The 115,138-nt window shown below is 47.5% G+C and overlaps 16 protein-coding genes and 1 non-coding gene across 21 annotated transcripts; 13 read left to right on the plus strand and 4 right to left on the minus strand.

Annotated features, from left to right (window-relative positions):
• The first annotated feature begins 6,087 nt into the window (after positions 1-6,087).
• On the plus strand, positions 6,088-7,719 carry LOC100846527 (dormancy-associated protein homolog 3). Its single transcript, XM_003574531.4, has 3 exons — positions 6,088-6,478; positions 6,958-7,075; positions 7,261-7,719. Exons 1-3 carry the CDS (start codon positions 6,229-6,231, stop codon positions 7,286-7,288), a joined length of 396 nt encoding a protein of 131 aa, XP_003574579.1. The 5' UTR covers positions 6,088-6,228; the 3' UTR covers positions 7,289-7,719.
• Positions 7,720-8,778: 1,059 nt separating this feature from the next.
• Positions 8,779-8,851, plus strand: TRNAA-CGC. The gene has a single exon. It is a non-coding gene; the product is annotated as a tRNA-Ala (tRNA).
• Positions 8,852-9,492: 641 nt separating this feature from the next.
• LOC104583720 lies at positions 9,493-14,614 on the minus strand. 2 transcript variants are annotated; one of them, XM_024460615.1, is made up of 6 exons: positions 14,162-14,614; positions 13,985-14,054; positions 13,651-13,840; positions 11,764-12,887; positions 11,049-11,118; positions 9,499-10,945 (listed from the first exon to the last, which is right to left on the minus strand). In XM_024460615.1, the coding sequence occupies exons 1-4, from the start codon at positions 14,371-14,373 to the stop codon at positions 12,721-12,723; spliced, it is 639 nt and encodes a 212-aa protein (XP_024316383.1). In that variant the 5' UTR covers positions 14,374-14,614; the 3' UTR covers positions 9,499-10,945; positions 11,049-11,118; positions 11,764-12,720. The 2 variants fall into 2 exon arrangements, with proteins under 2 accessions (XP_024316384.1, XP_024316383.1); XM_024460616.1 differs by lacking the exons at positions 13,651-13,840; positions 13,985-14,054; positions 14,162-14,614 and having other exon boundaries at positions 9,493-10,945; positions 11,764-11,863; positions 11,978-12,712.
• Positions 14,524-15,953, plus strand: LOC100824095 (peptide-N4-(N-acetyl-beta-glucosaminyl)asparagine amidase A). Its single transcript, XM_010238415.1, has 3 exons — positions 14,524-14,590; positions 15,020-15,246; positions 15,312-15,953. Exons 1-3 carry the CDS (start codon positions 14,524-14,526, stop codon positions 15,951-15,953), a joined length of 936 nt encoding a protein of 311 aa, XP_010236717.1.
• Positions 15,954-22,361: 6,408 nt separating this feature from the next.
• Positions 22,362-29,564, plus strand: LOC100846836 (respiratory burst oxidase homolog protein E). The gene is made up of 14 exons (XM_003574532.4): positions 22,362-23,294; positions 23,390-23,549; positions 23,729-23,777; positions 24,028-24,141; positions 24,256-24,768; positions 25,066-25,470; positions 27,030-27,125; positions 27,654-27,769; positions 27,870-28,040; positions 28,130-28,289; positions 28,378-28,563; positions 28,655-28,783; positions 28,949-29,027; positions 29,127-29,564. The coding sequence occupies exons 1-14, from the start codon at positions 22,619-22,621 to the stop codon at positions 29,234-29,236; spliced, it is 2,964 nt and encodes a 987-aa protein (XP_003574580.1). The 5' UTR covers positions 22,362-22,618; the 3' UTR covers positions 29,237-29,564.
• LOC100824403 (cyclin-dependent kinase C-3) lies at positions 28,833-34,789 on the minus strand. 2 transcript variants are annotated; one of them, XM_010236892.3, is made up of 12 exons: positions 34,545-34,789; positions 33,113-33,194; positions 32,918-33,008; positions 32,809-32,835; positions 32,566-32,663; positions 32,285-32,357; positions 32,082-32,196; positions 31,802-31,919; positions 31,068-31,207; positions 30,925-30,982; positions 29,996-30,098; positions 28,833-28,873 (listed from the first exon to the last, which is right to left on the minus strand). In XM_010236892.3, the coding sequence occupies exons 1-11, from the start codon at positions 34,658-34,660 to the stop codon at positions 30,036-30,038; spliced, it is 981 nt and encodes a 326-aa protein (XP_010235194.1). In that variant the 5' UTR covers positions 34,661-34,789; the 3' UTR covers positions 28,833-28,873; positions 29,996-30,035. The 2 variants fall into 2 exon arrangements, with proteins under 2 accessions (XP_010235194.1, XP_003572265.1); XM_003572217.3 differs by lacking the exon at positions 28,833-28,873 and having other exon boundaries at positions 29,752-30,098; positions 34,545-34,788.
• A 3,033-nt stretch (positions 34,790-37,822) lies between these two features.
• LOC104584226 (ethylene-responsive transcription factor ERF017) lies at positions 37,823-38,467 on the plus strand. Its single transcript, XM_010238416.1, has one exon. The coding sequence runs from the start codon at positions 37,823-37,825 to the stop codon at positions 38,465-38,467; it is 645 nt and encodes a 214-aa protein (XP_010236718.1).
• Positions 38,468-46,594: 8,127 nt separating this feature from the next.
• On the minus strand, positions 46,595-48,056 carry LOC100821028 (flavonoid O-methyltransferase-like protein Os11g0303600). Its single transcript, XM_003574533.3, has 2 exons — positions 47,179-48,056; positions 46,595-47,083 (listed from the first exon to the last, which is right to left on the minus strand). Exons 1-2 carry the CDS (start codon positions 47,986-47,988, stop codon positions 46,787-46,789), a joined length of 1,107 nt encoding a protein of 368 aa, XP_003574581.2. The 5' UTR covers positions 47,989-48,056; the 3' UTR covers positions 46,595-46,786.
• Positions 48,057-59,410: 11,354 nt separating this feature from the next.
• On the plus strand, positions 59,411-62,449 carry LOC104584227. Its single transcript, XM_010238417.1, has 7 exons — positions 59,411-59,644; positions 59,750-59,888; positions 59,969-60,098; positions 60,179-60,845; positions 61,343-61,421; positions 61,523-61,837; positions 61,965-62,449. The coding sequence occupies exons 1-7, from the start codon at positions 59,411-59,413 to the stop codon at positions 62,447-62,449; spliced, it is 2,049 nt and encodes a 682-aa protein (XP_010236719.1).
• Positions 62,450-70,776: 8,327 nt separating this feature from the next.
• Positions 70,777-72,679, plus strand: LOC100824708 (AAA-ATPase At3g28610). Its single transcript, XM_010238419.2, has 2 exons — positions 70,777-71,549; positions 71,659-72,679. Exons 1-2 carry the CDS (start codon positions 70,909-70,911, stop codon positions 72,587-72,589), a joined length of 1,572 nt encoding a protein of 523 aa, XP_010236721.1. The 5' UTR covers positions 70,777-70,908; the 3' UTR covers positions 72,590-72,679.
• An 831-nt stretch (positions 72,680-73,510) lies between these two features.
• On the plus strand, positions 73,511-75,130 carry LOC100821631 (serine/threonine-protein phosphatase PP1). Of its 2 annotated transcripts, none has more exons than XM_010236893.3 (3): positions 73,511-73,904; positions 73,996-74,555; positions 74,635-75,130. In XM_010236893.3, exons 1-3 carry the CDS (start codon positions 73,724-73,726, stop codon positions 74,839-74,841), a joined length of 948 nt encoding a protein of 315 aa, XP_010235195.1. In that variant the 5' UTR covers positions 73,511-73,723; the 3' UTR covers positions 74,842-75,130. The 2 variants fall into 2 exon arrangements, with proteins under 2 accessions (XP_010235195.1, XP_003574583.1); XM_003574535.4 differs by having other exon boundaries at positions 73,514-73,904; positions 74,665-75,130.
• A 4,231-nt stretch (positions 75,131-79,361) lies between these two features.
• Positions 79,362-82,081, plus strand: LOC100821949 (exocyst complex component EXO70B1). Its single transcript, XM_003574536.4, has one exon. It carries the CDS (start codon positions 79,647-79,649, stop codon positions 81,576-81,578), a length of 1,932 nt encoding a protein of 643 aa, XP_003574584.1. The 5' UTR covers positions 79,362-79,646; the 3' UTR covers positions 81,579-82,081.
• Positions 82,082-85,087: 3,006 nt separating this feature from the next.
• LOC100822258 lies at positions 85,088-87,707 on the plus strand. Its single transcript, XM_003574537.4, has 3 exons — positions 85,088-85,403; positions 86,940-87,061; positions 87,151-87,707. The coding sequence occupies exons 1-3, from the start codon at positions 85,268-85,270 to the stop codon at positions 87,475-87,477; spliced, it is 585 nt and encodes a 194-aa protein (XP_003574585.1). The 5' UTR covers positions 85,088-85,267; the 3' UTR covers positions 87,478-87,707.
• A 600-nt stretch (positions 87,708-88,307) lies between these two features.
• On the plus strand, positions 88,308-90,824 carry LOC112271467 (protein FAR1-RELATED SEQUENCE 5-like). The gene is made up of 2 exons (XM_024460592.1): positions 88,308-90,578; positions 90,672-90,824. The coding sequence occupies exons 1-2, from the start codon at positions 88,420-88,422 to the stop codon at positions 90,694-90,696; spliced, it is 2,184 nt and encodes a 727-aa protein (XP_024316360.1). The 5' UTR covers positions 88,308-88,419; the 3' UTR covers positions 90,697-90,824.
• Positions 90,825-94,953: 4,129 nt separating this feature from the next.
• Positions 94,954-98,648, plus strand: LOC100825317 (keratin, ultra high-sulfur matrix protein). The gene is made up of 5 exons (XM_003572220.4): positions 94,954-95,425; positions 96,214-96,266; positions 96,949-96,993; positions 97,082-97,126; positions 97,728-98,648. The coding sequence occupies exons 1-5, from the start codon at positions 95,315-95,317 to the stop codon at positions 98,374-98,376; spliced, it is 903 nt and encodes a 300-aa protein (XP_003572268.1). The 5' UTR covers positions 94,954-95,314; the 3' UTR covers positions 98,377-98,648.
• Positions 98,649-99,113: 465 nt separating this feature from the next.
• Positions 99,114-101,521, minus strand: LOC100825622 (serine/threonine-protein kinase RIPK). Its single transcript, XM_003572221.4, has 3 exons — positions 100,937-101,521; positions 100,565-100,837; positions 99,114-100,067 (listed from the first exon to the last, which is right to left on the minus strand). Exons 1-3 carry the CDS (start codon positions 101,378-101,380, stop codon positions 99,345-99,347), a joined length of 1,440 nt encoding a protein of 479 aa, XP_003572269.1. The 5' UTR covers positions 101,381-101,521; the 3' UTR covers positions 99,114-99,344.
• A 7,843-nt stretch (positions 101,522-109,364) lies between these two features.
• Positions 109,365-112,917, plus strand: LOC100822568 (protein trichome birefringence-like 14). Of its 2 annotated transcripts, none has more exons than XM_010236894.3 (5): positions 109,365-109,675; positions 110,756-110,980; positions 111,065-111,244; positions 111,541-111,736; positions 111,845-112,917. In XM_010236894.3, the coding sequence occupies exons 2-5, from the start codon at positions 110,827-110,829 to the stop codon at positions 112,671-112,673; spliced, it is 1,359 nt and encodes a 452-aa protein (XP_010235196.1). In that variant the 5' UTR covers positions 109,365-109,675; positions 110,756-110,826; the 3' UTR covers positions 112,674-112,917. The 2 variants fall into 2 exon arrangements, with proteins under 2 accessions (XP_010235196.1, XP_003574586.1); XM_003574538.4 differs by having other exon boundaries at positions 110,759-110,980.
• Positions 112,918-115,138: the final 2,221 nt, after the last annotated feature.

Below are 115,138 nucleotides of genomic sequence, written 5' to 3' on the forward strand. Positions count from 1 at the left end.
AATAAAAAACGAGCGATTGAGAGTTAGCAAATACCCAAAATAGGACATACAAAAACTAAAATGCAAATTACCTCCTTTATATGTTGCATTTTACGTTAGGTCACATATATAACTTGTGCAACGATGATAGTGGAATTCGGAGCATGGAATAGGTCACATTTTACATTATTTTACTTTGAAAATATCTCATTTATACCTAGAAAACACACATCAACCACTTGTGATTAACACAACCGGAAAAACTAAATAATAAAATAGAATATAAAGATGAGAACAGGAAATCAAAAGAAACAGAAAAAACAAAAAACAAAATCAAAGCAAGGTGCAAATAAGAAACAAAAATAAAAAATGAAACAAAAGAAATGCAAGAAGAAGGTTCGAACTTGCAACCTCCTTGCAGCCAAGCAAATACCACACCACCTACCAGCACGACAGCAAGCCAATAGTGCAAATTCTCAGTTGATCACGTACCTATTGCGTTGTTTATATGCTCTAACGGCAGCACGAATCTTAACGCCCGATCGAACGGACCAGACGATCGACTGAAAAATAGCAAATCCGTATAGAGAAATGAAGCTGGTCATTCGGTACTACCGTTGATTATTCAATAAGATTTTTTGTTTGTTTGAGCTGTAACATGGCAAATTTTGGTTAGTACTCCCTCCGTCCATAATTCTTGTCAAAATATTACATGTATCTAGATGTTTTTTAAATAGATATATTTATTTTTGAACAAATTTGAGACAAGAATTATGAAACGGAGTTAGTACAATATTCCAGCGCGTGTCACTGCAAGTTAATTTACAACAAAGTGGCCATTCGATCAGCAAGGCACGGAACGGGACATCCGTAGGGGAGTCGTGTCTGTACTCTAGTACTACTACCTAGACTGGTACTTCTGATGGGCGTGGAAATCATGGCATGGTTCATTTCTGATACTGTTTTCAAGGTTCTCATAGTATTATTTGTTTCTCTATCTTCACCGACCTCTTTTCCCAATTAGCGAGGTGCCATATGCAAGAGAATTAAGGCTGAGGTGGTTTGTTGTGTTCATGATTTGAAGAATCCGTTCGACGTGTAGATTCCAGCGGTTCAGTAATTTATGCAGTCCAGCACGGGTGATAAACTGTATTTTGAGACGATGCGGATGAGAGATCAGATCGCGTGCCGGTAGCAGGATGCATTTCGTGCCTTCTTGTTTGAGAGAACGATCGGAGTTTATCCATCAAATAAACAAATTATATCCGATCGAGTAAGATGAAACCACAGTACCGCACATAACAAATTCAGATCGTACCGTCTTTTTTTAAAATAGCATGTAACTTTATTCAAACAAGAGAATCATTACAGGTAGAATGCTTTGGATCATAGATTTTAGAAACTCTAAGATAACTCTTATAATTAAGAATTACAATGAAATTTCTTAAAAAAATCTTCTTCGTGATTTCATACTTTGCAACATGAAATTCTGCGGAGGTTTCACATAGAGACTGCAATCAGACTGCAGCAGCAACATCATTACTGATATCTCTGCACGAATTTGACTACCTTCAAAGGTTTCGAAAAGCCCCTTGAGTCGCTCATCCAAAAAGATGAGAAGCCATGAGCGTTGAGCATACTTGGGCCGGGGATGATCCCCTAAACGTGCAGGTCGTCGAACCGCAAGATCTTCATCAGAACGCCAGAGAAGTATTCCAAAATTACAAAACATAAAACCAACAAAAGCACCATGACACACTATCAAAAACTCAACAGATATGTGTAAACAGATCTGCGAGTACACAAATCCAAAATCCACAAGATCGGGTACACTAAATCCACATGGATTAAAACTCTATCTCCGCAACAACGCCCGTTGAATCACCACCACAGCTGAAGAAGAAACAGAGTACCTTTATTCGTGACGGCATCACACCTTCCATCATGGCGTTGCCAATCAGAACCAAACAATCGATATAAGGAAAAACTTTTGAATAATCTTATAAGGAACCGAGATTCCCCCCACCTCGTAGCGCCAAGATGACGGTCGGAGGAGAGGGGAACCGAAAATATCCGGTGAAACTAAACGGGTACAGCACCGGCCACCGGCCTATATCACATGGCCTTTTTTGCTCAACATGGGCATATATCACATGGCATTTTTTTGCTCTACATGGGCCTATATCACATGGACGGTCCTCACTTAAGCTGGCCGCGGAAAGATAGTCGATTGCTCAACTTGGGCCTCTTTGGCATGGGCTTCCTTCATGGAGACGGATTTCAATGGGGGCGCATCCTACCTACTTGTGAATTCTGATTCCCCTAAAAAAAAAGAACTTGTGAATTCTGATGCCGTCTGGAAAAATTCTGCTGTACGTCGCTGTCCGGCTTTCTGCATGACTGTATCTGAAGACGTTTCTCAAACAACAACAAAAAGACTATCTGAAAACTGAACTAGGAGCACTTTATCAAACAAGTGGGGCTCACGCCAAAATGGTGAATTACAAATTCTGGCCATGTCATAAAATTCTGCTTATGCATTAATAACAATCTACAAATACCCCATAAAAAAGTTGTATAACAAAAACAGAAAGGAAAATGCAGTAAACAGCTATAGCGCTCTTCAGCTGCATCTGTATGAGCTAGTGGAGTACCTGCCTATCGCGCCAGACAGAAACGTCAATAAATGCAGGCAACAGAAACAGGGACTTCTCAGCTCATTCTCGCCACTAAACTCTGTCCGCTGTCCTTCGTCCGGAGAGCATGTCGATCAAGTGTGACAGTCTTGATGCACGAGCAAAACACAATTAATTGTCCTCGCGCAAGGAGAAAAATACTTGTAGAAATGAAATAACCAATCAAATGCAACGGGTTCAGTGGCAGCGCGCGGCGACAGGCAGGTGTATTACGTGTGGTGCCTGCCTCTGCTACGTGCGGGGCTAGCCTCAGACGATAATTAGCCACATTCACACCTCAGCTAATCTTCTTATCGACCACTCCAGCTTTTCACGCATTATTGTTGACCATTGCCGCCATTTGTCCTGGTGATTAGTTTCGCCAGAGGTTTTAAGAAAGAGACAGATGATCGAGATTCTGTGTAGTAGTAGAAAACTAAGCTTGATATCGTTCGGTCATTAATTCAAGCATCATACCATAAGGTCCATAACCAATAACCATAGACCCATCACGTACTCACGAATTGATCTGAGCTCTATGATATTTTTGCGTAACCTCACAACTACCAGTCGATTAGCACAGCACAGTCCCTGGCAAAACGGTGGAACGTTGCATTTGACATCACATGACCAATATACATACGTCTTCAGTCATCTGTGTCTTATTTAAAAGTTCTTCTCCTCAAGAAGCAAATACAGAACCCTCAGACGAGCTAGAAAAAACGAAATTCGTTGTTGAGATACCAACATATATACTAGTAGTACCCCTAAAACAATAAAAAAACAGTTACACGATCCGTGATCGGATTCCATTCGAAAATTCAGAGATCATATACTACGCGATCATTGACGTCAGGGGCCCTTGATCAGTGCACCAAAACTGGCCAATCCGCCGTGCCATCTCGCAGACCCCTCCACACCATCACACCCTACCAAAAAAAATATCCCAATCATACTCACCTTTCCCCCCTTTGTCTGTCCCCACAGCACCACCATCTGCAGCCATCGTCGATCCCCATTTTTCCAACCACTAGTCTGACTGACCCCTTCTCTCGTACTACCACACCCTCACCTCATTGGCTTTTACTTATCGGGAAAAGCCACCGGGATCGATAGGTCGATGCTGCCATGCTGGTATTATAAGCGAATTCAGGCTGATCTGGTAAGAGATGAGGGGAAACGCCAGGGCTGCCCGGGTTGAGCCGGTCCGGATCGACGTCGACTGGGCGCTGCCCCGGACAGCGACGCTGTTGATGCTCCGTGGTAGATATGCAGCTATCTTTGCATCTTCTTTTCTTTTCTTTTCTTTTTGTTCTTCTCATATTTTTTTTGTTAGATTAGGAGCTGTTTTGCTATGCCCGGCAAGTTCGTTCGCGTGCAGACGGCACCAATAATTGCGTCTTTGGGTTTGGAGATGGGTCCTCTGCTGATAATGATCTCATTTAGTGCACCAAAACTTGGATTTGCATCATCGTGGATACTCGCGACGCGCGTCCCAAAATCTGGTTCATGGACAAAGCGGTACACCGGGTCCTAAACTCAACTGAACGCGTACACATTGGCTAAACTTCGAAGTCAGCATGAAGTTCAAAAATCAAAGGAAGTAGGATCTGACAGGCACTACCGTGATTGTTTATGTTCAGATGATATATAATGGAATCTCGTGCTAAAGAAAATCAAATGATATGACGTACTCTTGACAAAAGTCATGTGGTATCTTGTCTCTTCTGGTTGATCTAATCAGCAAGCACTATAATCTATCCTAAAACTCTGATCCGGTTTTAAACAATTCAGATCATGTCCCACCTTACCCAACAGATGAAGAAAGCTGTCGCCGCCGCCGGCACTTCAGCTAGCTAAGCCAAAGCTTTCGAATGATTAACTAATACGGAACGGGAAGCAAATTACGGCTCGTCGACAAGTCTGTCGTCTTAAGAATGTTGCATTCTTTTTACTCTTTAGAATTAAAAGTTTTGCAAAAGATTCTAGCGCCAAGACGTGGACACTCCACTCGTTAAGAAACTAACAGCCTGTTTGGCAACTAGAATTCGTTTCATTTGGTAGAAAGGAAATGAAATCCAATTTTTAATAGGATTTCATTTGGTTGAATTTGAATTCTAGGTTCAAAAATCATGTTTGACTACCATATGGAATTGTAGAGTGAGAAACAATTCTAGAAAAACGATGGCTTTTAGAGAAGAATTGGGGTTAGTTATAGTGCAATTTCATGGAATTTGAGATTGGATTTCTATGGCCAATTCCGTGCCACCCAAACAAGTTGGTTTCTAAAATTTAAAATGAATTTCAAAATTTTATGGCCAAATGATGGATGCCAAACGAGCTGTAAGAATTTGCTGTAATAATGTTGGAGAGAGAGAGCGAACATTTCATATGTTTCTGTGATCTACAGTAGTGTAGTTTCACAAGCACGGTCATCATATCAGGTCTCATACAAAGATCTGGTGAATTATTTTTAACTTCAACTTGTACGTGGTGTTTTCTTTTTTTTTTTAAACTTTCTTGTATGAGGTGACTAATTGGTTGAGGTCCTGAACTCGTGATTACTTCCCGGGAAGTGATAGAAAACTGAGGTTGTGATAATCCAAAGGGCCCACCAGGTGGCGTGGTTACAGCTGTACTGATAGGCATATGAGTCTTATCCGTTACGTGGACGCCGCTGAGGTGTGGGTCCCGGGAATGGACCGGGAAACATCGAGCCTGAGCCCAGCTCGGCTCCATCCGTCCATGGTACTCCGAACTCGGGGTGGGCGTTATGTTATAACCGAAATTTCGGTTTTTTTCGGCTTTTCATGAAATTTGGTTCTTTAAATATGAGGATCGAAGTCGAATTTCGGTTCGGAACCGAACTAACCGAACATTGTGTTTACGGCAAAAAAAATAATGAAAACAAATTTAATTCAATCTTCTACTTACAACAGAAAATAAATTTAAGTTACACGTAATGTTGGTGTGACACAGACACACGTAATGACAGCAGCCAGTAAATATCATCTAACATACAATGAAAACATTAAATTTTATAGATTCAACGATGAACTTCGGTTCTTTGGGTTTACGGTTAACCGAGACGAGTTACTGAATTAACCGACCAAATTTCGGTTCTTTGAGTTTGCTGACCGAAATTTTAAACGGTTTTTCGGTTTCGGTCCAATTGGCTTCGGTTTCCGGTTTCGGTCTTGGTTTTTATGCCCACCCCTACTCCGAACCATGTCCGAAGAAGACGAAAAGATCAGCCTAGCCAAGCTGAGCCGAGCCAAGCCGAACCACGTCCGAAGAAGACGAAAAGAGGATATGAATGCTAGTTCTTTCACCTATCCAAAATTACACCAACACCCCTTGAATCTCGCCTGAATCCCCTCTCTCACCCCTCACCCTCTCTTCTATAAAGACCCCCCACCTCTCCTCCTTCTCCGAACTCCGAAGGCCACTCTCTCTCCCTTCCCTTCCATTCACCTCTCTCCGGTTCCCCCATCAAACAACGACGAAGACGGCGGCGACGACACGCATACGTCTCAGCGTACGTACACGGGAGCAGCCGCGTACCGTGCGGGCCATGGGCCTCCTCGACCAGCTCTGGGACGAAACGGTGGCCGGCCCAAGGCCGGATCACGGGCTCGGCAAGCTGCGCAAGTACTCCTCTTTCTCCCCTTCGTCTTCCTCGTCGACGGCGGTGGCGGCCGCCGCGCCGGCGGTGACCCGTAGCATCACGATTGCACGCCCGCCGTCGCTGGCCGTCCCGTCCGGCGAGTCGAGCTCCGTGCCGTCGTCCCCCGCCAGCGTTCCGGACTCCCCGTTCGCTGCAGGTGGGCCTCCGCCTCGCTCGCCTCTGTTTCTTGCGTTCCCCTCCTTCTTCCCCAGGACGGAAAAAATCGTTTCTTTAGGATAGGTTTGTTTGTACTGCGCGGTGTAGATCCGTGCGGTTTGATTTTCCAAATCCCCATGCTCACTTCACTTCTGTAGATTTCTTTGATGCGTCGATCCTTGGGTCTTTCATGAAAATGGGAGAAGAAAACAAAATTTGTTGCTTCACGAGATCTGTGGCCTGTATCGCAAAGCAGGGGAAACATCTCGAGAAATCGGTCCTTTCCCTGAACAACTTCTACAGCGTGCTCGATCGAATTTAATTGACCTCTGCAAATTGATTCAGAAACATCGAAGTGGCAGTGGTAGTATTAATTACGTGGGCTCGCCCAAAAAAAGCAGTGAGAACATGTGCATGCATCTCTATGATTAATGAATTAATCCGCCTGACCTGTTGCTGTGTTGGGGAATTTTGGTGCAGCTGCTACCACGCCCAGGGGGGAGGGCTGGAGGGCGCTCCGCCGGAAATCCAAGATGGCCGACGTCGTCGTCGGGGCGGAGGCGGCCGTCGGGCCCAGAAGCCCCACCGTGTACGACTGGTGTGTTTTCATGCCGCCAACGCTCTGTACTTCCAGATTCTTGCAGCATAACGAATGATTGATCAATACATAATCGTTCTACAAATAAATACTAATAATTAAAGGACATGGCGAATAATAAGGTCACCATGACACCATGTTAGGTGGTTCAGATCTAACTTTGGCTGGATCTGTTGTGCTTGCAGGGTGGTGATCAGTTCGTTGGACCGATGAATGACTGGCACAAACGGATTTCCGAAATAAGCAAATCGAGCAGAGCAGAGCAGAGGAAGCTAACTAGCTAGCGTCTGTGGCTGAGCCGTCCTGTTTTATGTACACCTTGACCTTCAGTCTGTGTAGTAGTTGTAGTAGATCCGGAGGCGATCGAGATGCGTTGCCTTCTTCCGGGGAAGAGGAACATTGAAGATGAAGATTGCAATGCAAGTGTTCGGTCCTGCTTCGTTTTCCTATCGTACCGGCCCCTCTCTGTAATCGAGCACCGCGGGGTTTTAAAAAAAAAGGCAAAGAGTGACCGTGCTCTTCTGATTCTCAGTCCTTTTTTGCTTGTTTTGCACTCAACAGTCCAGTGATTCCTGAGGAGGAACACTGAGACTCTGTTCTGTAGCTTCTACTAAGCCTGAAGATGCTAGTATTCTGCATGTCAAGTGTCGTGAGTCGTCATGGAACTGCCTTTACGGACAAGAACCAACCAAGATTTGTGTGGACTGCACGAGTGTGGTGTGGAATCTCTGAACTAATAATTGGATAAAGGATGCGCTTCGATCTTTCCGTCCCATCCTGCGTCGATTAATCCCAGAAATTCATTGGCCCTTCCTTCCATTGGTCTCCAAGCAGATGAAAAGAAGGGACCCTATTCGCTGAACATATTCACGTGAACTTATGCGATGCTAGTCACATCTGAACTGAAATCATTATCCCGAGAACAGAAAATCTGATCCGAAAAGCGCTTAATTAGAAAAACCGATCTCAAGGCACGGGCTGTTCTTTACTCTCAGCCGATCGAGGACAAGAAGGTAGAGCTAGATTTGCCTCGCGGCAGGCACCAACAACGCCAAACCCGGTCAAAACGACGATGGTACCAACCAATGCACCGTTGCGACCTGATCCCCCGTTCGGGAGCGTCTCATTGATTCCACCGTGTGGTGGCCTCTATTATTCGTTCACTCATAATTCCTCTGGGTTTGATTGGCTTTTGGAACATTCCATGTGAGGGCGTATAGGCTCTGTAGGACACCCATAGCATGGTTCTGCAAGAGAGGTTGGTGCCCGATCCTTGTAAGCAACCTGGAGCGCCTGCGTGTCTCACTCATCCTGCTTGCCGGCCGTACTCGTACTGGTCCCGGGTGAACCGGTCAAGAAACAAAACCAGATCGACTTTTTTCGAGTGGAACGTACTGGCAGGTTCTTGTGTTGCTAGATTTTGCTTGCACGATACATATGGGGCAGGGCAGGGCACGTCAGTGATGTGCTGAGGCCGTTGCTCTTTATTTCCCTCTCCCCCATACTTGCTGTCAGGTTGCGGGCGACGCATGGTGGTTAGGATAAATGGCTGGCATGGAGAGATCGTGCTTATGTGCAGTGCAGGTGGAGCATCCTGCAACCGCAGTATTCCTCTAGGAATTAGCCCCTCGCAGAGCACAGTTTCAGATGTACCGACAAACTATACGAAACTTTATATATGTACTTCCTGAAGAAATCGGCAAGGGGACGTAGCTCATATGGTAGAGCGCTCGCTTCGCATGCGAGAGGCACGGGGTTCGATTCCCCGCGTCTCCAACGTTTTTGCAGCATCATGCTCTCAGGAAGCACCCAGTAATGTCCATAACGCAGGTTCCACTGACTGATTCATCTTGCCCAAAGCTCTCACCTGTGGTAGAGTCATAGACCACGCAGACATGCTAACTTTCAACATCTTCATTGATGTGCAATAAGTTCCCTCAGCAGCATCAAACAGTTTCTGAATTCGTCAGTAACTGGAGTGGATACACAGTGCTTTGCAGGTCACAATCCTGGCAAAGGACCATTTTGCTATGGAATTCTAACCACGAGTGGTGCACAAACTAGACAAGCGGTCACCATCATTTATAAGGACTGGCCTATCAGAGTCGTACCAGACCAAACTGAATACCCCACCACGGTTCCACTGCGCCATGAAGGTGCGGATCGATGCGGTTTAGTTCAGAGCTACATCATGGCAATGTAGAGACCCAGGCATTCAGTAAACACAAACAAACCAAGCAGTCCGAAGGATGCTCATCAGATTAGTACTCAGAACCTCTTCGGGACCCAGTTCTATCACCACCGAATGAATTGCCATATGTACACTCTTCATCAATAACAGAGCAGCACCTAGATGGAGACGGGCCGGACGAAGGAAAAGAGGCAGGGACCGCTCGCCGAGGCGTGCTGCCCAATTAAGGCCCTTTTCTCCTCTTTTATTCGAGTTCTAATGTGCAATTGAGTTATATTGATCATCAGGGATGAGTACAAAACTATAAATAGATGTACAAGGAGTAGTCTGACACATTAGGCTGGCTAACACCCTTACATAGCATGAGTAAATAGGGCCACAATCGTGTGTGTACAACATTTAGGCAATCATCTCTATACTTTCTGATGACCAGCCTTTCGTTTTGGAAATTTCAAACACTTCGTTTTGTACAGAAGGTGAACAGACCGCCGCCACCATTTGTTGATAACTACATCGGCTAATCAGGGAATTCAAAGCAACATCTAGCTATCTAGTGGCACGTAGTGAAATGTCCACAGGTGTACGTTCCTTGTCATGAAAAAAAAATGTCCACAGGTGTACGTTCCTTGTCATGAAAAACTCCTTTTTCTGGTGCTTCTTTCCGCAGACGAATTCTTCATTATTGGGGTGCAGAATCCTGTAGTTACCCTTGCAAAATGCACACTGTTAATACAGAAGGAAAAACAAGGTAAACTAGGATCTACACATCTAAAAAAGTCAAAATCACACAATATATCAACACATGGCAGTGACAAGTGCAACAAATTAAACTTCCACCAGAGATTCTCAGTGGTAGACTATTAGATGTTTCCCTGATGCATGAATGAATAAATGTCACAACTCACAGTGATATGTGTGCCAATGTTTGTATGTACAAAGATTGATAATTGCATAGCTGAAATTGCATCTGCAACAGTACGGGCAACTAAATGAAAATGCAAAATTTTGAAATCATTCCTTTACTGTTGTAGTTACATGCCAATGACAAATAGTGAAACTGATATGCCACAACATTAACATTATAGAACAAGTATATTATATATTTATATATGCTCTGTGGAGAATTCAGAAGCTTCACTACTGAAAACCAGATTGAGCAATTCAAAGTGCAGACAATATAAGCTTAATCACTAGCAACCGTCTGATAGTGTTGTTAAAAGAAGACAAATCGACTGGCTCTGTTCAGGGCCTAATGGCCTTCTAGGGTTATGTACAGAAAAGAAATTTCTGAAGAGGGAAAGAGGAATGTCAGGTTGTTCTGTCCTTCACTTGTTGCCTTTAAAGTAGAAGGGAATAGGGAGGATTGATTTGTCCTTTACTTTGGTCTATCATATCATGGTTGAGATCACAACCTGACTAGATAAGGTAGTTAACACGAGGGGTAGCAACTAATATATGGAGAGAGAATAAAGAACAATATGATACCCACCCAATATGGTACATGTTTCAACAAACGGCTTGTCAAAGTGATCATAGTGTAGCTCAGAAAAGAAGTGCTGCACGGGGGAATCCGGCGGAGCATCCCTCCTACGAGCCAAAAAATTGACATGAAACCAAATCTCATCTCTAAAACCAACATGAACAGCCATCAAAGGTTTTACAGGATCAAACTCCGCACCCTGAAACATAGAGGAAAAGAAATCAAATTACCATTACAATCAATATGTTTCCTTTTGCAACCAGCTGATCAGTCCAGAAGCAAGCAAAGGTTAAGCGAGTTACCGGGTTGTTGAAATTGTAATGACGGAGGGCGTTATGGACATGGGGGCGAGCGTGAAACAGGTCGCTCTCTCTGCATGTAATAATGTGCATCAGAATTACAGTTTTAACAGTAATTTCAACAGAAAATATTAATTAAATCTAGGATAATTTCAGAAGCAAGCCAGGTTCACCCTGTTTTCCATGTGTCCCAATTAAAAGCACAGGTGCCTGATCATACACCGATCTACCATAATTTTCCTGTCCCTTTGGAATTGGACAAACTGAACGTGGAGCCTGAGGCTATTCTGGGCAGGCGTATGGTTAAACGTCGCCAAGCTACACATGTTCAAGTGCTGATCAAATGGACTTCATTACCTGCCGATGTTGCTACTTGGGAGGATTATCAGGTCGTGCGCGATAGATATCCAAGTGCCAAAGCTTGGGGACAAGCTTCTGCCCAAGAAGGGGGCAATGTCACTGCTGATGGCTCGTGACACCTGAAGCCATGGCAACTGCTTTTTTTGGAAGGCTGGCAACTACTGAAGCAGGGGAACAGAGTGAGGAGGAAGCAGCTGGGAGTATGCCAACGACTGAGTCAACATAGGTGTGTACTGGAAGACTAGTTGGCCTTTTGGGACCCACTGTCAGTGTCTGTCTGCGGGTGTGGTTATAAGCCCAGTCATGGACTCTGTTTGGTATGGAATCTGAATAGAAACAAAATTGCTGAAGCTCTCACCTTTGCTTCTTCCTTTTCTCTTCTCCACTTCGTCTGTTCTCTCCTCCCACTGCTGAATGTATCTTGGATGTTCACCCTGCTTCGCGTAGGTGTGACAATCCTGTAATAAAACTAAAATAAATAAATCAAATTACGCCATAGCCATCCTGCTGTCAGGTCGCTGCTTCAGCATAAGCAGAATGGTCGATCCTATTTATTTCTTTATTGCTCAAACCTTGTACCATCTAGCCGACCAGATGCATGACAAGTACTTTAACCGAGCAGAGGTTGACCAGACCAAACTGAATGGCACACCGCCAGTCCGCCGCAACTCAAGATCGATGCAGTTTAGTTCAGCTGGTACATCATGGCAATGTAGATGCAGAACATACACAAACCAACCAAGCAGTCTGAAGATGCTCATCAGGTTAGTACTCCTAGCTAGTACTCCCTCAGTCTCTACCCAATTCTAGCACCTCTGAATGGATTGCATATGTGCATTCTTCATCAAGAAGAACAGAGCAGCACCTAGATGGACAAGGGTCGGACCGATGAAAAGAGAGGGAGCCACCGGCAAACGGCAACAGCGTGGTGGCCCTCCCTTTTCTCCTCTTTTATTCAAATTCTAATGTGAAAACCGAGTTATATTGATCATCAGTGATGAGTATGTAACTGTAAAAACATGTATGGGAAGTTGACTGACACGGTAGGCTGGCTAAGACCCTGGCCGAATGCGATCTAGCACGAGCGAATAGGGCCATGCACAATGTGCATCATGATAGACGCCTAAATGTTATGATATACACGAGTGTATATTTGATTGTATCCTCTGACCAATTGTCTACCAAGCATTGGAACTATAGCTAGCTATGATCAACACATATTAACATACTAACTAGTAGAGACCAGTACATGATGTGAATTAAGAATCCAAAACCACAGCTAGCTATCTGGCCCCGAGCAATTCCCTCAAAAAAATTATGGCCACGAGAAATAAAATTCCCTCTGAACTATGTTCCTCGTACGGTAAAACTCCTTTTTCTGGCGCTTCTTTCCACAAATGAATTCTTCCTCGCTCGGGTGCAAAATCTCAAAGCTTCCATTGCAAAAGGCACACTTCTTTTTTAAGCGGTCCAGAGGTTTTTCTGTCAATGCCAAAGAAAAAAGGTAATTATGAATTACACATATGAAAAAGTTAATATCAAACAATATATAGCCATTATTAGAGAGCCGTGTAATATTGTATAGACAAACATAGCAATGATGTTTGTACCACATTAAGCTTCCATTATGAACTCCTGATGAAGGTGTTGTTATGATGTATGGATAAATGTAGAGACTCAAGGTGATGTATGCCAATATGTGCAAGAACTGATTCCTACATAATTGAAAAGTTGCAACATGTGGTAACATGGGACGCTAAATGAGAATATAGCTTATACAACCAGTTTACACAGCATCAAGCCATCAACCTTAAAACGTATAGGGTGAAAACCTGTATTCGGTGAAAGCTTTCAATCCTAGCCATTAAATCTCAAATAAACGGATCACATTAAAAGTGGAACCTCTAATAAATTTATGAAAACACCCCAGACCTTTTTTCTTCTTCGTAATATATGTTTAAGTGATCAAAGGTTACACTTTTAATCTCATATGTTTACTTAAGATCTAATGGCTAAGATTGAAAGTTTGAAGTTTTCCTAAATAGAGGTTTTCACTAATAATGTGTACTTTGGTAGCATGTCAATGACACATGGCAGAACTAACATGACATAATTAATATTCATAACAAGTTAAAGAACAAAGACGGCATTAACCAACACTGCTAGGAGACAAGATATGTCATGTCGTACCAATATGACACGAAAATGATCATTTGATTCAAGTGGTTAGGTGTATTTTACTCACCTAGTATGGTGCATGTTTCAACAAAAGGGGTGTCAAAGCAACCATAGTGAATTTCTGCGAAGAAGTGTTCCAAGGGCGTATCAGGTGGGGCACCCTTCCTCCGAGCCAAAAAGTTGACATGGAACCAAATCCCATCTCTGAAACCAACGCGTGCACACATCAAAGGCTTGACGGATTCGAACTCTGCACCCTGGAAAAAGAGAGCACACGAAGGGGACACAGCATGAAATTAAATCGCCATCCACGGTAATAATTTCCTGAAACAATTTAGGCAAGGTTTCCTTTTGAAACCAGAACCAGGCAAGGGTTGCTGAACCGTCGAACAATCACTTACCGGGTTGTTGGAATTGTAGTGGCGGAGGGCGCTGTGGGCATGGGGGCGAGCGATGTAGGCGTTGCGCTGTCTGTAGAAAATGTATGATACGCCGTATTATGATTAGAATTGCAAATGTGCTTAATTTTTATCATGTCAATCTGGGAGGGGCGAGAAGAGAAGAAGAAGAAAGAATACTCTGGTGTGAACGGGCCGCGGGTAACAAGGTGAGGATACTTGCGCTCGTACTCGGCCAACCATCGATCGCTTGGGCGCTGCCGGTCCCAGAAGGGAAGTTTCAGCTGGTGCAGGAAGCGCAGCCGATTGAAACCATCCTGGAGGCCAAAGGCCCGCCCCTGTTCCTTCAAGCCAACTGCAGCGTCGACGGCGGAAGAGAAGGCAGATCCCATGGATGCGATTGAACAAGGAAGGTCACAAGGAGGAGACCCAGACTCTGGATATAAATACACAACTGAGTCCTAATCCGATTCGAAATCAACAACCTACTTACTCCTTTCTTCTTCCTTTGTTTTGATAATCGAATAACAATCGAATGGCTGATGGGCTGCCACGACGAATTGAGAGGAGGCAGTAGCGCCGGCGACGAGCGCGGGAGGGAGGGAAACGGTCAGACGGAGGACTGAAGTGTGTAGAAGAAAGACAGCCGTTGAGGAGCGGATGTGTTTTACGGTGGGAAGGTTTTTTCCGAGGGGCCGACGGGCCGTGCTAGGTTTTACCGGAGGGCCGACGGGCCATAGAGCATGTCCAGTAGCCTGCAGGGGCCAGCCCTTACAAAGTTATAAGTAGGGGCTTAAAAAATAAAATAAAATAAAATAGGGGTTCAAAAATAGGCGATTGTACCAGCAGGTGCCTCTATTTTAGGAAAACTACATTTTTCGGACTACTTGTCTCAAGTGGCCTAGAACAGATGGTTAAGCATTTTTGACACTTTCCATATAGGTGGGGCCCACAGTCAGTTCGCATCCCATTTATGCATTAAGCCCCCTGCATATTTTTGTTCATTCATTTTCTCCCTCTTCTTCCTCTTCTTCGCAGCATGCGCCGGCGAACAGTACGACCGCATCGCCGCCCTTTGGCTCGACGGCATTGAGCTCCTCCGCACCACCGCCGCTAAGTCCACCCCGGAAGGCATCGCGTTCCACGGTACTCCGGCTTACATCTCCGACACAACTTCACCATCCTCCTCCTCATGCTCCTCCTCCTCTGTTGACGTTGACAGCCCCGACCCCGTGCCACCGACACTGCCGGAGTCGTACTTCCAGGTGGCTGACCTGATCCTACCGATCTCGCAGTCCACCAGCAACAATGCTATTGGTTTCGCATCCAGAACTTGTCCGACTCGCACTCCAGGCTCATGACCATTCCGTCGAACACCTATCAAGGTGTTCATGTCACCCCACGCGCTCGACGAGTTCTGGTATGGTGGTACCCCAACCCACCGGACCTCTACATCCAGGAGAACAACCTCACCATGGCGCGGGGCAACGCCGTGTACCGCGAAATCGTGGTCAGCATGGACCACCACTTCGCCAGCTCCTTCGTGCCGTTCCCCGTCATCTACACGGGCGGCATCAACCCACTCTACTGGCATCCCGTGTCCGCGCTCGGCGCGTTCGACTTGCCGACCTACTACATCGAGCTCACCCCGTTCCGGGGCCTCCTCATCGACAGCAAGGCCGACGAGATTGGCCTTAGTGTGGTGGACGGCATCGCCGAGTGGCTCGTGGACGCCAACCTACACCTCTGGCTCGACCCGGGCTTGTCGGACGTGCAAGCGTCGCTGGGCCGGTACAAGACGTCGCGGTTGTCCATCACCTGCCGGTATGCGTACGCGACGCAGCTGCTAGACAAGAGCTTCAACATCCGTACCAAGAGGAAGTCCACCTTCAGCGGCCGGGTCAAATCCTTGCTCGGCAACTTGATGACCGAGGTGGAGATGGAGCTAGACGAGCAACCTGGTCGGGTTTAGCAATGAAGGAAAGAACAATACCGTGGAGCTACAGGCGGAGAAGGAGACGGAGGTGCTGGTCCAGTCGGAGACGGCAAGCCGGCGAGGTGGCAGCCGGAGAAGAGGAAGAAGAAGGGGGAGAAAAAGAATGAACGAAAAATGTAGGGGGCTTAATGCATAAATGGGATGCGACCAGACAGTGGGCCCCACCTGCAAGGAAATGTGTCAAATGCGCTTAACCATTAGTTTTGGGCCACTTGAGATAATTAGTCCGAAGAAGTGTGATTTTCTGGAAAAAAAAGTGTGGTTCTGTGCGAAAACTGCCTCGAGAATTGTGGTTCCTTGAAATTTACTCTTTGAAATATCTCTTAGCTCGGCTCTGGTGGCTAGGGTTTACACAAGGGAACCAAAGTCTAGGGCTCCACGCTCTTACAGCTATTTAAAGGAAGAAAGCAGTAAAACATAAAGCAACACGTAAAAGAGAGAAGCGGCAAAAAGTGACGCCACACAGTAACAAGATGAATCGGTAACTTTGAATGTCAGCCGTTGGATGATGAATGAACGGCGCTGCTTGGACGTTCTTTCTGAAGAAATGACAGTGCTAAATGAAGATGAACACCGGTTTCTGATTGAGCAGGGCCTGACACGGCGATTGGGAGGAGGGGGCGGCAGCCAGCGGGTAGATATCAAGGAGGAATTGCGGCCTTCTCGCGTTTTTTTCTTTTTCTGCCGTGCTGTGCTCTGATGGGCTTGTAGTTTGCACGGGCCTGCTCGGAGCGTTCTTGTAATTTCAAAAAGAAACACAGCTAGCAGAAATGAATTCCTCTAAAAAAAGCAAAGCTAGCAGAAATGAATATAACAAGGGACCCAAAACAAACATGGAAGCAGATGCGGTAAGAAACGAATACAAAAGGGATTCAGAATTTCAGATCGAACACGGATATAGAGCAAATATTTGGCGGACCACAAACCCCCCCTTGAACCATACAAAAAGGATACAAAACAAACTTAGCTAGCCGGAACAGACTAGCCACAATTTGTTCAACGCAGCGATGCTTGGGAAGCAGCAGTGGACTTGAATTATCCATCGTGTCAGGACAGGTGAAACTTTTGGAGTACTTCATTGCTAGACTGGAGAGTAAGTTTCGCTGAATTTCAGAACGTACGAGTGGCGTTCGAGTACGATTCCTGAATCCTGACCACACTAGAACGTATGAGAAGGCACATCGGATCCTCTCTTCTCGTTTCCAGGAAAAGAAGTCTAGGATCCTATTGTCTTTTCCATGCATCCAGGTAGTGCTGACAGGCATTTCCTGAGTCCTGGCCTACCACCTGGTGTCAAACTGTCAATGGGTCATGTTTCGCATGACCTTTTGGCTCTTGTTCTCAGTTGCCATTGCATCCCTTTTCCTGTCTTCACTCTTCAGTATCTAGAAAGAACAGAAACACCTGCTAAACAATTTGCAACTTGTTGTATCGATGTCATGGTGTCATTAGCCGACGGCTAAAGAGACATGTACTGCCAGTACTCGGACATAGTTAGTGGCAGCAATCACGGGCTCAATTAACACTTCTGTTCTGTTATCCCCTGAGCCTACTCCATATTTGTCCTACTGCCTGGCTTTCAAATTTTCATTCACTAGATTACGCTGGACAGCTGGAGGCTGTAGTCAGTAGTCACAGCCCTGGAGTTCCTGTCCACAATCTTATTTCGTACCTAATTTTCTCATCCAATCTGAATGGGCAAACCGACATGATCGCGAGCTATCTTGCATCTTTAAGATGGTATATATGTTTGCAGCACTGAATGCAGTCAAAGAGTCAATTATGCTACTACATGGAATTCAAAGTTCAACCATGGAATAGTACGTACTTTCCTTCTGAACCAAGTAGAACGGCAGTGCCAGACTAGAACTAACTGAGACTGATGGACCTGTGGACTTCTACTCCGGCAGCATCGCTATACATGGTTGGTAAATGTCCGATTCATATTTCGTACTGCCATAATATCGTTATCGATCAGCTAAAGATGCCGCTCGCTTGCCGTATCTGACGAGTCACTTTTACTCCTCAGCTACCTGAAGGTTGCAATTGCAACAACCTCTTCTTTTCTGTGAGGTCAACTTAACTAATAGTTTTCACTTTTACCACCCTTTACCAATTCTACATCAGCCTTTTTACCCCTGAGTCACAACAATCAATCAGCAAAGTTTGTATTTAAGCCGATGCTTTTGTCGTTCTGCTTTCCATCTACCATCATTTTTAACTTTTCCCTGCGAGCAGTTGAGTCTGCTCAAAGTAAAACAACAAAAATTAACATCAAACACACGTCCAAAAAGCATTAGCCGTGTGATCCTCGAGCCGGCATTGTTAATTTGTACCCAACGATAAAAGCTCGAATTAATCGCTTTAGTGACATAAAACGATGAATTCGCCGGGCAACAACTTCGCTTGTCGTTTCACTCCTGGTGGATGTCTGACATGCTCTACTAGCTGCTGGCTCCGACCAGCATCTCATCCCATCTCATCTTCTAGAGGCATAACAAGAGCAAACGTACAGACCAAGCCTTAATCTCTTTCTCTCCGGATTAATCTAGTGCTAACCATTCTCATCACAAAGCCCAAAAGGAAGTTGTAGAATATGATCGAAATCGTCGGGAGGAAAAAGGATGGAACGGAAAGATGAACTGCTTTCACGTTTGCTTTGAGAGCTGACACCGGTTTCCATTTCCCATCAGCAGTGCAGAGATCTATATGTATTGATTAACTTTCTACAACCACCCCGTGATTTGGTTTGATCCGTGTACGTGTCGACGATTCCGTGATCGAATGTAGAGATGACTTGGTTTGCTGTTTAGTTTTCGGTGAGAGTATGATGTACACGCTGCCGATTAATTTGATTTATTCAGACCATATGATGGATTGTTCTTCCTGGTGTTCAGGAAGTCTTTGTTGTTTTCTGAAGATCTCAGGACCAGTTTGACGTACATGGTCTCCGTCGGCTCAGTCAATCAGTTGGCAAGACTGACTCACTGACGTGTGCTAACTAAGTATGTTGGATTATTCTGGTGAACCTATGGTGATTCATCAGGGTGACCTTAGGCTTAGGGTTCAGCCATAAGAACAGATACGAAAATATGATGATTCCTTTTAATTAAGTCCCACTGGTTTGTCATGGACTACATATCACAATCATAACTGAACCAGAACGGAAAAAAAGAAATATATCACAAAGAGACTAATGCGCTGCCCCGCAGGCCGGTCAGACAAACGCCTCAAGACACTGGCAAATGGTCTTCCAATAAGCTATCTTAATGCCTAATCAAGCATTATATTTACTGAACCACATGAGTAAACTTGTTTAATAAAAGCGACTCTTGCATTTTTATTTTGTTAATGCATAGTATTATGCATTTGGTTGCAAGTTTAAGGATCTCTGGCTGAAGGATATGTGTATGCTGACACGTTCTACATGCAGGCGTCCCAATCAGACGTGCACCTTTGATCTTTCTTCCAAATTACTTTGTGTATAGTATGATGATTCAGTTATCAGCAGGTGTTAAGATCTGAAAATATTGTCGGTTGAGACATGCATATATATAAAAAAAAATCTGTCCAAGTTAATACACAAAGAACCTTTTGATAAAGCTAATCTGGTTTGCTACTTCACCTAAATAGCCAATTACTCCCTCCCCCAACAACTAAACAGAGTGACGTTGGTGGATACCTGCACAAAATTTTCTAAACCTTTGGAGACTTTATCGTTGCTATTACCCTTAGCATATATGTTTCAGAAAACAGACAAACTCATTTGTCATTTCCACCACCACACCGTAAATCTATCTATTTTGCAGGACCTTCTTTTTATTCTACAGATGGAGTTTAGATGTCAAATACTGCAACTTAACTGAATTTACGCTGATCACCTCATATATCAATTTTTGGAATTGCTAGTCATGGTGCGGTGTTTTCCAGTACTCTTTCCACCCACACAAGAAAAAAAAACATCACATTTCCCCCAAAATACTACTCCAGTACAAATATCCACTCTTTGATTGCCGAAAGGAGGGTGGCTCTAGCAGTGTAGAAACAAAAGAGAATCTTTGTGCTGCCTAGCTAGCGAGTACTAGCTAGGAGCGGCCGACCATACTCTGCGTCCCAATCCGAAGTTCTCATGACGTCCTGCCTTGGCTGCCTCTCCTGGAGCGCCTTCTTCTCGTTGCATCATCCATCCGTCCCGTTAGTATATCTAGAGCTACCTCATACATGAGTCATGACCACTACGTTGTCGTCTTGGCACGTTGCTTTTCCCTGCCAGGATGCACCTAGCTAGAGTAAGACAAGCATAACTAGTCCATATGTGACCTAAAAGAGACAACATCTATTTTGTTGTCCATACATTTATCATTATACTTCTGAATCTATCTTGCGGTCATATATTACACATTGGCTTCGTAACTGGTCGTTACTTCAATGGACAATGGGTGAAGGAGCAAGAGTTTTTATGGTGGCGTGTATGCAAACGGAGTGTGGCTGGTCCAAGAAATGCATACTCACGATGGGTAACAGTGTAATCTGTGTTTTGAAGCACCCGAGTAAAGTAGTAGTCGGTCATAAACCGTTCAAATTGGGATGAGAGATGAAAATTACAGTTGGGATACTGAGTTTCCCTTGTTTTATAGTTGAGGCATCAAAACTAAATTTAGCAATAGCCACTTCACCGATCGACCATCTTTTCAGCGTATGATGCCAAAAGAGATACGGTAGCAATATACTGAAGCTCACCCCGTAAAGTGCTTACAAATCTTTCTCTGCACAGGAAAGCAAGCAAAACTTAGAACAAAGCTAATGCCAACACTAGCATTACAACTTCTTATTAATTTGCTAACCGAAAGTTAGTCTGCACTGTTCTTTTCAAAACATATTATCATGTTTCGGATGAAACAATGAGTATTATTGTTAGGTTAGTCCTCCCTATCGATTCACAGAAGGAAAAAGAAAGTTCAGTTTAATTATCCTAAAAAGCTTCTATATATAGCATAGTCATGTTTTTTCTTTCTTTTTGGGGCCCGGCAAAGGTAAAATGTCATTGTTAAGTCATGCACATACTCTCCTTTATTTCTTCTTTCGGGGGGGACTCATGCAGAACAGCATGTATTGAGGATTCGTGTGACCCAACTAACTGACTGTTCATGAACTTGGCGACCTTACACAGCATCCCCCAAATCTGACTAATTTGCCCTTGGTTCTGGGGAGAAGGCGTCGTAGGTCAGGTTTTATTCAGACCAAAGTACATATACTTCTAGAAGGAGAAATGCACTTACATATACGGAGTATGTATATAAGACCACATGTCGGCCAGCGAAAAAGGGTGAAAAGAACAGAAACACATCGAGATACGGAGAGCCATGCAAGATAGCCGTGGTTTACACGGTTCCTAGCTAATAAAAAGCACACCTCGTTACTCCATTAGCGTCAATTCCGTTACACGGTGGCTGTCATAAAAGAGACGTTAATATCAGCGTCAGCTCCAAAGGCGAGATCTCGCTTTTATTTTAGGTACGTAATAACTAGAACACATGATGCAGCCTTACCTCCGGGAAACACATGCAAGCTGATCAGTAATTTCAGGGTGGATGGAGCCAAGAAGAAGCTCAGGACATGCAGGACGTTAATAGAGCACGTAGAACGAAAATGTGCACGCTATCTTCCTTTTCGCAGGACAATTTAAGTCCCAGATGCGCCGGGTCGATCAGAGAGTGGAAAAAAGATGGCATGATTCGTCTAACTGAAGACTGGTTTATGGTCGTACTGATTGTGTTGATTGCACAACGTATGTACTGTTGAGTGAGTCCCACTTGAACTTGTCAATCTCGAATTGTTTGTTGGCTCACCGGCTACCAGAGGGCTGATTGCTAGTACATCTGTACATGTCCGGGAACTGATCGAGAGCAGATATACCAATACTAGTACTAACCTCACAGTGGATTGATTAGTGCGCAGTATCATGTCAACAGACAGTCTCATACTTATTCGTGCAGCCTTCGTCCCATAACATGAGACACGCACGCATCACTAGATTGTCAATTTAGCTAACTAAATATAAATTAAATAATTAAAGGATTATATCATTAGAAAGTTATTTTGATAACGAGCCTGATGGTGTAATTTTTATTAAAAAACATACATATTTAATTAATCAAATGCAGGGCATGCGTGCGTGCCAGGACGGAGGGAGTAGGTCAATAAACGAGAGAATTTCGTCGCTTATACAGCGCTCCCGTCACTCGCTTGTCCAAGCAAGTCACTTCCTCCTACATGTAGCCTTAGTTCCATTCGGCAGTCTCTCAGCCGTCCGATCGATTCAAAGCCCCCACTCCCCGGATCACACGACACCCCACCGTTGGCCTACTTTTACCCGGTCCTCTTGGAATCGCCCGAGACTTCTCACACCGAATCCCACCCACCGTCCCCGCTGCCGGACACCCGATCCCAGCATATACGTCGAACTCTGCTCGTCTCAACTCCTCAGCTTAACCCCCCGCAACGACAAGCAAAAGGACGACTGCTGCCGCGCAAGGCGAAGCGAAGCGAAACAGAGCCAAGAGCAGAGTAAACAGGGGAACCAGAACCAGGGGCATGCGTATGCAGAGGACAGCGGCGGGAGGAGCAGAGTAACCAGGGGCATGTGGACGCCGTCGCGGGGTTCGGGGAGCGGGCGGAGAAGCGGCGGGCTCCGGCGGATAATCGACTACCTCGCGGACGACCACACCGAGGCGTCCGACAATGAGTCCTTCATCACGGCGCACAGCGACGAGTTCCTTGGAGCGCCCGCCGTGCCCGGCGTCGGCGTGGGCGGCTCAATGCTGCCGGCGTTCCTCGCGGACCAGTGCGACCTGGTGGAGGTGATGCTGGAGCTGGACGAGGAGTCCATGGTGGTGCGCAGCGTCACGCCCACGGCCGGCGCGCTCTACGGGCCCACGGCGTTGGGGGGGACGAGCACGCCGGGCAGCGGCCGCAGCCTCAGCCTGAGCCGGTCCTCGTCCACGTCGTCAAGGATACGGAAGAAGTTCGCGTGGCTCCGGTCGCCGTCTCCGGCTCCGGCGCCAGCGCCGCCCGAGCTGCAGCGGGAGGCGGCCATGGCGGCCCGCGAGCGGCGCCGCGTCCAGGCGGCCCGGCTGAACCGGTCCAGGTCCGGCGCCAAGCGCGCGCTCAAGGGGCTCCGCTTCATCAGCCGCACGACCACGGGCGGCGGAGGCTCCGCCGAGGCCACCGCGCTCTGGGCTGCCGTCGAGGCGCGCTTCGACGCGCTCGCCTCCCACGACGGCCTCCTCGCCCGCGACGACTTCGGCGAGTGCATCGGTACGCGCTGTCTTCATGGCGATCGATATCAAATCGACTTTGTCTCATCGCAATTCACAATTCAAAATCGATGGTGAGCTGATGGTTGGTTCCAGGGATGGCGGACTCGAAGGAGTTCGCGGGGGGAATCTTCGACGCGCTGGCGCGGCGGCGGCGGCAGAACCTGGAGCGGGTCACCAAGGAGGAGCTGCACGACTTCTGGCTCCAAATCTCCGACCAGAGCTTCGACGCGCGCCTCCAAATCTTCTTCGACATGTACGTACTAGCAATCATCAATCAATCATATCACCTCGATCATCTCATCTCCTCCTACTCCTGGATGGAGTAGTCGATCCACCCCTTCTGTTCTTCCCAACTACTACCACCGGTGCAGGTTCTCCATGCGTTTCTTGCCGAAATCGGCCTCTCACGTTCTTGCCCAAAACAAATTTCAGGGTGGACACCAACGTGGACGGGAGGATCACGAGGGAGGAAGTGCAGGAAGTGAGTACGGAAGTCTCGATTCACGAAACGAATCTGTTTGTTTAATCGTTTAAACCACAGAACGGTAACATTTTTGGAAGTTTCGGTCCAGTTTTGATACTCACCGTAACTATCACCACGCAGTAACATAGAGTACTGTACTGCTTTTTTTACCCGTGCTGTCATGTCATTTGCTTACCATCAGTAATTAAGTTGTTTTACAAGCGCGGCCGGGGGTTAATTACGGTTTGTTTGGTTCCGGCCGACACAGCTGATCGTCCTGAGCGCGTCGGCGAACAAGCTGGCGAAGCTCAAGGAGCAGGCGGAGGAGTACGCGCTGCTCATCATGGAGGAGCTCGACCCGGAGGATCTGGGCTACATCGAGGTATATACGCACGCACGACCGTATATACACAGATGATTGTTTCTGCCGTCCGTACCGTACGTATTTGCAGCAGTGGAGTATAAGTATTTCCACGTATTGTACGGCACCGTGCAGCTGTGGCAGCTGGAGGCGCTGCTCCTGCAGCGGGACGCGTACATGAGCTACAGCCGGCCGCTCAGCAGCGGCAGCGGCAGCTTGGCCCAGTGGAGCCAGAACATCCCCAGCGGCGCCGGCGGCTCACAGCAGCATCCATCCCTTCAGCCGCCACCGCCCGCAGGAGGAAGCCGAAGCAGCGGCATTAGCCACGGGCGGCTGTGGACGATCCTCCGTCGAGCGGCGTCGCGAGCGCGGGTGGCGGCGGAGGAGAAGTGGCGGCGGGCGTGGGTGGTGGCGCTGTGGGCGGCGGCCATGGCGGCTCTGTTCGCGTGGAAGTTCGCCGAGTACCGGCGGTCGGTGGCGTTCCGGGTGATGGGCTACTGCCTGCCGACGGCCAAGGGCGCCGCCGAGACGCTCAAGCTCAACATGGCGCTCGTGCTGCTCCCCGTCTGCCGCATCACGCTCACCTGGCTCCGCTCCTCCTGGGCCAGATTCTTCGTCCCCTTCGACGACAGCATCACCTTCCACAAGGTAGTAAAAAACCCAATGCACAATTGGGTTACTGTACGTTTTTATCTTTTCCCCATTCATTCACCTCACCAGCGAGAGGTTCGGCCGTTAGACGGTCGCCGTCAGTGGCGACCGGAGAGGCACCAGTACAGAAGATCCCTGTGCTCCACGCACTGTTGACTTGCAGTCAAAATTCCTGGTCGCGTAAGAGTCGCCGGACCGACAGGCTTACCTCTGCCAGGTGGGCCAGCCTTGGCAGAGGTAAAACAAACAAGTGGGCTAGGCTAACCCCACCTTCGTTCTTCTTTGCCATGGCAGATGATAGCGGCGGCGATCGCGATGGGGATCTGCCTGCACGCGGGGAACCATCTGGCGTGCGACTTCCCGCGGCTGATCGCGTCGAGCCCGGGGGAGTACCGGCTGGTGCTGGCGGCCTTCTTCGGGGAGGAGAAGCCCACCTACAGGCGCCTGCTGTCGGGGGTGGTCGGGGTCACGGGGGTCGTCATGGTGCTGCTCATGGCCGTCTCCTTCACCCTGGCCGCGAGCCCGCTCCGGACCTCGTCGTCCTCCGCACGCGGCCGCCGCCCGCTGCCGTTCCCGCTGGGGCACCTCTCCGGGTTCAACGCCTTCTGGTACTCCCACCACCTGCTCGTCGTCGTCTACCTCCTCCTCCTCGTCCACGGCTGGTTCATGTTCCTCGTCCCCAACTGGTACCAGAGGACGGTAATATACTTTTAACTAACTCCTCCATCACGGATAGTTTGCCGTCATAATGCCTGGGGAATTTTAAAAATGGGTTTGGCATTTGCGTGTAAGAGTTTATTACTGTATTGTTGAGCTGCTAACCGGGGAGGGGCATTAAGCACTGGGTAGGTCAAGATGGATGGCACTAGTGGTATTGGGCTGGGGAGCACACACAGTGACACAAACGCACGAGACAGCAGCAGGCAAGCATGTCCGGTTGGTGGTGTGTTCTCGTCAGACCCCCCCCCCCCCCCCCCCCCCCCCCAAGACCCAAGGCATATCCGCGCGCCATTAACGCGCTGGTCAATTCTGGTCACGTTCCCGTCGAGCACGGGCACACCTGCACAGGAGGACGAACCAACGGCCGTCTCGATGCGCATATACTCCGTATCTGCTTAGCTAATTGCCTAATTGGGACCCGAAGTGGTGCAACTGCCAAGGCCTAAATTCGCTGTGATCTTGAATACGGATAATGTGCTGGGCATCAATGAGAGAGAGTTCAATGAACCAGAGCATAGGTCATAGGATGGTGCTAGAAGATTCGGGAGCCCGTTGAGGCCTGCAGAGATAGTTAGGGGGTTAATCTTTTGTTAATGGCCTTCGTTTGTAGGTGGGTGTAGTGGCAGCGGTTGCTTTGCACAAAGAGATGCTACTAAAAATAGTACTGCTTGATGTGTCGAAATCACTATGCGTACGACACTTCCGTGTCCGAACTTGGTACGACACAACGATGGATGGTTGTAGCCAGCCCGGCTGATGCGATGGATGGCTAGTACTATTGTCGTATGAAAATCGTACGCATGATGTCGTACGTGTAGCAGTGTTCTGCTTTGCTACCTGAATAGCTTCGTTGAAGTATCTAACATGATTATAATGTTAGTCAATGATTCTGCTTTAGCCTTTGAGACTGCAATGTTTTTTTTTTTTTTAAAAAGATAAAGCCTTAATAATTTGGATTGGTGCTCCTTTGCTACCTGAATTTCAGTTTATCTGAATCATGTGCATTAATACATGCATGCTGGTTATGGTGCCCAATCATAGGGGGCTAAAGGGGTCACGGATGTCGCGTTTAGAAATCACTTTCATTTCCATGAGCTAATCTGGATTAGTTTATGAGGGAGGGAACGATGGGTTGCTAATCTACTATTGACATGCACAAGAATAGCTCAGTCTTTGCACTCACCTTTCTCTACATCTACCATTCTGTGACCCCATCTATATGGCAACCAACATTTCACGACCTTACTTGAACAGGATCTGTTCTATAGGATCGTACCGCTACATCCTTTTACCAAAAAGGCAACCAACATTTCATTGCAACACAACAAATCGGGCTTGTCTCGTTTGAAACACTGTATGCAGAGAAACAAAACAGCTCGAGTACGCAAAATTTCATGAATATAAGAGTTCAGTGACTTGCTTTCTACTGTTGGGTCGTTTGCAACTTTCAGTTTATTCAGTATGGAGTTTAAACAGTCTTCAGTTGATCCAAGTAATATACCTGGTGCTAACGAAGTGGTACCTCTGGTGATTTGCAGACGTGGATGTACATCGCTGTGCCGTTTGTCCTCCACGTCGGCGAACGGACGTTACGCGCCTTCCGGTCGAAGGCTTACGCAGTTAAAATTCTAAAGGTAATTAACTGGACATCTGAAAGCTTTTTATTTTATTTTATTTGAATGAAAAGGAACTGGGCATCTGAAAGTTGGGAGTGTGCTAGTTCGGGTTGGTGATCCGTTCGCACCTTGCAATCTTACCCATGTACTAATTAAGTTTGGCGACCAGTTTGCGCCTTGCAATCTTAAAACGTGTGCCGGTTCGGTTTGGTGATCCGTTTGCAACTTGTAAACTAGTTTGGACATGTCAGGATTCAGAATGGTTTGAGCACATTGTCATCTGGATGGTAGGTCAGATGAGCGCCAGGATATTGAACATATGATGCCTGACTGCGTCTCTGTCTACTTTAAGAAGTCCCCATCACTGTTTAATCACTTGGGATCAAATAACATTGGTTTCACATGTCAGGTCCGAACAGAGAAAATGACTGAAACAGAAATAAGACTACATAATTAATGACATCCATTATCACATTGTTTAATTGTCTGAAGTGAAGAAATTAAGCGAAAACATGTTAATGTTCTTACTGAATTTCATACACTCAGGTGTGCCTTCTACCGGGGAATGTGTTGACCATTACAATGTCAAAACCCTATGGATTCAGATACAGAAGTGGACAGTATATTTTCCTTCAGTGTCCAACAATTTCTCCATTTGAATGGTTTGGCATCTACTCATTCCATCAGCCTTGTTCCTAGATTCTACTTTGATGTGCTCCGAGTAATCACTGGCATTTGTACTGTGTTACCCCTTTGCTTCAGGCACCCTTTCTCCATCACTTCAGCTCCTGGAGACGACTACATCAGTGTTCATATCCAAACCAGGGGGGATTGGACACAAGAGCTCAAGCGCATTTTTGTCGAGAACTACTTCTCCCCATCCGTGCCTAGAAGATCTTCATTTGGAGAGCTAGGCGGAGCTGAACAGAAGAGGTTGTTGCATCTCCTTGCCATCCTCTGTTAGTTCGCTTTGTGCTTGCCTGAAGGATATGAAACTGAGCTATGCCTCATTCTGCTGACAGTCCTCCGAGGTTGCTTGTCGACGGCCCTTATGGTGCACCAGCGCAGGATTTCAGGAACTATGATGTTCTGCTTCTCGTCGGCCTAGGAATTGGTGCAACACCTTTCATAAGCATTCTAAGAGATCTGCTAAACAACATAAAGCTGGCTGATGAGCTGATGGTAAGATGTGTTTGATCAGTAGCTGATTGCATTGGAGCTTTCTGCAGGATTGCATTGCCTAACTGTGCCTCTGGTTTGAATCTTCTAGGATCTGGCAATGGAGACTAGCAGGTCTGACGACAGCACCAACACCTTCAGCGTGTCTACAACAAGCAGCAACAAGAAGAGAGCATACCGGACGAGCCGCGCACACTTCTACTGGGTTACAAGGGAGCCTGGATCATTCGAATGGTTCAAGGGGGTGATGGATGAGGTTGCTGAAATGGACAAGAAGGTGATGTCTCTGCTCCTTCCGTTCTGCTGCTCTTCTTGAGATGTACATATATACTGATGATGCTTGATGTTGTTCTCATGGTTGCAACCAGGGTGTCATAGAGTTGCACAACTACCTGACGAGTGTATACGAGGAGCGTGATGCAAGGACGACCCTGCTCTCAATGGTGCAAGCACTGAACCATGCTAAGCATGGTGTGGACATAGTATCAGGCACCAGGGTAAACACTTCTATGATAAATTCATAGTGAACAAAATTGATTATTTTTGTATATTGAAGTCGTGTAGCCACAATTGGATAAGAACCCGAGCTGTTCAGATCATAAGAGTAGAAAATCAGTTGCAGAAGTTGACTGAAAAATTAATGAGTTATGTACTATTGACAGGTCAGAACACATTTTGCAAGGCCTAACTGGAAGGAAGAATTCACAAGAATCGCTTCAAAGCACCCTAGTTCTACAGTTGGTAATATTCTGCTCAAATATGTTGATCTTTTTCCCTTAAGAAATAGCAAATAGTAGTGATCAATTGTATCATTACGATGATATTTTTTCTATCATGCAGGGGTCTTTTACTGTGGGAAACCCACACTGGCCAAAGAACTGAAGAAACTATCACTTGACATGAGCCACAGAACAACGACTCGGTTCCATTTCCACAAGGAGTACTTCTGATGGAATACAGAACCCCCCCTGATAGCCATAGCATAGTATTAGATATTAATGAAAGACTCAGCTTTTTTTGGAAGATAACTGTCCGCCTTCACCATTTGTAAATGTACATAGGTCAGTTAGATGCATTTTTATTAACAAAATGAGAAGGCAGAAAATTCAGTTAGATATACATGTATAGCTTATACCGACTCATCAAACAATCAAATATTAAGCATACAAGACACCGAGGCCACCAATCTGGAGAATGTATCCAGTACATGATCCAAACCAATGTCAATTCTTGGAATTGCTAAGTAATCCTACATGGATCTTCACCTTTGTTTTCGCAGATATTATGAAAAGGTGCCTCGTATACAATGATTGCATAATCCAATGTACACCACTGTACAAGCATACTACTAAGTACTATTGGAGTAGTAGTATTTGTTAAAGTAACTACTATGCTGGATTGTGGGTAATACCATATTATCAGCATCAGAGCTGCTAAGATCAAGATTAATAGTTGAAAGCACATGTAATGAAAAAAACTATATTTGAAAGCACTTAATGTAGCCTACACTTCAATAAATGTTGTTTTCTACAACAAACTGGAAGAACTACTTCTGATAATTCATAGTCAAAATAAAGTATGCCTCAATTCATGATGTACATCAGTACATAGCATCCATATACAAAAGACCCAAAATAAATCAAGTCCTCGATAGCCCTATACCAAGGTCAGCACATGAAGCAAGACTTCAGTCTTCAGATAGTACTTACACCTATGTTAAGGAGCTTAATCCACCAGAGAACAGAAAATCTAGGTTTCTTCCCCATAACAGATGAAATAGGTCGCACGAAGAGCATCCTGCGCAGAAATTCTCTGCAGAATAAAGGTACTGAAGTATTAGATTTCCTGAAGACATACAATTAAGTAATAATAGTATCTGATGTAAGAAGTAGGTCGATTGATTCTCCTAGTCATAGTTTACAAAATGACATGAAAAATATAAAAATTGCCCCTTCATATGGAATCTCAAACAAGTTGTATTACACTGGGAAATTGATTTCTTTTAAAAGGAAGTATGGTGCTTAAACATGGAACCTTTAGTGTTTTATGTATGTGCTTTCGATGAATGTAATGGCCCAATTCAAATACTCCCTCCGACGGGTATTACTTGTCTCAAATTTGCCCAAATACGGATGTATCTATGTGCAAAAAGCGTCTAGATAATGTAATATTTCGACAAGTAATTCCGACCAGAGTGAGTACTTAAAGAGTGTCCAAAGAAAATATAGATATCTGGTTCACATCCAATTTTTACAACGGTCTTGTTTAGTTCCAGTACTGCAAACTTTGAATAGAATCTACTTTTCACAAGTCAGGCCAACTTATACTACCTCAACGATATACCAACCAATCAACCAAAATAGAAGAACAAAGGAAATTTCCCATTGCACCAAATTAAAAAAAATAGTTAAGAGTCATTAATCTAATTTCCATTTCACAATTTAGTTCGCTAGCTTTGGGTAGCATTTACAAAGTCTTCGAGCAAGGACATTTGCAAGGTTCAACAGCTAGTTCTCTTTTTTTACATAGAAGGTAGACTTAAGTTTTAAATGGTAATAAGTGACCACAAATTGACTCTCGAGTCTCAATAACAAAATCCTTTAGAGTTCTAGCATAGTGATAAGAAAGGACAGCATACCTGAGAAGGATTAAGTATCAACATGCGATCAATTAATTCCACAGCATGGCAGTCAAAGCTGGAGAAGAAAGTAAATTTCTGCATTATATTAAAAAGAAGTAACTGCCAGCAATAAGAACGATAAGCAATAGCATGTTGATTACTTCTTAAGTATATCCCGCAGGCGTCTCTTAGTCGGCGTTGTAGGATGAATAGTCTTGTACAATGGTAGCTTGGATGCTCCTGGCCAGTTTTCTTCATTTGGGTATCCACAGAGTTCAAATATTTTTGATAGCTGCTCTTGCTAGAGTAACAACAAACAACCTTTGTCAAGGTTCTATATGGAAACTTTAAAAAGGAACAACAAATTGACCATTGTAAATATTACCAGGAAGTAATAAACCAAGGACAACAAAAATGTTGGGTGCGTTTAGGAGGAGAGGAAAGTTATAGGAACCAAGAACCATAATGCAAAAGAATTAAAAGCAGTATTAGTAACATGCCAGTCCACTGGGAGGGACAACGAAATATTTGGTGTTCTAGTGTCTAGGAGGGGATAAGGTTATATGAACCAAAAGCTATATGCAAACAAATTAACACCAATGTTAGTAACATGTCATTCCACTAGGAGGAAATGTAAAAAACAACACGGAATCACTGGGGGGAAAATAGAAAAAAGATGCATTAGTTGGGCAACTGACGAAATTTAAGAAAAAACTTGCAAGTAAAGGGATGGTAAATAAATACAGACCATTAATATCGCATATATTATATAACATAGGTCCAAACAAAAGTATGTAATTCATTTTAAGTATCAATAGTACAAAGTAATTAACCGATCATACCCCAAATAAACAGGAAAACAATAATAAGAAGGAAAAAATGAGCATCATAATACCTCAGTTCTGCCTGGGAATAATGGTTTCCTAAGTAAAAATTCTGCAAATATGCAGCCAACAGACCAAATATCCACACCTTCAGCGTAATTTGTGGCACCTAGAAGCAACTCTGGGGGTCTATGAGCAATTCGTAAAATCAAGCAATTTGAAGTGATCCCATTTGCCCACATCATCAAATCATGGAGGTGGAAAAATACAATGATATTATAAGTCTCTAAAGAAGAGGTTGGACAAAAGAATACACAACAAGTATTTTCCATGATTCTTTATTCAACTTACCGGTACCATAGAGTGATCACATGGTTTGTAAAACTTCCATCTCTAGTAAATGGTCTTGCAAGGCCAAAATCAGCGATCTTTAACAGCTTATCACCACTTATTAGAAGATTAGCTCCTATGTTTCACAAAAAAACAAAAATCTGAGGGCAGAACCAAAATTGATGAAAGAGATGAAGTAAATTTAAAAAGCAAAAAGAGGAAACCTTTGATATCACGATGAAGTACATTGTTCACATGGCAGTAGTGCAATCCTTTTAGAAGCTGCTCCATATAAACCTAAAGAAAAGTATATTCGATAAAAATGAATAGACTATTCTTAAGAAGTGCACCAACAACTCGTGTGCTGCTTGGAGGAGTTAGCTTCTTCCAAAGGACTGGTGGAGAGCATCATCTTATATTTAGATCTTAATTGATGTAGCAACCTGACAGGCTTGGTTGAGAGGAACTGCAATCTCATATATCCTCAGTAAGTATGTTAGAGTACCTTGACTTGAGATGGGATACTATGGTGCAAGACTTTCTTCATATCATGGTCCATGTATTCAAAAACCATGTATATATCCCCCCTGTACATGTGATCATCTGCATATGTTTAGCATAGGTCAACCGATGGTTTTATTAGTTACAAAAGGCAACAGTGCAAGACAATTGTAATTAAATAAGACAAAAATGTATCAGCATGTGCCATGTCATTGAAGTATAAGAAACAGAGCATAAGCCGACAAACCTGACCCTCCTGTTACATGCGCAGAACCTGAAAAACATTTAAACGTTATTGAGAAGTGTAGTTTTGTTACTCTTGGATATCTAGAAATGACTAGATGAACATTTGTTACCAGGAGAAACTACGATCTCTTTCAATCTGATGATGTTGTCATGATCCAGCTTTTTTAATAGTTTAATCTCACGCAAGATTTGGCGTGGAAACTGCAGAGGTAGTGAACAGTTTAGTGGTGTACAAATATGCATAAAAGAGTGGATTGCTCATCATAAAAGAGTGGCATAAGCTTTCTGGAGATCGCAAGGCTTACCCCTTCTTTGCCATCATCCAATTTGATTTTCTTAAGTGCTGCTCTTTCCCCAGTTATAATATCCACAGCCTCAAATACCTCGCTGAGATTTGTAGGGAAAGGACAATAATTACCACTTAGGCATTTAGAACAGACAGCAAATAAATGTAGAAGTAAAATATGTTGCTATCTTGGAGTGTTCAGAAGGAAAGTAGAAGATAGTGGAAACAAATACTGATTCTACAAGACCGCATCTTTACAAACTTGACACCAAAAAGTTTGCATCTGCATCCACCTTACGATGTATTGCACTGACAATTTGAGCACAGCTTAACTTTACAAATTGCACAACATTGATTTATCAATTGATTGCAAAACAGCACCTTGCAAACATACTCGAATTCAGTATAAATGTTTGAAATACTTTCCTGTTCCATGAAATTAGGTACTTCCAGAGTGGATGCGATCATGCAGGAGCAGGACAAACATTGAAATCACTATTGTGGTATTACTAAAAAAACGAGCACTTCAATAATCATCTTCCTTGTGGCCAAAAGGAAGCGCATCCGACCACGATTCAGCAGAAGAAAGATAAACAGCCAAGTAGAGACAGAAAATAAACCATATTCCCTCCGATCGGAGGGAGTACTATTTTTGCATAATCAAGATTTTTGCCCAGTGAAGTGGAAGCGGTTCTTTTTTTGTACAGTCCAAAAGCTATATCGGGTTCTTTCTTCCACAGAAATGGGGTGTCAAGGAAAAGCATTCCAACCCTCCATCAAAATTTAATGTTTTGCAAGCATTGGCTGAGCAAAGGCTCTCGACCACAGTGTTCTCGACTTAATTTCACATGCACCTAATGTGTTCCAGCCTACTGAGAATTGGATTTTGGAAACCTACTTTCTACAGCCTCATCGAGACAACCTGCTTTGTACGGACACATGCTTAGTTTGGAAAATTAATAAATTATGCTGCAATGTGCAAAAGATGCAAGGTGAATAGGTGATGTAGTTGACAGAAGTTGATTTGTATGAAATGGTGAGGCTTTCGGTAAAAAATAATAGTTTTGACATGGAAATAACTAAGGGCTTTATGAATCCTTCTTAGCACCCCACCTATCGAAACCTAAGATAATTTATGAGCTGAAATGGATTACTACATCTAACCAGGAGAGACCCAATCCTAATTGCCTAAAAAACATAGTACTCCCTCCAGCCGGAATTACTTGTCGTTGATTCAGTACAAAGTAATTCCGGCCGGAGGGAGTAGCAAACTAGTCAAGCAACGATTGACATAAAAATCGTGCATTGACCAAAGTGGGTGATAAGAATATGAACTGGCGAGTAGCACTCCACCACCGACCATCACGGCAATACCACCACAAGTCGATTCCAGTGTGCATATAGCGATTCACACGAAATAGGGCAGCAGGCGACAGAAAGATCTTGCTCACCCGTAAGTGCCCTCCCCAATCTTGCGGATGCGCTTGAAGCAGTCGACGGTGCGGGCGCCGGCGGGGGCGTACTCGGCCAGGTTGAGTGCGCCCAGCGGCGCCTCCTCGCCGGTCATGGCAGGTCGATTTCGGCAGAGGCAGCGCGGCGGCGTGGCGAGATTAGTAGTTGCTCAGCGCTTCGCTTCGGCAATCGGCTGGGCAGCGACGGCACGATTGCAAGGCAGCGGAACCCGAGGAAGGAATGAAAAACGGACAGAAATAAGTCGCTTATTTCTCTCGTTGTGGGCTTAGGGCTTAGGCTGCCGCCGGCACGCCGTCCACAAGGTCGGCCTATTTGCATGGGCTCGATATGTGGGCTTGATCGAATGCTCAGCAGACCAGCCGGCCCGTTTAATTGGAATGTGTTCCGTACTGCCATATACTCAGACGCGCACTTATTTCGAGGTCGAATTTTGACCAAGAATTAGACAAATATAATATGTCGATTATCTATACCAATATATTAAACCTTGGAGTTGGCGGTGATGGTACGGTCGCCGTCGTAGGTTAATTTCGTTAAAATTACAACCAATATGCCACTCTCCGTTTTTTTTTCCTCCAGTTTTTTTCACGATTTCTCCTGCTCCGTCTTAAAACCGACGCCACCACACCCGCATGCCGACCTCAATGGCGCCATGAGTTGTCTACATAGAAAATAAAAATAAATAGTTTGGATTTTGTTGACCCGTAGCAACGCGCGGGCACACACCTGCTAGTATGTTATAAATTTATGTTGTTGAAAACCTTTTTCAAATAATTCCAATGATACAATTTTTGTAGCACGTAACCCTCAAATCATTGATCTAATTGTTTGTCAAAATAGTGTCAGGTTATAGAAACAGCGAAAACCAGTCCCATAAGGCATTGTCCGGTTAATCCTGCCCCGACCAGGATTGAGAGGGAATGATGGGATTGCAAATTAATTTTCTTCTAATCTCTCACAATCCTTGTCAATACCTGCAGGGATATCTATAACCGAACGAGCCCAAAAAGAGAATTATAAAGGAGGTTAGATTTTCGATTCCATTGATCGAAAAATGGATTGTGAGAAGCGTTTTTCTTTTTGACTATACCTTTTATTTTTCAATCTTTTAAATTTTGCTTTATCAACTTTTAATTTCAACTTTGGCTTTTATCAACTTTAATTTTCAACATTTGCTTGTATCAACTTTTCATTTTAACTTTGCTTGTTAAGAAATAATATAAAAGGCAAAACTCACCTCCCGACATTGACTCGACGACAAGCGGTGGCAGCCTACCGATGACGCACGATTCGATCTGCGCCGTGCTCCCGGTGGCAACCAATAACCGGCTGGGATGAGCCACGGCGGGGGTGCGTGGGGGCGAGCGTGATGGTGGGCCCGTCAAATCTGACCAAAGAAGGATGCAGAAGTCTTAATCTGACCAAAGGAGGACGCAGCGGCCCAGATTTAGGCCATAGGGAGGCGTGGTGGCACGGATCTAGCCTCGCTCTGGAAGCATGCCCCCCCCCCCCCCCCACCCCCCATCAGGGGAGGGGCACGTCAGCGGTGCGAGGAGAGGAGTGGGGGTGGGTGATGCGGTTTGAGGAAAGTGCGGCCACGTGAGTGGTAAGGCATATAAAAAGGCTCTTGAGTACACATCTCAGGAGGGGGCACATGCGAATCCCGCTGAACGAAGGAAGCACCCCCAAACACATGCGCGCGCGCACACAAAGCCTCACCGTGCACAAGTGACCTTTACCGTCTTGAGGGCAATGACAGTCGCCGTAGATGGAAAATATGCAGTCCAACCAAGGACTGCCGAGTTAAAAAACTACAAGGTGGGGCACACAGAGGAGGTTAAGACGAGAGCTAGCAACTCCACCGTTAGAGCTTCAGCCGAGTTCCCGCTTAGACAGACTCATGCACATAAGAAAAGCAAGAAAGCACTTCACAGGTCGCAGAAGCAAAAGAAACTCTCGAGCAAAGAAAACACAAGGAAAGACAGTACTCCCTCCGTTTCATAATTATTGTCGAAATCTTACATGTATCTAGACATTTGTTTATGAATAGATACATTCATTTTTGAACAATTTTGAGACAAGAATTATGAAACGGAGGGAGTACGAGCGAGATCAACGGGGACACCGCCTCAGAATTATACCTGGGCATGGGTGGCCTGGTCCGTCCGGCCCGACGCGAAGCCCCACGTCCCGAGCCGGGCTCGGGCCTCACTTTCCAGTCCCAAGCCCGGCCCAAAAGCCCGAAAAAAGTCCGAAATAACTTAAAACGGGTATTTTTTATAGGAAAAATAGGTATAAAAATCATTTATTTATTCAAAAATAATTATTTTAATGCTTAAATGGCCTATTTTCAGGGTTTCGGGCCGGGCCAGGCTCGGGTTTCAGGTTTGACCGTCGGGCTTTTATGAAGCCCGGCCTGGCCCGGGGTTTGCCCGGGTATACTCAGAATACCCCCTGTATGGCGGTAAAAAAATGGGGTTAGTGACGGTGATCACGCCTGTCACTAGCTCTGCGCCACTGGTACTCAACTTTTAGGACTAGTTTTTTACGTTTTGCAACTTTTTAGACTAAAATGCTACCACTTCTCAAGTTGTTGGGTCAGCGGTGCAATTACCATTTCAAATAAATATGAAAAGTTGACAGGATAGAGAGAGCTTTGCCAAACCAACAGAATGATCAAGCAGTAGTATGTTTCAGGACATTTGATATTACAGGCAGTACTATATATCTGAAAAAACGTGCGCACTTCGGTTTTATATTACAGGCAAAAGCAAATCCAAAGGCATTGGTATCCTATATGATACCTTGAGATCTGCCTTCCCTTCCGAAGGATCGTCGAGGCTTCACTTCCCTAGAGCGACAAAAGAGCAAAAGGCATGTACTCCTGCAATTAATACTCATTTCGACAACGTGCTCGATCGCCAAAATCTTGCCACGTAGACATGCTGAACTACAGAAATATTCTAGTTCTCCACCCAATTGTTGTCTGATTTGATCATCCCTTAAACCTGTCTCTCTTGCAGTCTTGCTAGCTCCTCTCCCATGGAGGTTGACCATATTACTACCGTGTGTCCGTGTTATCCAGGGCTTCGCTGACTGATTAATTAGGTCACCACCAAACCACACGTCTTCCATGTACTATAAATCTCTTCCTGGCCGGATCACCAGTTAGCTCGATCCAAGACTAGAATCTAGCTAAACAGTCACTACTACAAGCTACATTAAGCAATCAGCGTGCATCTGAATTCTGAAAGCCATGGATGCCGCCGGTGCGAGCCGCGGCGAGGGCTCGGAGAGGCGCTACAAGGGCGTGCGGCTCCGGAAATGGGGCCGGTGGGTGTCGGAGATCCGCATGCCCAACAGCCGCGAGAGGATATGGCTCGGCTCCTACGAGTCCGCCGAGAAGGCCGCGCTGGCGTTCGACGCGGCCGCCGTCTGCCTCCGCGGCTCCCGCGCCGGCTCGCTCAACTTCCCGGAGTGCCCTCCGGACGTCCAGTACATCCCCGGCTCGCTGCCGACGCCTGAGCGCATCCAGGCCGTGGCCGCAAGGCACGCCAACTCTGCGTGTCCGGCTCCGGCGGCCAGGGTAGTGGCGGCGAGCAGTAATGCTGGGGCGGCGTCGCAGGAAGCGCCGGCCACGGCACGGACGAGCACGAGCGTGGATGCTACTGGATGCGACGACATGCTTGATTACTGGTCGTTCATGGACGAGTTGCCCTCGTCGATGCCAGCGTCGTCGTCGACGTCTGCGGCCAATGCCGACATCGTTATTCCGGCCATGGATGATTTCATGTACGGTTTCTCGCCACCGCCGCGGCCTGCGGGAGAGGCGGCGGAGGATGTGATCGATGACCATGGAGATGACGGTCATACATTTTTGTCTGCCCTTTGGAAGTTCTGAGGCTTTACAAGGGCGAATGACACGACGGAATTATGTCTCACCGTTGGAAGAGTTCTGATCCTGATCGAGATAGGGAATAATGCAAGGACACGAGTACAGGGACAGATTAATTGCGTGTGGTCATTTAAATATATACTCGACCATACTAATACAACATGGTACGGAGTACTATATATATAAAAAGGATATAAAAATAGCTAGAGTTATGATTTAATTGTAACTTGGAGTTACAGTACGGCTGTTTTCCAATGTGTTTTCTGCAAGGTCAGTTTTTTCTCCCTCTCCGCCCTTCCTTCTCTATATATGTCTGGTGGTGGCAAAGCCAAGGCGGCGACAATATCGTCGCAGAGGCGGCAGCCGGCAGTGCAGACTGATGCAATGTTCAGCAGGAGTAATTAGCATATGACGTGAGCCGGAGACGGTGGCACTGACGTAGGCGGTAGGAGAAAACACCCACTTGTTTTTTCAGGAAGGAGGAGGATGCATCCACTTGTTGTTTACTAGATCATGCCGCGCCCATCAGTTTTGACAATACAATGATAGGAAAGACACATGTTCATCTTTCAGAAAGATTTGGCAATTTACGGAGACGTGAGATATGAAAGTTTTTTTTAGATTAGATATGGTAGTTATATCTATACAAACTAACACATATCCTAGACAATTACCGAAAAGAGGTTTTGAGTATGTTTTTGCTAGTTGATTAGTACCTCAACTTTTGGACTTCAGTTGTGTATAATTTTAGTGGAGGTGGGTTGCTGAGTATGTAAGTAGTTCGAGTGATCGATTGGATTCCATAGCAGTACTCGACTCCATCTCGACCCAGGTTGGTCCAGACGAGGCCTGATTTACCAAGAGGCTTCATTTTTTCTCATCTACTCGAAGACCCACGAAAGGACGACATGATTTTGCCTGACAATATGATCGAACAGTCACATACGCTGGGGGCATGAGAGGGCTGGAAGACTGCGCGCATTGCCGCTCCCACTTGTCATACAGAAAGAACATAGAAACATTCAAACATTTTTGTTTATTAAAATTTCAAAAGTTGGAATATACATTGCCTTAATACAGGTGACCCGGTATATCCACTCAGGTATATTATCTCCTTTTTTACATTTCTGTCACATTCATGAGAAGACATAAAATTGGATATGTTGATTCTTGTAAACTTTACTTCAATTCGACAATGGAACTTTTTGCTAAATGCATTTAAATATAATGAAATTCTACTTCACATGTGCTGTGCAGAGTGTAACCTTTCAAGCAAGTAGGAACTTTTTGCGCAATGATGCATCAAGATGGCAACAATCAATATATAAGTGAGATTTCCGCGTCAAAAAAGATATAAGTGAGATTCTCTATCATGTCTATCCATTTCACAAGCAGAAAAATCTGATCAATATCAATCAAACCCCCCTCATTTGACACCAATAGAACGACAAGATTGAGAGGACACTAACATGCACAAACAGAACCCAGCAAACAGAGTTTAAAATGAAAAGAAAAATTGAACATATACAACGCATATATTCTTATAAACCTTGTATGTATGCTTAGGAAACAAAAAAAAACATAGAGAAAGCTGCAGAAAACACACAAATGGGCACAAATATAGCATTGGGATTTCATCAAGCCTGTCATAGATCTGTCCCAGTTTTGCATGTCGCTTGAAATACACCCAGCTTATGAGCCTACAGAAAGTTGGGGACTTATAAAGTTGACATTGGGGTCATTTACCTAAAAACACTTACTATACTTGTCCAGAAAAAATACTGATAAATATGGCTTTCATCAAATCAGCAAAGTTGCTCCAGTCATAAAATTGTTGCACATCATCTCAACCTGATGTGAAGAAAATAAGTTTTTCAACGCCAAAATCAGATCATGGGGCTTGAACTCGATACGCTTGTTGACATATGCATGCAAAGGTACTTTGTCCACTTCAAAAGGTGGGAAACTTAAATTACATCATTGGAGTGTTCCAAGAAGTGCTGAATCGGTCGCTTCCTTTAATGACACAAATAAAAAGGAATGAGAAAGATTATAACTCCCCACCAAGGAAGCAGGTTTAGTTCAATGTAAAGATTTACCTTCCAATGTCTTATCTGGAGAAAGCAGTCTTACCATGAACCATAAATTAGATTTACCTTGCAATGTCTACTACGGATAACAAATTGTATAATATTTACTGAACAAAGTAAAGCAAGAAAACGGAGGCAAGAGAGATTGACATGCCCTCTCAAGTTAGAATGGGCTCGAGGTAATGTGGAACCCATGAGATCAATGAATTTCGATACTCGGTCGTGAGCAACTTCTATTTCTGAATACCAAAAATGAAAAGTACAGGTTTCAGAAATACCAAATATAAAAGGTATACCTGATCTTCATGAGGACATGAATGTCAACTCATACCTTGACCATGTATTGCAATTGTTCAAAGTCCTTTTATAGCAATAATAACTAAAGCCTTAGCAATAAAACTGGATGGCTGAATCAGTTCAAAGTGATAAGACGTATAAAAGGCATTGATAGGCATAAAAAAGTAATGAACGAGCAAACAAAATGATCACCGGGCATCTGATTTGAATTTGACAAAACCACTATGATAAGTGATGCATCGAAGGAGAATTAGATGATCATTATTGTGCCTATGTAGCAATAGTTTAATTAATCATATTAGACTAAAAAGTAAATCTCTATCATGTCAATTTAGTAGAGCAGAAAAAACGATCCTTCACGCTAGAAAAATGTTCTTGGGCTCTATTCACTCACCTGATCAAAATGCACCATTGACGCAGTCTCACCAACACCACAAACAAACATAGATCAAATCTGTAAAGATCTCCTAAAAAAGCAATCAAACCTTATACCAAAAGAAGCCGCCGATGGGAGGGGCAGCCGCCATCGCCTGGACGAGAGCCATGGCTGCCTGCTCTCTTCTCCTCCTCCTAATGTCCGAGCTGGAGCCAGAGCCGGGGTCACCGCCATGCCTAGAGCAGGAAAAGGTGCTAGGGTTCAGGGGCGGCAACAAGCTCGCACGGGAGGAGAAGGCAACCGAGAAACAATTGTTTTTTCCAGCGGCTGTAGTAGTGCAGTTTAACGGGCGTATGGGCCGCAAAACTGGCCCATTCAACCACAGATCGGGGATTTTTCTTCGGGATCAGCAGCCCGTAGGACAGCAGGCCCAACCGGAAATGAACGCGCCATCAGACGGCCAGAAAGTTGCAGACAGCACGATTGGACGGTTGAAAACGTTGATGGCGTGAGAAGGCCTCCCAGGGTGCCTAGTTTTACTGTCCTAAATTACTCCCTCGATCCATATTAATTGTCGAAATATTACATGTATCTAGACGCTTTTTAGGTATAGATACATCAATATTTATTACTCTCTCGATATTAATTGTCGAAATAGCGAACGAGGCCTTGGCGTAATTGTTAAGGAACAACTCTAGTAGCACTCCTTAGGTCCTGAGTTCGACTCTCCGCGGGAGCGAATTTCAGGCTGGGGTTAAAAAATCCTCTCGTCTGCCCCACGCCTTAAGGACAGACCTAAGGCCCGCCCGCTCTCACATGGGCTTCGGTGCCGCTGTGTATGGTGTGGGGCAGGGGTTTGGGGATTTCTCGACCTGCGTGAGAAGGTCTTCTTCTTAATGCAAAGATCTCCTAAAAAAGCAATCAAACCTGATACCAAAAGAAACGCCGATGGGAGGGGCAGCCACCATCGCCTGGATGAGAGCCATGCCTGCCTGCTCTCTTCTCCTCCTCCTAATGTCCGAGCTGGAGCCGGAGCCGGAGCCGGGGTCGCCGCCATGCCTAGAGCAGGAAAAGGTGCTAGGGTTCAGGGGCGGCAACAAGCTCGCAGGGGAGGAGAAGGCAACCGAGAAACAATTGTTTTTTCCAGCGGCTGCAGTAGTGCAGTTTAACGGGCGTATGGGCCGCAAAACTGGCCCATACAACCACAGATCGGGGATTTTTCTTCGGGAGCAGCAGCCCGTAGGACAGCAGGCCCAACCCGAAATGAACGCGCCATCAGACGGCCGGAAAATTGCAGACAACATGATCGGACGGTTGAAAACGTTGATGGCGTGAGAGGCCTCCCAGGGTGCCCAGTTTTACTGTCCTAAATTACTCCCTCGATCCATATTAATTGTCGAAATATTACATGTATCTAGACGCCTTTTAGGTATAGATACATCAATATTTATTACTCTCTCGATATTAATTGTCGAAATAGCGAACGAGGCCTTGGCGTAATTGTTAAGGAACAACTCTAGTAGCACTCCTTAGGTCCTGAGTTCGACTCCCCGCGGGAGCGAATTTCAGGCTGGGGTTAAAAAATCCTCTCGTCTGCCCCACGCCTTAAGGACAGACCTAAGGCCCGCCCGCTCTCACACGGGCTTTGGTGCCGCTGTGTATGGTGTGGGGCAGGGGTTCGGGGGTTTCTCGACCTGCGTGAGAAGATCTTCTTCTTAATGCAAAGGTCTCCTAAAAAAGCAATCAAACCTGATACCAAAAGAAGCCGCCGGTGGGAAGGGCAGCCACCATCGCCTGGACGAGAGCCATGCCTGCATGCTCTCTTCTCCTCCTCCTAATGTCCGAGCTGGAGCCGGAGCCAGGGTCGCCGCCATGCCTAGAGCAGGAAAAGGTGCTAGGGTTCAGGGGCGGCAACAAGCTCGCACGGGAGGAGAAGGCAACCGAGAAACAATTGTTTTTTCCAGCGGCTGCAGTAGTGCAGTTTAACGGGCGTATGGGCCGCAAAACTGGCCCATACAACCACAGATCGGGAATTTTTCTTCAGGAGCAGCAACCTGTAGGACAGCAGGCCCAACCGGAAATGAACGCGCCATCAGACGGCCAGAAAATTGCAGACATCACGATCGGATGGTTGAAAACGCTGATGGCGTGAGAGGACTCCTAGGGTGCCCAGTTTTACTGTCCTAAATGCCTGGGGGGTGGCTTACCCCTTTTGCAGGTCGAGTTTTTTTTTAATTGTCGAAATATATATTATATGTATCTAGACGCTTTTTAGTCATAAATGCATCAATATTTGGGCAAATTTGAGACAATTAATTAGGATGGGAGAGAGTATTTCTCATCATTATATATTTTTGACGCTTTTGAAATATTGGTTTTCTTCAGAACTTACTCCCATCTCAGGAGCACATTTTGCACCTCTCCTTTTTTATATAATTATTGTACTAGACGTTTGAGTGTGTCTATTTTCGCAATAACCATCTATAATGTGGCTAATCACTTACGTTTTCTTATGAACTATACCTTCTGTGGCTAGCCATCCATGAAAAGACTAGTTGCACTCAGACTCACCTTCTCAGGTATAACCGTGTTGATGAAATTAAATGGAGTGCCTATTTAATAGTATAACCTGAACCTGATCGATGTGCATGCATGTGCCATGCTAGCTCCAATTTTGTTTTTGACTTGCCCTGGGACGGATGGCGCTCGTCGTCTGAGCTGTTTCGTAATAAAAAGACAGTATACTAAAGCAAGAGGTGTGTAAGGCGTGCTCTTTGCGGTTTCAAATTGTTTATGCAAGCACAGGTTGTGACTACATTTTTCTCTGAATATATGTACAAGTGCTCTCCACAATAATGAACATATACTCTGTCCGTCCCAAAATAAGTGACGTGGAATTGTATAGATTGTTATATAAATCAAGGTCACTTGTTTTGGGAGGGGGAGTATATAGTTTACTTGCTAAATTCATCAAACTGAACTCGTCATCCATGTGGAACAGACAGCCAGCTTGCTGCGCCTGTAATATATCAGTGACAGTGTGTCGACACAAGCAACCTGTACTGTGCTGCTGCTGCATCCAGTGTCCACTAATTGAGTTCAAGAGTAAAAAAAAGAGCAAACTGAAGATGCAAAGCACTGTCAAGTGCCAAGCACGCATGCCTTGCATATATATTGCTATAATCTGCAGAAAGCTGTAGCCTAAATAAAATTGCAGAAAGCGCCTGTCTGCTGCAACTGCTCCAGTTGGAGAATAATCAGGGTTTGTTAATACAGAAAGGCACCCACTGATGGATCTGACAGAACAAACTACTAATCGTGCACGTACCACACCAGCTAGCCAGCTAATTTCCAATATGCCCTAGCTCAATCCCTATGTGCAAAGGCTATAGCCCTATATTGCATGTGGAAGTAATGCTTATAGATATGAAATGTAATTGATGGTCTAAACTGCGAGAAACAAAACAGAAAACTATGGATGGGATGGAAGCTGACGTTGATCAGGCAGACCGAGGCGCCCTGCTGTATCCAGAGGGTGGGCAGGATGGTCCATGATTTTTACGTCAGCCCATATACCCATATAATTTAGCCCAAAAATACGAGAACAGTATACTCCGCAACCAAGCCTAGTCGTGTTATGTCCAGAGGTGAGCTCTCCACTCGCAAGGGTTTCGGAATTGGGAGCCATCTTTTCGAAAAGGGTGGGATTAGATTAAACAAGCATACGGCTCATGTAAGGAAACAAATATGCTAGTGCAAGGAGGCCGGAGACTAAAAAAGATACATTGCGACAAAACAAATTGTCACGCACATTGAGTACACAGAGTCCAACAAATTTATTAATTTGTCTAATCTAGAAAGCATTATATTCTCTAATCCCTACCTCGACGATGTTTTGACGTGCACATCCACCCATTATATTTAGAATGTACTCCAGCTTGGCTTCATAACTGGATGCAACCACTTGGATTCTATCCAAATTTTACTAGAGTGAGGTCGGTGCAAGGGGAGCAGCCCTTTGATTTTTGAAGACTGTTGTCAAATGGCGAGGGAGTCTGGAAATTGAGTTAGGCTATGTTTATGTTTGGATGCAGACATTAGCGTTGGTATTGGACAACGGAATTGCGTGAGATCTGAATATAGGATTGATCTCCTTTCCAATCTTCTCACCTTCGCCCCTCCCGGCGGCTCTCCTTCCCGATCTCCGTCGCGCCGCAAACAGGAGATCTCTGGCCCGCCCGCAGCATGGCCCGCCCGTCGCTGCAACCGCAATTCGCAGGACGAGGACGACGAGGGAGGAGACGACGGACGAGCTTGCGGGTGGCCGCGTCGGCCGCAGCCGGCGGCGCGCGGGCGGAGTCTGTGGAGTGTGGAGGCCGCCACGGACGCCGAGTTCTTCCAGCCCTTATACGCCAGGCCCATCATGCTCTACGACGGTTCGCACCCAAAGCCTGGGCCTCTATCCAGCTGCAGGCCTGCAGCCCATTTTGCTGTGTGTCTCTATTATTTTATTTTATTTTATTTTCTCCCTGATCATACGATTATTCATTTATCTGGCCGGTTCAGTTATTGCATTTTGATTCATCTGCATCTTTATTAAAAAAAAAAATCAGGTACCTCAAGGATTGCCCGAATTTTCCAGGCGAAAGACACGAGCAAAATGTAGTAGTCTGGATATGAACTTGACGGGTCGAGTCTTCTTTTAGACGAGAACCGATTACTTCCTCCGTTCCAAAATATAAGGCGAGAGGACCTTTTGTTTACCTTCCCACACAACACTTCTTTATCCTTGCCAAGTGTCAATGAAACACTTCTTTTTTCTTATCGAAAAGGAGGTTAAAACCTCCAGCCTCTGTATCAAAATGATGCATCAAAATGAATACATCGATCGAACAATCCATAATCACCAAGCTATACCTACGAGCCTGATGAAAGATGAACTGCAAATTATCGGGACCGTATGCCCTGACCGCACACAATCGTCAACCATCAAAATCCGGAGGCCACGAAGGCACAACCGGTAAGCTAATTCTCAGCATGTGCTGTATGTGCACGCTCCAGAATCACTGAAAACACTGCCGTATGAAACACTGGGTTTGCATTACATTTGTGTAACGGTGTGCCGTGTAGACTTCAGAGTTTGTCAGAAATTGTTGATGGAAACATGGATTCATTTTTTACTTTTTGAAGAAACGAGATTCGTCCAGTTGCAGTGTATAGTCTCAACTCTCAACTCCAACCTCTGTTTTTCAGGTGAAGGAACCCAACTCACACATGCAGTGTCCTTTGGGTTTTCATCTCGTACAAATTGCGAGTAAATTAACCAAATTACTATACAATTAAAACAGTGGACAAACAGAGACAAAAGAATTAATAGCTGCGCAAAGATTAATTTTATTACTGAACCCAGTCAAGCAACAGATCATACAGATATGGTAAGCCATTAATAAGTGGCCAGCGAGAACGCTGTTGCTAGCTTACACATACGTTACGGCAAACTTTTGAGAGCCAACGCTTACGTTACCGCAAACGTTTGCTAGCTGTAACCATGCATGCAAATGGCTAAGGATACAGCTCGATGATGGACAAAAACCCGAGAACAGGCTTTGTCTTGTAGTTGCTGAACCCTGCGTCCATGAAAATCTTGCGCCACTGATGCTCATCACGCTCCTTCCCTGCCGTCACCACCATCATCAGCAGATCGAACACGACCTGGGCTTCGAACATGGCTTTGGAATTGGCATTAGACCCGACGACCATGTCGACGATGATAACTTTGCCCCCTGATTCCGGTATCGCCTTCTTGCACTGCGTCAGGATCTTCACGCACACATCGTCGTCCCAGTCATGAAGCACGTACTGCAAATTCAATCAAATAATCCGCTCCTTAATTAATCAAAACAGTTTACAAGAACATAAATTTTGACCCCAAAGGAATTGGTGATCATGAGTACCTTGAGGAACACAGCATCAGTGGGTGGGATGGATTCCATCATGTCGCCTACGATGTAGTCGACGATGCCATCGGCCGGGACGGAATTGATAACATTGGGGAGATCAAGCACGGAGCACTTGACGTGCGGGAAGGCCCTGGCGATGGCCCTGGCCGCGGTGCCCGTCCCGCCGGCGACGTCCACCAGCGAGGCGATCCCCTCGAACACATCCCCGCAGTTGGTGACGATGAAGTCCATGGCCAGTTTGGTGTCCGCCGCGAGGCCGGCGTTGAAGAGATCGTTGATCTTGGGGTCAAGCGCCATGACGGCCCACATGTCCGTGCCGTGCGCCATCCTGAACGGCATGTCCACGCCGGCGGCTCCTTCGTCGCTCGTGAACCAGTCCGGGAGGCGCATGGCCGCCGTCACGTGGTACTTGTTGGTCTGCGACAGCACGAACGGCGAGAGGTTCTTGGCGTTGTCGTCGTTCACGAGCAGGCGAGAGACCGGCGTGAGGCCGTAGAAGCCAGATGCCGCATCAATGGTGAAGATGCCTGTCGCGGCGAGGAACCTCATGAGGCGGGGGAATTGGGGCTTCTTGCTGTCCGGAACCGGGACGGCGGCGAGCAGGTCGGGGAGGGAGGCGGCGCCGCCGAGGCGGTGGATGGCAGTGGGGATCGCGAGCTTGAGGGCGCAGTCGAGCGCCATGGACTTGAGGTAGCTGAAGGTGAGGTTCCAGAGCTCGGCGTGCGCCTGGAGAAGCTCCTCCTCGTTGGAGAGGGCGGCCATGGTGGGCACGGGAGTCACGGGCTGTTGGTGGGTTTCAACCATGACCTTTTCGCTAGCTGGCGATGCAAAATTGCAAACTGCCCTCTCTGCATCATGGCTGGCTTTGGGTAGCGAGGTGAAGATTTATAGGCCTATGCTCATGGCTGGCTGTATGCATGGTTCATTGACTGGTTCCAGGCTGAGCATTAAAACTTCAGTGCTCTACGACGAACCATACAGCTCACCTGCCATATATGTCACGTGTCATGTCACCCTGCAGCGCTCCACCGCTGCTTGGCGTGACACGTGAAACGACATTTACCGTACCAACCTGTGAATAAAAGTTTACTAGAGGAAGGAAATCTAATAACCATCCCTGAGTAATTAAACGTTTTGTTTACCGTATCTTCAGCAGTAGCTCTTAAATCAATGCGTCTAAATGTTGTTTAGATACTTTTCTCTAAATTTTTGATACCTTATTTCAATTTCATCTTCAGTCGAAGCACCTATATTCTGACATATGGGGCGCATATGGCAGTGAGACATTTTCATTTTCCATTTTTCTATTGTCTTTTTCCATGAGCACATGCGAGAGGGAGATGCGCCCTTCTTCCCCGTGGAGGCCTGCGGAGGCGGCTCGGGGGCGACCAGTGGCGGCAGCGGAGACGCGGCGCGGCCAAAGGCGGCGGCGGGCGTAGGGTGCATGGCGGAGGCGGGCCTGAGGCGAGTAGCGGGGTGTCGTGCCATTTCTCCCCAAGGGCACCGGCGGGCGCGGACAAGGGTGCCGCAACCGCGACTGTGGGCGACGTGGCCAAGGGCACGGGCAGATGCGCGCGGTGCGGCAGGGGCGGGCCGGATGTGAGAGGCCTCGGTGGCGAGGCGCGGGGCGTCAGTGGCGAGACAGAGGGGCAGAGGAAGAGAAGACAGATGCTAACGTGGCATGGGAGTAAGGGAATAGGGGCCTCCCTCGGAAGCCCTTGGGAATGAGGGGGCTTGGGGGATTGACATATGGGCCTTCATACTGTAGGGCCCAAGTAGGGGCCATGTTGAAAAGAGATTTTTTTGGCTTTATACCCCTAAAAATTGAGTAGGCGGCTATTTTAGGGGCCCTACTGAAGATGATCTTATTCCATTACAGGCACTATTCTCTCCATTCCCTCACAAGCTGACATTTTTTTCATATTTATTCCGTGACGTAGCTTATTGGCTTGTTGGCCAATGCTCCAGGTCAATAGTTGATCATACTTGTTTACTCCTCAACCAGTACAATGGACATAACTTACTACTATTACCTTTTTTAGTTAACCTTTTTTTGCCAAAACACCTAATTAAAATCAGGGAATTTTATTTCTGTGCCCTCCATTGCTTAGCTCTGCTCAGTTTTGTCCAAATCTTAAGACATTGCTCGCTTCTACCCTTCGTTCCTTAGACAAATGCTCACAAATACCCTCACGACGCACCTGTTAACGGTCAAGGCGCTTTGACCGTTTGCTTCTGACGTGTGGGACTGGGTTAAACCCTGACTGGTGGGGCCGACCACTTGCCACGTCCACGTTCTTCTTCCTCCGACTCGAGCCATTTGAAGGTAGCTGCGGAGCTCCGAGCTCATCAACGAGGTGTGTGATGGGCCCGACAAGAGACTTTAGGCGGCGCGCATCGTCAGGCGAGAAGTGGCGCGCATGTAGGGCATGGGTGGCCAAAGCATGGCCATCAACGGCGGCGGCCGGCGGCATGAGCATGGAATCAGCATGGGGATTCAGTGCGTGGGAGACTCGTTGGATGGCACTGTCTGGTTCGTCTTGACGATACGAAGCTCATGGAGGCAGCGACACAGTCTGAGGATCTTTTGATGGGGAGATCGGCCTGGCGGCGCGGCTGGCTGGATTTGGGGGAGATGGACGGGGCGCAGGAGATTGGGGCCGATTGGGGTAGATTCCCTCCATGGGGTGCCTCAATGCGGCGACGCGAGTCTATTAGACATGGTGGCGTGGCTCGAGGAGCTCGGTGTTCCGGCCGTTCAAGGCGGCGGCGCACGAGCGTGCACCAGATGCGCGCGGAACGAAACGTGTGCCACTCGTGTTCACGGCGGCGGGGGCAACCACAGGAGATGCAGCTTGGGGCACATGATGCACAGTCTCGAGGTCAGAGGGGAGCTCTACGGCGTCGCGGTGGACACCAATTTGGACGCGGGATGTGCACAGGCGACTCATGCCGGTCGCGTCGCGCCCACGACGTGCGAGCTCTGGTGCCAGTTCGGGCGTGGCGCGGGAGAGGGAAAAGGGAGGACGCTGAGGTGCTTTCCAAGGTGGTAAAGGTGGCGAGCAACCGCAGAACCGACATCGTGGAAGTTAGCTCTCGGGGTGCCTGCGGTGGCCAGTGCGTGCTAGCCATGGCAAGTAGTGGCAGAGGAAAGAGATGAGCTAGGAAGAAGGGGAGGGCAGAGGCTGCCAGGGTCCCTAGGCAGCTAGGCCCACTCGCAGTGAAAGAGAGGAAGAAGGGTAGAAGGGAGATGGGTAGATGAAGCAAAACTATAAAATCCAGTTTTGAGCTTGGTTTGGATCTGGAGGTTTGGAGCTGGGAGCTGAGGGTTTGGAGCTGGGTTTGGAGGGATTTGGAGATGGGGGTTTGGAGGGGTTGGGCTTGGGGTTTGGAGGGGTTTGGAGGCAAACATATGGGATATACATATCTCAGTTTATCGTTTCATCACCAAATTTTGCACCAACATAGGTCTCACAATTGTACACAAGATTGCCAACTAGAGTTTTTAATTTTATGTGATAAATTTTTTATTAAATTTTTTTAAGTGTTAAATATGACATTTTTCGTGAAACAAGTACCACAAATAAGATTGATAGTTTGAATTTTTCAAATTGAATATTAATTACATTATAATGGAGGTCTAATGCTGATTTTGGAGTTGTTCTGCTATTTTTAATATATTTAATGGATTTCTAGACATTTACCTTGAGTAATTAAAATTTCAACTATAAGTGTGTTATACATTGTTCAAACAATATGGAAAAAAAATCATTTTATGCTAGTATGATTGTACCTACCCTGAGGAAATAAAGTTGAAAGAACCAAACCCTAACATCAAATAGTCATACATGCAGGTTTAACCACAATTTGTAAAAAAGTATTAGAAAATGAAACAATTATCAAAAACTGAAATCCTTTTGCATGGAGTCATTTTATGTGTACTACTGTGTAGGAAAAATTATAAAACTCAAATTAAACATAATGGAAGAAATTCTCTTCACAAAATGGCCTATCATGTATGAAGTTTAATGAGTTCTAAGCTAAATTAATGAATCTTAGGGCATATGCATGTATCATTTTTTATATCCTCGCCAAATTTTGCACAGACATGCGTCTTATCATTGTAAACAAGATTTCCAAGTAAAGTTTTTAATTTTAAGCTATACATATTTAATTTAATTTTTTTAGGTGTCAAAATTGACATGTTTTATGAAGGAAGTACCCCAAATAAGATAGGTAATTGAATTTTTTTTCAACTTCCATACTAAGTAGATTACAATGAAGGACTAATGCCAATTGTGCATGAACTTTCATACAAAGTCATGTGACGAGTTTTCAAAATTTGACATGATTCGACAGCAGGCGCATTTCATCGAACACCCTAGGGGCGGCAGCGAGGCAGCCGCACCTTGCGTACATGCAGACGAGCGTGTTCCATGCAGCTGGCTGACCGAGCCATTGCCGGAGGTAGGCATCTCGCAGGCGCGGAGGACAAGCTCAGACGCACGTTTTGGGTTTCTTCGAGGACTGGTGTACCGTGCACTGCGGTTTTGGGTGGTGCAAGTAGGCACCTCGCATTTCATCGAACACCCTGGGGGCGTCGGCATGGCGGCCGCACCTTGCGTACATGCAGATGAGCACATTCCATGCGACCGAAGGAGGCGACGAAGGGGCAACAAACGTTTCATGCTCCTTAGTGCACTTTTAGACAGAGTTCATATGTTTGTTCATAATGCCAAAATGACACAAGTGGTTTGGCTGCATGTACGCAATCACGAGCAATCGTTTTCTATCTTGGCGTTTGCAGCTCCCTGCGTGTTTGGCTGCATGTATGCAATCACGAGCAAGTTGTTAGCTCGGTTAGTATAGTTTGTCAGGCGCACGCCGGATCGTGGGATGGGCATCTTCCTGTCCGCTCTTTCTGCCGTCCATCGTGACACCGTCGCTTCTCCCCTCAGCCACTAAACCTTGCCGCCGTGACCTCATAGACATGCCGAAGCTATATCCCCAAGCCGCACATCCTATCGTGCTCTATTCTGGCCGGAACACGAACGGCGTTCGCGCCGTCCAGAGCGCGCTCGTGTGCCGCCGCCTTGCGCCGTCGTGGCCAGCGTCCTCCACGAGGCGCGCCACCTTGCCCAAGAGACCCACATCGGCTAGAGGATCCTTCCTGCGGAAGTTATCGACCCGAGGTGCCTCCAATCGCCGCGCCACAATCTTCTTCCTCAGCTCTGGCCGGTAGCCGCCACCGAGCAGATCTCCTTCTCCAGCGACCTCCGGACTCCACCGCCACCTCACTCAGCTCCACCTGATCACTCTGAACCTTCTGGTGATTCTCATCAAGCCTTGCATGGTCCGAGTCATCCCCGCGTTGCTGCTCTTCTCTGCCCGCCACCCGCCGGCGTCGAGGTGCTCGCGGCAGTGCTCCTCCACCCCTTCCAATGCCTTCGTCAGATTCGTGATGACCTACTCATTTTTTTGCCCCTCTTTCCTGCCTCTCCTGTTCTCTGTATCACCCCGCCTCCTAGCGTCGCCCTCCGCCGCGCCGCACAAGCCCGCGGCCAGCAAGATTTCGGCAACGAGAAGCTCAAGCGCCACCTCAGAGTGAAGCGGCCTTGCGCCTTCTAGACACCCCACCCCCTGCCTGGCCTGTGTCGTGCAGGAGACCAACTCCGGCAACGGAAAAGCGTCGGCGAGGTAGTGGCCAGAAGCCGCTGGATTTTTCCTTCCGACGGTGGACCCACTTGCAAATTAATCATTTCCTCTAACTTTCAAAGGGATCATTTTCCTGTTGCTTCAGCCCCACATGTCAGTAGCTAGGTCAGCCCCACCAGTCAGGGTTTAACCCGATCCCATACGTCAGCAGCAAACGGTCAAAGCGCCTTGACCGTTAACAGGTGCGCCGTGAGGGTATTTGTGAGCATTTGTCTAAGAAACGAATGGTAGAAGCGAGCAATGTTTTAAGCCTTGGACAAAACTGAGTAGAACTAAGCAATAGAGACACGAAAATAAAAATCCCAAATTAGCAGCATGTGCAGTAGGAACCATAATAGAAAATACAGTACTCTAGTAAAGAAAAGTTAATAGAAATTGCCTATGGATGGTTATATCACATTACAACTATATTACTTGGGAAGGATTATCTCGTAGTCTATGACAATCTGGTCGATGTGCTCATCTCACCTACCTGAAAAAACAAAGGTTGCTCATCTCACCGAATCTTTTGTCCAATATCCAGCCCCGAAGCGTAGATATTAACGATATGAATAGCTAGCAACTAAGATCTCTTCTAGAATTCAGTACACCGATCTACTACTTCAATCCCAATGTTGAGGTTGAAATAACTGGCAACATTTTATTTATGAGTCCAAATACGACGCAAGGCTAAAAAAAAGCTACTTTTTTTTCCGAGAAAAACGTAAAGCTTGCGTCTCGATGCATCGATAGAAAGAAAGTATTTACAAGCCAAAGAACAGGCCAATACAACCAATCACTCAAAATAAGAACACGACCAACAGCCGCTAAACTATCATTACAACCAACGCCACCAAACAACCGCAGGTCTAAATGCCAAAAACACAAAAGTGCATGATAGCGAAGGCGCCGCGGCCCACCGGCCTCATAGAACTCGAAGACAAGCCCATGAAGCATCTCGTCAACTGCAGAAGCCTCGGTCCGCCGATCGTCGTGCTCGTCCCGAACATTGCGCCGCCATATCTCACCGCTCTCCTATTGGTCATAACAAACGTCCAGCTTCGTCGGTCGATACCTGTCGAGTGCACCCATGCGACCAAGATGTCGCAGCACGGGATCCTCCGCTAACCACTAACCGTGCCATCCAAGGTAGTGCACTTGCTCGATGCCAGTGTGTCCAAGGCCTGCTTGCTGGAGCCAAGGCATATTCTACGGGAACATACTGCAGCCAAGTGTTATCCTCCAAGAACAACGCCTCCAACAAGGGAGCGACGTCAACAACGCCGCTGTCATCCGATTTGGCTAGCCAAATCTGTGTTTTCATCCGAAGGATTGGACCACAGGGGATGGAGGTTGGTCGAGGCTCCTCGACGCCACCACCAAGGAGGGAACGACGCCTGAGATCGTCGCCGTCGTCGGCACCAAAGAAGGTCAGGCTAGGCTTTCGGCCGGAGCACCACGACAAAACAAAAGTACCCGCGGCAACCCGCACAACAGCAAAGTCTAAGCAACGCCAACAACCGCACAAGTGCAAGAACCTGGATGGCCCACCGTCCGACCATCAAAGGCCACCACACGCCGCGCAACATGGCGCATGCACCGGCCACAATCCCAACTCCGGAAGGAGTTTGCACATGGCCCAAATGGCCTGTGCACAAACCAACCTAGACCCACAGCAGGAACGCCCAGATTTGCAGTTACTAGTGCACACGACAACACCCTCAGCTAGAGCTCGGCGAAGTGCCAGCTTCAAGGCATGGGGTGCCATCGGATGGGCGCAGAGGTGCGCATCGCACAACCTGCAGCGTGACGTCGGCGACCACATCAAGCCACACACCAACACCCGCCTCCCTCCTGGCACCGGCCAACCATGTGTGGCCAGCCAAGCCGGCCAACACGCACCAAGCACGCCTCCTGAGTCATCTCCCGAGACCCCCCGTAACCTCCAACTAGGCCCTCGAAAGCACGGCCTGCCGCCCAGCAACAGCAGCGACGCACGTCGGAGCACCCTGCCGGCGCTGGGCGCACTGTCCAACCGACAGCGCAGCGGCGCTCGCAGGACCAAGAAAATGCCGAACCTGAAGTCGTGCCCGCGCCACCACTGGTCGGAGCCCGCCTGCCAGAGTCACGGCCGCGTCGCCGCAGACCGGGCCGTTGCCGCCGGAATCAGGCTGCCGCGCGAGGACCACGCGCCCGTACCTCCGCGAGCCGGACCTAGGCCGCCGCGCAGCTGGCCCCGTGCCCGTGCCGCCACCGGTCGGAGACCTCCCGCCGGAGTCGTGGCTGCACCGCCGCAGACCGGGCCGCCGCCGCCAGACAGGCCGCCGCACGAGGACCGCATGCTAGCACCTCCGCGAGCCGGACCCAGGCCGCGGCGTATCTGGCCCCCGTCGCCGGAAACACCGCCGCGCGCGCGAGAGAGAGAGAGAGAGAGAGAGAGAGAGAGAGGGGAGGGAAGAGGGGTGAGAGGAGGAGATGGGATGACCGCGGCTGGAAGGCCCTGCCACCGCCGCGGGCCGGCCGGCGGCCGACAACGGCAGCGGCAGGGAGAGGGATGGGCAGAGGAGGGGGTGGCGGTGGGGTATCACCTCGTGAGTCGCAGGAGCGGCTCGCGGGGTGGTAGGGTTCCTTCCCCCCTTTTTTCAGCCAAAAAAAAAGCTACCTAGCCATTTAGTTGTATTGTTGGAGAGTGTCATTCCAATTGTTTTTGTCGTGGTGGGTCTAGTGTTGCTGTGTTGGTTGACAATGTGCTATTTCTCTTTAAGAAAGTGGAGCCTCTCTAGTCACCTACAACTGCGGGAACAATATCTGGGTTAATGATACTAATATGAGGAGGTTATCAATTTTGTGATTGCCAACACCAACTTCTCTCAAGATAATGTGCTTGTTCATAGAGGCCTCGATGCAATTTACAAACGAGGCTGCATGATGACACATGAATTGTTGTGAAGCCGATGGGATTGAAGTTTTTGTCATCCCAGTCAAGGTTTGTCATTTAGAGTTATATGCACAAAGATCTTCGGTCAGCAAACCTTCTCCGGCCTTTATGAGAATAATTGAGTGAAGGTGCTAGACTAATTTGACTTGTATATTCCTCCGTCCAACAAAGGATGTTTCAACTTCGACTAAATTTGAATGCACATATACACTAAGTCATGTCTAAATACATCCAAATTTGACAAACTTGAGACTCTTTTGTTGGACGGAGGGAGTATTAAATATACAAGATGTGAAAGTTTTCTTTTGCATCTAGACTCGGTGGAAGTTTTTGAATGCTTGTCTCTTGAATATGCTAGTAAGTAAGTCTAATCATCATTTATTATTTTTATTATTTTCTGGTAAATTATTGTCCTAAATTTGGATGGTAGGGGGTCAGCGCCCCCCCCCCCCCCACACTCTTTTGGCTATGTTAAAATTTTACTTATGTTAGGGTTTACTCAAATGCTATTTCCTCAAGAATGAAGAGGTGATAAGTTAAACTGTTGAATTCTACATCTACTTGGCATATCACAAACAGAAGTCTAAACCTTTGGGGTTGTGTTGATGGAATGTCATTGACGGAAGCCTAGTGGTGAAAACGGTCGGTTGCCATCAGTGGCGAAACTAGGTTGTAGCTGTGTTGTCAAATGACACGATTTGGCAAAACAAAGAGCCTCTCTCTAGCCATGTGCATGATGGTTTACATGGATGTGTAGTACTTTTTCTGTCCCATATTAAGTGACGAAATATTACATGTATCTAGGCGTTTTTTGGATATAGATACATGCAAATTTGGACAAATTTCAGTCACTTAATATGCGACGGAAGGAGTATATATGCATGTTTTGACCATACAGTATTTGCATCCTAACGCCACTGGTTGCCATCTTAGATGGAAGTATTAGAAAATGGGCTTTGCCATTGACTCTATAGTTCCCTGCAAAAAAATAAAGAAAAATAAACATTGACTCTATAGTTTAGTTCCCAAATATCAGAATCTCGAGAGCACCTCAGAGACCATAGACCTTTTTACCTTGCCTACATAATGAAGCCGAGGAAAAGACATACTTAGATCTGCATATGGAACCATCGTGACCATTTCCATCTAGGCGTAGCTCCAGCATTCCATGCCGACAGCTCTCACAACTCAGGCTAAATTTGTCTAGCCAATATGAACGCACTCCATCAATTTTTTCCCAGTGAATTCCATTTTTTATCCTCCTAGTTTCAGTTTTTTGACAACTTTGGCCATAACGGGATTTTAGTTTTTTAACCCCATTTAACAAAACTTCTGCCACTAATGACCTCATTTAATTTTTTGAACCAGCATAAATGAGTACAGGGCCTATGCCGGTGTACATATATGTACACATAAGTGTATCGTAACTTCTTAAGCGCTTAGTGTCTGGACATGAACGACTCGCATGGCTCATGCATGGAAAGGCTGATTGATTTTTTCGAATCGGGCGACACCCCATTTCCATTTCATTGAAACGGAAATAACATAAGTCTTTGAGTCATACCAACATAGCTTATGACCCGAATTCATTCACTAGCACAGCTACAAGTGTGCTACCAACAATCAACGACGTGAAGGCCTTAGCTCATCATCTTGTGCTTGCACCAGGACTTGTCAATTTTCTTCAGCTTGATAACATTAGCAATTAGCAAGGCACAAAATCTCATCGAGCAGTGGCAGCACCCGTGCCCGATCTTCTTATGGAGCGGCGGATCGGCAACCGGCGCCGGCCTTTTGGGCGCCTTCTGGATCGTCACCCGAGGAGGGGCATCGCCATGACGTGACGGTTCCGCGGGTTTGACAGACGCATGCACTGATCGGCGACCGGCGATTGCCGCAATTGCTGCACGGGCACAGGCATGGTTGCTGGTTCTTGAAGAAGACAATCCCCAGTAGCAGATTGTGCCAGGGAGAGGAAGCCGGGCTTGGGACTGAGCTCGTGTCGTGTGAGATGTATGTAGTACTGTATATGGTTGGTGTGCGGCGGCAGGTTCAGAAGAAGACAGGACTCCATCACGGCCGAAGGCTGGGAGATATTGTAGACCGTGCCGAATTCAACCTCTGAACCACGAATTGCATGTGAAACGCCAACGACGTCACTTTTCTGGTCGTGTCACGGCAGATGCCATATGATTGGTTATGTTGAGACCGATGGACGAAGGAGGAACCGAAGCAGAGAGGACGTGAAAAGAAACACGCACAAGCACACAAGCACACACAGATTTATCCAGGTTCGGAGCCCTCTTGCCGAGGTAACACTTCTACTCCTGCTTTGCTATATAAGCCATGAGATAATGATAAGACCGTTAAGCCATCTCGGCAGTGGCCGAGATCAGGGTACTCGTCCTTATCCTACAATCACATAAGACAAGATAGCCATGCCGGCATACACTTGGTATGCCGGCTCAGTATTAGTTTGATTTAAGGATGCCGGCATACATGCCCGTGCCGGCTTTGCCTTCATCATCTCGGCTAATATGTGTCGTCATGACCCTACCCGGAGTCATCCCCCGACACTAGTCCCCGAAGCTGTTGCGGTCCGGCAGGGAAGAATGTCAGGCCACGACAGTTTCCCACACACAAACCATCGAAACTCATCAGGGCTAAGCCGAAAAGGATGATGAGACAACCCCGAGTTCTGCTCTTTGCGCACTCCGCCATTGCTGCTAGCTCCAAGCTCTTCCGCCGTCGCGCATCTTAGCTCCCAGCAACCGAGCTCGCCACCGCATCTTAGCGCGCGCCAGTTCAGTTCTTCGCCGCCGCTATCTTGCTCGCTCGAGCGTTGCGCCACCGTCCTCTCACCAGAAATCCTAACCCTAGGCCTCTTCGTCCCGCGCCGCTGCCGCCGTCGACCCCGCTACTCAGCACCCTGAGGAGGAGACGGGCTCGGAGCGAGCAGGCTGGGAAGGTTCTGACATCTCGCTGGAAGACATCGAGTGGCTCCGCCACTCCAGGCGGATCCCAGAAGATGTGGAGTGCCGGATTCCCGGCGACGAGATCGTGCCGGCACCCGAGTCTGGTGAGCATGTCGTTTTCCTCGCTCACTTTGAACGTGGCTTTGCTCTGCCGGCTAGTGATTTCACTAGAAAAAATTTAGACTTTTTCGGCCTTCTGCTACACTACCTTCCGGCAAACGCCATCCTCACTCTCTCGGCGTTTGTCACTTGTTGTGAGGCCTACCTCGGCCTCTGGCCTTCCGTCGACTTGTGGGCCAAATATTTTATGTTCCGGCCCCAAGTTCTTCCCGATAAAAAGAATCCCGGCGCCGCCAAGCCTATGACCCAGTGCGGCGCCGCCACCGTCATACCCCGTCGGGGTTCGGCCTTCTCTAGGATCCAGGGTCTTGAGTCCTGCAAAAAGTGGCTCGAGACCTTCTTCTACGTCAAGAACTCTTCCGACACCGACAAGATCAACTTGCCGGGATTCGTAGTCGGCCCTCCGGAGGAGAAGAAAAACTGAAAGTATGATCGGAACGACAGCCTTCCTAAGATCAATGAGGTCCATGCCGGCATCCTCGAACTCAAGGCAGAGCAGATGACGGCCGACGATTTCTTAGCCACCTTCGTGTACCGGCGGTTGTGCCTACTCCAACGCCGGACACACAAGATGTGCTTTTACGGTGGTCAGTTTGACCCAAACCGGGTGTCCACCGTCCGGCTTGATCAGGCTGCAGTCCGGCGCCGGGTCAAGGCGATCGCGAAGACGAGTATGCCGGAGCGCTGGGAATGGGGTATGCCGGCATACAGCCGGAAGCACCGTCCGCCCCCAGTGAGTTTTCGTAAATTCATGTCTTCTGTTCTCATCCGGCATATGGTTACGCCGGCTTTCCTTTGACAAAGACTTATCTCGGCGCAACTTGATTCTTTTACACAGAGGTTCACCCTTCAGCGCAACGAAGACAGGAAGTCCCCGGATAAACACTTTGGGAGCCAACGAACGACCATCGACCATGAAGATCCGGACTCAGAGGATCACATGCCGATTGCTCATGCCAGCCCCCGTCGCACCGAAGGTAATAACTCCCGACATCCTCTCATAGTCATTATAACACCTATCATTAAAATGCTGACTTTTGCATTAATCCGGGGACAGCTGACTCGGACGATCCCGTCGCTGCTGAGGCATCGGGTCCAGCACGCACTGCCGAGAAGGACCTTCCGAGAACCATGAAGCGGAAGAAAGTCGCCTCTCGTGGACCAAAGCCGAAGCCCATGACTGTTGGGTAAGACTTACGACATCTTAATTCTTGATGTCGGTTTTCTTCTGAGCTATCATGCAAATAACCAACTCTCATTCCTGCAGGGTGGCTTTGACGGCCATCCAATCTCAGACGTGTATTGCGTCTGAGATCCCGGCAGCTCCATCTCCTCGTGCTGAGCCCGCAACTCAGGCCACGGGAGAGGCCGAGACTACTGCGGATCCGACATCCCCCGTCCAGGATGTCAGCCCGAGCATCGATGCTTCGAGCATTGCACAAGCCGGGACGTCCGCAGTCGGGACTGCTCCTTCATCGGCGGCAACAGAGACAAAAACGGAGCCTCCGGTCACGGAGACTCCTCAGCAGCCGGCCACAGAGCCCAAAGGACCCCAAGGACCGCAGACTACAACGACAGAGCCATCACCGCCACCGCAGCTGCAAGCTACTCAACTGGCGGCTGCACAAGCCAGGAAAACTAGGAGCTCCGCTATCCCGGCGGGACAAGCGCCTCTAAGTTCTTCCAGCTCGCAGGGTGCCCGTGGTAACCAGGGAGTTCCCCTTAGGACGACCAACGGGCACAGCTGGGGGTCGCTGGACCAGTTCGTAATGGACTGGAACAGCTCCGACAGCTATGAGGTGACCTCCGGCAGCCTCCAGATAGCGCAGCAGAGCCCTCTGGTGGGGCCCGCACCTGTGGCGACTCCGGAGTCTGTATCAGCCTGGATGTTTCAGGCGAAGGTCGCCTTGTTTGAGTCCAGCCGAGCTGCAGAGGTACGAAAAATTCTCTTGAAGTTTTTTACTCTTCTTCTAGTTCATACTCCTAGTCCCCGAGGTTTAGGGCGAGTAAGAATTAGTCGGCCTGAAGCTTATCTTAGAAAACTTCAAACACTCTGCAACACCTAATAACTTCAAACACCATTCCCCGAGATTCAGGGCGGGTTTAGAATAGTCGGCCTGAAGCTTAAAAATTTCAAATACTTATTCCTCGAAATTCAGGCCGGGTTTTAGAATAGTCGGCTGAAGCTTAACAACTTCAAACACTTATTCCCCGAGATTCAGGCCGGTTTAGAATAGTCGGCCTAAAACTTAAAAACTTCAAACATTTATTCCCCGAGATTCAGGCCGGGTTTAGAATAGTCGGCCTGAAACTTAAAAACTTCAAACACTTATTCCCCGAGATTCAGACCGGGTTTAGAATAGTCGGCCTGAAGCTGATGACTATTGACTTCCTACTGCAATAGAACTAATTGTTGATTACTATCTTGCAGACCTGCATGAACAAGCGCACTTCCATCTTTAAGGTCCTGCTGGCGAAGCACAAGAAGCTGACAGCGGAGCACAAGGCCAGTCGGGGACAATGCTCAAATATCTGAACTCTTGAAGCGTGTCGCCAAAGTACAAGGTATAAGCTTGTCCTTATCCTGGGTCTTATCTATTTTAAACTCAAGTTTCTGTAACATACTTCTGCCAACCAGATGAGAAGACTCGGCTGGAAGAGCAGCACCGGGACGAAGTGGCCCGGCTGAAGGCGCAGCTCAAAGCTCAAGCGGAGGCGCATAAGACCGAGGTAGGTCAACTGATCTTGGCTCTCTCCGCCCAAGCTGACGAGAAAATCCGCGTAGAAGGCGAAGTGCAGAAATCCAAGGATCTCATCGCCGAGGTCGAGACCCGCGCCAGTACTGCCGAGAAGGAGAAGGCCGAGAACGCATGCCTACTCAGCGTGTGCCGGCGTGACCTCATCAAAATCGACACAATGCTGACTAGTAAGTTGCCCTTGTCAAATCTCTTCCTCTGATCACTTGTCCGAAAGTAGCAATAGGGTGCCGAGACTCATTACTATTTGTTTCCCTTTGTCAAAAAATTTCCCACAATCTGTTGAGACTGCCCAAGCTGCCGTGATCAAGGCCCGCAAAAGGAGGGATCCAGCCGAGGCAGCACCCTTTGAATATGACTTGAAGGATTACTTGGTTAGCATTGTGAGCCGGATAAAGCCTCTGAAGTCCTTCGGGGTGAATATGCTCAATGTCGGCATCCGGGCCTTCCGAGCATTGTGGCCGGGAGAAGAAGCTCCAACCGGCATCCTAGAACTGGCCAAGCGCCTTCTGGAGGTGGAGGACCGGCTGAATGAATGGCGGGAGTCAGCCGCTCATGTCGGCGCCGACGAGGCGTTGTCGTTCGTACTCTCTTGGTACGACGACATTAACCTGGATGTGCTGCAATCGATGCGAGTCGGCTCCCCCTTCCTCTCAGATCCAGAACTCATAGCGAAGCAGCAGGAGCGGGCCTACTCCTTTATCCAATATGCCGATTTGCATAAATTTGTGGAGGGCCCGATTTCAGAGGCAGATGCCGAGATGGCCGAGGAAGAAGACTAGGAGGCAGTCGACGAAGAGATCGTCGTCGTGTCGGCTTCCACTGCAACGGATGCGCCGAGTTCCGGCGCCAACAATCCTTCCGTTTCTTCTTAGGCATGTTAGAAAAAATACTTTAAGACTATCAGATCCCCGGGATGCCGGGTGCAGATGTAACCGAGTTATAACATTTTTGTTTGTGAAGCACCATACTTTCAATTTAATTAAGTCTTTTAATTACCTAGTTCCCAACCGAGTCCCCGATTTTACCTTTTCTGTTAGTGAAATTTTATGACTTCGGTTCTTTTGTCTGCCTTGTCGGCATTCGACGTATGAATCGCGAAGTCATAGAACAACCCTTTCAAAAAATTAAACTCAACAAATTCGCTTGGAAATACTCAAGACAGGAATGAAATGCCGGATTAAGTAAAACAACGCGCATCTCGGCTCGCTTTTTTGTTTGTTTCCGCAATCACTTTTCATGTGTTCAGTTATCTCGTACCCAATCTCTAGCTTGCCATGAAGCCGGGTTGCGGACGGCAGCGAAGTCATAGAGGGGATTTTTAATACCGACACACTACTCAACCGACATAAGATTACACAACTAAGCCATGCCGACATACGAAATGATAATTGCAATACAACACTTAAATAGCATGGAAGTCCCCGAGTTCCTTTTGATAACCTAGCGGGTAATTTCATTGTCTTGAAACATTGAACATAAAGGAAAAAAATGATACAAATACTCATCTCTCAAGTATAGAACGGACGAAGCAAAGCTACATTCCATGGCCTCTTGGTCTCCTCGCCTGACCTGTTCATCCTGTTTGCTTTGGGATCCTGCGCATCTATAAGATAGTAGGAATCGTTGTGTAGCGCTTTGCTCACGATGAAGGGTCCTTCCCATGGGGGTGACAGTTTATGCATGCCGGTTGTGCACTGCATAAGTCGGAGCACGAGGTCTCCTTCCCGGAATACTCGCGGGTTTACCCTCTGACTGTGATAACGCCTTATGTGTTGCTGATAGATGGCCGACCGAGATAGAGCCAAATCCGGTGCTTCTTTGAGCAGGTCGACATCATTTTCTCGGGCCTCTTTTACCTCGTCTTGCGTATACATGGTCACTCGCGGAGAGTCATGTTCAATGTCGGCTGGTAAGACAGCTTCCGCTCCGTATATGAGGAAAAATGGCGTGTAGCCGATAGAGCGATTTGGAGTTGTCCTGAGACTCCATAGCACAGCTGGGAGTTCATCTAACCAGCATCCTAGAGTGCGGTCCAATGGCTCAATCAACTGAGGTTTTATGCCGACTAGAACCATGCCGTTTGCTCTCTCAACTTGTCCGTTGGACTGAGAATGTGCCACGGAGGCAATGTCTAGCCGGATTTTCTTTTCCACGCAAAATCGCGCAAAAGGTCATTCCGCGAAGTTCGTTCCGTTATCCGTGATGACACCGTGCGGGTAATCATACCTCAAGACGATGTCTTTCAAGAATGACACTGCAGTCTTGCCGTCACACTTTCGTATCGGCTTCACTTCGATCCATTTGGTGAACTTGTCAACCATGACCAAGATATGCGTCATGCCTCCTCGCGCCCGCTTGAAAGGTCCCCCCATGTCCAAACACCAAACAGCAAATGGCCAAGTGATTGGAAAGTCTTGAGCTCGGATGCCGGCATGTGAATCTTGCTGGCATATCTCTGGCAACCGTTGCAATTTCGGACCATGACTTCTGTTTCCTGTAGCGCACTCGGCCAGTAGAAACCTTGCCGGAATGCCTTGCCCACTAATGTCCTTGAAGATGCATGGTGACCGCACTCTCCCTGATGAATATCCCGGAGTATCTCTTGCTCTTCTGCCGGCTCGACGCATCGTTGCAAGAAGTTAGTAACACTTCTCTTGTATAGCTTGCCATTGATGATAGTGTACGCCTTTGCACTTCTCTGAATTTGCCTTGCCGACACTTCCTCTTCCGGGAGACTTCCATCATTGAGATAAGACATCATCGGTTGTGCCCAAGCCGGCACGGGGCGAGTAGCAAAAGCCGGCTCGTCTGGTTCGTCTATCTCCATTGGCTCGACCGTCAGTGCTTCCGCTGAGTTAGGGCGCTCAGTTCCCGGGTTATCGGAACCGCTGCCACCATCAATGTCAATGGGGTAATGTCAGCTTCTGAGTTTGCCGGGATAAAGATCGACTCCGATTCTGGTGATGGCTTGACGCATGGTTTGCGTAAATGCTCCAATGCCACACCAGCCGGGATGGCTTGTCGCGTTGAGCCGAGCTTCGACAGCGTGTCGGCTGCCTCATTCTCCGCCTGCGGTATATGATGGAATTCGCACCCTTCGAAGTGACCACTGATCTTCTGAACATGAAAACGGTAAAGTGCCATATTGGCATCCAATGCATTCCGATTGCCGGAAGCTTGCTGGACAACCAAGTCCGAGTCGCCAAAGCATTGAATCCGACGAACTCCAATTTCTTTTGCCATCTTTAGTCCGTGCACAAGTGCCTCATACTCGGCGACATTGTTGGATGCCGCAAAGCGAATTTGCAGCACATACTTAAGTTGGTCGCGCTTAGGCGAAGTTAAGACTATGCCGGCACCAAGCCCACTTTTCATTTTGGAGCCGTCAAAATGCATCTTCCAGTAGCTAGTTCCAGGCGGTGGTGGCTCATATCCTATCTCGGCCCAGTCTACCAGGAAATCCGCGAGAGCCTGAGATTTTATGGCATCTTATCTGTCGTATTGCAGCTGTAGGGTGCTAACTCGATAGCCCTTTTGCAATCCGGCCGCTTGCGTCTTTATTGCTCATGATTTCCGAGATGGGCGCCGCACATATAACCCGGATTTGATGCGCATCAAAATAATGCTTCAGCTTCTTTGCCTCCATATACACGCCGTATTCCATCTTCTGATAATGAGGATAATTCTGCTTAGATGACGATAATACCTCGCTCAGCTAATATACAGGCCTCTACACCGATTTGCCGTCTTCATCTCTTTCCACCACTATGACTGCGCTAACGACTCGGTTTGTTGCTCCCATGTACAACAACATCGGCTCTTTTTCCATCGGCGAAGCTAATACGGCACCGTAGCAATCATCTTCTTCAGCTCTTGAAAGGCTACTTCTGCCTGTTGCGTCCACACAAATTTGTCGGTTTTCTTCATCAGCTAGTATAAGGGCATTGCCTTCTCACCTAGCCGACTAACGAAACGACTTAGCGATGCTAGGCATCCAGTGAATTTCTGCACGTCTTTGAGACATTTTGGCAGCTTTATTCTCACAATGGCCGCGATTTTCACATGGTTCGTTTCTATACCTCGGCTTGATACCAGGAACCCGAGTAGCTTCCCAGCCGGCACACCAAACGTGCATTTGGCAGGGTTTAGCTTCATTCGGAATCTCCTCAGATTTGTGAATGTTTCATGGATATCATCCAACAGCGTGGCACTTGCTTTGGTCTTTATGATGACATCGTCGACATATACCTGCACATTTTTGCCGAGTTGATCATGCAAGCATTTCTGCATGCATCTTTGATAAGTAGCTCCTGCATTTCTCAAACCAAACGGCATAGTGCGATAGCAATAAGCCCCGAACGGGGTGATAAATGATGTCTTTATTTGATCATTAGGGTTCAACGGTATCTGGTGAAAACCAGAGTACGCGTCTACAAAAGCCAGCAACTCACACCCGGCAGTGGAGTCAATCACTTGATCGATCTGAGGTAACGGAAAAGGATCTTTGGGACATGCCTTGTTCAGGCTGGTGTAGTCGATACACATGCGCCACACCTTGCCAGCAGTTGGGTCGTCTTCTTCTTCTCGACCATGACCGGGTTTGCCAGCCAGTCAGGATGCAATACTTCCATGATAAAGCCGGCAGCTATAAGCCGGGATATCTCTTCCGATATGATTTTCCTTCTGTCGTCGGTGAAGCGTCGAAGGGGCTGCTTCACCGGTCTTGCGTCTGGTCTGACATGTAATGAGTGCTCAGCCAGCTCCCTCGGCACACCCGGCAGGTCCTGATTTGACCGTGCGAAGATGTCCCGATGCTCGCGGAGGAAGCTGGTGAGCTCGCCTTCCTATTTATCACCCAGGCCGGCACTAATGATGACGGTGTGGTCTGGAAATTCACTGTCGACCTATATCTTCTTCATCTCCTTAGCTGCCTGAAAAGCCACACTCCCATGGGGACTTTTTCTTCTCGCCAGCGATGACCAGTGACTCGGCCAAAGCGGACCATGCGGCCGCGCACTCCATTGAACGCTTGTAGTTGTCAGTAATGGTTATGGTACCATTTGGCCCCGGCATCTTCATCTTCAGATAGCCTATGTGGGTAGTCGCCATGAATTTGGCCAGTGCCGGTCTACCAAGTAGCGCATGGTACGGACTGCTAAGGTCCACCACTTCGAACACCAGGTTCTCGGTCCGACAATTCTCCCTGGTGCCGAATAAGACGTCGACTCGAATCTTGCCTACCGGGGCACAAGACACTCCCGGCACGATACCGTGAAAGGTAGTACGGCTAGGCTCAATCATATTATCAGTAATGCCGAGCTTGAGCATCGTGTCCCTACATGATGTTTATGCTGCTCCCATTATCAATGAGAACCCGAGTGAACTTGACGTTAATGTCGGGCCCGATGAGTGTCGGGTCAACCACCAGAGCATATCCACCAGGATTTGGCATAACCTTGGGATGATCTGCCCGATTCCAGGTAAGCTCCTGTTCCGACCAGTACATAAACTTCGGAACTGCCGGCATCACAGCATTTACTTCCATCTCTCGCCTGCGTTGACTCTGCTTGTCTGTCGGCTCTGTGATGAAAATCATGTAGCTCTGGTGATGCTCCTTGTACTCGTTTCTTCCGGCGTATTGCGGGATACCTTGGTCTTCCACCTGATTGACAGCATTGTTTACCAGAGGGGGTCCCTGGATCTGGGCGTTAGCGCCTGTGAGCGGTGGAGGAGGAGGCAGCCGACTTGCCTCACCCTTCTCGGCCCACTGCATCCAGCTGCATTGCCGAGTTGTGTGATTCGCGGTTTGCTGGGATTAGTCGTTGAAAACGACAAGGCTGATCCAGCATCACCTCGAACATATACTTCTGATTATCTTGCCAAGGCTTCTTTTGCTCTCCCATCTTGACCCACTGCTGATTTCCAGTCTTTTGACGCTGGCTAGAGCCGGCATCAGGTTGATCCTGAATAGCAGCAACGTGGGCTGGCCCGTACCAGTAATCCGGCCTGTCATCCCTTCTCTTGTTGATGTGGTCTTGATGATCATTCCTCCGGAATGCTCTGGCAGGGATGTATGTCGGCTGCTCCCTTTGCGGTTCTGCCGGCATCAGCGATGGCTAAGTCGGATCACCGCGCATACATGTTGGCGATCTTGATCATTTCAGACAGAGTTGCTGGCATTTCTCTTTACAACTTTTGCCACAACATGCTGCCATGCTGGCATCCTTGGGCAAACCACGCTATGGCCTACGACTCCACTATCCCTTCACAGTAATTGCGGAGGTTGTTCCATCTTGTCAGGTAATCCCGGTCAGTCTCGTTGTCTCTTTGCTTGCACATGGACAACTGCTGAGGGCGATTTGGCGTCTTGTAAGTACTTGTGAAATTGCTGATGAAAGCTTCCTCAAAGTCTATCCAGCAATTTATGCTGCCTTCCGGCAAATTGTTCAGCCATATCCTTGCCGGCCCTACCAGCAACTGGGGTACATAACGTACTGCCCATCGGCGATTGTCGTCGGCCACATGCACCGAAGTGACATAGTCTTCTAGCCAATCTTCCAGCTTTGTACTGCCGTCATATGTTCTTGTACCCCTGGGTAGCTGGAAACCTTGGGCTGGTGTCTCCCTCATGATCCGGTGCGCGAAACAACGCGGTCCCGGAGGGCCTTGCTCTTCCAGAAGCTCCGACAAATAGATTCTGTCGAGCCGATGCCGGGCATCCAGCGGCGATACTTGTCTGTTCCCAACTCGGGCTCCGAGCGGGCCGAGATTATCGCGTTCTCGTCTGAGATAACCTTCACCACCCATGACCGAGTACCCGTCATCCTAATGGTCTTGCCGACGATCTTCACCTCAATACAGGGGGTTGCGCCCGACACCCTGCTAACCTGCAGCAGTATTGGGTGCCGGACCCCAAGGTTGGTGTCCATGACCAGCCGAGTGACGCTCTTGCTGATCTCGGCGATTGTTGCCGAGACGCAGGCCACTCTGGCTGTCTTCGACTCTCCTGACCATTTGCATCTCGGCCAGAACCGGGTCATAATGCTCTAGGCGCTTATCTCGGCCTGAGTTGACACTCTTGTCCCGTTTGCCACCAGGCGAGGACGCTTGCTTGTCAACCCGGCCATCAGCACCTGCTGCCGAGTAAATGACTTGAGATGCACCGGGCTTGCCGTGCAATCTCATGTATGTCTCATTCTGCTCGTTAGTTGTGCGGAGCAGCTCCTTCATGTGCAACTGCTGCAGTCGGAGTGCCTCTCTTGTGAGATTCGGCAACTCCTCGGCCGCAGCCTCGGCGGCCCTGAGATTCTTGACAGGGGTGTTGTATTTCGGCTTCAGTGCCAAGGCGAAACTTGCCGACACCGCGGGCACCCCTCTGCCATCTCTGACTATCTCGGCGTTCAAGTTCTTGCCACGGTTACGCACTTCCTCAACTCAGCTAGGGTTAGTCAATGCGGTAGAATTGAGACCATGGGCTTTGTTATACTCACGGAGCGAAATATTCAAGTTCTTGCCGAGCGCGAGCCACATCGACGGCCTCCTTCAGCAGCTTTTCGCGCTCCAACTCTAACTCCGTCTGCAGCTGGGCCGAGTTAGCGTTTGACGCCACCGGCGCGGTCAGCCGTTCGATGGAGGCCTAGAGCTGAGTCGGCTTTGGCGGCAGAGCCGACGTGCCGGCTTGAGAAGTGACGTTGTCCAGCTTCTCCAAGGGGAACTTCGCCGTTCTGCCGAATTTGCTCAAGACTGCGCCGCTCTCCGTAGTGCCCTTACCAGCATCGACGCCGTGAGCCGTCACCATGACCTCCACACGATCAGCAGGGCAGTCGACATGCCGGCCGCGAACCGTGCAGACGATGGGGGATCTTCGGCCACCACCACCTGCTCTGAGTACCTGCAGGGAATGACAGTAGCGACATAAACCTCATGCATGCCGAAGTTGATGAAGCGGCATGCGCAAGGAAGCGGCGCGTTATTGAAGCTCGGCGTTGTTGTCGATGAAGCCCAGAGAACCGAATCTCTGGACCACAGAGACCACGTGCTCTCCGGTGACGAGGAAGCTTCCCGTCCGGATGAAAACTCCAGCCAGCGCCACTGCCCGCCCCACGGTGGGTGTCAACTGTCATGGTGGTGTCACGGTAGATGCCATAGGATGGCTTATATTGGGGCCGATGGACGAAGGAGGAACCGGAGGAGAGAGGACGTGAAGAGAAACACGCACGCACAAGCAGACAAGCACACAAGCACATACAGATTTACCTAGGTTTGAAGCCCTCTTGCCAAGGTAACACTCCTACTCCTGCTTTACTGTATAAGCCGAGATACCAAGATTTACAATGGCGCTCCTTAAGTTGTATTTCTTGAGGAAGAAGAATACAGAAGAGGAAAACCCTAGATGTCTAAGTGAACCGATCTCTTCCTCCAGGAAGGGGTAGTGCTCCTATTTATGGACCGTCCATGTCACACTGACATGTGGGTCAGGGACTAACGTTATCTTCTAAGGGCCACGCCGGGCACGCGCCTTGGTTCCCTCCGGGTGGCACCGTAGGGGACAAGACAACTTTACTTTTCCTAGCGCCCTGCAACAAATACAACAGTTGCCTGCCGGCTTCCGTCACTGATTCTCTTTCGGTGCTTCTTTGCGCAGTCGTCTGGCACCGCGACGTAAGCGGCGACTGCTTTCCCGTGATAAAGAGAACGCTTGCTTTACTTTGCGCCATGAGATAAGGATAAGACCGTTAAGCCATCTCGGCAGTGGCCGAAATCAGGGTACTCGTTCTTATCCTGTAATCACATAAGACAAGATAGTCATGCCGGTATACACTTGGTATGCCGGCTCAGTATTAGTTTGGCTTAAAGATGCCGGCATACATGCCTGTGCCGGTTTTGTCTTCGTCATCTCGGCTAATATGTGTCGTCATGACCATACCCGTGGTCATCCCCGACATTTCTATACACACAAACCGGTGACGAGAATCACCACGAAACTGCCCAGAAGCATAGAGTTTTAACAGTGGATGCCATTTCTCTTTTCTTCTGAAAAAACATACAAACCCCGTTTCAATACAAATCCGCGTCACTTATTTTGGGACGGTGACTGGTAGAGCGAAGAGCCCAAGACCAAGAGGACGACAGGCCAGATCATGTTAACATAGGCCCCCGTGCCTGTGTCCATCGACCACTCCATCCGATTTGCATCACCCCCAGCCAGCCTCTCAGCCGGCAGACACAGAGTCGGCAAATGCAGGGCGACGGCAGCAAGATGCTGAGCGTGGGCAAGATGCTAGCCCTGGGCGCGCTCAGCAGACTCCGTTCATCGGCGTGGATCTACCTGGCGCCGGTGGCCGCAGCTTTCACGCCGATCGGCGACCTCAGGGGCTACCTCTGCCGGCGCCTTCAGCTCCATCGGCGCGTGCGGCGGCTGCTCCCGTTCCTCGACCCGTTCGTCACCGTGGACATCGCGGCCAGGCGGGACAACTACGCCTACTCCAGCTCCGCCGGCCAGATCAAGTCCAGCGACGCCTACACGGAGGTGCTGGCGTACCTGAGCTCCGTGTCCTCCCGCGACGCGCGGCAGCTGCGCGCCGAAGGCGCCGTCGAGGGCGACGGCTTCGTGTTCAGCCTCCGCGAGGGGCAAGAGGTGGCCGACGTCTTCAATGGCGTCACCATGTGGTGGTCTTCGGCCACGGCTGCTGCGGCTCCTGGGCTCCACTTTCATGGGTCGCCGCACGGGCCGCCCTGCTGCCGCCTCACGTTCCACGAGCGCCACCGCAGCCTCGTCGTGGACCAGTACCTGCCGCACGTCCGCCGGCGCGGCCAGGAGGTCTTGTTCGGCAACCGCCGCCGCCGGCTCTACACCAACAGGAACGGCCTCAACTACGGGTACGAACGTAACCAATCATCAGTCAGTCAGTCAATGTTCTTGATTTACTTATTCGTCTCTCTGATTTGGCGGATCTGAACGCGAACATGGGTGGATTCCTTTCCTTAGTTCGAGGACAAACGAGGTGTGGAGCTACATTGACTTCGACCACCCAACCACGTTCGACACGCTGGCCATGGACCCGGCCAAGAAGCGAGCGATCATGGACGACCTCGACGACTTCCGGAACAACGGGGACTACTACCACCGCATCGGCAAGGCGTGGAAGCGCGGGTACCTGCTGCACGGCCCGCCGGGCACCGGCAAGACCACCATGATCGCCGCCATGGCCAACTACCTCGGCTACGACATCTACGACATCGAGCTCACCACCATGCACAGCAACAACGACCTCCGCAAGCTCTTCGTCGAAACCACCGGCAGGTCCATCATCGTCATCGAGGACATCGACTGCTCCCTCGACCTCACCGGCAGCCGCGCCCGCGCCACGGCCGGCACCACATTTCAAGGATGGCAGGGTGATGGCGACCTGGACGCCTACGGCATGAGGAACACGAAGACGCGCGACGAAAGGGGGAACATCATGACGCTGTCCGGCCTGCTCAACTTCATCGACGGGCTGTGGTCGGTGCACAGCGGCGAGCGGATCATCGTGTTCACCACCAACCATCTGGACAAGCTCGACCCGGCGCTGATCCGGCGCGGCCGGATGGACATGCACATCGAGATGTCCTACTGCGAGTTCGAGGCGTTCAAGAAGCTGGCGGAGAACTACCTCGGGGTGGACGCGCACCCGCTCTTCGACGCAGTCAGGGAGCTGCTGCGGGCCGTGGAGATCACCCCCGCGGACGTCGCCGAGTGCCTGATAACGTCCAAGCGCAGCGCCCGTGACGCGGACGCTTGCCTCGGCCGTCTGCTGGACGAGCTCAAGAAGAAGGCTGGGGAGAAGGAAGAACAGAACAGAGTAGCCGTGGACGACGGAACAGATGCTGGTGAAAGCTTTTGTAGCGCCGCTGAGATGATTGTAAACAAGGTCTAACTTGAGAGCTTTGTGATGGTTATTGTAGTGTTGTTATGAGGCCGTGATGTAGCAGATCCAGAGAGTTAAGATTCCAAATTCGCAGCATTAGTTCATTCTGCACATTTACAGGGTCTGGTGGGAAACGAAACAAGGTGAAAACTCTGCAGTCCCTTCTCGAAAAAGAAAAAATCTCTGCAGTCACATGTTTGTCGAGCCAAACATAAATTTATTGCAGATGCATTCTAGTATGACTAGATCATGTTTCATGTGTTCTGTTGTCGGAGTGAGTGTTCAGACTTCAGACTTAAGATACCATCGTACAACGATATTTCGGTTTCGCAAATTTCGGCGGTTCTCGAAATTTTCCTCTTGCGGTCAAAATGTTCGGCCCGACGGGACTTTTAGCCCAGTTCAGCCCACGTGCCCACTCCCAACCAGGTCCCAGGCCTGCGGCGATGCCAACAACGAATCTGGTTTGGTTTTTTATGGCCCGTGGTACACATGCCGTTCCTGTTCGTTCTAGTAGAATGGATGCGACCTTCTTAATTAGTGCTACGTAGAATAATCAGAGAACTGTTGAACGTAGAAATGCTTAATTCCCTTTCGAAAATCCTTTACGATATTACGAAATGTTGCAAGGAAATATATATATATATATGTCGAGTCTTGTGCATGAAACGAGTCCATCGAACTGGACTTTACATTGTATTTTCGTTGCAGAAAATACTAATAAAGGACGACGCTCTCCCTTATGGGCTCCCTTGTCCGACGGGCCAGAACTAGTCGTGGTAGAGCTAGCGAGCCGGCCCACCCTCCCGCGTCCGAGACGAAGACCCAAAAGCCTTTTTTGCATTTCCACCACGGATTCGTCAGTTTCGTCGTTTGATCGCGTCCGCCCCAGAGGCCAGAGCTCTCTGTCCCCATTTTGCTTGCCACTCGTCCTAATTTGGCAGGGAGCCTAGGAGCCAAGCAATTGCCGGGCATAAAACGAAAGTCATGGACATGGACGCACGAACTTTCCTCTCCTCGACCCCCCTCCTCTTCTCCTTCCCCGTGCGCCCTCCTCCTCCTCTGCTCCCTTACCGCGCGTCGCCGGCGTCGATCCCCCTCCGCACCGCGCGCGGCAAGGGAGACAGGGAGAGCGCGTGACTCATGGACGGGAACGCCCTCGAGGAGCTGATACGGCGGCTCCTGGACGGGAAGAAGAACAAGGGGCCGGGGAAGAAGGTGCAGATCAGCGAGGCGGAGATCCGGCACCTCTGCGTCACCGCCAAGGAGATCTTCCTCTCCCAGCCCAACCTCCTCGAGCTCGAGGCCCCCATCAACGTCTGCGGTGAGTCCTCAGAACTTCTGATTTGATTCGATTTGCTTTGGTTTGGTTTTTGTTTGATGTGATGATTGGGGATGGATTCATTCAAATTCAGGCGACATCCACGGGCAATTCTCGGACCTGCTGCGGCTGTTCGACTACGGCGGGCTGCCGCCGAGCGCCAACTACCTGTTCCTGGGCGACTACGTGGACCGGGGCAAGCAGAGCATCGAGACCATCTGCCTGCTGCTGGCCTACAAGATCAAGTTCCCGGACAACTTCTTCCTGCTGAGAGGGAACCACGAGTGCGCCTCCATCAACCGAATCTACGGCTTCTACGACGAGTGCAAGCGCCGCTTCAGCGTGCGCCTCTGGAAGCTCTTCACCGACTGCTTCAACTGCCTCCCCGTCGCCGCCGTCATCGACGACAAGATCCTCTGCATGCACGGCGGCCTCTCCCCGGACCTCGACAGCCTCGACCGGATCAGGGAGATCCAGCGGCCCGTCGACGTCCCCGACCAGGGCCTCCTCTGCGACCTCCTCTGGTCCGACCCCGACCGCGAGAGCTCCGGATGGGGCGAGAACGACCGCGGCGTCTCCTTCACCTTCGGCGCCGACAAGGTCGCCGAGTTCTTGAACAAGCACGACCTCGACCTCATCTGCCGCGCTCACCAGGCAAGCCCTTTCCTTTGCAATGCCCACTTCACCCACCCACCCAATGCGAAATTCATTAATCAACTTGGCATTGACACAGTTGTTGGCAATGGCAATGGCAATGGAACAGGTTGTGGAGGACGGGTACGAGTTCTTCGCGGACCGGCAGCTGGTGACAATATTCTCCGCGCCCAACTACTGCGGGGAGTTCAACAACGCCGGCGCGCTCATGAACGTCGACGCCAGCCTGCTCTGCTCCTTCCAGATCCTCAAACCGTTGAGAGGCAGATCGCAGACGGAGGGATGAAAGGAGGGCCGCCGATCCAGGCAGAGATTTTGATTGTTAGAGGCTTTGCTTAGAATCATGGAGATCTCGTAGATTTGCCTGCACAGGCTTCTCCGATCCGCCCAGTTTTTGTTGTTTGGGGGAACTGTTGATCACTTCGTACATCCTGTTCTTCTGAATCCTTTGCTTGTAACTGATTCTATACGTGTATATAGAAGCATATAGTTTCTTAATTGCTCTGCGTGTAAATTCAGGATTCAAGCCAGATGCAAGTTGCCATCTGAAACTGCAGGTAAACCAGAATCTTTTATGTTGCCTTCTCACCCTTGGTAGAATCACTTGAAGAGCATTTGATCGACAACAAAACCCTAAACCATGTAATTCTCTCATCTTCATGAAATTGCAAGAAAAGAAAACATTCACTGAGAACAACCATTGGTTGGATGGTTAAGGTGGTGGTTGTACCCATAGCCCACCGTGGATCAAACTTCAGGTTTGACGGCATGTGTGTCTCATTTCAGGAGAATTTCTTTCAGTGGTATAGGGCATACCCCTCGATAGCGAGGTGCCAATGATGTCGCGAACATCAATAGAACCAATCATGACTACGAGAAAACAACAAACTTCTACTCCATGGAAAGCGAGCCGCCATTTTATATTCCAAAGCAAAACCCTGAAGAAAGAGATGATACACGCGCCGTGCCTGATTCAACCATTGAATGTGAGATGTAAGATGTACATTCTGGGTTAGAGTGCATATCCAACCACAGACTCAGAATCAACCGTGTCAAAATCAATGGAATGGTGTATCTGTAATCCTCATGAATATTTATCAGGTTGTCTGGCTCGGAACTTATACCTCTTCAAACAAGCACTCCGTCTGGTTGAACTTTTGCACATTAAAGTCATATGAATTTAATGACTATGGTTTCAGAAAACTTGCTAAATCCCATGTTTTAGTATGTGCAAATAGTCTAGATGTGTAGAACTGTTAATGACTGTTCAAATACTGCAACTTTGTTGGTCAATCCACTAGACAGCATGTATGTAAATCATCAGAACTTCAGTAGTTCACTTCACATGCATTTTCAGAACGAGTTTTACTTAAAGAAAGTATCTTATTTCATAGCCTGAATTTCTCAAACGTTCTGCCGGTTTTAGGTGTACTTCCTTGTTCACAGAAAATTATCATTTAGGTACCTCCTTTTGCAGAACAGCTATTTCAGTATTTCAGAACTGAACACTTCCAGGAGTCGATGAGGATAGATATTACTCCTAGCAATCAGACTGAAGATGCTCCTAACCGAAATACTGAACAATGACACACTAGATGCTTCTGATCAAGCATTTTCAATGAGAATCATTCCACACTCTTGTATTAATTTTCTTGTCAGTGACCCAGCATTTTCAATGAGAATCTTTCCTTTTTTCCTGTTAGCAGATTTTTGTCAGCTTTGAGCCAACCTGCCAGCTAGTTTGTTAGGTAAGTTGATTTTTCTGACAAAATGAAATCTATAGGATGGTAACTAAAAATTAAGTGCTGGTAGCGAAACATTAGATAATAGTATGAACGTATGATACTGGCCATCACGCATATGATGTTTACACGATCAAGTGATGCCATCTAGGCCCGCTTATCTGATCGAATAGTCCTGTCACTATGTCTGTATGTCAAGCAGACAAGGATGTTCATTCATATCAGACACTATGTCATATTAACTGTTCCAATAACTATTTTCATTACGGCATGAAAGAGCGAAAAAGGAGACTATTTCTACCTTCAAATTTTGTGACTTGATTGTTCATTGATTTAAGCACATGATTAATCAAATGAAGAAGATTATGTATGCTGATTAAAAAATTATATGTGTGTGTATGCTTACTTGCTTAGTACTATTCCATAAGTATTAAAACATGAGCCGTTGCAAAAAGAGTCAAATGGTCCATTGGTCCTTTTTTTAGAACTCAGAAATGATCCCGTTGATCTTCCCGATATGCACCAATCCATGCGCTACTTAAACCTATATGCAACTTGTTTGACAACTTAACCTCCGATGTGAGTAAAGCATGCAAATGCAAAGCTAGATTACAAATGGGGCTAATATTGTAAGCACTATCTGTGTCCCGTGTCCACAGCATGCCGTTTGTTTACTGGTTTGCTCGTGCAGTCTCGAGATTTGCGAGCTTTCGGTTTCATGGGCAGCTAATTAGCATCGTTCTGTTTCACACTGATGAAAGCAACTCGCCGTCCACGCCTTGGGCGCCCACTTGTCAAATTGTTCATTAGATGAAACAAAAATGGGTAGATCGCTCAGCATGTATTTATGCTGAAAATCTGATCAGAATCCCCCTTTTTTTATGTTGTTAAATCATTAGAATCCCTAGCCACAATCCTTTCTTGTGTCAACTTGTTAGCATGAAAAATGTAGGTTTGAAAATGCATGATTTCTTTTGAAATTCTTCAGAACTATTTGGAGTAGTACCTACCTGCCACAGTGGCCCGGTGCCAGCTACACATGTCATCGTAGACTGCATCGATCATGGATGTACTACTACCTTTGCATCCTTTAATTAAATGCATCATCGTGTACAATGAACTTTGCCGTAGCACACACATAGCTCTTGATGCGCCCGAATGAATGCTACCTCATTCATCGACCATCAATACCAGCATAAAGATGCTGCTTAAGTCAAAATCGCTGAGAGATGAAACATCTCCAAGACATCAGAGTTAGCTGGTCGATGAATGATTGAGCCGGTGAAGTGGTGTGTCTAGTATTGCCTTGATGGAAAAAAAAACAATTGAGAGGGTGTGTGCTTGACTTTGCATTGTTGTGCATCATGCACAGAGCAATAATACTGCTGGTAGTAGTATTAGTTAAGCCCGTACATTCTACCTGCCATTTGTATTCGTTCACACCATATGTGTAGAATGGCACATGGCGGCTAAAAAGATCCCCTGCCCAGTACTCAAAACTGAATAGATAGATATAATGAACTGCACCTAACCAAACTTTTTGGTAAAGCTGATCTTGGGCACCGACCAATTATCTCCGGCAAACAACAGAAAATTACTCGTTTATTTTTTTGGCAACACTTTCCGAAACACAAAGAGTTCAAAGTTGAAACCACGCTATGTATTCTGACTCAACACTTGAGGAGTGAATGAATTGCTTGCTCACCAGCACATTTTGTGGCGAACACATGGGCCTCAGCCCTCTCAGCGTACCAATTACAACGGACTTCTTTTTTTTTCCCGTTGGAAGATACTCTACTTGATGTGAGGCAACAAAAGAACAGGCATCAACATCATGTCCCCCGCATGTTTAAACATGGAATAATCTTCCGTAACGCATTCTTGTTTGGATACGAGCAAAGAGGGTTACAGGGCCGTTGCAACTTGCAACGCAGACGTGGATGGTTTAGGATCGCTAATAAGGGGAAAGAAAACGATGGCCATATCCCCTGAAACGCAACGTAGTACCGTCGTCGACGCTGCTGTTCAGATGCAATGCGTTCACAGTAGAACAACATTCAGTGACCGGCTCCTAGTACACTGGCCCATTTCAGGAGGAGACCCCCGTCTCTGAACACCAGGTTAATTTGCAGCCTCCATCCATGAACGAGTTTTTTGTTTACCGGCAGCTGTTACAGCGACAGGGGAGGCGAAAACAGGGATAAGATAAATGCTGGCTTTCCTCGCCGTATATACGTACTCAAGGCTGGACTCGTATTCTGAAGCCCGGTGAGCTGTCAGCTCACATGCAGCGCAGACAGGCTAATTAAACAATCCCCGAGCGAGATGAGATGATCAGATAAGGCAGGAGGCATCAACCGGTTAACATAACAAACTACTGGTGGGAATCCCAGCTGAGTGTGATTAACAGCTAACAAATCCCCTCTCGATTATTTATCCCTTCCTAGGTAGGAGGAGTGAGTGAGTGGGTGTAGGTTCTCGTGCTCTCTCGTACTACGTGTGCACGAGTAGGACAGACACCAAATCCTGTACTACTACCGGAGAGAGAGGTTCAGTAGGATCAGCCATCACGTCAGGGTGGCTCTTTGCAAATTGCATGCCGCCATCCAGCGTGCGACAGCCCGGACCAGATGTGCGTACGTGCGCCGATCCATGGAGCGAGCCTGTGAGCGATCTCACTGTCAGTGCCAATAAACTATGCTGCGTGCTCACTCCCCCTTGGGCGGCCAGTTCATCGCCCCCGTGGCTGCCTGCCTGGCTGGCGATTAGCGTGAAGATCGACTCGGTCTACGGGCGAATTTCGAATTGATAGTACTAGCGCGTAACAAGATGACTCGCTGCCGGTTATAGTGCGCGAGTTCAAAGGAACGACGAGGAACAAGAATGATCGGCGCAGTTTGATGAGATGCGATATGAACAAGAAGGGTGTTTTCGATCACCCGCTCTTCTGTTCCGTTTTCTCGACACGGTCCGGGAAATCAAGATTCTCCCTCTCCCCGCGACGGACAGTAAAAAAGAGTTCGGCCCCCCGTCTGTGCGAGTCTGCTGACTCCCCATAGTCGTGGCTAGTCCAAACAAAAAGAAAGATGAGTTCGCAAACACAAACATAAACAAATCGCCTAGAGGCGCCTCCCTGTCTGTCTTCCGCGACAGGGGCGCAGCGCAGCACCTCCCCCGAGCGGAGCGGAGCGGAGCCAGCTTGGCTCTCCTCCTCCTCCTCCTATATCACTCGCTCCCGCCTCCACCCCCGTGCGCCCATCGGCGCAGACCCCACACGTGCGGCTCCCCGGATTCGCGCCGCCGCGGGTACCAAAGGCCAGCTCGGAGCCGACGAGGAGTCAACTCGGCCATGGACGGATCGGCGGAGCTGGAGGCGGCGGAGCGGGTGGTCATGCGCTGGGACTCCTCCTCGGCCTCCGCGTCCGCGGCGGCGGCGGCGGCGGCGGCGGACGAGCCGATGCTGTTCGACGGCGCGGGGGACCGGGCCGAGGCGGAGCGGTTCCTCCGCGCGGTGGACGACATCCGCCGCCTCGCGCCGCCGTCGCCCGCGTCCGTCGGCAGCCCGCGCCGGCTGTCGTCCGGGTCCTCGGCGCTGGGGGGTGCCGGGTGCAGCGCCGCGCAGGTCGCGATGGCGCGGCTCGAGGACGAGTTCCGCCACGTGCTGTCGTCACGCGCCTTCGACCTCGAGATCGAGGCGCTCGCCGACCTCACCTCCCTCTCCTCCATCTCCACCGACCGCTCCAACTCGGTCTCCTCCATCGACCTCCCCGTCGTGGAGGAGGACGACCCCGTTTCCTACGCCGTCGGCCGCCGCAGCAGCTACCGCTCGCTCCGGAGCATCCGCGAGATCGACCTCCTCCCCGACGACGCCGTCGCCGACCTCCGCGCCATCGCGTCCCGGATGGCCGCCGCTGGCTACGGCCGCGAGTGCGCCCAGGTGTACGCCTCCGTCCGCAAGCCGGCCGTCGACGCCTCCCTCCGCCGGCTCGGCGTCGAACGGCTCAGCATCGGCGACGTCCAGCGCCTCGAGTGGGAAGCCCTCGAGGCCAAGATCCGCCGGTGGATCCGCGCCGCCCGCGCCGCCGTCCGCGGCGTCTTCGCCAGCGAGCGCCGCCTCTCCTTCCACATCTTCCACGACCTCCCAATCTCCAACGTCGCCGTTGCCGCCGCCGTCCCCGCGGCTGCCGCCACGCACGACACCCCCTTCGCCGAGGCCGTCAAGGGCGCGGCGCTGCAGCTGTTTGGCTTCGCCGAGGCCATCAGCATCGGCCGCCGCTCCCCTGAGAAGCTCTTCAAGATCATCGACCTCCACGACGCTCTCTCTGACCTGCTCCCTGATGTCTCCGACATTTTTGCGGCCTCCAAGGCCGCCGAATCGATATACGTACAGGCCGTCGAGATCCGATCCCGACTCGCCGATGCCGTGCGAGGGATACTTTCGGAGTTTGAGAACGCCGTTCTACGCGACCCGCCCAAGACTGCCGTTCCTGGCGGCAATGTCCACCCGCTCACTCGGTATGTGATGAACTATAGCAGCCTCATTTCCGAGTACAAGGCCACGCTCTCTGAGCTGATCGTTTCGCGTCCATCAGCTAGTGCACGGCTTGCTGCTGAAGGGAATGAGCTCGCGCCGTCCTTGGCCGAGCTCGAGCTCCCTGAGCTTGATAACCAGTCACCCCTTTCAGCTCATATCATTTGGATCATTGTTGTCCTTGAACACAACCTGGAGGGCAAGGCGTCGCTGTACAAGGACACGGCTCTCTCGCATTTGTTCTTGATGAACAATGTGCACTATATTGTGCACAAGGTGAAGGACTCACCAGAACTCTGGAGCATGATTGGTGATGATTACTTGAAGCGGCTTACCGGAAAGTTCACAGTGGCGGCCACACATTACCAGCGGACATCATGGCTGAAGATCTTGAATTGTTTGCGAGATGAGGGGCTTCATGTAAGTGGTGGCTTCTCATCAGGAATATCCAAGTCAGCTCTCCGGGAGCGGTTCAAGTCCTTCAATGCTGCGTTTGAGGATGCGCATAGGGTGCAATCCGGGTGGTCTGTGCCGGACACTCAGCTGAGGGAGGAGCTAAGGATCTCAATATCAGAGAAGCTGTTGCCAGCATATCGGTCATTCCTTGGCAGGTTCCGGCATCATATAGAGAATGGGAAGCATCCAGAGCTGTACATCAAGCACTCAGCGGAGGACCTAGAGATTGCAGTGAATGATTTCTTTGAAGGGGTTACTCCTTCCCCACACAACAGGAGGAGATCACATGGATAGAAGTCTGGTACATCACACATTCAACTGGTGTGCTGTTGCTTTGCATTCTTTGATTCTTCAGGGGGGGGAAGACAATACTGGCTGTTGGAGCCTCTGTCTTTACTCTGTGATACTTGAGGCTGTAGTTGGTCATAAACTCATGATCAATCACGAAATATAGATGACATCATCCCATATCATTTTGGGATCTTGTTGAAGCTGTCAATCTCCTACATGAATCTTCACCTGTAAGAGAACTTGTTCATTTGTTACACTATTATTATTATTTTTTGCAATTAGCATGTCCATATAGTATTATTCTTTCAGCAAGGTAGATGGAAAAGCAACTCATGCAATCTCATGCCATGCCTCGCATGTGCTTTCGTTGTCCTTTGTGTTGTTAGCAATCATCTTGAGGGTCCATGCTTTGTGGATTAGATGTAGAAAGACTTTTGTCACTCTGTTGTGCCACATGATTTTGTAAAATGATGTTATCACTTTGAATGGCAATCCTGATCCTACCACACAGCTTTTTAAAGGTGTTACAAGTTCAAACTACTACTAATGTATAACACATTCTTTCATATGTGATATATGAGTATTTATTATATACTTTAATGCAAAGTGAAAAAAAATCTTGTCATTTGCCTGTTGCCACGGTGAGGGCTTCAAGTATGTGATCATTTGTTTGTTGAACATAAAGTTTATGCATGCTATACTCTTGAAAGGCATACTTCATTATTTCACTTAGTTATCCATGGATATTTGATAATGGAAAAGAATTACTGACATCTATAGTATGATGGACAATGAGTGGTTGACGTGTGATGATGATAAGAGAAGCTGACCGTCTAATGTTCTGACAGATGACTGGATTTGTTTCTCCTTTTTCCATTTAGAGTGGTTATAGCATAAATTTAGGTGTTCCAGACCTTTGCTTTGCTGAACGGTTAGGTATGAGAAATACGTACCATCTTTTGCTTTTCTCAACTGTTAGGTATGAGAAATACGTGCCATCCTAATATGATTGACAAAAGAATTCTCCGTTCCTTCCTAATGTGATGAGGATTGTATGCAGTTTTGTTTCCCATTTTGCTTGTGTCTACCCTCAATCTGTTTGCTAAAAGCATAATATTGATGTACTGATTTTTGTAATGGAAACATGTACATAGAAGTGCTTATTGTGGCCTAACATTGAAAACCAACGGCAAGTGTGAATACATGAGATGCAGTACCAACTGATTGCTTTCTGGAGTGATAAGTTCGTCGATATAAATTTTATGATATACTCCCTCCGATCCTAAATTCTTGACGTTGTTTTAGAACAAATTTGAACTAAAATAACGACAACAATTTAGGATTGGAGGTAGTACATTTGAAAGATTGTGTATTTAAACTCTCGAGGTGCAATACAGTGAGGTGTGTTGCCCCAATCCGTTTCTTGTACCATATATCTGAGTCTGAGACTGTTTTCTCTTTAGGCTTTATCTGTCTGAAAGTGGTAGCAGCAATTATTGGTGCTGGGGAAAAAGTAGGTTTCGCGTGACAATATGGAGTGGCCTTTCTTCTTTACCTAAGAACTTCCCCTAGTTTGTTGTGCCTAATAAGCGTGACACTTTGGTTCAGGTTCTCGCTGCCTTCCCCATGAACATGTCTTTCAGGCGTAGCCTTGTTGGACTCAAATTGATCGACTGGACTGAGCTACTTGATCGTCTTATTAATGTGAACCTATCCCCTGGGCATGACGAGTTCCGATGGAATCTCCATGCCAGCGGCGTGTCTTCGGTCAAATCCATGTACCAGGCTTTGGTTCATTATGATGTTCCGATTGACAGCAACAACTTGTGGAAACTAAAGGTTCCTCTCAAGATTAAAATTTTCCTTTGGTTCTCGCTGCAGGGGGTCATTTTAACTAAAGACAACATGTTAAAGCGGAATTAGAAGGGCAATTCAAAATGCGTTTTTTGTTATGAAGATGAGACTATTGCACATCTTTTTTTCCATTGTCGTGTCTCTCGCTCTGTGTGGTCAATGGTCCAAATAGCATCCAATCTTTTTTTACCTCGTGATGCTACTCACATGTTTGGCTCCTGGTTACGAGGGGTTCATAAAAGGTTGAGAGCGCTCCTAATGGTTGGGACTATTGCTTCATGTTGGGCAATTTGGTTATGCAGAAATGATATTGTTTTTAATAGAAAAAACTTAACTTCACCTATGCATGTCTTATATTCGTGCACTCATTGGCTCCGTACTTGGCCTACTCTCCTCAAGCCTATGGATCACCAGCTAGATTTGATAGCGTGCAGCAGTTTGGAGCAAGTGGTCAGGAACTTTTTTACCCACTATGGGTGGCGGTCTAGTTTACGAATTGAGCCCGCTTGGAGTTTTTATTTTTCTTTCATTGTAATAATTGAGTTTTGTTCTGTACTCGTGTGGCTGTGTGTGCTTCGGTGCAGAGGTCGGGGATGTGATACTCTTTGGTTGTAACGCTCGATATAACTTTGAGATCAATAAAAGCTTCCATTTTCGAAAAAAAGAACTTCCCATAAAAACGTATACAAGCATGCTTTGTTACGTTATCAGCGTAACCAAAGTGATGAAGCAGTATGGTACCTAACATTAAACATTTCCACCTATCGCATATGACTCCTTTTAGCAAATGGTTTAGTTTGCTATTCCTTTTACCTTTGCAGCGCCATGCCCATGTATTAGCATAAACTCAATCAAAAACTCAACTCCTCAAATGTCAAATGGGTGGTTAACCACCGAATAATTATCAGAAAGATTCTCAATTGAAGCTAACCAGGCACGTGCTGGTGTTTGTTCACTTTGTTCCCATGCTGCCTATTTTGGCCTCTGTTCCTGAAGAAACCATTTGGCGATCCCTGTGTGACTAAACCAAAAAACACCACAAATTTCTCCGTGTGACTGAACCACAACACACCATCGATTAGAACGACCCAGCAGGACAGCCAGATGCCAAAATCTTGGATATGTTTGGACAAAAACTCACTACCAATTTTAGTTTGTTTTTCTTGTTTACATTGGTCAAGTGACGGACAATTTAAAGAAATTTTCCTTTTCTACCGATTGTACTCTCTCTGATCCTAAATTTTTGACTCAAATTTGGTCAAATATAGATGTATCTATTAAAATAGGTCTAGTTACATGTAATATTCCGACAACAATTTAGAATCGGAACGAGTAGTAAATATTTGGCATTACAAATTGAGACTCGAACAAAACTTACCGTTGCCTTTTAACTGTCCAGAGAAATCCAGCGCGAGGATTTGAGGGTAGTAAACAGCAGAAATAAGTACAGTACTTATTTTGTGGACGCTCTAGATTTGGCGATGGTCAAAGGTGGAAGCTGATGCTAGACTGCGTGGCGTGGCGTCTGGCGGCCGGTTCAGCGCGGACCAGAATTGGGCAATTGGCTGACTGGGCCGAAGAAAGTGTTGGCCATCATCGACAACCCCCTTTTTCCCGGAAAACAAAATACACCACCCACTCCCATGCGCCCACGTTCCAGCCGAGCCCATAAACAAACGACAACAACGACATCTCGCCCAAACCGCCGGCTGCTATCGTCGGAATTCAACGACCACAAAGCTCGCCACCAGAAGAAGAAACAAAACCAGGAGAGCTTCGCACCGGGCAGGGCGCAAAGCGAAGGGAGTCCCAGGGGTCGATTCAGATCTAGCTAGGAGATGGGATCGGGCGAGTTGACGGCGTCGGAGGTGGCGGCGCTGCTGGATCTGAAGCCGCACCCGGAGGGCGGGTACTATGCCGAGACCTTCCGCGACTCCTCCATCTCCCTCACCACCGCGCAGCTCCCGCCTCAGTGTACGTACGCATTGCAGTGCCCGGTTTCTCGTCAGCGTTTTAGTCCTTTACTTCCTGTTGTTTCTTCAGTTTGTGAAAAGCTCGTTTGTTTGATTGCGGTCTCGCCGAATAGAAACTAGTCTCGCAGGAGCTCCAGTGGTAATTTTGCCCGGTGCGATCTCGGATCGCCGACAGGGCCGAACTGAATTGAGGTTTCTGATGTCTTCAACTTAGCATGTGCAGACCTTAGATGCTTCTAGGAAGCAGTAATTCAGATATAGTTGTCCAATTTTGTGCATGACGCGCAATTGAGCCCAAAATTGATGATGCATTTACCTCTAAATTTTATTGCTGATGCATCATGAAGTGCACAGAAACGGGGGTTCTAGGGGATCGGGGCCTGGGCGTGACGTGATGTGAAGTGCTGATTCTTTGCTTATTGGATATAGTACTTTCGTTACTATTAGATACGCCTGGTGCGGAATCCTTTTATTGTTGTGCTGCCTTTGCTCGTCCTAGAATCTCTAACTGAAATGTAGGGTAGGCTGTCTGATATGGAATCAACTGAAGTCGGATTTTCTATTTGTCAAAAGATACTACAGTTGTTCCGGTTTGAAAAAAAAAATACTACAGTTATGACTGCCATTGCCTGACCGGCCAAAATTACTGCAAGCATTTCTGCCAGGCCAGCTGATATGTTAGTCTACCACTGATCGTAAACCAGTGCAGATGTTTAGACGAGCAAAGATTTCGCACAATTAGTTTGATAGGAACTCATTGCGTTTACATGTACAAAGGCCAAATTAGTGTGAACTACTTGTCTGCTACTTGAGCAATTCCACTTTTAGATTTCTACTGTTCTTATTGCTGAACAAGAAGCATGCTTATGCTCTCCTGATTCAAAATATTACCAAATGTCTATATTCAAATGCCTATTCTGCTTGTATTCCAATGGACATGTGGGTTTGTAATCTTTTCTCTGTAATTTCTCAACGTATTGCTTGGTCCATTAGGGCAACTTCAATAGTCCGGTACTAATGCCGGTACTATGACGAGAAAAGGTATAAAACAGCAGGGATAGTAACCATTCTTCCAACAACCGCGATACTATGATTTGTTACCAAGATGTCAGGAGCCAATACATGCGAGTAAAACGTTGTGTGCAGATTGATCAATAGCTATGGTGGGCCCCGCTGGTATGACTTTCTACGTAACAGTACAGCTCCAACAACAACTCAATGGATACTTTGTCTTGGTATTGATGAAGTGCCTGTTTCTCCACCCAGATACGGTTTCTCTGTTTCCCTTGTTAATTTACTGTCCACGTCATCTTAGTGCTGAGATTGTTAGGCTTTAGTACCGGCTGCAGGGCCTGTTGGAGATGCCCTACTGCTTAACCAAGGGTGCTACTCCAGTTGTTAGGACGGATATTCTGATTTGGTACCAATCCCTTTTTTGGGGAGTGGTGTATTAAATACAATATAGAAGCGGATTCCAGGCGATCGTATCATCAAGCTCATAGACATATCTCTAATGCTTCCTTCACATTTGCTGCAGACAAGGTTGATCGTGCCGTAAGCACTGCTATCTATTTCCTGCTTCCTGCAGGGAGTGTTTCACGACTCCATCGCATTCCCTGTGCTGAAACATGGCATTTCTACAAGGGAGAGCCTCTCACGGTTCGTGAAAGTTTCACGCCAGCCTTTCCATGTGTAGTGAAATTGTCATTTTAGATCTAGCTGACACAGCTGTTCTCTGTTGTCTTTAGGTCTTTGAGCTACACGATGATGGGCACATTGACCTCACTGTAATTGGTCCGCACATAGACGCTGGCCAGCGCCCCCAGTATACCGTGCCACCAAATGTGTGGTTTGGCTCTTTCCCTACACTGGATGTTGAATCGTTCGCGTCTGATGGCAGTTTTCTTCTCAAGTCTCGGAAGAGGGATCCCGAGCAGCATTACTCCCTAGTTGGCTGCACTTGTGCCCCTGGCTTTCAGTACGAGGACTTTGAAATGGCCACTTTTGATGATGTGAAATCTATTGCCCCGAAGTCAGAACCCTTTCTCAATTACCTTATCCCTTCTGATAAGTGAGCATGATCGGAGATGTTCATATTGAAAGTTGAAAGTTAGCAGCATGATCTGGACTACCTGTATTGGATCTGGATATCAGCTTTTCTGTGATTCCATGGGGTCTGTTTTCTTAGTCTTGTACTCCGTACGTTGGTACTCTTAAGGAGCGGTGCTAGCTGTACCATTTTCTGTACTAGAAAGGGAATAAAGTTTGAGCTTGATGGTGAAATTCTAGATGCCTTTGTAACTGAGTTGGCTGGAATGAAAATGCCGCGTGAACGAGGGAGCCGGATCCAGTGCCTTGCTGTGGTGAAGGCACCGCGTGCCCTGCGGCCTTCCATCCACCGTTTAATTAGATCGGGCGGCTAGCAGCTTGATCCTCACCTACCTGTCTACCCGAGCGCAACAGAGGAAAGAAGCAAGAGGGGCTATCGTCTTCGCGGGCTTTTGGGGCTCTCCCGCCATCGTCGTCGTCGTCGCCGCCGCGGGAGGCGGAGGAGAGCAAGCTCCACCGGCCGCCAGTGGCTCCTCCGCCCCCGTCCGACGGCCTCCATCGCCCCTCCTCTCAGCGCCTCGACGGCCTCCCCCACCCCGCCTCTCCCCGACCCGACGGAGCTCCCGCCCGCCTCCATCGCCCCTCCTCTCAGCGCCTCGACGGCTTCCGCACCCCGCCTCTCCCCGACCCGACGGAGCTCCCGCCCCGACGGCCTCGTCCGCCCGCCTCTCCCGCCCCGACGGCCTCTCCTCAGCCCTTCGTCAACTTCCTGAGGCCCCGCTCCCCCTCTCTCCTGGATCCCCCCGATCCCGGCTCCAACGGTGGGAGAAGCCCCATCTCTGCCGGCCTCCAGAAGTAGCATGTATGCATTTTGCTTTTTTTTTGAATTTTGTGATGTGTGTGCTACCTAATTGTGTGAATTCGTGTTGATTTGGGTGATCTGTTGTGCGAATTTCAGCATTTGTGCAATGGGAGACATTGATAAAGCAATGCCTCAAGTAGGCATGCGGTTTAAAAATCCAGATGAAGCTTGGGTGTTTTGGGTTGCATATGGGGGTCGTGCAGGGTTTGATGTGAGGAAAAGAAACAAAAATGTTAGCAAGTTAGATGGTCAAGTAGTGTCATGCAGATTTGTTTGTTCCAATGAGGGTATTCGGAAAAAAAGAGAAATATTGGATCATGTGCCAAAGCGTTTGAGGGCTGAAACTAGGATAGATTGCAAAGCTCGGATGACTATAACGTTGAATCGACTTGCACGAAATTATGAAATCACTGATGTTGTGTTGGAACACAATCACTTTCTTCAATTACCACAAACATGTCACTTGATGGCATCACAAAGGAAGATTTCTGAAATGCAAGCTTTTGAAATAGAAATCGCTGAGGATTCTGGAATTATGCCAAAAGCTGCACACGAGTTTGCTTGTCGTCAAGTTGGTGGACCACTTAACCTCGGCTACGCTTGTCGTGACCAAAAGAATCATTTGCGAAGCAAGCGGCAGAGGGAGTTGGCTTTTGGACAAGCCGGTAGTATGTTGAAGTATTTCCATGACAAAATCGTTGAGAACCCATCTTTCCAATATGCTTTGCAGTTGCATTGTGAGGAGCATATAACCAACATATTCTGGGCTGATGCTAAAATGGTTCTTGACTATGCACACTTTGGTGATGTTGTCACATTTGATACTACTTTTGGCACAAACAAAGAATATAGGCCATTTGGTGTTTTTCTTGGGCTCAATCAATTCAGAGAAACCACCATTTTCAGTGCTGCACTGCTATTTGATGAAACATGTGACTCATTTAGATGGTTTTTCGAGACTTTTCTAGCTGCACATAATGGAAGGCAACCTAGAACTATTTACACGGATCAAGATGCAGCAATGGGGAAAGCTATTGGGATAGTCTTCACGGAATCATATCATGGATTGTGCACCTTTCATATAATGCAGAATGCTGTCAAACATTTAACTCAAGTGAAGGGTCAAGAAAATGATGAAGGTAAAGAGAAAGATGAGGGGAAAGATGAAGACGAGGAGTCTCATATTCTCACTGATTTTAGTCATTATATGTATGGTTATGAGAACAAAGACGAATTTGAAGAAGCATTTGACAATATGAGACAAAAGGTGCATAAGCAATCTTGGTTAGATAGTATGTACAAGCTGAAAGAAAAATGGGCTGAATGTTATATGAGAGATGTTTTCAGTTTGGGAGTGAGAAGTACACAACTTAGTGAGAGTTTCAATAATTCATTGAAAAACCATTTGAAATCAGATTTTCATATTGTTCGGTTCTTGATGCATTTTGAGAGGATGGTAGAAGTAAAAAAAAGAACGGAATTGCAATCTGAATTTGAGGCAAGGAAGAAGTTACCAAGAATCAAGATGCACACACCTATGTTGGTGCTAGCAAGCAAAGAGTACACTCCGGTTATTTTTGAAGCTTTCCAAAGTGAATATGAAAGATCCATGGCTGCATGCACTAGAATATTGGATGGAAATAACAAGTTTGCTATTTCTATTGGGAGTTTGCATGGTGATCTGAAATTTGAGGAGGAGCACATAATGACAGGTGATCCTTTGACCCAAACAGTTTCATGTAGTTGTGAAATGTTCAATAGGACAGGAATATTATGTGGACATGGTCTCAAAGTTCTCGATTTGATGGATATAAAGACCTTGCCAACACACTACTACTTAAAGAGATGGACTAGGGAAGCACGTAACGGAAGCATACTTGATAGACAAGGAAGGAATGTGGTAGAAAATCCAAAGTTGGAAGCTCAGCTTCGGTACAAGAATTTGTCTCACAAATTTCACACAATGGCATATAAAGTAGTCAACTCTCTAGAATGTTGTCTCATGTTAGAAAATGCACTTAACAACATTGGTCCTCAACTAGAGGATAAACTCAATGCAACTACCAATACTATGGATAAGCAAGGTAGTGGCCAAGAAAATGTTGACCCAAATCTTCAGCAAACAAATGAGTTTCTTGCTGCTGCAAAACTCAAGAAAAAGGAGGTTCCATCAAAAAATTTAAGGAGAAAGAAAACTTGGCTTGATAAGTTACTCAAGGGAGGCGGCCAATTCAAGTTGCTGCATCCAAAAACAGAGGAGCAAAGGTATGTTGCAATATTTACATTATATGTTCTTGGAGCTCCTATGTTGTTACCATTCATTCCTAAACTACTTTCTACAATTTGTTTTATTGGCAGCAACGAAAGAAACATGATGGTGTAGAGTCTCAAGTAGGAGTGGAGAAGGATGACAACAATAAAGGAGCAAATCTAGAGATTCAAGGGTGTGACACCATCATCAGTTACACGCAGCTCTTGACGGACGCTATTTATGATGAGCATATCTTCTAGCGTGTACGACCTATAGTATTTTGGGTTTTGGACAATTTTGACTAATATTTTGGATTTTGTGGCTAAATGTAGTCTTTTGTGGCCTAACTGATCATGTAAGAACAAATTCATGTGCTAAGTGCTTCCAACTTTCAATCTGTCAACTGTTCAGATTTGGGACTGCAGATTTGTAAAGAAATTAGAGTTGATGAACTATTGTTCTTATAAAAACCTGTGCAGATTTCAGATGTTGAGAGGTGTAATCTGTACTTATAAACATGCTGTTGTATTCTGCGTTCAAAAATAACCTGCTGTTTTATTCCTATTCTTCTAAACCTGCGTGTGTGCCGTGTAGATTCGTTGTCGGCCGTCCGATCTGACTTGACGGTGGATGGGAGGCCGCAGAGCACGCGGTGCCTTCACCACAGCAAGGCACTGGATCCGGCTCCGTGAATGAGTGAGTCGATGTTCTTCATTCCTTTTTTCAGATGAACTTTTAGATCACTCCTGGCACTGACAGGAAGTGTTGTTTTTCATTCTTGTCATGGGTCGTATGATCGGCACATAAATCCATCTTCTGAAACACATAGCACTTCTTTATTGCTTTTATACAAGTCGCAACTAGTACTCCCTATTACAAGTACAGTGGCAACACATCTGCATCAAACGTATAGGTTTTCTTTTAAAATCACCTGTAACTTGAAAACTATTACAGGAAAGAAGACACAAGAAATTACATAGTAATGCATGTTACTAAGAATTAGAATGAGATATCTCGAAAGCATATTCTCTCCATGGCATTAATCTTTACAACACGAAATACTATCCAGGATTTAGCAAAGTGACTGCAATTAGACTGGAGCGGCAATATGGCCATTCGTACCCCTGCGTGAACTTGACTAGCATCAAAGGTTTCAGAAAGCCCCTTGAGTCGCCCATCAAAAAAGATTAGAAGCCGTGAGCATTGAACGTACTTGAGCCGGGGATGATCACCTAACGGTGCAAGTCGTGGAACCACATGATTTTCACCAGAACGTCAAAGAAGAACTTCAAAGCCACAAAACAACAAACCAACAAAAGCATAATGATACCCTAATAAAAGGTCATCAAATCCACAAGAACGGATTTTCGAGGATAAAAACTCAACATCAGCGAGACCGGACACAATGAATCTGCGGTGAGTAAAACTCAATGTTCCTGTGGCACTGCTTGATGTGGAAAAACCAAAATACCTTAGGTGCGCAAAAAGCTTGGGCTCAGTTTTTTCTAAAATGGAAATTACTTTGACCAGTGTTGGCCTGGATCTCGATACATTGTTAGCCCACAGAAGACGACCAGTGCTTTGTTGGCCCATGGTACCACAAGCCGTACGTGTGTGTTGACTTGAAACTAGACTGTTTGGTTTGAACTCATAGTAGCCTTGCCAAAAAATTGGTTGCCAAAAGTTTGGCTGAGGATTTCTTTGTCCATGTGTTGACCAACTTTAATTAAAATAATAAACTAGAATTTATAATGAAATTTTGACTTACCAAATAGTTGGTTCTAATCCAAACAAGAATCAAATCTTGGTGAATGATCCAAAATTTGGTAAGGTAATATTTTGGTCACCCTCCAGACAGCCCGCAGGATTTGCCGAAACTCGAGATGGGGCATTTTAGTTCATCGAGCCTGCGAGCCCGAAATTCCAGCGCCAGCACCTGAGTATGTAGCAACGATGGGCCGTAATCCATCCGGGCCGTCGTAGCAGAACGACACACACTCCCAGACTGGGACGCGCGGCCAGATGAGCACCGGAAAAGCACCGCGCCGTCCCGTCCAGGCGGGTGACCGGGAGAGAGAGAGGACTCGTGATGCGTCACTCGCCAGACAAGACCGTGCTCCATGAGCCTGCCCTGCCACTGCCACGCCCCCTGCCGCGGCAGCGTGCGTGGCCAGCACACACCGGCCGCGCCTCGTGTCAGAGATACCTCACGTGGCCGTGCGCTGCCGCCTGCGGCCCTGCCTGCCTTTGGCCGCTGCGCACAAGCACAACTCCGCCGTACGAGCGTCTCAGGCCCCAGCCAGCCAGCCAGCAGGCAGGCAGAGCGTTGCCCCAATCCTGTTGCCGCTGCTGCAGATCGAAAGCAGGCGGCAGAGAGAAGGCGCTCTCTCTTCTCTAACTAATAATGCGGGTGTGCGGCTGGGAGGACCTCGGATCATACCACTCCCATGTACAAAATCCTGGAACGTTTTTGAGGCAAGGAGAGTCCCGAGGAAGGAAGCTGCAGCAGATGCCGGGCGAGGATTAGGATTGCAGCAGACAGCAGCGGTAAACAGTGAGTGCCGTTGTTTTGATTCTGTATTCGGATTGAAATGTTCTTCTTGTGTGTACGATGAAGGAGGTCAGGAGGATGGCTTGCATTGTTATCGGTTACTACATCCGTTGCTAGATATAAAATGTTTCAGTTTTTCTCTGGTCAAACATTTTTAAGTCAAATATTTTTAAGTTTGACCAAATTAATAAAAAAATAGTAAATTCTACAACATCAAATAAGTATAGTTTGACCAAATTCTATAACTAAGTAGAGTTATATAGAGGTTCGTATTTTTTCTATAAACTTGATTAAACTTTCATATATTTAATTTAGGAGAAATATAGGCTTACATTTAGAAACGAAGAGAATATGTTTTTATACGAAAGGAGTATCATTCCCGGTTTCATTGACGCATTATTACAGTGTTTAGTTCAACATAAGTTTTGTCAATAAGGAACACTGATCGCGCCAAGCATTTGTCCATACTCCATAATCAAGCCATAGAAACCGCCCGGACTATTGTTGGTTCTGCGGTAGTGCAGATTCACTCCCGCGCCTGATTTCATGGTAGACAGAGCTTGGCATGCCAAAAGGTTAACCCTAACCAAATTTGTGTGACGAAGATTCTTCCTCGTATGAAGTCTATCTTGAAAAAGCAACCAGTCGAGAACCTCCATTTTATTTGGCAGATGGATTCCCAAATCATCGAGCGTTGCAATACGGCGAAAAACAACATACTCGTATGATTAAGGATGATGTGGAGAAAATCATGAAGATCAAAGTCTCGCGCGGGAACTGGAGGATATCTAATTTCAATGGCATTTTGAAAAAGGATGGTGATATGGCCTTTGCCGAGACGTTGGCACTCTGGACCAAAACCGTAAGGGCTTCGGCACTCGGGACCAAAACTGTAAGGGCTTTTGGATATACTGCTCATTGCTACGCAAGAGATGAAGATGATTCTTATGATTGTACGGTAAATTGGTAACTGAGGAATAACGTGCTCGATGAGAAGTCAAGATGGCAATGGGTATCCTGAAATCGGATTTCCACAAAAACTTTACGTATGGAGTGCGGGCATGGAACGCGGTTGCCCTTCAGAATTTTCATGAATGAATATCCGTCAAATCGTAGAATGGGCCTTGACATTTGAGATGCTCCCTCGATAGGGGTCCCATTGATCAATCGTATACATATGCTTCATATAAATAAATTAGTTTTGTCATCTTTGAATGAAAAGTTGAACCCAAAGTTCAACGTGCAAAGTTCTGTGCAGCTATATCAGCTCAATGTTGCAAATCTGACATAACGCTGGACGGGATCCTGTCAGGTAAATTGAACACTCATGTGGCAAATTCCCACTGCAAATGGCCATACATGCACGGGAGATATAATCTCCGCACGAAAACTGAAACGGCTGGCTCGTCGCCTGCCCATCTCCCTCGTCGGCCCAGTTTCCCCTGTGGCTGACGAACCTAGCCGCGGGGGTCCCCAGGAGTGACAGCGATCCGTGCAAAAACCTGTGAAGCGACGATGACACGACCGGAGCATTGTCTCGTGCGTACACACTGGCACCGCGGCCGACCACGGTAAAGACTGGTACGTACTAGTGTACGTTACGTGCAGTGCACATAAAATCCGTCCATCCATCCCCGTTACACCGCAGCAGAACCCGAGGCGAGCCCCGGCTACCATCATGCAAACCCCGGCCCGAGAAAAGGAAAGCAAACGCAAGTAAACTCGCGCCGGCCAGATCGGCGGCCGCACGTACGCAACAGCACAACAGTACGTACCGCCGCGCCCCGTGCACCGTGCACGCTGCGCCTATTAAAAACCCGCGCCCGTTCAACTTCAATCGGCCCGTTCCTTTCCTTCCTTCCTCGCCCGAGCTGCCCACGCTTCCCTGCATTATTGCCCCTGCCCTGCCGTGCCGGACCGGACCGCGCGCGCAGTCCCGCACACTGCCGTTCGCTGGCTGCTCCTGCTCGGCTGCTGCAGCTGCGCCTCCTCTTCCTCCTCCTCGTGCAGACGCTCCCCGCTTGCCCCCACCTGCTCCCTCCCTTCCCGCTTCCCCTCCCTCGCGACACATCCCGGTTTATACATAACCGCCGCGCTCATCTCAAGCTATCCTCAGTCTCCACTGGCCCCTCTCTAGCGGTCTAGCCTAGCTAAGCTACTGGACCTAGACGTAGAAGGTTCGAGTAGCGCATTGGTAATATGGGGGAGGCGCCGAGGCCCAAGTCGCCGCCCAAGTACCCGGACCTGTGCGGCCGCCGGCGCCTGCAGCTGGAGGTGCAGAGCCTCAACCGGGAGGTCGGCTTCCTCGAGGTACAGGCCCTCTAGCTCCTCTTGACCTCTTCATCTCCAATCGTCCGTGCTTTTCATTTCTCCTTTTGTGTTCTTTCTATGCTGGGAGGGGAAATTGTTTGGTACTCGTAGCGTGTAGGCAGGCGTAGGGGAGCAAATCCCAGGGAAAGTTGATGTGGAGAGTTCATTGGCCTCGGGTTCCGGAACGTGGAGAGGAGTTCGTCGCGTGGCCCGAGGCGCGGCAGGCTCCTCTGTTTCGTGCGCCGTGCCGCGCCGTACGTGCCCCCCTTCTGGTGTTCTGTCAAGGTTCTCCTCGGTTTCTTCCATGGAAACCTATAAAAAATTGCGCAGACATAAGCTTCTGCTATTTTAGTCCTGCTCCGTGGTGTAGTACTAGATTTAATTTCTGCGCTTAGTCCAAGGTCCGTTAATCAGACGTCAGAAAATTTGAATTTAGGAAATCAGCTGTGGAGGAGGGTATTGGGACTCTGCAGGTGCAGTCTTATCTCGGTATTTCGCTGTTCTTTGTGTGCTCTATGCGAACGTCTAGCTGGAGATTAAACTCTAGAGTTTTTTCACCTGCTAGTGAAAGGGGGAAGGAAAAAATCGCCCAGATTTCTGCTGCTCGTGACATCACCTGGCACATGCAATCAAATCAATGGAGCCTGGCTGGCTGGCTGGCTGCTGCGCATTTGCTCGTGTGTTCTTTACTGCTTCCATTCATGGCACATGGTGCAGGACTGCGCTAGCCATGTGTCCCGTGCCTGGCCTCACTGACTGACTGACTGACTGGGTCTCGCTTTTTGCAGCAAGAGCTACAGGGACTTGAACGGATGCAGCCGGTCTCGAGGTGTTGCAAAGAGTACGCTCTGTTTCCCTTGATGCTTTCCTCATTGGCCTACCTCTCATCTGGAATATTATAGTTTGCAGTAAACTTGCTTGGCTCGGATGGGCAAAGCTGCAAATGGCCTTCTTCTTGTTTTAATTCAACTTTGACGCTCAATGCCATTTGAAAAACATTGTTAGTCTTGTTGTTTCTTGATTCTGAGAAGCCTAGATTTTATCTGATTTGTACTAGTATAGATATGCATCCATCCAATTGTGCTCCTACTCCTACACTCCATATTGTCAGCAGCTTGAAACACAATAAGCTTACAATGCATGCAACAATTTGATCTTTTTACCCTATAGGCTAAACAAGAAAATATTTCTAGAGATCAATTTTATTTTGCTTCCAAAAAGTAAGAAAGATGCTCCATGAATTGCTACTCCCTCCATCCCAAAATAATTGACTGAGGGAGTACATTACTATACATTCAGTTGCTGGACTGTCTCTTGAATAAATTAGTGATTAGCCTCTGTCTGGTGGTCCAATAGTCAACAATTGGACTGTTCAAACTTGGCCCACAGTTTTATTTTGCTTCTTTTGGTATTGTACACTCGTACTATGTTTATCATTTGATGCTGATGTTCCTCAAAGTTTTCTCTGGTTCGTAGTCTGAAAAGCAATTTTGATGCTAATGCTCTAGTATAACATTTGGCAGTGTCAACGAATATGTCGGTGCAAAGACGGACCCACTTATACCAATGTATGATCTCTGGACTTGTGTGTCTCGCATATCAATTTAGTTTTCAGTGTTGTTGATCCGTCCTTCCCCCGGGGCCTCTGCTTTCCAGAAACAAAAGGAAACACAGATCTTGCAGTCTCTACCGGTGGATCAGGTTAATCACTCTTTCCTTGTATATGCTTCTGTCAAATGTTTGCTTCAGTTTCAACAAAATTTAACTGGAAGCAGTGCTTTCGAGGTGATATGAAGTAACAAAGAATCATAACAAAATGCTACCAACGTGAGAATTTGAGAGTCTATGCATCATATACTACGTTTTCTGGCCTTTACAAGTTCTTGGTCTTGGAAAACTGATGGAAGGACTAGCATATTCTGATTTGACTCCGGTGTTTACAGAACACTCTGCTGAACTGGCGTTCCGTTTGCATCTAATCTTCACCAGTTGGTAGAAGAGACAATTTTTGAATGTTGGTAGAAGAAACTTACCATAGACAGAAAAATAACAATTTTACCAGATATGTCACACTTTAGTACGACATGATATCTGACAGGAGTTGTCTTCTTTTGATGGGGAAAGTGAGGCTATCTGACATCAGTTATCGTGGCTCCAAAGCATTGTACAGTCTTTATGCAGTGGCATTATTAATACCCAGTTTTTTCAAAATTTCCCCAGCCAGCATTTCTTGCAAATGCATTGTACTGTTACCATATCCAGCTCCTCCCAAAGTAAAACATAACCTGAACCTTTCTCGCAGATCGAAGCTGTGCACCTGCTTTTCGTGCCTGTGCTGCTGGTGCCGATGCCTGCCCAAGAGACCAAGCTGCTTCACCTGTTCGTGCTGCTCCTGCGGCGACACGTCGTGCTGTACACCGAGCTGCAGCTGCCTGAACAAGACCCCTTCATGCTGCAAACCCCAATGCGGCGGCGGCAGCTCCGATTGCTGCAGCCTTCCCAGCTGCTGCGACTGCAAGACACATTGCACAGGCTGCGGCGATTGCCATTGCCAGCCGCAGTGCTGCTGCAAGCCGAGCTGCTCGTGCTCTTTGCCCAGCTGCTGCTGTAGCCTCTCCTCCGGCAGCAGCTGCGGCTGCGCCGAGAAGTGCTCCTGCACGCCGTGCTTGGGCTGCCTGGGAGTCTTCTTCGAGCGGTGCCTCAGCTGCCGGTCGTCGTGCTGCAAGGGGCAGCAGCCGTCCTGCTGCAAGTGCCAGCTTTCGTGTTGCGAGGGAGATGAGTCGTCGTCGTGCTGCGGCAGAGGGGCGTGTGACTCGTGCAAGTCGTGCTTCGGCGCGCCGTCGTGCCCGGAGTGCTCCTGCGGCTGCGTGTGCTCCTGCCCGAGGTGCAAGGGGGGGTGCCGGTGCCCGTCGTGCGGCAACCCGTGCGGTGCCGGGGGATGCTTGTGCTAGACTCAGATCGTCTCTTTAATCATCGCGTGGCTGCTAAGTAGTCTTCGTTTAATTTGTGCTTAACTACTAGGCCTTTGGTTTGCGTAAATCTTTGCTATAGTATATGGGACTTCTTGCCTTCTTGGTATTACTTACTGTAAAGAGCTAACTGTGGCGCCAAAGTGCTAGGATCAAATGAAACTGCGACTTGTAGCCAACAGAGGAGATGCCCCGGCTCACGGATGGAGTTAACTTCTTCGTTTTGTTCGGGAGGCCAAGGGTGCGGGACGGTTTGGATGGTTTTTTTGTGTCCTTTTTTCCGGAAAATTTGGAATGGGTTGGGGACAGGGAGTGGGCTGGCCCAAACACAGACTAAGAAGCTCTTGGTTTTTTTTTTTTTGCTTGACTCAAAATCGAAGTCTGTGTTTGCTGGCCCAAACACAGGGCTTCCTTTTCTTTTCTTGACTCAAAATCGAAGTCTGTGTTTCCTTATGCTTTCCTTTGCTTGCAAGTGTGAATTTTGATGTTATGCTTGCCCACTCAGCACTGACTTGCGTGACTGTGTCTATAGGCAGTCGGAATTGCGCTTAACAGCTGCAAGGGTAAGATTTTGGCTACTAGATAACTGGTTCACATGTGATTTCGTTTTTTAGAAAATTTGGTGCGAATTGGTATTAGGGTCGTAACAGTTATTGTTATGTGATACTAACTCATCTTTGAACAATTCTCCAGGGAATCTGATCTCATAGCGTTTAAACTAATAAAAAGAGAAACTGAATTAATCGTCAATTGTCTAGGCTAACATTGATCCCGATTTTGAAAGAAAAAATAATAACTTTCTCAACAATTGTTACAAAAAACTCTCATCTAAACCAGTGTGGTGATCTTTACTTGTATCACATCACTCTAGATCTACTATACTTATATACAACTTTATATCTTGCTATCATTTTGTATTGCTTTCCTACCTATGCTCCGTAATGATCAACCTACGCTCCCCTCTCCTCACTATAGCTTGATGCCCTTCGGTGCCGCCTTAGCGCAGCGGTGTATGACCCGATGGCACCATCCCGATGTAGCACGATGTTGGCATGGATAGCCGAGTTTGGAAACTTCTGTCGATACCGATCTTGGTGGCTTTGGTGCTTTTCCTCCATCGCCGTCTCAACCCTCACGTCAACCTTCCTTTCACCGTCAATGAGTTTAGTTTTGCTCTCATTGTTCTTGTTGACATCTTCCACTACTACCGTGAACACAAATGGCCCGACCTGTAGGTAGTCGTCCATGTCGAGTATGGGTTCCAGTGACTTAACCACCTCCCTCATGGTAGGCCTGGATTTTGAGTTCTGGCTTAAACACTTGTAGGCTACCTGTGCGGCCTGTTCGGCCCCTTTGCATGAGTATTGACCTTCCAAAGCCGGGTCCATGATCCGGTACAGCTTTTCGGGCTTCTTAAGGTACGGTCTTGCATAGTCCACCAAACTTTGCTCCCTTGAACGCCGAGCTCGATCTATAGACCGCCGACCCGATAGGAGCTCGAGGAGCACCACCCCAAAACTGTATACATCGCTCTTAGCAGTAAGATGTCCAGTCATGATGTACTCAGGTGCCGCATAGCCATGTGTTCCCATGATACGTGTCGTGACATGGGTCGCATCCCCTTGCGGCCCGTCCTTAGCAAGGCCGAAGTCGGAGAGCTTGGAGTTATAGTCCTGAAATGCATAAATCAGACCAGGTTAGGCCAATATAACTTGTGACACTTGTATGAATGTAACTCCACAGCGTTTATTGGGCTAGTGCTTTGATACTGACACGATGATGTACAGATGTTTTGTAAATTTAAGTACTTAGATTCCGAGAGTTGGCCATCTACGAAACTTCCAAGTCTCGATCATGCCCCAGCTGGCTCCCAGCAAATATTTTGAAAGGTGTGGCAGGATTTGATATTCATCTACAAGTGTCTCCTATCGGCAATTGATGGTCAAAACTCGACAGCTGAATTATCCTACATCCAGTTAAGGGAAAAGAAAACATTTGGTGTCGCCGTCTTCCTTTTTGCCACGATATTCAGAAATGGCAAAACAAATTCCTACCGACCTCTGAAAACTACCTCTACACTTCGGTGAAAAGTACCGCTCGTACCACGTTGGAAAAAAAAAACGGAACTGTGGAATCTGAAGGGCGGTTGGTCGGGATCGTTTTCACTCACCTCATCGAGCAAGATGTTGGAGGCCTTGAAGTCACGGAAGATGACGGGCGTGTCGGCGTCGTGGAGGAAGGCGAGCCCCTTGGCGGCGCCGACGGCGATCCTCATCCTCGTGATCCACGGCATGGATCCGTCGAGGCTCTTGAAGAGGTGCTTCTCCAGGCTCCCGTTGCCCATGTACTCGTACACCAGCATCCGGTGCTCGTCCTCGTAGCAGTACCCGATGAGCTTCACCAGGTTCTTGTGCCTCAGCTGCCCCAGGAAGAACACCTCCGCCTGCAGAGAAAAGCAAAGTCAACAAATTAGCACACAGATTCAACGATGATCAGGCGATCGTGAAATGGATCAAGATGGATGGTGGGTGTTGGTAATTACCAGCCACTCCTTATGGCCCTGCGTGCTGCAGTCGAGGTCGAGGTACTTGACGGCGACGGGCTGGGCCTGCAGGCCGGGCCGGAGCTCGTCGCTGACGCGGCCCTTGTAGACCGGCCCGAACCCGCCGCAGCCCAGGTAGTTGGCACGGGAGAAGCCGCCGGTGACGGCCCTGAGCTCGGCGTAGGTGAAGGCGTGCAGGTTGGACCCGGACAGCGTCACTGACAGGTCCTCCGGCGTCAGCGTGCCCGTGGACCCCAGGCTCGACAGCGACAGCCTCGACGCCGACGCCGACGAAGCCGCCGACGACAGCAGCGTCCTCCGGTGCCCTCTCCTCTGCCTCGGCGTCGACGACGGCGACGGACCTTCCTCGTCGCCCGCCATGGCGCCGCCGCCGCCTCCCACGCAGCAGAACAGAGACGACTTCCAGGAATTCGACGAAGCCATGATCAGTCAGTCACAATGCAAGAAATCCAAGAACTGACCAACTTCGACGCTTTCCTTGATTGATTGCTTGGTTGAGCCTGTGAACTTTGCTGCGATTGTCCGAGAAGACGATGATGAAGAAGAGGATGTGGGTGGGGGGGTGGGGGAGGGGGGGGGGGGAGTTTGAGGAAGCATGTGTGGCATATGGGCTCGTATATATAATGGCACGTTGCCCGTGCCGGTCTGCGCTCCAAACGGGGCCGTGCGTCCTTAGCGGAAGGGGGTGTTGTTGCCTTGACCCTGTCGCGGGGCACGAAACCGCGGCCGACGCGCACAGGCTGCGGAAACAGTGTAAAAACCCCCAACAAAAGGCGGTCTCAATTCTCAAAAGCACTCCTGAGTAGTTGAGCACCTGCGAGCTTGAGTATTCACACCTCCCTCTACCTCCTCCACGCGACAACGAGCAAGTGAAAAGTAAAACACGCTCGATCTCGGCTCTTACCGTCGGTTCTGGAATTGGAATTTGGAATCACGGTCATAGTATATTTTTTCTCTCGGCTCCGCTCTACTACGTGACGCTGACCGGCGTGCAATCAATTAACGAACGAGGTGACCTGACGGGCATGCGCTTAACACGGGGAAAACCTGGGGGGTTGCTTGCAACAACGGGCGCCATATGGGTGCTCCGTGTTGATGTTAGCCGTGGTGATTGATTGGGGGGTACAGATTAAGTATTGACACGTGAAAATGTCATGTGGGTGTTTTCCGTACCAAGTTGATTATATGCGCCTCTTCTGGGGTGTTTTTCAGTTAGGGAATAGTCAGCGTCGCTAAAGCTTAGCCAGCTAATTGCTGCTTCGGCCGGCCAGGCTAGCTAAAGGTGATAGTGGAAGCTTACATGCATGCAAAGCAGGTGAAGCTGCCATTGGGCATCGGCTCCGCCCAGCTGCTACCTGAAGCTGGTAGAGCAACAATAAACCAACGGCAAAAAAAGGGATTTGATTTGATTCCAGCGAATCTCTCGCACAGCAAAGTGATGCAACATCCGGCTGGTTCTGGCGTTATTTGTGGGTGATCTTTACATCAAATCGAACCTTCCATGAAAGACACGTGCAAGAGATCGGATAATCTCCAGCGGCTAGATCGACAGGTTGGCTAGAGATGCAACGCACGTACGCTCGCTCTGAACCGCCTTACTGGCACAATCTTTCCTGGAATTCACAGGTCAAGGAGTTGGGAAACATCTTGTCCTGTGCCGCAGATGCACTTGAATTATGATGTCTGTAAGAGCCCCTGCTTAATTAAGCTGGTAGTTATCTAGAGTTTAGATGTTGTTCGCTTACCAGAATTCAGCCTAGCTGTCGTGTTTCTCAGTTGACATTTTAGGCTACTACTCCCCGCTAATCTATTTTCTTCTGTCTCCATCTGCTTCTGTTGACTGAAACAGCCTCGCACGACCGCCGATAGAGAATGAATGTTCAGGGGGATTTGATTTGATTATTCCCGGTCGTATCCGTGACATATCCTGTTCTTGGTCCGGAACAATGGTTTACTTGTTTCCGTTAGCTTCTGCCGCGAGAGGGAAAATACCAGGAAAACGGAGAGGGGGGAAGGAACGGAGCTTGTTCGTACGGGACAAGAAACAGAGGTGGCGACCTATATTTCATTCCCCTTCTGCTTGTCGTTGCTCTGGGGAAGTAGGGATACAGCATCGGTCGCCTATCGAACATTGTCGAAAATTCTTCCGCTATGAACAGTTCAGCTCTTTTGATTTTTATTTCTTTGTCGAAAACTCTTCTAGCACTACTTTCCCCTACTTTTATGAGTTTAACGTTGTACAGTACGTATCACCTACTTTTCCGGAGGGTTATCCATGTAAATTTATAGTACTAGTACGCAATTGGCCACCCTGCGTCAACTAGGAAGTCATCCAATTGACTCCAACTGTAATTAAACATCCAGATTTTTCAGTTGCCGAAGTTACGTAAAAAGGAGAAAATAAGAACATTGCATTTGCAACATCATCTGATCTTCAATCTTTTTTGTTCGCTTCGTGAGGCTGTGTCCACAAGAATTAGAGCATTTCTATCCCGTCCATAAAACTGGTTTCCTAGAATCAGTTTTAGGTGAGGAGAGGGAAAAAATTGAGAAACAAAATACGGAGTATGTCTCTTCTTCCGAAGGTTTCCTAAATCCCATTTCCTATATTTTTATTCACCACAATGGCACGTGGGACCCGCCCGGCAGTGACATAAACCTTTTTTTTCTCCTTCACTTCTTTTTCCTCCCCAAATCCCGATCTGCTCCATGCTCCCGCCGATCGAAGAGGGTTAGAGGGGGTGGAGGCGAAGCTCATCGGCTCGCCGGTTTGGAGAAATTGCATTAGCTCACGGCTGATTTGGACGGTGGCAGTAGGTGTTCGTGGCGGCGGCGGAGTGGTTGCTGGCCCCGATTCCGGATGGGAGCGGGGAGGGCGTGGACAGCGAGGCGACGCCGTGCGGAACGGGTCGAACGTTTAAAATCCCGTTTTGGCCAGTTGGAATTTCCCACATACGCTTCTTTGTTTTAATAAATGATCTTTTAGTTGGAGATGAAAAAATAGAAAACTCGTTGGAGCACAGTTTGAAACATTTTAAGAAACGCTAGCGGTTTTTTACGAATTGTGAATGAACTTCCGAAACCTTGCTACAGTTTGCTTACCTCGGTGCCTCTCGTTCCGTGAACTGGTTGACTGACACCCGAGACATGCATATTCCTGATTGACACGTGGAACCAACCTGTTCAAAAGCAATAATGCATCCGAGGCGACCGGCAGCCGGCGGCCGGCCAGCCAGCTGCCCAGCGAGCCAGACGTGTACATGTATCTTGGCTCTTGGGTCCTGCGGCACAGTGCAATAATACGCACGACATATTCGTTGCATCCTGCCTGCATGCAACTATCGTGGCTCGACGACGTACCGGGGGCCACGTACACATGCAGGTAACCATCGATCGAAACATTGATCCGAGAGCGCTCGCGGGAAAGCGACGCCGTCCCGATCCTATCCTGACGCCCGCCCGGACTTGTAAAGGGGGCTAACGGCTCGATGCTGCTACGAATCGCAGGGAAAACGTGCCGCAAATTAAAGGGTCCAGACGACCGCGACCGCGACCGTTTTTTGCTTCGTGGCGCACTGCCGCAGGAGCCTACGACTCAGGATTGGCCGCTTCTGATCGTATTCCGTAGGTACCGTGTATTCTGTATTTTCCTCGATTAGAGCACGTCTAAACTGGTTGAAACCGAAATAATAAATCCCGTTCGTCTCGTCGTCTTAACTTAGGAACCACGCACTCCACAGAACTGCTCCTCCCTCCACCTGATTAGGGATTTGGATTTGTGACCTTCCCGTTATCGCGTACCGTTGTTACCAAGCCGTCGCTGTTGTTCTACTGGATCCGGATGGTGATTAGGTAACTGCATCTTTGTCCACTTGTGATTAGGTTTACAGGCTGCTCCGTCTCTAATTCTCCATGCAGGGCACATCCATGTCGAACGTGGACTTCGCAAGGAACATTAGTTTATCACCAACGTGCGCGTGATTGCTTCCTTTTTCGCTTTTGCATTGATCCTCCAGCAGATAGTTTGAGATGAAGCCAGCCGGAGACAGTAGTAGTTAATTACTCGCTCCGTTTCATATTAAATAACTTTCTATTACATGTATTTAAATTTTTTTAAACATAGATACATCCGTATTTGAACAGATTTGAGTCATTTAATACGAGACGGAAGGAGTACTGTACATCGTACTTCTTGGAAAGTTCATGTGGATTACATCCGCTTGCAATGTTCCGCACTGTATGATCGTGATCAGGCACCTCGCCAGTCACCACTAATCTGTACTACTTCCACCATTATGTGGTCAAATGGACACATCATCTTTATGATTGCAGCGAGCTAATTTCCCCAATTGTTTATCAAGGAAAATATCAACGTCCGTGCATGCCCAATGGCACGTGTTAATCCAACCGAACCGAGTGAGAGAGAGAAGGCGGCGAGGCGGTTCCCGTTGATGTCTTGATGGAAGCTCCAACCTGCATGCCCCGTCTCATGCATCATGGACTCTACGTGCACCACGTTGCCAGCTCGGCCAAATAAAGGTTTTAGGGGCCATGCGTGAATACTCGTGGTCTCGTGCCACAATTAATTAACCTTTTTTTTTTCGATAAACCAAGGCGATAGTTTTGATCTTCTTGTTTAGTTCTTTTCGGTGTTGCCCTGCTGCTGAGCGTCATTCTTTTCGTTTTCCCTTTTTGAAATGTAGGAGTGGTTTTACTGTGAAAGCAATGTGAAGTCACAAGAGAGACCATAGGGCGCCAGAATATCAACGCTGATTGCCTTTAGGAACGTTTCTTCGGATGACGAATTTTGTTCATACTTCCTTCGTTTTAATTCACAGGGTTGTAAAGAATGAACGGCTCTGGAAATTAGTTAGAACATGTGGAGTTTTAGGTCACACATGCAGAATTAATTAATCTAGTTATATGAGTTATGTCATACCGAGTACCACGCTGAATGAAAGATCGACCCTGCCACCGTTAGTCAAGGCATGCCGTGAAAGCAACGGGAAGTCAATTGGTAATGTATATATTAACGATTTTTTATGTTTCAACTTGCATGCTGACTAAGAATCAGCCAATGGAGGGAAGCCAGAATACGAAAGCATATTGCCTTTCTACAAAAAGAAGACTGCCTTTACTAGCGTTTCTTAAATTGTGTGATGGTTTTTCTTCATCTTCTATTTTAGTTTGAACTTGAGGGTTCGTCTGATGACATTTCTGCAAAAATTACATTCTTTTCCCATTTTTAAGAGAAAGAGTCGTTATAATTGTGGAAGCAATATGCATGGTCACATCGGGCATGTCCGATAACACAAGAATTTTTGTTGTCTCCCACTTCTGCGGTGACTGAAGGAGGCAACGGGAGAAGCCAGGATATGAAAGCAGATTGCCTTTAGGAACGTTTCTTCATTATAAAATTTTGGATCCAAGGGGGTTGGTTGAATGAGCAAATCTGAAGTTGACACGCCTAACCAACATAATCTGTGATGTCATGCCAAGTTGGAGCAAAGAACGGTCCATCTCGTCAGTCGAAGTATGCACTGACTTGGGAGATTGGTGACGGCAGCTTGACTTCATGTTTGGCAAGGCAGCTCAAGATTAGATGGGCCTAGCAAATAGTAAGAGTTCATTAGGATTCTAGCTTTGATCTCGTTCACAGAAGAATACATTTCATATAGCTAAATGATAGTACTATCGCAACCACAACTGATATACTCTGTTCAACGAAGCAATGTATTCTTCTGTACAGGTACATCTTGCTTCAGTTCCGACATCTCTGCTGCATTGTGTTCTCTTGACTACAACAGCTCATCTTTTGGAACCGGTTGGCTGGCCTTTTCCATGCATGAGTCCCAGTCAACCTCTTTTATCAGTTCGGCAAAATCCATATTTTAGCACGTAATCTTTCTTGATATCGTGCAAGGTGATGTATATCTGAACAATACTGTAGCACTTCATGCTTGTAGGAGTAGTACACTTCAGCACGAAGTGATGTTAGTAACTCCATTCCAATGTTGGAACCTGTTATCTTTCCTACGAAGGCCTAATTGTGTCGTTTTCATCGTAAATCACATCAAACTGCGAAATATCAGCGCAAATACAAAGAACTAATGTTCATATTGCGAGCGATGCCTGATCATACAAACTGATCATTTAGTTTCACAAACCACACTTCATAAATATGTGTCACCGAGTTTGGTCTTAACGTACCGATGGGTCATGACTCATGACAGGTGATTGCCCTTCAGATATTCACATTCTACATTTTTTTATACGAAATAACGGACAGAGAAACGGCGAGGCATATTCGCATCTTGCTTTTGTCAAGCAAGTGAAAGTAAAAAAAAAAGAGACTGTTGTCAAGCAAATTTGTGTTTCATTTTTTGTCCCCAGGTTTGGGGTCTTTGTACATTTCCACAATTTCACGGCGACACACGTGCTGCTACCTCGAACTCATAAAAAGTGTTGTCCATTTTATATTAAGTTACTATAAATTTTGTACCAAGTAAACGACGTTTTTTTATGAATCGGAAGGATTAGAAATCTCTAAGTAGGTCACCCGTGACATGTTTACACAACCTACCAATATCGTCATTCTGAAACGATGGAGCACGCATCACGCTGATTCAAAATGAAAGAACTCTTTTTCTTCGCACTCAAGTCTCCAGAAAATTGCATGCATGCCAACCTCACCTAAAACTTACGACAAAACTAAATTTCTGGTAAAGTTGTCCAAGGCTTTTTTTTCAAAGGAAAAATGAAATAAATTGTACTCCGTAAGAGAGAAACTTCTCTGAAACTCAGTTATGGACAATTCTCATTGGATTTGGCTGGTGCTTGTGTCGTGCTCAATTGGAGCTCAATTTGGAACACAACGCAAGCTCTATTAATTTCGTAGTGTTTTGCACGCAGGAAATAAAAATAAAAATAATTCCCGTGTGTTTCGTGATTTGGTTAGATAGTTTGTTCACCAACTACACGCCACTGGATACGGGATACCTAGTCGTAGGCCTACTTGCCCGTTTTTCAATTTTATTTTTGCCTAAGCATCCTACTTGCCCAAATAGTCATACCCAAAATTTATTTTAAGGCTTTTCATCTAGTCTCATATTATGTTGCTCGCTTTGCATGCAAGATCTGTCTGGATCGCAAGTGGGAAGTACTTCCTCCGTTTCATAAAGATTGGCACGGTTTTACACTAGAGCTAGTTTAAAGTCACGCCAGTTTTTATGTAACGGAGGAAGTAGCTGTGTTTCTAATTTTCCATGCGAAGGGTACTCACGTCGTTACACTTGAGGAGACGTCAGACGTGAGTTGGTGCATGACACTACCGAAATGCTTTGCTTGACTTATTTTTCGTGCGAAAAAACAACGCGAATCATATGCGTGTCAATGTCGTGATTCGTTAAAATACACGCCTGCTGCGGATAGGCGCCAGGAAATGGACTCGCAAATCCTTCGTTGCAACTTGTAAATACCGTTGCTGGCATAAATCCAATACTAATTGTATGTCCCCAGCAGTAGGATCAATACAGAAGAGCATGCGCTCCACTTGAAGAAGCTAAATCCGGATGTGTTCTTGCAACGCGATCGAACGCCTAGAACGACCGTACGTTCCGGCCAGGTCACCGCCCACCGGCAGCTGTATGTATACCGACCATATCGTAGCCCGGCCGTATGTTCCCGCCGGCCAATCCCTGTATCCAACCGAATAACCGATCGATTTTGCCAATTTGCCCGACACGGCAGCGCACGGACAGGGCGCCGCTCGTGGACAGCATCTTCTCGCGGCAGAAGAAGGGCTCGTTTTCATTCGCCCGCATATCCGCGCGGCATGCGCACGCAATTGGGCATGATAATGCCACGACTGCCCAGCTGCATCCCTGCTGCCGGATTTGGAAACGGATACGTGCGTTAGTAGTAAGACGACTCCACGAGGATATCATTTCAGCAGAAAAATGGTGTGCGATATGGGGCAGGATTAGATTTTAGTAGAGCGGGTGGCGTGGGAAATGTTTAATTGGCGCATGCTGCAGTCTGCAAGGGATCATAATTGCTGGTGGTATCAAATGTTGTTGCATTCTCGAAAACCGCAAGTGATTTAGAGTTGCCACCTGACTTTTTTTTTTTGAGAAACACTTGACAATTGCTTTGGTCGGGCCAGACCAGCGGTGAATTCTCCCGACGCAGTCTGGCCCGATATTTCTTCTGGAAGCCTGGACTAACAAAGAGCTTAGTGTGGGCCTTTTTTGGATAATGGTATGGGCCTTCTTGGATAGAGAGGCGTAACGAGTCTAATGCGCCCGGGATCGTATGGGCCATAGGCCATGGCAGCATCGACCCGGCCGACCATGCCTGTTAGGCTATTACCATCCGTCGGTCGAATCTCCAATGTGTGTCTGTTCAATTGCAATTTCTCCTTCCGCTCGGAAGGAAAAAAAAAAATTCCCCTCTTTGTCCCAATTCCTCAGCAACCTCTAAAGCTCCCGCCGGCCGATCCAGCGCCCACGCGCCAACCTCAGCCGTCGCCTCCGCCAGCAACCCCACGCGCACCGCTCCCACACCGCCGCCTGCCCGCGGAGAAGAGCGGCACGGCCAGCCATCCTCCAGCAACCTCCCCAAACGTCCGGATCGAGCAGCTGGTCCTAGCGGCGGCGGAATTGTTCTGGACGGCGACGAAAGGCAAGCTGCAGAGGAGGGAGACGAGGAAGGGAAGAGGTACGTTGGCGGGAGCGAAATGCCCCGATGATCTCGTTGATGGATGGGGAATTGCGCGGGGATGGGGAAGGCCGGAGGCGATTTGGGGCGCGGCTGAAAATGGGGGTTGCGATGAGGAACCTGTTTTGGAGCCCGTTTCCTGGGCATATTCCTCAAATAAAGCTGTAGGGAACCGTTTCGGGCATCTCTCGGAGTTGCTCTCTTTTTTGAGCAATTCTCGGAGTTGCTCTTAGAATTCGTTTTCCTTTGAATGACTTAAAGCGGGCTTAATTTGCACCAATTGAATATCCTGAAAGAAATTGCATCAAGTAGGCTTGGGTCGTAAAGGCGAGTGACTTTATTCAGTTTTTGTTTGTAAACTTTGCATTGCCCTAGTTTAACGTGATTGGGAGCAGTTAATGCGAAATATCATTATATCACCGCTCTTCTTGCTAGTTGAAAGGTTTCTAGTTCCATTATAAGGGGCCGTTTTTTTGCTGCTGGACTTGAATGGCTTGATCTGCAGCTACACGCGCATCAAGTCGGTTGTTTCAGAAAAAAAAATCTTTCTTACGGTACCGATAGTGTTTCGACCCAAATATGTGCTGCGTACTATGCGCTTGCAATGGAGTTTAAGGTGTTAACGCAAGCACCAAAGCTTTTAGCTTCACAGATTTTCCTGCAAAGCATTTTAAGGTTTCAGTGGTGGTCATGCCTATGGTGTGAGTGTGAGCCTGTGAGGAGTCATCCAGTTGATTAAGAAGGTCACTTGTTATATCTTTTTTGCATTATTCTTTTCGAGCAGGCTCAGAAAATGATTTTGTACTTGGCAGGTGGGAGGCAGAATTGAGAGCCCTTTTTATTGTATTGGTGATTGATATGTTAGTAATAGCTAAAGTGATGATTACAATAATTGTGAACAGCCTTACTGTTTATTAACCTTTGTCCGTAGAGAACTTGTAGGTACAAAATATTACGCCTTCCGTCCGGATGTGTATAGATTCTTATACAAATCCAAGTCACTTATTTCCGGACGGAGGGAGTATATACTACTAGGTAATATAGCACTTCTCTAATGTGACCTCTTTGCTGACATGACAGCAGGTTTCTAGTTTTCTACAATCATCAGTTGTCCTACCTTTACATGGATTGTGCCTAACAGCAATAAAGGGATGAGACTGGGGAGCATAAATGGACTGCGGTGCAAGCAATTTAAACTTGTGCTTCTTGCCTTTTTCATGATGTTTATTCTCTGGAAATGGGAGGAAGGAACATACTACAATACTCAAAATCTCCATCCAGATTCATTGGTTTTGATTCATCCAGGTCATTTTAAGCATATAGAAATATTTTCTCTTAATTTTGTTATTACGTCTATCTTTATTCTCATTTTCCTTCAAATTTCTGTAGCTGACTCAAGGTTTGTGGATCAGCATACATCATCAGAAGAAGACTTCCCAAGTGCAGATTCATTCCCGCAGTCAGTAGTTAAAATAGAAAAGGAAGTTACTGTTGCACCACCACCACTGTCCACAATTGTTTCTGTTGATGTGGAAGATGAAAAGGAAGCATCGCCCTCTGAGAAGAAAGGTAATTACTCATCTAATATGACTAGGAGGAACAACAAATTCCGTCTTCAGCATAATTGTCCACTCGCGTTTATGCCTCAGGATGTCTTTATAAAAAAAAGCCACCACGGGTAGTCCCTTGTTCATCTAATATGACTAGGAGGAACAACAAATTCTGGTTTTTTGTCTTCAGCATGCTATGATATGTTCTTCAGCATCATCTTTTTGTATGTTCCAGTGGTGGCCATTGTGTATAACAGTATAAGTTCTCATGAGTTATCTATTCCTATATCTGATGTTTGTTTCTCTGTCTTACAGAATGTAACCACAGGAATGGAAGATGGGTTTCTGACAAGCGCAGACCACTGTATTCGGGCTTTGGTTGTAAACAATGGCTTTCTGAGAGCTGGTCCTGCAGATTAACTCAGCGCCTGGATTTTGATTATGAACAATTTAGATGGCAACCTGAAGCTTGTGAGATGCCAGAGTTTGAGGCCTCTCAGTTCTTAAGGAGGTACATATCCACAGCATGTACAAGATGAATCCGGAGATAATATACTGCATTCTTTGGCCTTACATTATCTGAGTCATTTAGGTAAATACTAATTTGGTCACATTTCAGAATGCAGGATAAAACCATTGCTTATGTCGGTGATTCTTTAGGGAGGCAGATGTTTCAATCAATGATGTGTATGGCTACTGCTGGACAAGAGCGGGCAGATGTGGAAGATGTTGGTGCAGAGTATGGATTTGTCTTGGCACCAGGTGCAAAAAGACCAGATGGCTGGGCTTACCGGTTCCCGAGTACTAACACAACCATTTTGTACCATTGGTCATCGACACTATGTGATTTGGAGCCTCTGAATCCATCAGATCCAGCCACCAGTTACGCTATGCACCTTGATCGTCCACCTGCTTTTGTGAGGGATAACCTACACAGGATCCATGTTCTGGTTCTTAACACTGGCCACCACTGGAACCGGGGGAAGCTCAGAGCTAATAGGTGGGAGATGTATCTTGGTGGAGTGCCAAACAACGACAGGAACACTGCTGTCATCTGGAAGGCCAAAAATTTCACCATCCACAGTGTTGTGAGGTGGTTGGATGATCAGCTTCCTCACCACCCCCATCTGAAGGTGTTCTATAGATCAATATCACCTCGCCATTTTTTCAATGGGGATTGGAATACCGGGGGGCGCTGCGACAGTACAAGTCCTTTGGCAAAAGGAAGTGGCATCTTCCAGAATCATTCTGACGATGCTGATGCAGAGGGTGCGGTGATGGGAACAAGGGTCAAGCTATTGGATATCACTGCTCTATCGCGTCTGAGGGACGAAGGGCATATATCACGGTATAGTATTAAGGCCACGCAAGGGATTCAGGACTGCTTGCATTGGTGTCTTCCTGGTGTACCGGATACGTGGAACGAGATCCTTGCAGCCCAGTTATAGTCAAAGTGGATGCGTAAAGAGCTAATTGTCGACCAATGTAGTCTTGCATATACGGTGCTCAATTAGTATTTACCGCAGAGCTTTTGTGGTGCTTAACCATGCACAACAGCAAGTAGCAGCGGATTCTTTGGGAAGCTAGCATTCTTGTACCTATGAGCTTCTTTTTGTATTGTAATTGTAACATCTTGTAATGTGTCTGAGCTTCAGTTCTCTGATCTATCGATCTGGTTTTCATATTGTACTATCGCCACATGGTTTGTTCCACTAGCAGTACTTTTAACGTTATGTTTGCTGCGACGCGATGGAGGATGCTGCTAGTTAATGAATGTTCTGTTCTCCGATCTTCAGATTTGTACATCTGCCTTCAGGTTAACTGGTCTTTCAAGAGGCTATACTCGCACATCCACCATGCAATTCTGTCAGGAAACTAAGGAGTAGAAATGGCGCGTGCAAAATGTACTCTATCGTTGTGTAGTAGTAGTTCATTTTTTCCCCTGGTTTATCGTAGTGAAATGCTTTCTACCTGGAGTATCAAGGAGTCCAACCCCGCAAGCAAAGTGCAAAGCAGAGCCTGTTAAACACGCTGGAAGTTGGATTATCTTACCGCAACGGCGAATCTGGCAGGTCGGTTGGATGCACCGACAAATGCTGCCCCCAAACGCACTCCTGTTGCATCATGCGTGATGCGTGTGATGGGTGGTACTTGAGTGTGGGGAGCAGATTATGCGAAGCGATAAACGACGGGAGAGAAGGGAGAGTCAGGAGCGTCTAGTTTCTAGAATGGCTATTATACGATTTGACGTTTGAAATACATACAGAACGTAGTAGACTCAAAAGTACGACAAAATACGGAGCACCTGCTTCTTTCTAGAACGAAGGCACGAATCGGATCCGAATCACCATTCCAGGTGGCGAAGAAGGCCCGGAGAGTTGGACAACGATGGAGGCGCTGCCCGAACACGTAAGCAAATGACGACCACGTACGTACGTAACGTACCACGAACTGAAAGGAAGTACGGCAAGCGCCGGATCGCCAAATCCAGGCTAAAAATCCTACGGCAAACGCCCATAAAGAGGCGAATAATCGGTTCTGTATGATAGGCCCGTGCGTGGCCCGTAAGCCGTACGTGTGTGGCCTTGCACGACCCGATGCATACCGCCCGGCCGACGGTTACGTGTAACGGCGTGGCACCGCGGGGCGAGACCGTGGCCGGCATTACACGCAACGTGGCGGCCGGGGCGCCGGCGTTTTCCAGAGTGCGCGAGACGCGTGCGCTATCCGGAAGGCACGCAGGTGTGCGTGGGGAGCAGGAGAGAACTCGCCGCGACAGCCACTTTTGCTAACGGACGGGCGGACGGCTTTAAATTTTCTTTTTTTTAGACCCCGTCCTGGTATGGTGTGTGCCTTTTCCTGTACCGTACTGCCCTTTTTATTTGTAAAAAAAAAGGTTTTTCTGGTATCTCAAATAATGGTTTCGGGGTGAACCATCAGTGACGAATACGGATTTCAATTGAGCATGTCTGACACTGAGTGTTATAGTAAGATGCAGGGCTCCTAAAAAAGTGTGGCATGTGATGTGACAGGGAAAAAAAACAATATGTTTGTGGAGAAATTTAGTACAGCGCAATGATAAACCAAATTTGTCCTTATTTCTGTTGGCTCTCTCTCTACATGATTATCAGTGTCTTCGCCATCATATAACTGAACTACCACTACACATATGAAGCTTCAGTGTCCGCTGTTACTACTATGACCAGCGATCTGATGTTCTTCTGCTGCACTCTGTTGCAACTAGCGGGCACACTGCGCAGCTAGATTTTCTGTTACGAAATGATGTTTTTATAAAAAAATTTAAAGTTTTAAATTGTATTTGCAAAGATGTATTCCCTTCGTCTTTTATTATAAAGCGTATAATTGTTTTTCCTGTTTTCCGAATTGTGAGTCACATTGATTCTTCGGTACACACAAGCACAACGTCCTTTGCAGTTGCCATGCGGAGCGTCCGCCCGACCATTGTCGGTTTACTTGCGTTATATTTGTGCAAGACGTTATATGCCTTATATAAAAAATGGAGGTAGTATTGTATTTGGAATAGTTCAATTATTATTTTGGAATATTTTCTTTGTTATATTTTTATCAACCTAAAATATATAGTTTTTGTTTATTTTTGTTTATATACAGATCTTCTGATGATAGGACCGAATGTTTTGAATGCTTAGATTAATTTCAATTCATAACACATTATATTATAGATTATGATGATAGCCATTATATGTTTTAGCATTAGTAATTTTTTATTAACATTGTGTGCATACTAAAGAGTTATCTTGTACATGTAACATGTTTTTGTTGTATTTAAATTATTATTATTTTGCATACAAAAGAGTCATCTGGAATTCTTTATTTTCTTCGTGGAATTCTTTTATTTTGTTCGAGAAACATGGTACAGACGCAAACGCTTCAC

The sequence above is a fragment of the Brachypodium distachyon genome, chromosome 3, assembly GCF_000005505.3.
Source record: "Brachypodium distachyon strain Bd21 chromosome 3, Brachypodium_distachyon_v3.0, whole genome shotgun sequence".
Taxonomy (NCBI): Eukaryota; Viridiplantae; Streptophyta; class Magnoliopsida; order Poales; family Poaceae; genus Brachypodium; species Brachypodium distachyon.

Bases quoted from the DNA above. Each gene is read 5' to 3' on its own strand.
- LOC100846527 (XM_003574531.4), top strand. From the start codon at position 6,229: ATGGGCCTCCTCGACCAGCTCTGGGACGAAACGGTGGCCGGCCCAAGG. The intron at 6,479-6,957 runs GTGGGCCTCCGC...ATTTTGGTGCAG, and splicing joins GGACTCCCCGTTCGCTGCAG to CTGCTACCACGCCCAGGGGG. The intron at 7,076-7,260 runs GTGTGTTTTCAT...TTGTGCTTGCAG, and splicing joins AGCCCCACCGTGTACGACTG to GGTGGTGATCAGTTCGTTGG.
- LOC104583720 (XM_024460615.1), bottom strand. From the start codon at position 14,373: ATGGGATCTGCCTTCTCTTCCGCCGTCGACGCTGCAGTTGGCTTGAAG. The intron at 14,055-14,161 runs GTATTCTTTCTT...CATTTTCTACAG, and splicing joins CGCGGCCCGTTCACACCAGA to ACAGCGCAACGCCTACATCG. The intron at 12,888-13,650 runs GTGAGTAAAATA...TGGCATTGACAG, and splicing joins TGAAACATGCACCATACTAG to AAAAACCTCTGGACCGCTTA.
- LOC100824095 (XM_010238415.1), top strand. From the start codon at position 14,524: ATGGGCTGCCACGACGAATTGAGAGGAGGCAGTAGCGCCGGCGACGAG. The intron at 14,591-15,019 runs GTCAGACGGAGG...TCTTCTTCGCAG, and splicing joins GCGCGGGAGGGAGGGAAACG to CATGCGCCGGCGAACAGTAC. The intron at 15,247-15,311 runs GTGGCTGACCTG...TTTCGCATCCAG, and splicing joins TGCCGGAGTCGTACTTCCAG to AACTTGTCCGACTCGCACTC.
- LOC100846836 (XM_003574532.4), top strand. From the start codon at position 22,619: ATGTGGACGCCGTCGCGGGGTTCGGGGAGCGGGCGGAGAAGCGGCGGG. The intron at 24,769-25,065 runs GTAGTAAAAAAC...TTGCCATGGCAG, and splicing joins ACAGCATCACCTTCCACAAG to ATGATAGCGGCGGCGATCGC. The intron at 27,126-27,653 runs GTAATTAACTGG...TCATACACTCAG, and splicing joins ACGCAGTTAAAATTCTAAAG to GTGTGCCTTCTACCGGGGAA.
- LOC100824403 (XM_010236892.3), bottom strand. From the start codon at position 34,660: ATGACCGGCGAGGAGGCGCCGCTGGGCGCACTCAACCTGGCCGAGTAC. The intron at 31,920-32,081 runs GTAAGTTGAATA...AATTGCTCATAG, and splicing joins GTGATCACTCTATGGTACCG to ACCCCCAGAGTTGCTTCTAG. The intron at 31,208-31,801 runs GTATTATGATGC...TTGTTACTCTAG, and splicing joins TATTCCCAGGCAGAACTGAG to CAAGAGCAGCTATCAAAAAT.
- LOC104584226 (XM_010238416.1), top strand. From the start codon at position 37,823: ATGGATGCCGCCGGTGCGAGCCGCGGCGAGGGCTCGGAGAGGCGCTAC.
- LOC100821028 (XM_003574533.3), bottom strand. From the start codon at position 47,988: ATGGTTGAAACCCACCAACAGCCCGTGACTCCCGTGCCCACCATGGCC. The intron at 47,084-47,178 runs GTACTCATGATC...TTGAATTTGCAG, and splicing joins CTGATGCTGTGTTCCTCAAG to TACGTGCTTCATGACTGGGA.
- LOC104584227 (XM_010238417.1), top strand. From the start codon at position 59,411: ATGACGGCCGACGATTTCTTAGCCACCTTCGTGTACCGGCGGTTGTGC. The intron at 60,846-61,342 runs GTACGAAAAATT...ACTATCTTGCAG, and splicing joins AGTCCAGCCGAGCTGCAGAG to ACCTGCATGAACAAGCGCAC. The intron at 61,422-61,522 runs GTCGGGGACAAT...TTTAAACTCAAG, and splicing joins GACAGCGGAGCACAAGGCCA to TTTCTGTAACATACTTCTGC.
- LOC100824708 (XM_010238419.2), top strand. From the start codon at position 70,909: ATGCAGGGCGACGGCAGCAAGATGCTGAGCGTGGGCAAGATGCTAGCC. The intron at 71,550-71,658 runs GTACGAACGTAA...TCCTTTCCTTAG, and splicing joins AGGAACGGCCTCAACTACGG to TTCGAGGACAAACGAGGTGT.
- LOC100821631 (XM_010236893.3), top strand. From the start codon at position 73,724: ATGGACGGGAACGCCCTCGAGGAGCTGATACGGCGGCTCCTGGACGGG. The intron at 73,905-73,995 runs GTGAGTCCTCAG...ATTCAAATTCAG, and splicing joins GGCCCCCATCAACGTCTGCG to GCGACATCCACGGGCAATTC. The intron at 74,556-74,634 runs GCAAGCCCTTTC...GCATTGACACAG, and splicing joins TCATCTGCCGCGCTCACCAG to TTGTTGGCAATGGCAATGGC.
- LOC100821949 (XM_003574536.4), top strand. From the start codon at position 79,647: ATGGACGGATCGGCGGAGCTGGAGGCGGCGGAGCGGGTGGTCATGCGC.
- LOC100822258 (XM_003574537.4), top strand. From the start codon at position 85,268: ATGGGATCGGGCGAGTTGACGGCGTCGGAGGTGGCGGCGCTGCTGGAT. The intron at 85,404-86,939 runs GTACGTACGCAT...CATTTGCTGCAG, and splicing joins CGCGCAGCTCCCGCCTCAGT to ACAAGGTTGATCGTGCCGTA. The intron at 87,062-87,150 runs GTTCGTGAAAGT...TGTTGTCTTTAG, and splicing joins ACAAGGGAGAGCCTCTCACG to GTCTTTGAGCTACACGATGA.
- LOC112271467 (XM_024460592.1), top strand. From the start codon at position 88,420: ATGGGAGACATTGATAAAGCAATGCCTCAAGTAGGCATGCGGTTTAAA. The intron at 90,579-90,671 runs GTATGTTGCAAT...TTTTATTGGCAG, and splicing joins CCAAAAACAGAGGAGCAAAG to CAACGAAAGAAACATGATGG.
- LOC100825317 (XM_003572220.4), top strand. From the start codon at position 95,315: ATGGGGGAGGCGCCGAGGCCCAAGTCGCCGCCCAAGTACCCGGACCTG. The intron at 95,426-96,213 runs GTACAGGCCCTC...CGCTTTTTGCAG, and splicing joins GGGAGGTCGGCTTCCTCGAG to CAAGAGCTACAGGGACTTGA. The intron at 96,994-97,081 runs GTATGATCTCTG...TCTGCTTTCCAG, and splicing joins ACGGACCCACTTATACCAAT to AAACAAAAGGAAACACAGAT.
- LOC100825622 (XM_003572221.4), bottom strand. From the start codon at position 101,380: ATGGCTTCGTCGAATTCCTGGAAGTCGTCTCTGTTCTGCTGCGTGGGA. The intron at 100,838-100,936 runs GTAATTACCAAC...TTTTCTCTGCAG, and splicing joins AGGGCCATAAGGAGTGGCTG to GCGGAGGTGTTCTTCCTGGG. The intron at 100,068-100,564 runs GTGAGTGAAAAC...TATGCATTTCAG, and splicing joins CCAACATCTTGCTCGATGAG to GACTATAACTCCAAGCTCTC.
- LOC100822568 (XM_010236894.3), top strand. From the start codon at position 110,827: ATGAGACTGGGGAGCATAAATGGACTGCGGTGCAAGCAATTTAAACTT. The intron at 110,981-111,064 runs GTCATTTTAAGC...AAATTTCTGTAG, and splicing joins ATTGGTTTTGATTCATCCAG to CTGACTCAAGGTTTGTGGAT. The intron at 111,245-111,540 runs GTAATTACTCAT...TCTGTCTTACAG, and splicing joins ATCGCCCTCTGAGAAGAAAG to AATGTAACCACAGGAATGGA.